General features: G+C 43.7%; 1 protein-coding gene and 1 long non-coding RNA gene across 8 annotated transcripts; one reads left to right on the forward strand and one right to left on the reverse strand.

Moving 5' to 3' along the window:
- The first annotated feature begins 18,887 nt into the window (after positions 1-18,887).
- Positions 18,888-84,268, forward strand: LOC103547340 (uncharacterized). 7 transcript variants are annotated; one of them, XR_011536850.1, is made up of 9 exons: positions 18,975-19,193; positions 40,852-42,696; positions 69,256-69,362; positions 69,666-69,776; positions 72,302-72,334; positions 74,537-74,644; positions 78,187-78,268; positions 78,637-78,759; positions 80,761-84,268. It is a non-coding gene; the product is annotated as an uncharacterized lncRNA (long non-coding RNA). The 7 variants fall into 7 exon arrangements; XR_011536848.1 differs by lacking the exons at positions 72,302-72,334; positions 80,761-84,268 and adding an exon at positions 80,179-80,642 and having other exon boundaries at positions 18,888-19,193; XR_011536849.1 differs by lacking the exon at positions 72,302-72,334.
- On the reverse strand, positions 51,971-69,863 carry LRRC52 (leucine rich repeat containing 52). Its single transcript, XM_008514485.2, has 2 exons — positions 68,895-69,863; positions 51,971-52,434 (listed from the first exon to the last, which is right to left on the reverse strand). Exons 1-2 carry the CDS (start codon positions 69,514-69,516, stop codon positions 52,109-52,111), a joined length of 948 nt encoding a protein of 315 aa, XP_008512707.2. The 5' UTR covers positions 69,517-69,863; the 3' UTR covers positions 51,971-52,108.
- Positions 84,269-144,179: the final 59,911 nt, after the last annotated feature.

Here is a 144,179-nt window from a genome sequence, read left to right on the forward strand (position 1 = left end):
TGGGTTAAAATCAGACTTCTATCAGAAGAAGTTGTCACACAAAGTAGAGTTTACTTCCAGCAAATAGGAGACCATGTGGAATCATTTCCAAAGTCATGGCTCCCTGAACAAAGGGAAGCAGGTATCTTTTATTTCAGGTGGGGAATGAATATTTAAAAGGGAAGTTTTATCATCACATGTAGAGGCAAGTATTAGCTTGCACAGGTGCAGTCTGAAAACATGCTCTCACGTACATCACATATTATGCCAGTAAGGCCTAGGCTCCTCCCAGGGCGGAGATTTTTAGCATTAAGATGAAGTAAAGAGCATCTTTTGGTCATCTCTGGTCCATCTACACAACCGCTGCCCTTGCAGTGGGGCTCGATCTGGTTCAGGCCGGTTGATGCTGGTTATATCTTCCCAGCAGAGCTCTGAAAAACAACCTTGAGGAAATGTTAAGCACCTTAAACTTCCTTTGAGCTGCTAGGAAATGCACCAATGACAATACTGCAGTAGACTACATTTCCCATCCTTCCCTGTAGGTGGTGTGTCCATGTGACTGAATTATATCTTTGTTGAAAGAGTCCACCATGAGCCCGAAGCATCCCTGCCTGCTCTTCGTGAGTGTACCTGACTGGTCAAATCTATAGGACAAGGTGACTGGCTCTTTTCATCCTCATCACTGTGATTATCCCTCACACAGGCTCAGAGGACATTCCTCAGAGTCTCAGTGAACTCCTCACAAACCCAGAGGTGTTAGGATGATGTTGGGATTGAAAACACTTCCACAGGTAAGCCATTATTTCTGCTGGAAGTCAGATCTACTAGGATCATGCATGGGAATCCTAGGATGTTACTGCTAATGAACAAAAATTCCATTGAGTAAATCTGAAGATCTAATCGGGCAGCCTCCCATCTAGCAAACAGAAGGGGACTCCCAGGAGTTGTACAAAATGCAAAGTTTTTATACCAAGGAGAGTGGGCAAGGAAGTTAATAGCAAAAGAAAAGAAAGGATTATTTTGGGCTAGGACATCTTCTCTTTGGGGGCAAGGAAATGACAAGGATTATATCACACAGATTGCCTCTTCTTCCTCTTGGGGATGGAGAGGGCCCATGGGCCCAGATCCCCTTGTTGGTGCTGACCAGAAAATTCCAGACTGGTTAAGATTATATTTCCGGAGAATGTTGAAACTGCAGTTATGTTAGGTATTAAATTTAGGTTTGGTATCATGGGCTTTAGTACAAGAGATGCCATTTTGGGCCTGTGGTTTCCTCTTTAACATTACACACCCTTATTAAGCCTGCTACCACTGTCCGAGCAGGGGGCCAATGAGGAAGCTTCAGGATATCAGGTGACGAAGATAATTCCCTCTCAGGAGCAGGGAGATATTTCTCCACTGAACGCACAGTTCTCGGCAGGTAGCTCTGTCTCCACCTCCCACCCTCTTTGCTGGGACTTCTTGGGCCTTTCGGTGTCATTCACACCACTGTGGGGGACTGGAATTGGCCACCCCAAGATATGTCTCTTTGGCACAAGGATTGTTTTGAGCTGGTTACTTTTAAAAACTGCAGACATGAGAGAAACTCTGAAAAGTAGAAGTTACCCTTTGTTAAGAGACATTTTCATTTGTAAGGGAAATCTCCATCTGTAAAGGTGTCTCCCTCTCTGTACCAGGAAGAAAGGGGGATGACCTTATCTCTAGAAACTCTTATCACTGAGGAAGGCAAGGACTTAAATCTGCGTAATAACCTGACTCTTGTTTATCGTACTTTTCTGGTATTTTCCCATAATTGACTCCCTCCACCCCCAACATCCTCCTTTGTAGCTGAAGATGGTATTTAAGATGAGAACCTCTACCATTTTGGCGAGTTGCTCAGTTTTCCTGAGTTTCTCCCATGTATACATGTTATAAAGCTTTGTTTAATTTTCTCCTGTTATTCTGTCTCATGTGACTTTAATTCATAGCCCAACCAGAAGGACCCAGAGTGACTAGAGGAAATGTCTTCCTCCCCTATACCACCCTTCCGAATCCTGGCTTTCCATGACATTCCTCCCCAGGGCTTAGCCTTGCTTGTCCTAGGACATTCCTGGAAATTCAGCCACGGTTGGTTTGCAAGTCCCCTGTGCCTCCCCCACACCCTGCTGAGTGCTCCATGGCTCTGGGGCCTGAGCTGGCTCCTTGTTCTCTCTCCTCCCAATTCCTTGTGACCTTGCTTCATCAGTGAGCCTCGTTCTGCAGCAGCCACTTGCTCAGGCTCTGGGCCACAGATATTTTTCTAACCTCTGTCCCCAAGGCTCTGTGCTTGGCTGTAAGATCCATTTTGGACATGCTCAGGCCCTTCTGGTGTCCGAGCCTGGGTGTGATCTCATCTCAGGAGACCTCTGCTCTGCTCACTGAGCATCATGCCCATGCAGTGAGGTGTGACAAGGAGCAGAACCCAAGGTGAGCCTGGTGACACTGAATTGTCCATCAATCTAGTGGAAACACCTGTGGAAGTGAGGGAGGTGGTTTGTTGTGAGAAAACAGCCTAATGGGCAGATGATTGATTGATTATACCAAACTGCTGCTCCTCAGAGGGTCAAATATGGTGTGAGATCCTAAATTGAAAGCAGGAGGGGCACCAAGTGGGGTTCACAAAGAGAGCTCCCAGGGCACACCTCCTTTCTTGGGGCCAGCATGCCTGCTCTAAAGGCCATGGTGATCCATTCCCAGAGGTATAGGAAGGATCAGAAGAAGGTGGTGCTGTCATAGGGGCAGAGGTGGGCTGACACCGCCTCCAAGGGGCTTGCATTTCAGGAGGTGAGAGAGACACCTAAACAAATCATGACAACACAGGTATTAAAGGCCCTAGAAAGATGTTTTCAGAGTGCAGGTGTGGGACTCAAAGCAGCCTAGCAGCTCTCTCTTGATCCGTGAATCTCCAACTCTTGAAACCTTTTCAGCCCTCAGGTGGTGAAAGCCCATGGGTTGCAAAACCAGTTTTCAGGAATCTCCTTTCTAGGGCAGCTTCAACACATGGGAGTGGTTGGTACTCAGCAAAAAATCTAGCAACAGTTATCACCTCTGGAGAGGGAACTGGCAGCTGGAGGACAGGAGTAGAAGGAGAGGCTTTCCTGTCTTGAACTTTTGAATTCTAAACCTCCATTACTTATCCATAAGTATAAATTTACTTGGAAATATAGCCAAGAATTACCAAAAACATTTCTTAAAATGTCAGTTGGAGGACCGTAAAAGGAAAGGCAGTGTTACATAAAGGAGAAGCTGAATGAGAAGACAGACTCTGGGTGCCCTGCAGGATTGTCAAGGGAAGCCAGCATTTGCAGGCACATGTGTATCCTGGGGTGAAAACCAAACCAGATGAAATAAATTCATGCTGTTTTCACACAGACATTGCAGGTCCACAGGACTCCCGCTTTGAGAGCAGACTTTAAAACTTGAAACTCTTCTCACTCAGAGCAGCTCCTAAAGTAACCTTTACAACTAAAATTTTTCTCACCCATGTAGACAATTTGGGAAGGGTATGATTGGCCATTTTTCAAGATGAATAGTCTGTGGCGCTGCGGGTCCACACGGCTCTGAAGGCAATCCAGGCTCTGTTATCTGCTCCCCATCTCAATTTAGCAATCATATAAGTGATCGAGACTAACGAAACTGTAGGGGAGGAAGACTTTTCCTCTGCCTAATGTGGGTTCATCTGGCCGGAGAACAAATTAAATTCACATGAGACAGCATAGCAAGAGAAAATTAAACAAAGCTTTATGAGGAATCATGGCTCGGGGCCTTTCTTCCCAAAGGAAGAAAGGGCACCGAAGAAGTGGGGTGCACAGAGTGGTTATATACCCCCAAACAGGATGTTTCAATATGATTGAAATGTCCCTCCCACAATAGTCACAAGATTGCCCTGTCAGCACAGTGCTTGATGGACACAGCAGGTAGTGGGTCTGCTATCTCAGAGGGTATAGCAGGAGGCAATTCTATTGTCTGGAGCTGGGTGGTCACTGGTGAGTGCAGCAATCAGTTCCTAGCCTAAGGAAAGATGCTTAATCCTTAAAGAAATGCCAACGTTGGGAGGGGGAGTATGGGAGATTACCACACAAGTACAGTAAACAAAATGCAGATGTAAGTCCTTGCCTTTGGCATTGATTAAGAGTTTCTAGAGACAAGGTCATCTCCTTTCTTCTTTCTGGTACAGAGAGGGAGGCACCTTTTACAGATAGAGATTTACCTTACAAATGTAAATGTCTCCTAACAAAGGGCAAGTTCCATTCCTCAGAGCCTCCTTCCCTGTCCCAGTTTATCAAAAGCAATCAGCCTCAAATAATCCTCATGCCAAAGAGACATATCTCGGGGTGGCCAATTCCAGTCCCCACAAAAGTCAATCTGTGAAAACACCTAGGGCTATGTTTTCCAGTCTTTTTTGAACACTTTCTTACAGTAAGGAATAGATTTTTACATTGCAACCCAGTATACATGTTCATACACATTCACACACACACACATACATGTGAAATACATTTTCACAAAATTATACTTCTTTTAATTATGTGGGATAGACTAAATTTTCTTTTCTGTTCTTTCCTATTTGATATATATATATATATTTTGGTGAGGAGATTGGCTCTGAGCTAACATCCGTTGGCAATCCTCTTTTTTTGCTTGAGGGAGATTAGCCCTGAGCTAACATCTGTGCCAATCTTCCTCTATTTTTTGTACATGGCATGCTTCCACAGTGTGGCCGGTGAGTGCAGTAGGTCCATGGCTGACATCCAAACCTGCAAACCCAGGCTGCCGAAGTGGAGCATGCAGAACTTTTTAACCACTCGGCCACAGGGCCCGCCCCCAACCAATCTTCCTCTTTTTGCTTGAGGAAGATTGTCTCTGAGCCAACATCTGTGCCAATCTTCCCCTACCTTGCATGTGGGACACCACCACAGCATGGCCTGATGAGTGGTCTGCAGGTCCATGCCCAGCATCCAAACCTGTGAACCCCAGGCTGCCAAAGCAGAGCATGTGAACTTAACCACTATGCCACTGGGCTGGCCCCCCATTTGATGTTTTTTAATGCTGATAACACTTTACTAGATTGATGTTATGGCTCATAGTTCAGAAAATCCCGAGCTGGAACATGTACATGTATACTGTAGGGGTCTGGAATTGGCCACCCCAAGATACGTCTCTTTGGCATGATGATTATTTGAGGCTAGTTACTTTGCAGACAGGAAAGAAACTGAAAAGTAGAATTTACTTACCCTTTGTAAGAGACATTTACATTGTAAAGGAACTCTCCATCTGTAAAGATATCTCTAGAAACTCTTAATCAATGGGGAAGGCAAGGACTTAAGTCTGCATTTGTTTATTGTGCTTGTCTGGTAACTTCCTGTAACTGACTTCCCTCCCTCGTCCCAACGTTGGCATTTCCTTCAGGATTAAGCATCTTTCCTTAGGCTAGGAACTGATTGCTGCACTCACCAGTGACCACCCAGCTCCAGACAATAGAATTGCCTCCTGCTATACCCTCCGAGATAGCAGACCCACTATCTGCTGTGTCCATCAAGCGCTGCGCTGACAGGGCAATCTTGTGACTATTGTGGGAGGGACATTTCAATCATATGTGAAATATCCTGTTTGGGGGTATATAGCCACTCTGTGCACCCCACTTCTTCGGTGCCCTTTCTTCCTTTGGGAAGAAAGGCCCCGGGCCATGATTCCTCATAAAGCTTTGTTTAATTTTCTCTTGCTATGCTGTCTCATGTGAATTTAATTTGTTCTCCGGCTAGACGAACCCACATTTAGGTAGAGGAAAAGTCTTCCTCCCTACAATACTGATTCATGATATGAGGCATATTTCTTTCTTTTTTTTTTTTTTTAAGATTTTATTTTTTCCTTTTTCTCCCCAAAGCCCCTCCAGTACATAGTTGTATATTCTTTGTTGTGGGTCCTTCTAGTTGTGGTATGTGGGACACTGCCTCAGCATGGTTTGATGAGCAGTGCCATGTCCGTGCCCAGGATTTGAACCAACGAAACACTGGACCGCCTGCAGCGGAGCGTGTGAACTTAACCACTCGGCCACGGGGCCAGCCCCATGAGGCATATTTCATTAGGCCATGTCCCAAATATTAAATTTGATTTTGTCATCAAGATCTCTTTTTTCCAAGATCTCTTCTATTTTTTGTTTACATTTGAGAGACTCAGTCTTAGAAATATTACAAAATAAAAACTCAGACTCTCAATTCTTTAGTGATTAAGAATGCAAGAGAAAAATATTTTGTCTTGACTTTCTCTTTTTTTGTGAGGAAGAGTGTCCCTGAGTAACATCTGTGCCAATCTTCCTCTATTTTGTATGTGGGACACTGTCGCAGTATGGCTTGATGAGCTGTGTGTAGGTCTGCACCTGGGATCTGAACCTGTGAACCCTGGGCCGCTAAAGTGGACAGTGCAAACTTAACCAATATGCCACCAGGCCAGCTCCTGACCTTTCATCTTACTTATTGAATAAACTGGATTGCTTGCTTGATGAGATTCCCACGGTACGGATTTTGCTAATTAGATCCCATGGTCTATATTAGCATGCTCTCTGTCATCTGTATTTCTTATAAATTGGTAGTTAGATTTAAAGTTTTGATCAGATTCAGATTTAATTTTTTTGGCAAGAGTACTCTGTAGATGATATTGTGTTCTATAGGGTAGCATAGAAAATGTCTATTGTCTGTGTGTGCGTATGTGTGTGCATGTGTGTACATATGTAGGGGTGTGTGTGTGTGTGTTTGAGGTTAGCAGCCACTGATGCTCAATGCCTACATCTCTTAACTCATTGGGAGTTACAATATGATGATATTCTAATTCAGTCATTCTTTCTCCATTTATTAGTTTTAATATGTCTATTAAGAGAAACTTCTCCTGCTATTTGGTTACCTAGTGATTCAATTCAGGCAGACAAATGTCTGATTCTTTCCTTTTATTTACATTTCTCAAAATAATATTTTGCTTCCTTATCATCCTCCAAAGTTGATCAAATAGGGTTTTAAAAAAATGTTTTAAAGCCAAAGATTTAAATGTATTTGATGCATTTCAATTGATCACAATTATTATCCTTATTGATGCTCCAATTATTCCTTCTTTGCCATTGAGTGCCTGCTGAATCCCTTTGACATGACCATGATGGTCATTTGTAGCTTTCTTATTTTCTATTATGATAAGATCGTCCATACTCATTTTGTATCTTTCCTGTCTCAGACCTGGAATTAGCCATTTCTTCAAGAAGCCATGGTTCCTTTTAATAGTGAATATATTTCAGGATCACAATATTGGCACTAGACATGTTCATTGATACTGGATTGACCATTTTTTTTCTTGGTCTTTTCAGTGAACAGACCAAGGGAATTTTTTAAGGATGGAATACCTCATAAGTTAATAAAGATATTTCTCTATTTCAAGTTCTGCATTGCAGAGTTTTAAGTTAACTCTTCTTGTCTTTGTATCACCTTTCTTCCTCAATAAGAACTCTGCTTCTCAATAAAAGCAGGGATGATAGAATTATACTACCTAATCACTCACTTGCTCTTCATATATTTCACACAGCGGTCTCACTGTCAGTAAAGTTCTGTTAAATATTTCAGCCTGGTCTCAAAGATGCTGTATGGAAGTAAGAGAGAGATGTTCTTCTAATAGAGTAGTGAAAAGTTAGAAACAGATTTTCTTGTCTTCCTGTAGCCAGTATGTTGGCAGCATCCTGAGATTCAAGGAAAACGTTTAGAACTATAGAAGTGGCCAGCAGCAAGGCTTGTGACAGCCCATGAAAGAAAAAAGAAGTTGGTCTGGAATTGGGTGACATAGGAGATGAGACAAAACCTGTCATCTACTCCCTGGAAACTTTTTATTATATGGGTGAAGGCTCTTGAGCCAGGAAACATCTGTGTTACAGTTGGAATAAGGATCTAACCAATGCTTTAGGTATTTGCCAAACAACCTCAGGCATATCTCATTTAGTCCTGATAATCCTGTGGGATTGAGGCAGAAATACATATCCCTGTTTGCCACTTTACTCCTTACAAAGCACTTTCACTTATATTCTCTCATTCGAGGGTCACATTCTATCACAAGAATAGTAAAAGGTTTTATTCCCTGACAATAAAATCAATCTAACATATTTATTTCTGTGAACAGAATATCTGGTTTCATATTTCCAAGCCTCTGCCTACCTGGTTTTCTGTGACAAAATCTTTTTTCCTGGCCTATTTCCCATCTGAACTCCTATTCGGTCTCCAAAGCTTGGTACAGCTCTGTTTTTGCTCCCTTCCTCTGAGCCAGGGTGTGAATTCAAGCAGCACAAGCCTGGAGAAAGGAGTTTTTTGGACGGCGTGTGGGGCACAACAAGCTCAGTCTTCAATTCTCTTCTTAGGGTTTTCTCCTCTCTCCCAAGGAAGAAACAAAACATGTCCTTCCAATTCTCAAAGCCTTAGTCTTCCTTAGCTAATTTTCTTCCCTCTCTTTGAAGGAGGGAGGATGCTGCTTTTTGTCTGATGTAGGACAAAGGGTGGGAAATCTCTTTAGATTTTGCTTCAAGGCGCATTTGCGTATTTTTAGTAAGATCGCAGTGAGCTGCGTTGTTCCTATAAATCTAAATTACGGGGATGACTGGAAGTTTGTACCTCTTACTCCCTTCACCTATTTTGCCCTCCCCCCATCCCCCTCCCCTCTGGCAACCACCAAGTTGTTCTCTGCATCTGTGAGTCTGTTTCTGTTTTGTTTTGTTTGTTCATTTGTTTTTTTTTAGATTCCACATATGAGTGAAATCATACAGTATCTTTCTTTCTTTGTCTGGCTTATTTCACTTAGCAATACACGCTCTAGATCACAGCATAGGGAACATAGTCAATAATTTTATAATAACTTTGATGACAGATGGTTATTAGTCTTATCAGGGTGATCATTTTGTAATGTGAATAAATGTTGAATCACTATATTGTACACCTGAAACTAATACTATTTTGTATGTCAACTACACTTCAGTTAAATAAAAAGTAAATAAATTACAGGGATAAGCCCTAAAATGATCTGCTTTTTGAAGCGGGGCAGACAGCAAAGCTGTGGTGGACATATTCCTGGAGCTACTAAGGACTTTTTACAATAGGCTTCACTTTGAGGAAGACAGAGGAAGAAGAGAGCACCTCCATTCAAGACATCCCATCCTCCTGTGGGGCTCCTCATCCACCCAGAGGCAGGAAAGACAGCCAAGGAAGAGTCGGGAGCTCCATGTTGGGACCCAGGAGAGGCTGCTCAGGTTGCCTCCTCTCAAAGGGGACATAGTATCTAAGGCTTTGGAGAGAAGGCCACCTCCAGCCTGTCAGATTAATGGCATGTACTCTCTATGGCTGATTGATTACCACCTCTCTTTTAAAATAATCAACTTTATTGATGTATAACTTACATATATTAAAGTGCCCTCATTTAAAATGTGCATCTCCATGAGTTTTGACAAGTGTATACACTTGTGTAACCATCACCCAGTGAAGGTATAGAACACTCCCATTATCCAAAAAACTCCCTTGTGCCCCTTTGCACAAGTTGGGTCAGTGCCCCACCACACTCCTGGCCCAAGGCAACCACTGATTTGCTTTTGCTTTTTTTTCTTTTATTATCCCTGTGAAATGTGATAGTTGATTCCAAGCAAATTGAGAGAGAACTGTTGGGTCAGGGCCAGAAAGGAAAGATACATGCCACTGAGGCCAGTGTAGGGATGGCAGTGGTGACCAATGAGAGATGCTCAAGGAAAGTGAATTCTGAGAGATCGGAGTTGGTGGTGTTACTGGCTCTCAGTTAATATCAGCCCTGATATTAGTTCCCCTACAGTGACCCCAGCATATACGGGGTTAAAACCAAAAGCATACATCCCCTTCCCCTGCTTCTTTAGCTACCCTCACATGTAAATATCTGTTTCTTTAACCTTTGACTCCCTGAACTTTACAACCAAATAGAAGTTACAAATTGTTAAAGCGCAGGTGGCCTGGTGGTCGGCTCACACTAAAGTTTTAGCTAGTCATGCATCCTTGCAGTCTACCACAGGGAACCTGATGTCTAGAGAATACCAAAGAGCTGAGGCTTCCCAGACTTCAACTCTTCAGCTCCCTGACACTAGAATCCACCACCCATCATGAAGGCAAGACAGCCAAGGATGCCCACCTGCAATCATCCTGTCTTACCATTCCCCCCTCCCTGAAAGCAGCCTCTCAAGGCCAAATGCAGGCTGGTGGGAAAACGCCAGCCAGCAAGGCTCTATGCCTCCTTCCCCTACCTAAAACCCCAAATAAAAATCCCTACCCATTTCTTAACAGGCAGCTAGCAATTTTTTGAGGCACTAGCTGTTGCTTGCTCCCTTTGCCAGGAAAAGTAAAGCCTTTCCTTTCCACTCAAGACTCTGTTCTCATTATTTGCCTTGGCATCGGGTTCAGAGACCAAACTTCCAGTTACAGTGGGTCTAGCTGGGCCTTCCTAGGTGGAGATGCTCCCTCCTTTGGCAGCCTTGGAGAAGTGGCTCCACTTGCCAAGATCTGTGGTCTTTTTAGGTCTGCATATTTGGATGATGGTAGAAGGATCAACCCTGATGGAGTGCATATATTGGAGGCACTCTTTTGGGAAAGCCCAGTTCCAAATGAGTAAGAGATTAAGGTTAGGAATCTAACCAGGAATTCTGAATCTTGCTTAGGTGCCAGTGGGCCTTAGGTCTGAGCTTCTTTAAGTCATGATTATATTGGAACTTAGACCATATTAGTGTGTCAAATCTAGGTCAGGGTCAATAGCTGGAGTTCAAGAAAAGGTACAGGGCTGCAATCAGTATGCAATCACGCAACACAAACTGGGAAGGCACAGACTTCCAGAGAATTCAGGTGAGTGATTGGCAAAGGCTGGACAGGCAGTAATGTGGAAGCCAATGGAACTTGGAAGGATGGGCACAGTAGCCTTTAATCAAGTCATTTAAACATCAAAAGGAGGGAGGGATTAGGAGTCTTGCAAAGTAGTCAAAGCAACTCTCTAGTGGTGGGGTGGCATTTCAAACTTAAATCAAGACCTACTGGAGACAACCACATCACTGTTCTCAACAAATATATGGTCAATATAGCAGATGCTATGGGTGCCCACCCACACCTCCTTAGCATTTATCATTTCCATGAATTAAGATTTCCAATTGTCAGCAGCTGCCACTCTTTACCTGAGGACACTCTGTGGCTGCTGGAGCCTAATCTACAAGGGGATGCTGTAGATACCGGAGAATTACCTAAAGCATCCCCTCTGCAACTGTGTTTTCCAAATGGAGAAGGGTAATAACATTTCCTGTCCCACATGTTCTTCTTACGGTGTGAATTTGACACTTCCACCATTGAAAAGTGGAGTCTAAGTCCTCTTCCCTTGAAATTGGGCAGGGTTTTAGGACTGTTTCAACCAACAGCACAATGGAAGCAATGCTATGTAACTTCTGAGGCTCTAAGAGGATCTAAAGGTCATAAAAGGCTAGAAAGCTTCTACCTTGCTTACTGGACTACTTTCCCTTGAACTCTTCCAGCTATCATGTAAGCAGTCTGGCTGCCTTGAGGACGCCATGTTGTGAGGAAGCCCAAACTAGCCCATGGCAGATGATCAATGGAGAGCCGTGAGACTATATAAAGAGAGAGAGTAAGCGATGTTGGCCCAGCCCCTAGCTGACCCACTGCCCTCTGCTATTCCATCTCTAGCCACCATTTGACATTAACTATATGAGACAGCCTGGGCCAAAATAGCCCAGCCAAGTCCTTCTTAAGTTCCTAATCAACAGAAATGTGAGAGATAATGGTTGTTGCTGTTTTAAAGTCCCTAAGTTTAGGGTGATTTGCTATACAGCAATAGATAACCAGAACACTGACAACCCCTTATCATTCATATTATCCACTATTAGGACTTGGTGTATGAATTTTCCATCTCCTTCTCCCACTGGGTGGGGTAACTTTGAACCATACACATTTTTTCGTTACAATTACTACAGTGAGGGCTGGCCCGGTGGTGCAGCAGTTAAGTTCGCATGTTCCGCTTCGGCAGTTCAGGGTTCGCTGGTTTGGATCCCGGGTGTGGACATGGCACTGCTTGGCAAGCCATGCTGTGGTAGGCATCCCACATATAAAGTAGAGGAAGATGGGCATGAATGTTAGTTCAGGGCCAGTCTTCCTCAGTAAAAAGAGGAGGATTGGCGGCAGATGTTAGCACAGGGCTAATCTTCCTCAAAAAAAAAAAAAAAAAAAACCAATTACCGCAGTGATAACTTTTTGGTTGCCATCCCTTCTCTGCTTCACTTTCTCACTCTCCTCTGGTGTTTCCTGGGATCATCTCCCCAATAAACTACTTGTAGTTAGATTTCTACTCTGGATCTGGCTCTGAAGGAACCTAAATTATGATTGTTTCCAATATGAGCATTTCTCATTGAAGTCTGGAGACTTTATCTCTGGTTAGTAACTACCTCACTCATTCCCTGAAACAGAGGTTTAAAACATTGGCTATTCTTCTAAGGTCCATTCCTCTCCACCTCTCATTTCACACTAAGCACACGATCCCCCTATACTTCACAGAGAAAATGAAGGCTGCCAGGAAAGGGTTCCTCCAGCTTTCTTCTCCTCTTCTCATTCTGCTCAATTTTTCTCCATCAGCTGCCTCTACCCTAGATGCCCCTCTCCTGTTAGTGGCAGAAGGGATGTCCCTCTGCCTGTTTAGGTCTGATTTCTCTATCTCCACTCTGGGCTCCCTTCTCTTGTGCCTCCTCAGAGACCTAAGCTGACCCCCTAACCACCTCCTCTCTTGGACCTTATCTTCTTTATCGGCCCACTCCCATCAATACTTAAACATGCTCAAGTCATCTCCATATAAAAAACTCACCCACAAAACTCCTTCACTTTTGACCTTACCTTTCCTCTAGCTACTGCCCTCTCTTCCCTTCCCAGCAGGGTTTCTTAAACATATGTGTCTACATTTGTTGAGTTTCTACTTCCTCCTCTCCAATTCACGCCGTGCCTATCCCAAGGTAAACTGTCCCAGAGACAGCACTGAAACTGCAACTCTTACCAAAACCACCCAGTTCAGATCCCATAGCTTAGTGCACCAGAACCCTGCGTTCGGCTTCCTGTCCCTGTGCCGCAGGCCCACATGGACACTTTCCTCCAGTCACTGAGGATTACTTATATTCCTCCAACAGGTTGCTCTGCTTCATGTCTTTGTATCTTTGTACATGCTGTTCCCTCTGCTTAAATTCTCTTCTTCTGCCCCAAATTTGTCTAACAATTCCCATTCTGGCAATTCCTACTCAGCCTTTAAAAATGGTATAAATTACCATCTCTTCAGGGAAGCTATCTTCCTCATACTTAGAGGCCTTTTCTCTATCTTCCCATAGCCCTAGGACATGATAAATGTCCAGTGAGAATCTGAATTAAGTATGGGCAGTACCAAGTAAGGATCTCAGGTACCAACACTCATACAGATTCTGGGTGTCCTTCTGCCTCCATCAGCAAACCTCTTCCAGGAAAGATCCTCTCTTATTAATGTGTCCATTCCAAGCCAGCAAGCAGATATGTCTGGTGGGAGGCAGCAGGAGAGGGCAGAAATATGGGGCATGTCTTGATAACTCTTCCTGGATTGGATTGCTAGGACTCCTATAACAAAGTGCCACAGACTGGGTGGCTGAAACAATAGAAATGCATTTTCTCACAATTCTGGAGACTGGAAGTTCCAGATCAAGGTGTTGGCAGGATTGCTTTCTTCTAAGACCTCTCTCCTTGGTTTGTACATGACCACCTATTTCTGGCCTTTTCACATGGTCTTCCCTCTGTATGTATTTGTGTTCTCATCTCCTCTTCTTGTAAGAACACCAGTCATTTCAGATTAGGGCTCACCTATATGACCTTAAATACCTCTTTAAAGGCCCCATCTCCAAATGCAGTCACATTCTAAGGAACTAGGGGTTAGGACTTCGACATATGAATTTTGGGGAACATGATTCAGCCATAATACCCCCCTAATATGGAGAACCCATGCTCCTCAACGTTATTTCCTGAAAACATCAACTCAGGTGTCAACTTTGAGAGAAAGAACTTCCAGGCCCTGGGGACATTGACTTGTGTCATGGACTTTGTTTTCTTAACCTTGCTCTCTATTTAAGGCCAGTACTAGAAGGTTAATAGGTTAAAGTCAGAAAGCAATCTATTCCTTCATAGCTGTTATATGATCTCTTTGCAGCTGCTCTAGAGACCAAACTCCATCTAGGAGGTTTCCAGGGCTGAGGGATGTGTGGAGGCTGATTACTGGCAGAATGAAGGAAATGACTGTAGTCAGCTTCCAGAGATATGATGCTGCCGATCTGCTAGTTGGGAGCACTGGGTTTGGCAACAGGGTTTGCAGGAAGAGCTGACTCATGCAACCATCAGCATCTACCCAAAGCATCCTTAACACTGGTGTTTGCAGTATCTCTGGGTTCTGAGAGGAGCTAACAAGGATAGAGAAATGAAGCCACTTCTGAGGGAAGCATCACAGTGTGAGCCTCTCTGCTGGGACTCAGTGCTGCGGGAGGTCTCTGAGCCTTCCCACTCTAAAGAGGTTCTGTCTGAGGCTGGGGCCACTCCCTATTCATATGTGACCTTAGTTGAGGGACAGGAAACTATATAACCTCTTCAAAGACTTAGAACAGTTTGGACAGGAAGGAGAGGTGGAAAGTGCTCAGAGAAGCATAAAGCAGTCCTATTTTAGTTTTTGGTGGCCCTTGTTTCCCTCAAATCAGGAGATACTTTCTTATTTACTTGCTGCTAGTCTTCATTAATTTATGGGAGTCATCGTGATAATAAGACATAGACCACAGAATATTTACATTGGAAGGGGCTTAAAGATCTAGTCCAGTCTGTTTCATTTTGCATGAGGGGAGAAGAGAGAACTAACATTTATTGAGTTAGATGTTTTACATAAGTTATAAATCCTACAAGATGGTTATTATCCCCATTTTATAGATAAGGAAATGCCATTCAGGAAAACTAAGCAACTGGCCTAAGTTACAAGATAAGTGCCAGGACTGGAACTACAACAAAGTTTCCTGACTCCTAGGCTACTTGTCTTTGGGAATAATTCTCTAACTCAAATCCGACAAGGTGGTCTCTCCCAATTTTAATGGCCCAATCTGTGTCCACTGTAGAAGATCATCTAATTTGAAAAATTCAGACTGACACTGCTCAGGATATTTTTGAAGGTAACATAAGGTAAACCAAAAGCTTTTCATTACTCAGCCCTGCTGGACCCCAACTTGACTGGTGGGATGCTAAATCCAGTAGAACCGGACACATGCCTTGCTCAGATTCCACTGAACGTAGAACTTAGAGGAGGAACCCACTTTCTAGGGGTGTGGAGTTGCTGAGTAGAGAAAGACCTGCAATCAGGGTCAACTGGGAGAGAAGAAAATCCACATTTGTTTCTAACAATGAAAATTGAGACCTTTTGAAAGAAAAGAGGGACTAGGGAAAGAGAAAGGACGACAGATTGTGGAATGTGGAGGAAAGAAGATGCAAAGAGAGCTTTTCAGGGCATTATGATGTAAGAGAGCCTGGGGAACAGAAACAGAGCCCTTATGCAAAAGTGTCACTTGGGAGAAAGGGAGCACTCTGGTTGTCATCCTGAGCCACCTTGTGGCCACCTTATCACTTCCCACCAAATGCTCCACCCTCTATCATGCCCTTTATATTTCCTGTTACCCTTACACCTTTAAAAGTCAACATCACTTGAGTTGTGGCCACAAGCAATGCTTAATTCCAGGGGTGGGTCTCAGGGCACTGACTTCTTTGGCCTCTCCTTGGCAGCACTGAAGGATTTGATGGTGGAATACTGAGAGCTATGGGTGAGAGAGATGGGGAAAAGAGGAGGTTCTTATGTATTTTTTCCTCTGCTGCTGCTGCTAATACAGTCATAGAGGAATGATCCTCGGCAAATTCCATCATCGATGGATGAGGATTCATATTCCTCCTTGTACTGTAGTAGAAATGAAAACAGAGTCTGATCCTTTTACTGAATTTTAAGCAAAAGCTTGTTTGTTTAATTAGTATTCTGGACACCAAGTATAGCCTAATGGCAAGACAGAAACAAGTAAGTCTAAGAAGCTATGCCCCAGTCTCCTTACCCAAAGAACGATTCTGTCAGAGACACTTACAGGGAGGCAAACTGCTTTGGATTTGGGGTTATAGTTTTACAATACCAATAGTTAATACCTATTTAGCACTTCCAAATGCCAGATTCCATTCTAAGCACTTTATATTATTAACTCATTTAATCTCCACAACAACCCTGTGAAGTTGGTACCCTTCTATCTCCCTTTTATAGACAAGGACACTGAGGCTGAGTAATTTGTCTAGGGTCACCCGGATAGTAGGTGCCAGAGCTGGGATCTGAACCTGGAAGTTTGTGCTCGTCACCCCCAGCCTGCACTGTCTCCCCCATGCCTACATTCTCTTTAGAACGTTGAGTGCAGATCTGCCTGTGGACTCTGCATCTTCCTGTGTGCATCCTACTACTTCTAGAGTAGACTGCCTCCAGACCTGCTTCCCCTGACCAGGCGCTTTTGAGAGAAGGCTTTCACTTCAGCTTTTTGTTCTCCCACTACCTCTTTTCCAAACACTCAGACTATACCAATTGAGGAAAAAATGGGAATGTCCAGAATATTTGACATTTAAAAAAATGATGGAAGAGCAAGGAGTTGGGGAAGGCAATTCCTATTTAGTTCTTTCCTCCCTAAGGCTTAGCATGCAGAGAGCCATTTAGACAGATATAAGGTGAAATCAAAGAAGACATACCAACCTGCCCAGGTGAGGGGAGTGATGCTGAGATCTTAAGTGCAATACATCTCAGATCTAGATGTTAACAGTCTTGCTTGTATGCTCAAATGGCTTGAAATCCTGCAATATAATTCATCTAAATACTAGAGGATAGAGTGACTTAAAACATGAGTAGAGTGGATCAGCTGTATGAAAAGGGAAAGGAAGAGTCAGGAAACAGCAGAAGCTAAACAGTTGCCGCTTAAGTTGCTAGAAAATCAAAGAGAGCCAGCCTGCTGTTTCCAGCACCCTTCACTCTGTTATACAATTTCAGAGCTCTACGAAGAACAAGATGCTAGACTCCTAATGAAGATAGAGCCCCGCTCTTAAAATTCAAAAATGAAACAAGAGAAACTCTTAAGGGGCAAATGGAGTATTGACTGGGCAGAGCTGCTCAAGGAAGTGAAAATTAATTATAGTAAAGCTGGTTTGTTTCATAAGACAGAACAAGAAGGAAAGCAGCATTGGTATATCTCCGTAATGGAAAAGAGAGACCATTCCTTTCATTAATAACATTCCTGGAAAGGTAACTCTATATATAGTAAGCTCAGAATTACAACATCCTCTGTGGAAACCAGAAACAAGCTTGGAAAAGAAGTAAAAAACAGTATAATGAGGTGAGCTGTGGGAAGTGACTTCAGTGGAATGCAGTCAAAGCCTTTGGGAGAACAAGGGAGAGTCAGCCAGGCACACTGTCAGAAGAGAAGGGGCAACACAAAGATTTGTAAAGTACAAAGATGTCACACATATAGGGCTTTGAAAACCATCATTGTTATACCTCTCAGAACAGGCATGCTTTCAGAAAAAGGACAAAGTCTGTGCAGCTTTGAAGCACAATTCCACGTTTTATGTGGAATTGATGAAAAAAACTGAAGTGAATCTAAAATAATTCTGATAAAAGATTGAGCATATTCTGAGATTGTTCTGAAATCTTCTGACAACAGCAGCTTGCAAACTTTGAGTGTTGATTGATGAGAATTCTTCCCTAGCTATTCCCCAGGCATCCTCGTATCTTTCCTCTATGGAGTCAGGCCTCTGGGCCTATGAGTGGAATCAACCCTAAGATGGACAAACACACATCCTGCATTTTCCGGAGCAGGACTAATTTAAATTAACCTTAACTTTCTCCACAAGTACAGCAGCTTTTTTTCATGTATCCTGATGGCAGGTCAGAAAATAAGGTCATTCTACCCACAGAGAAGCTTAGACAATTTTCATTTTCTTCTACTTTTTCACTGGCTCAGCTGTTCTTGCTTCTTCCAGACTTTTCAAACATTTCCTTTTTCTTTCTTCTTTGCTATCTTCCATTATCTTTGTCTTTTCTTTCTTCCTGAAATCCTAGTTCCTGCTAGGAGGTCTCACTGGTCTGCAGAATGGGGCTGGCAGAATACCAATCACCTCACTGCATTCACTTTTTTGCTGACAGTATTTCTCTGGAAATTTTTTCTTTCCTCTTTAACTCATAAGCTTACTTCACTTACATACCCAAATCTCCCCTGAGCCTAACAATTACAGACTTTCATACGACCTGCTGCACCAGTGCCCTTCTAGGGGCAATCATAATCATCATCATCATAATAATTATTATTATTAGGTTGTTTTGTTTTCCCATCTCAGATAGTAAACCCTGGATTGGTGATCCAGTCACCTCCTCCAGCGGGTTGATGAGATGCTAGCAGCGGGTACCGCCAGGACCCGGCAGTGTGTGATCTCAGACAGGGGTGGCCTCCGCCGGCCCTTCCCACATCCCAGCACGCGTCCAGGGCACTCTCATTCTTTGGGTTCCAAGGAAACCGCTCTCCTCGCCACACAGGAACCCTTGACTGAGACCCTCCCCTAACTGCACCATCCGGCCTGAATCACTAATGCCTAGTTCACAAGACCAGCACAAAGTAGCTCCCCCATCCCACCTGTGTCTGTTCCCAACTCGCCCTCTCTGGGAATCTGACCACTCAGCTTCGAGCTTTATGTGGCAGCTCCTGATTGGTGGATTGCGGAGAGCACATTAGAGAGAGCTAAGCTGATTGGTCAGACCTCGCGCGCATCTATAAAGGGGTCAGAGCGGGTTGGAAACGCAATCGCCCAGGAGGGGACCGTAGCATCCGTGGCACTAACTCAGAGGCGTCCTGTTGCCTTAGTAACCGCAGAAGCTCTCCGCCCGAGGTCGCTGTCCCGCGGGGCGGCGAGCCCTGTGCCGCCCCGGGCTTGCGGGGACACAAACCCCAGTTCCTTCAGGAAATCTTTCCAGAGCGATGAGGAGAGACGGGATAGCTTCGATTGCCTCATTTCTGTCAGCAAGGGGGAGCCCTCGCTTTTAGTCTTTATCCTAAAGTACTTTTATTTGTCAACGTTAAGGTAAAAGGCCACTTGCCTTGACATGGGCGTAAGAAATACTTTTATTTTACAGGTGACTGTAATTGTTTAAAATTAGTCAACTGTGAAAACATTGGCAGTCAACCTTTCACTTCCGAACTACCTTTTCTATGAGAAAAACGTGTTCCCTGCTTGCTCTTTATATGCTTGCTAGACGCGTGTTTTGTTATCTGGGTGCCCCGTGTGTTTCTCCTCACGCAGATGACATCATGAATCCCTGCTACATTCTGAAATTTTCAGATACGTTAACAGATGCAGAAAGAGGCGCTCCGAGTGGAGTTGGCCACCGTTAGGGATGTTCTCCACCATCTCATTCCTAATCGCCTTGGTTTAAAGGTAACAGACCTGGTTTTTCTTCTCAGAGAGTGGAGGGTACTGATGGAGAAGACTAGGAAGAAGCGGACAAAAAGGGAAAGTGGGAATATGTACCAGGCATTCTTGGATATCCTCAATGTGGACAAATTTTCCTCTCCCAAAAGTAGTTTTTTAATTTTGTTTTATGTATGTATTTTTTCTTCTTTTTTTTATTGACTTTATTTTTTTAGAGTAGTTTTAGTTTCACAGCAAAATTGAGGGTAGAGATTTCCCATATGTCCCCTTCTCTCACACATGCATGGCTTCCTCCATTATTAACATCCCTCACTAGGGTGGTACATTATTGGATGAACGTACATTGACACATTATCATCACTCAAAGTCCATCGTTTATGTTAGGGTTCACTCTTGGTGTACATTCTACGGATTTGGACAAATCATGCATGTATTTTATCAAGTAACTCAAAGCATTTGGATCTAAGTTTGTGCAATAAGCAGTTTAATAGCCAGTTGATGCCAGCTTGGTATTTAAGAGAAAGACGAAGGGGAAGGAGAAATATGACTATTCAGTGATGTACTGGTTTTCTTATGTAGCTTTGAAGGCAGTTCCAAGAGGAATTCCAAACATTTTGAGCAATATGGTGGTGTCACCTAGAAGTAGATATATAGCTTCCCACGGGGACTTCTTTGAAAAGCAATCCTAATTTGGATGTGGAAATTCTGATAATAAAAATTAATTCATCTTCCTTTTTTTCCTCTCTCTCTCTCTTCCATGTTTGTCTCATTTTCACAAAAGATTTGGGGACATGGCTGTGGGGGATCAGAATTGGCCACCCCAAAATGTGTCTCTTTGCCTTGATTATTTTTAAGAACAAAAGACTCTGAAAGAAACTTTGACCTTCCCCCTAACTGCCTAAAAGAATTTAAGATAGAAATCCTGTTCCAGAAAGGAGCTAATACCAGAAGACAACTACAGTGTAATGTAAAATAGGTGTGATAGACAGAAAGACACAAGCAAGTCCATTTTTATCAAAGTTCTGTCTCTCAGGTCACATTGGCTATAGATGGCCCAGCAAACACTTGTTTTACAAACATTTGCATTTCCATCTCCATGTAAATTGCTTTCCTCCCCTTTGAAGTCCCAAATCACTACCTCGCCCCCCCCCCCATCCTCCTTTATCTTTGGCTGAAGATGGTATTTAAGGTGGTGGCTTTGGCCAATTTGGCGAGTTACTCAGCTTTCCTGGGTTTCTCCCATGTATACATGTTATTAAACTTTGTTTGATTTTCTCCTGTTATTCTGTCTCATGTCAATTTCATTCTTAGACCAGCCAGAAGGACCTAGAAGGTAGAGGAATTATCTTTCTCTTCTACATGCTTTAATAGATTCATGTCATTTAAAGCTGCTTTGAAATGTGAAAATATATAACTGTGGAGTGTATTACTATTATTTTAGGCATTGCCAAATTTATTACCAAAATTCTTAGTCATCACTGACTACATCCTGTGGTATTCCGATTAAAACAGGCTATAGGTGTGTTACTGAAAAATTATGTAGGCCAAAATTGAAAATGTTGAACAAAATATTTTCCTGTTGACTTTGAATTGTAATTTGGGACAGATTTTTAAAAATCTTTATTTCTGCTACCTTGAAATTAGTAGGGATTCCTAATTCTCTAGGCTTTTCTACCACCTGTGTTGTTAATGCAATGCATAAATTGAACCACATTTGATTGCCAGGATTTTGGTTTTGTTTGATCAAAAACAGTCAAGTCTTGACAATTTCATACGATTCAACCTAATATATGAATAGGAAAAATTTTACTTAAAAATATTTTACAAGTTAATTCTTTTTTGATATAAATGATCACCTCCTAATGGATTGATTTTATAAGTTAAGATTTTATATATTGGGTTTACTTACAGCAGGACCTATTTAAAACTTACCAGACTTTTCTGTTTTGCACATGTGTGGTATGATATTCTGACTAGAAATTCAGGAATTTAAGGGCAACTAGAAACCTTTCAGTACATGTCTTTCGCAGCATTAACCACAATCCTCCCTGACAAGTTGGAGGTTACTGACTTTGAAACCTAGCCAGTTGCTGAGAACCCAGTCTGTATTCTTTTCATGACCCTTAAAAACTGGCCTGTTTCCTATTAATGATTTTTTTTGTTTTGCTTGGGGTATGTTATGGTCCAGTTTCCTGGCTAATTTCCAGATCTTCTACCATTCTTCTTGTGTAACTCATTTTCTTTGCGGTGGGTCTCACCAAAAGATACCGTGTACAGAAAAGAGGCTTCTGGAAATTATCTTGTTTCAGCAACAAAATTGTTTAAACATCTGACTATCATTTAGAACCAAACATCTCTGGTCTCATCCATGGAAAATATCACACATAGCAGAGAAAATTGAGAAGAGCTGGCAGAGGATATCTGTTGAGTTTGCATTGTGTACTGTTCAGATGAGTTCCTCGGAGACCTCAGACCAAGGTTATTTTTTGCTTCAATTTAACTTGTTGGGTGTGTCCTTTTTGTGGAGAGCTGAAGATCGGTCTGGTTTTAAAGGTGAACTTGAGAAACCATTTGGTCCATCCTCCTCCCATCTGGAAACTCAGCATCCTAATGGACATCAAGCCTGACTCAAAGGCAAAAGGAGGCTCTTCAAAATTCTTGGGCAGAGGGGCATCCCTGTTGATGCTCACCTTTGCTGATGTGTTGTAGTCCTAGGTGACCATTTCTGTGAGGGCCCTGCAGAGGAGGTAACTCCACGTGGTTTGGACCAGTGGTTTGTCAGCCTTAGAAGCCATTGTCCTTTAAATCCCTGGTTAGGAACTTTGAATCCATCTTATCTTTAGGAGTTCAGTGGCTTATAGATTTCTCTAAGACCATCTTTCCAGAGTTGTTTTTGATGACATAAGAAAAACCTGCCAAGAAACCCTGGTTAGTCTCGAATTACCCTTGGAGGCTGAATTGCTTTAATCTTAGGGTGTGACAGTCGAGCTCACAATGAGATTTCCATCTACCCATTTACAGGCACTGAACTAAATAGGGCTAAGAAGATTCCACGGCCTTAGGAACACACCTCTGAGTCGGGCAGCAATGGCTCTACTTTTTTTAATGTAAAAAATGTGAATTTCTTTGTTGAGCCTGATAGGCCTCATGCTTCTAGGATATAAGTTACACTGTTATTAATGAAATCTGCAGGATGAAAACATTGGGATAATTAGTCAACAAGTCAGTCACCCATAACACATACAACCAGAGAAAATCAGCCTTCATTAGTTTCCTCACAATGTCAAATTCCTTGTTAATAATTATAGCTGTCTTAATTGAACCTCAGGTGGCAGTTTTCTGTCTATCAACTGAAGAAGAAACATTTCAGTTTCATGCCCGTGATCTATTACTAATTATTGTATGAAATTACAAAAGCATGTTTGTGTGTTTTTAAGCCAGAGCTATCCAATGGAAAGATAGTGCTATCCATATATGTAAATTAAAGCCTTCTAGAAGTCCCATTAAAAAGTATGAAGAAATAGGGGTCTGGCCCCATGGCTGAGTGGTTTAGTTCACGTGCTCTGCTTTGGTGGCCCAGGGTTTCGCCGGTTCAGATCCTGGGCACGGACATGGCACTGCTCATCAAGCCATGCTGAGGTGGCGTCCCACATGCCACAACTAGAAGGACCCACAACTAAAAATATACAATTATGTACCAGGGGGCTTTGGGGAGAAAAAGGAAAAATAAAATCTTTAAAAAAACCCAAAAAACAAAACAAACAAAAAAGTATGAAGAAATAGGTGAAGTTAATTTTAACAATATACTTTATTTAACCTAATAAATCCCAAAGAGTATCATGTCGCCATCTAGTCAGTATAAAAATTGTTAGTAAGATATTTTATATTTCTATTTTTGTGTGAAGTCTTAGAAATCCGGTGTGTATTTTACATGTACGGTGCACAGCGATTTGGACTAGCTGCATTTCAAGCGCATGATAGCCACATGTAGCTAGTGGCTGTTGAACCCAACAGCATGGCTTTAAACTTTATGTATCTGTACAGGCAGAGGATATTAGAGGAACAAAAGAGCTCCTACTGTGTACAGAGAATCCATGGCACCAGATTTCCCAGAGTATGCTCCCTCTGTTCAACATTTAAACTTTAAACCTAAAGCATTGACTTCCTTTACTTAAAACCCCAGCAAGTGATTTTGACTGAAACAAGAAAACAGCCTCATAGACTCAGTGTCTGCCCTAAACAAATTTGAGAAGTGACACAGGTGGCTTTGGCCTGGTAGAATGAGAATGACTTTGGGAACAGGACAGAGAAACCTGAGTTCAAACCAGCTCTGCTGTGTCTGAGCTGTGAGCTTATGCAATCTGCAGCCTCTCTGGTCCTTACCTGCTTTCATCATGGGCACAAAAATACCAGTCTTGTAGGGTTTTAGTGGGGATTAAGTTAGATTCCTTATGTGAATGTACCTCGTTCAATCATTGTGTGGTGTATGGGAGGTTGTCAGTCTACTTGTGCTGTCATCTTCCTCTTTCTCCATCTATTTTCATCATCAGGGCACAACCTTTCTCCACTTTCAATCCCTCTTTTAGGGTCTGAACTGATTTCTTATTCTGCACTCCCGGAACATCAATTTCTGCTGTAGCCTCTGCTCATAGGTCTGCTGTAATTGTGATCTTGTTATAACTATCAACCTTACTGTTGAAGCACCAGTAATAATGGCAGGAACAATTCAGCTACTACCCATTCCAAACCCACGTGAAATGTTCCACTGAATCCCTCCAAACCTCGTGAGAAAACCGGCAGTGCTTTTGACCGATGGGTGGCAGCATTGTCTAAGTCACTAATCGCTGAGCTGCTGGTTCCTGAGTTAGTTCCCTTTTTTGTGCTTTGCAATTAGCTATAGTTCATTCTCTCAACCTGGAGGAGAACTTTTCATCAGAAAGTGTAGGACACTGGAGTACAACGTTAGCCCTTAAAGGGCTAGACACAGAGCTGCTGTCCATTCAGACACTTAGGGAGACTGCTCAGGTCCAGAGTCAAGGTGCCCTTTATGGATGGGTCCAGGGCAGGGACCTGAGAGGGTGATGGCAGGATAGAATGCTTTCTGAGCAGGTGATTGCCAAAGGTGAAGGTGTGGGAAATGAGAGGGTAGAGAGGTTGATCCTAAGTGGCAACATGAAAAAGCAAGAGCTGCTGCTGACGGGCATCAAAGAGTGGTCTTGTTGGTTCACTGTGATAACTGGGAAGTGACTTTCTTACTCTCATAACCCCTCTTAGTAGGACCCGTTATCTTTGAGTTAGAAAGATGTGCTTAAAAAATATTCTGTTTTTAAAATTATCTTCTCACCTGGAATTTGCTATATACCTTCCCCCCCCAACACCAAATACAATGAGAATTTGGTACTCTTGAATGATAATCTTTAGGCACCACATTACTCAATTATTTGAATTAAAGAGAGTCTAATCATATTTGCAGACAAACTTCTTTAAGGCTTTCCTTTAAATTTCCTGATTTTTGTCAGGTGACTGATTTGGTATGGATCAAGAGATAAATCAGAGAAGATTTAGAGAATGCAGAAAAGCACCAAGTAGAAAATAAAAACCACCCATTATCTTTAAAAGACATATATCTTGAAAAATGGGATAGAAAACTATTGGTTATTGTTCCAGGGGCATGGACTAAACCAGAAAGCTTTTGAGTTGTAAGTCAACGTACATGAATTTTATGATTAACCATGCTGACAAAAAAGAAAAAAGGAATGAAACTTCTAGGATTATCCCTTTTGTTGGATTGTTCAGTTATTCATTTATATAGTAAAACACCTAAGAGCCTACTATGTGCTATGTATTGTGCTAGGTTGGGGAGGGGGTTGGGAGTTGAGCAATGAATAAGACACAGTTGTTGCTTGTAAGTGCCTTACAATTTACTAGAGAAGAGAGACAAGCAAATCAATAATTCCAATGCAGTAGGTGCCACAATAGGAGAACACACTTTGTTATAGAAGCAGAGGGAAAGGCATCTAATTGCCTACTGGCAGCCAAGAAAGTCTTCACAGGGAAGTGACACAAGCTATCTTTAAAGGCAAATAGGAATTATCCAGATTGGGCATGGGAAGTTGGAAGAAGGAAGGACATTCCAGGCAGAGAAAAGAATTGTGCAAAGACATATGTATTAGATTGCTTGATGTTCGTGAGGAATGGCAAGTACCTTGGTATGAAGCTGGAGCAGAACGTGTGAGTATGTTGGAGAATAGAGGGAGCGGTGGAAAATGAGTTCAGACAGGGAGGCAGTAGCGAGGTAATGATGGACTTTTATGTCATGTTGAGTCGTTTGGAATTTTATCTTGTAGGATTTGATGAAAGACGTATGTGGGGGGTGGGTAGTGGGAGAAATATGGGATGACTGCCAGGTTTCTAATTTGGATTTTGGATGAATGTTTGTAACGTAGACGAGGGGCAGAAAGATGATGGGCTACTTTCAGACTTCAGAGGATCCTGCCCAGATGACAACTGACTATATGAGTCTGGCCATCAGGAGAGAGATCTAGAATTCTAGTTAAATTTTTGGTTAATAATAATAACCATTTACTGAGGACTTACTATGTGCCAAATTCTGTATTAATCCTCACATTAAATCCTCTTAACAACCCTATAACCACATTTTACATGTGAGGAAGATGAAGGTACATGGCTTGTCCAACATCATCTGTCCAGCAAGTGGTGGTGCCAGAGTCTAAGGCCAGGCTGATTCCAGAGCCTGCATTCTCAACCATTGCCTTCTATAAGAGCCATCTGCGTGGAGGTTTAGCTAAGCAACAGGCAAAGACAAACCTTTCAGGGACAGGATGTAGAATGAGAAGAGGACTAAGGCTGAAGCTCTGGGGAACATAACCATGTGAGTCAAATAGCAGAAGAGGAGCTCATGGAGCCTAGGAGAGAGCTGCCCAGAGAAAGGAGGAAAACAGGGAAAGGATATTGTCCAGAAAACCAACAGGATAATTCAAGGAGGGAGAGGTCAACGATGGTAAATGCCACAGGGAGGCAAAGTAACAAGGACTGAATGGAACCTTGATATTTGTCCCTCTGTGCTTTCCTGGCACCAGCCCTACATTTCCAGCTGATGCCAAAATGTAAGCACTTAGGTGTTCCACAGGCTTTGTCACCTTTTAAGTTCCATTTCTGTTGACAATATTATTATTTTCTTGGACATCCAGAATATATACTTAAAGATCTTGGGCTGGCCCTGTGGCGCAGCGGTTAAGTTCGCACATTCCGCATCTCGGCGGCCCAAGGTTCGCCAGTTATGATCCTGGGTGTGGACATGGCACCGCTTGGCATGCCATGCTGTGGTAGGTGTCCCACATATAAAGTAGAGGAAGATGGGCACGGATGTTAGCTCAGGGCCAGGCTTCCTCAGCAAAAAAGAGGAGGACTGGTAGTAGTTAGCTCAGGGCTAATCTTCCTCAAAAATTAAAAAAAATAAAAAAAAAAAGATCTTTGATGTCCTTGTCCACCATGACCACTAATGACTGAATCCGTTTTTTTTTGACTCTCACTCAACAACATTCTCTCATCTACCCTTTCCTCTTCATGCTCTTCTGATACCCCGGTTCTTTGCTTGTTATCTCCACCATTGTATTTCTATCCTGATTTGTCTTATTGCCTCTGATTGCATTCTCCTCTAATTTACCTCACTCATTAATCCTTCTGAAGTCTCACCACACCACTCCTAAGCTCAGAACCTTCAGTGGCTCTTCATTATTTACATATAATTTCCAAATTCTTGTTGAAGGCCATCTATGAAATAGTTCTAGCTTATTTTTCCTAGTTTTTGTTTTGCTGCTGCTGCATTATGCGTCTTGCCTCCTATTTCCCAGCCAGACTGAAAAATGTCTTGTTTCCTGTGTTTGCCTCTTCAGATCCATTGCTTAGGCCAATCCTTCCACTTGGATGCACTTTCCTTTCATCTTTCAGGTCCAAATCTTCCCCATCCTTCAAAGGTCATCTGAAATACTGTTTTCTCTGGGAAGCTTTTCTTGACCCCTTCCACCAGAAATAATTTCAGTCTTCTTGGAACTCACATGAGTATGGCACTTTATCTGTACCCCTTTCAGGGCAATTAATGCTTTCTACCCTATATTATGGGGATGTTTTCTTTTGTGTATGTGTCTTGACTTAGTTTTTGAAGGCAAGATCTATTTTTTAACTATTTTTATGCACTTCATTTTGCTTACTGTATGGATGTTTTATATATAGTGTTTTGTTGAATATTTATTTATTGAATGAATGAATGAATGGATAGCTGACATTACTGTCAGGACCTGTGAAATTTCTGGGTATTTCCTTCCTCATCATCTCTTTAGACAGAGCCTTCTTCTTTTTTTTTTTTTTCATTGAGTTAATGATGGGTTACAATCTTGTGAAATTTCAGATGTACATTAATATTTGTCATTCATGTTGTAGGTGCACCACTTCACCCTTTGTGCCCACCCCCCACCCCACCTTTCCCCTGGTATCCACTAAACTGTTCTCTTAGTCCACATTTTTAAACTTCTCATATGAGTGGAGTCATACACAGATTTTCCTTCTCTCGCTGGCTTATTTCACTTAACATAATTCCCTCAAGGTCCATCCATGTTATTGCAAATGGAATGATTTTGTTCTGTTTTGCAGCTGAGTAGTATTCCATTGTATATATGTACCACATCTTCTTTATCCATTCATCTGTTGATGGGCACTTAGGTTGCTTCCATGTCTTGGCTATTGTAAATAATGCTGCAATGAACATTGGGGTATGTAGGACTTTTGGGATTGCTGACTTCAAGCTCTTTGGATAGATACCCAGTAGTGAAATGGCTGGATCATATGGTAGTTCTATTTTTAATTTTTTGAGGAATCTCTATACTGTTTTCCATAGTGGCTGCAGCAGTTTGCATTCCCACCAGCAGTGTATGAGGGTTCCTTTTTCTCCACAACCTCTCCAACATTTGTTACTATTTGTTTTAGTTATTTTTGCCAATCTAACGGGTGTAAGGTGATATCTTAGTGTAGTTTTGATTTGCATTTCCCTGATGCACAGCGATGATGAACATCTTTTCATGTGCCTATTGGCCATCTGTATATCTTCTTTGGAGAAATGTCTGTTCATGTGTCCTGCCCATTTTTTGATCAGGTTGTTTGATTTTTTGTTGTTGAGTTGTGTGAGTTCTTTATACATTATGGATATTAACCCTTTGTCGGATGTATGACTTGCAAATATTTTTTCCCAGTTAGTGGGTTGTTTTTTTGTTTCAATCCTGTTTTCCTTTGCCTTGAGGAAGCTCTTTAGTCTGATGAAGTCCCATTTGTTTATTCTTTCTCTTGTTTCCCTTGTCTGAGAAGACATGGTGTCAGAAAAGATCCTTTTAATACTGATGTCAAAGAGTGTACTGCCTACGTTTTCTTCTAGAAGCCTTATGGTTTCAGGTCTCATCCTTAGGTCTTTGATCCATTTCGAGTTTATTTTGGTGAATGGTGAAAAAGAATGGTCCATTTTCATTCTTTTACATATGGCTTTCCAGTTTTCCCAGGACCATTTGTTGAAAAGACTTTCTTTTCTCCATTGTATGCCCTCAGCTCCTTTGTTGAAGAGAAGCTGTCCATAGATGTATGGTTTTATTTCTGGGCTTTCAATTCTGTTCCATTGATCTGTGCACCTGTTTTTGTACCAGTACCATGCTGTTTTGATTCCTGTAGCTTTGTAGTATATTTTGAAGTCAGGGATTGTGATGCCTCCTGTTTTGTTCTTTTTTCTCAGGATTGCTCTAGCAATTCGGGGTCTTTTGTTGCCCCATATGAACTTTAGGATTCTGTGTTCTAATTCTGTAAAGAATGTCATTGGGATTCTGATTGGGATAGCATTGAATCTGTAGATTGCTTTAGGTAGAACGGACATTTTAACTATGTTTATTCTTCCAATCCATGTACATGGAATGTCTTTCCATCTCCTTATGTCATCATCCAATTCTCTCAGAAAGGCCTTGTAATTTTCATTATACAGATCCTTCACTTCCTTAGTTAAATTTACCCCAAGGTGTTTTATTCGTTTTGTTCAGATTTTGAATGGTATTGTGTTCTTGAGTTCTTTTTCTGTTAGTTCGTTATTAGAATATAGAAATGCTACTGATTTATGCAAATTGATTTTGTACCCTGCAACTTTGCTGTAGTTGTTGATTACTTCTAAGAGTTTTCCAATGGGTTCTTTGGGGTTTTCTATATATAAGATCATGTCGTTTGCAAACAGCGAGAGTTTCACTTCTTCCCTCCCTATTTGGATTCCTTTTATTCCTTTTTCTTGCCTGATTGCTCTGGCCAGGACCTCCAGTACTATATTAAATAAGAGTGGTGATAGAGGGTATCCTTGTCTCATTCCTGTTTTCTCGGGGATGGTGCTCAGTTTTTGCCCATTGAGTATGATGTTGGCTGTGGGTTTGTCATATATGGTGTTTATTATGTTGAGGTAGTTCCCTTCTATACCCATTTTGTTCAGAGTTTTTATCATAAATGGCTGTTGGATCTTGTCAAATGCTTTCTCTGCATCTATTGAGATGATCATGTGGTTTTTATTCCTCAGTTTGTTGATGTGGTCTATCACGTTGATTGATTTGCAGATGTTGAACCATCCCTGTGTCCCTGGTATGAATCCCACCTGATCATGATGTATGATCCTTTTGATGAATTGCTGAATTCTGGTTGCCAAAATTTTGTTTAGAATTTTTGCATCTATGTTCGTCAGTGATATTGGCCTTAGATAGAGCCTTCTTAGTGCCCTGACCACTCAGCTAGATGGTGAAGACCCATTGCTCAAGTTTGAGAAAGGTCATTTTGAGTAGTGTCAATGTCTGCAATAGAGGGCTTAGGTAGATATTTGATTCAGGAGATGTGCCCTAAAGACTAAATTTTCCTATTTGGGGAAAAATCTACAGTTCTCTGGAGCATCTCAATGTCCAGTCTGAGTGTTATTGAGATGTTTAATGTGGTTACCCTCTGCAGAGGCAATGTTCAGAGTGCGGCTTTGAAGGTGGGTAGGTATTAAGGGGAAAGGAGAAGGTGCTTGTCTTGGGGATGGCATCCTGGATCCGTTGGAAATATCTTCATGTTTGGCGACTGTATAACATTTCCAGTTTTCCTTTGTCTCAGAGATAGAACCAGATTAGAGAATTAGGAGCCATAGCCAGAACGCTGGACCCAGTTTGGTGGTGCCTGTCTGTCTTGCTTGTGAAATTCAACCTGGAGTGTGGAGTTTCCATGGCTGAGCCTCGTATCTTGCACAGGTCTCTCTGGCTTTCTCTAGCCTCTGAGGGTATTTTCCTCTTTAGCCACATGTGGATGAGCTGCTTGTTAAGCAAAATGCAGTGGAACGCAAAGAAGGAATCAGTGGAAAATGTCTTATGGTGTTATGTTTATTTGGGTTTCAATGTTAAGTTTAAGCCTATAATTTGAGTGCACAATCAGTTGGGACTCTTAGTTTCTTACCAGCTTGGGCAGAGCGAAATTCTTCCCTGGGAGTGGAATCCAGGTTTTGTTATCTCCTTTTTAGCTGTTGTTGTTGATGGTGGTGAGGATAATCTAAGAGAAAATTCTCATATAAGGAAGGGGTTATCCAGAATTTATGAGCTCTTCAGACAATCCACCTATTTGAGCTTTTGTGTCCTACAGAAGATAGCATATCTTCATTAGAGAAGACCAAGGGAAACTAAATTTGTTGCTAATTATGTGCCTGGTATGGAATCTGGCAAAGAGAGCAATTCGATAGTCTTTAAAAAAATTTCTTCCCAGCTGCTTCTCCCCATCCTTTCTTATTCATCTTCCTCCTTCCATCCAGTGGTGGGCAGTCATGAACCAAGGTAAATGTCACTACTTAAAAGGTGAGGCTCCTCCAATCCTTGGGGAGGGGAAGGTGAAAAAAGATACCCACCACCTATTGCCTTTGTTAAGCAGGCGCTACAGAGCTAGCTGTCTGGTTCTTCCTCCACCTGGTCCATAGGTACCCATATCCCAAATGAGAAGCTCAAAGATAAAGAAGATCCTAGGTGCCTCCCCCTCTTAGCTTGCATATCACTTTCTGCTTTCATCTCCCTTTCTTTATGTCCCCTTTTACCCAATCTCTGACTTATTCACACTGATACCTTCTCACATGGACCCTGAAGGGATTACTTTGGAATCATTTTCACTGGAAATTAGTGGATCCATATGTGCTCACAATTTTTTCATCTCCTATTTTAGAGAAAACAGATTTGGTATTTTTGTTTAGGTATTCTGGTGACTTTTCCTTAATTCCTTGTTCCTTTGGTCCTGGGTTCTACACTGTTCTCCCTTCTAATTTTGCTCCCTTGTAACCTGTGCCTGATGCTTTTGCCTGTTGTTCATTAGAAACTTGGAGATGGGGGATCTTGATGTCTAGAATGAAAAATTAATGGGAATCTCTTTTAAAAAGGGCATCAGATGAGAAATACCTTTGGTGCTATTGCTAGTTTGGAAATTTGATATGGACCCTGGGGCTGAGAATTAGAAATTCAGATTTAGAACTGGTGGTCTAAAGATCCTGGATTCCACTTTATGAGTACACCAAAACAGGCTGGTAGAATCAGGTGACTCACTACACAGGCAAAGGGAAGTCATCTTTAAGATTCTAGCCAAGATTGTGAAGACTGACCAACTTGGAAAGCAGATCATTTTACATCTTCAGGTATCTTATTAAACTTTCTGTAATGATGGAGAATGATGCATATATAATATCCAAGCAATGTAAAGAATTAAAGCTGACAGGACTGGGAATCGTGTTCATAGAGCACTTGGTAGTTTCCTTGTTATTCCTTATGCCAAGACACGTCTTCTCATTTAGTCATCACCACCTCCTTGTGAAGAGGGCATCATTACCTTATTTTATAGATAAAGAGACTGAGGCCAGAAAGTTTAGGTTAATTGTTCCGAAGTCACACACAAAGACCGCGACAATCTAGGTCATCTGACTTCAGGTATCAGCCTCCTTCCATACATTTAAGTCTATATTTTGGTGATCAAATGGAGTAAGGACAAAAAAATTAACATTTTTGCCTTCTAAAAGGAAGTAGGCTTCTTGGATGAGTAGCCGCTTTTGTTCTGTGGAATCAGATAATGAGAAGGGAATAGCACTGGGTGATTGAGCTACACTGGCAAGGGCAGAGAAGTACTGGAGTGAAAGCAGAGCAGTTCAGAGAAGGAGCAAGGAAGTGGGATGACAGCAAATGCAGGCTGAGGTTTGAGAGGTCATTTCTGAGCATTTGTGGAGTGTTGGACTTGAACTTGGTACTACATCAGTGCTCAATGAGAAAGTAGGAAGGGGATGGGCAAAGAGGGCCTTGAGAAGTTTCATTACCATTATGAATGGAATGCTCCCTTGGTGCCTTTTAAAGACACTGCAGCAAAGATTTCAATTGCTTTCCAGATCTCTTTGAAGACCAGCTTGTTCTTTCTTTGGATTCAGTGCCTCTCTATAGCTGGCTCAGGTTTATGTGTGTTAAATGAGCTAAAAAGCCAAGATGTTAGTCCAGGTTTTCACTCTCTCATGTGCAATTAGGTAGGGAAAGAGAGGTCAACAATGTGTTGCGTCCAAGCTCAACAATGCCAAAGAGAACTCTTTGAGAAATGGGCAGAGGAAAAGGTTCTCTCTCATCTCCTCAGCTCTGTCGATGGAGGTCACAGTTAGGGCTGAGCCAAAGAGCCTCAGATTTGAATTCTGAGGGTCTTCACTTCTCAAGTGCCTCTTTTCTTCTTATCCCTGGGAGATCCTTCTTGGTGCTGATATGATCCTTCTGAAATTGCATAATGACCATGAATATCCTTTTATTCACAGGAAGAGAAATAGCACAGCTCTAAAGGGAGAAGTTTTTGCCATTTCTCCCCATTTCATAGCTTGTGGTAAGCATGGTCTTGTGACTCGATCCCACTGGTGTAATAGTCTAGGCAGCCATGCTGGCCACGGGTCATGAACTGAGTATGGAAATGCGCTGCCTTAGCTGAACCGCGGACCTCGTCCCAGGAGAGAATCCGCTGAGTCTCAGCCCAGTCAGGGCTGGGAAGAGGAAAATCTGAGGCCAAGGGTAGACTCTGGCAGAAGACTTGTCGGGGGACTTTAGGTCTGATTTTGCTGAGGATTGGTCTTTTATCTGCTGGTTTCAAGGCTGTTAGTTCAGGAGTAGGAAGTTGATTACTCATTAATTATACATCAATGTCTAGAATGGGCTTCCCTTGTGCTCATTGACAGAGCAACAGCCTGTAGTTTGAATAGGGGTAAAAGCAACTATTTTTCTTTCCTGTCCCTTGAGTTACTTCCTTCCACAACATGAAGTAACTGTGCTTGCAAAATGATGCACACTGTTCGTTCCAAAATGCTGGCCACTGCTCGATTATTACTGTAATTGTGAAGATTTGTAATTTGTAAATATATAGATTTTTCTCTCACTTTGGTTGCCTACTGACTTGCACCTTCATGTCCCTTAAGATGACTACTCTGAAAGGAATTGTCCTCATTTGGATGAATGAATTTGGTGTGTGAGTTTTTAAAAACTCATCTACTTTACTTTATGGTCTTACCTTGTGGCGTTCATTTTTGTATCACATAGGACTCTTTGGGTTGCAAACAGCAGTTAAAAGACAAGTCAAACTAACTCAAGTAAAGATGGCGATTTAATGCATCGTGTGACTGAAAAGACTGTGGATATATTGGTGAGCCTTGATTGCATCTCAAGGGCCCATCTCTCTCCATTTCTCAGCTCTGCCCTCCTCCTGGTTGGCTGCAATTTTGTCTGTGTTGGCAAGACGGCTGCCAGCACAGACCTGAAGAGATGTGAGTAACTGGAGTGGCTTAAATAATTTGGAATTAGTTTGCGAAGTCTTATGTCTGAGCCTTGGTTTCCTCATCTGTAAAATGACAACAATAATACCTCATCCACAGAGTTTTATGTGAGTATTTAGTGAGCTCATGAAGGTGTGTATCTCTGTAATTAGGTACATGGGATTTGGAGTCACATCTTGCTCCATCACTTATTAAATTACTTGTGAAAAGTGAGGATACTTAGAATACCTGTATCATAGTGTTATTGGGGTTTAAAATGATAGAGTGTACGTAAAACCTCGAATAGGGTGCTTGGTACGTAGACCTGCTCAATAAACGGTAGCTATTATTTGAGTAGAATTTTGAAAAGTGACTATTCATGGTTTGAATGAAAAGGTAAACTCAGGCATGGAAAATGGCAGGCAAAGGGCATGGACAGTGATTCATAAAGGGGCAGTTTGGGGTGGGGACAGCAAGCTTGGGCAGTGCCCGGGTGTAGAATGTGGCTCTTGCTCCTTGTATCAAACTATGATAAAAAGATAGACACCGAGAGATGGTCTGAGGAAGAGCCTGTCACCCGACCTGGAGGTCAGCACCTTGGGAGGTTCCATTAGGGATCCCGTGATTTTGGAGATATTCTTTTTACAGAATTACAGAGTCTAGTTTAGTGCTTTATTTTTGATCAGTGTTTGTTGCCCTGACTTGAATTGCCTTCAGAGTCAGAGATGGTCTTCTTAATGCCTTCAATGGTGGCAAATCTTCCTTTTATGAGAGCAGATTCTGTAATGCAGGGCCAAATCTAGTGAATAAGGTGAGGAATTAAGCTGACTAACAACTAAACTAACTAAACGGGTGCGATTATTCTTTTCTCTGACTTTTGAAAATGTTTTCATTTGTATCATTTAAAAAAATCAGTTTCAAAATATCATATTTTACCCATGGAAGATGTCAACTTAAATTATGGAGTATATGCTACATACCAGGCATGATATTAAGTGATTAATAAACATTTCTTGTTGGAGGACCCATTGTCTGTGGGGAGAGAGAACAGAAGATCAGTCATCATAAGGCAGTGAGATAAGACTTGTGGAGTTTGTTCAGGTTCTGTGAGCAGTCATAGGCTGTGGGTATGAGTGAGGTGGGGCAGGGGTGTGGGGTCTGGGAAGGTTTTAAAGTAGAGCCAATGCTTGAGCAGGATGTTGAAGGATGAGCATGAATTTAAAGGATAAAGAGGGTGTGGAGGGGTGTGTGTGTGTGTGTGTGTGTGTGTGTGTGTGTGTGTGTATTTCAGGTAGAGAGGAATGCATGTGTGAAGGCTTGGAGGCCATGGATGTCAGAGCATGTTCTAAGGAATGAGTAAGATCAAAGGGATGAAACACTTAAGGGTAATTTCTCCCCATTAGTCAAGGCTGGGAGAGGCATTCCATTTTTGATGTCTAACTAGAGTGAGCACTTGAAGAATCCTTCTAAGAAGACCACTCTTAAAAGTCAGCAAGTGAAAGCAACTTCAAAAAAGATGTGGGTCCTGCCTGATTATCACTCCCAACAATCTTTTAAGGATTTTACAGACAAGGAACCTGACACTCAGTGGGTTTAAGTAATTTGCCTAAAATCTCATGGCTGGGAAGAAGTAGAACTGGGATTTGGGTTGGAATCTGCCTCACTCCAAAGCCCATGCTTTACTATGAATATAATTTCATCTGAAGGCTCAAGGCTTTGCCTCGCCTCTTGACCACTACTCGGAACATGGGATTGTCCCATCCAGTGTGGTAGCTGGAGATGAAGCAGCAGGTGCAGGGGGCTGAGAGTGTGGACTGACCATAGGCAATGCCCAGATAAGTGGTTCTCAGACTTCAGAGTGCCCCAGGTTCCTCTGGGGACTTGTGACAGTTCCAATTCCCAGGCCCCACTTCAGAGAGTGTTACAAAGCACCTTGGGTGATTCTGATGCACATGACATGTGATTCACACTTTACTACCACCCTAAATGAATTTCTTATATGAATTTGGTTCTCTTTCTGCCTCCCTTCTTTCCTTCCTTCCTTCCTCCCTCCCTGTCTCCCGTTTCTCCTTCCCTGTTTCTTTCCTTTCTTTCTTCTTAGGCTTCTGTTAATTGTGTTCCAATGATCTGAGGAGATTACTCATAAGTACTATTCACTCTCTCTTTCCTGTGTGTATATCCCCTGTCTCTCCAACAAGATTGTATATTCCTTGCAGGTAGACATCACGTATGCTGTGTGCCTTTCACAGACGCTTCCTTGGGTCCACTCCCAGGATTGAAACGTACGTGGGGCACCTAATTCCTTCTGATTACTTCACAAGAAGGCATTTTGAAAAATGTAATTCTGCCAAGGCAGATATGCCCAGCCATTGCCTTCACTTTTTCTGTTGTCTCTGTGGACTCTCTGTGTGCTTTCTCCTCATGGCCTCTCCCTCTCTAGCTCTTCTGCCCTTCACACGATCCTGGAGGGTCCTTGATGGGTAGAACACAGACGTGTGCTCAGCGGTTCCTGTCTAGTCCCAGCTCTCAGCATTTCTCGCAGCCTCTGGTGAAGCCTCGCCCCTTTGGGAATCTCCAGACCTGTGCTTCCCTAGTCATGCTCACCTATTCAGGTGCTTTTCTCAACTTGCATTTCTAAAAAAGGAAATCCAATTTTGGTTTGCTTTTGATTCAGCTCTCCTTGTTGCAGCTGACTTAATATCTGGGGTATTTCCCTTCCTGGTCATGGCACGTCAGAGCCACAGGGATGATCTGACCTTGTCCCAGCTAGGCGGTTTTCTCCTCTGGGCCCTGGTGACAAGGGCCCAACCTTTTTGGCACACTGGATTCTTTGCACGACATCAGGCAAGTGATAGATTCCTTTCTGTCTCTCTGCCTTGGCCTGGGTACCGGGATTCTGGAGTCAGGTTACATAGGTTCGAATCCTGCTTGCTGAGTGTGAGCTTGGGCAAATTGTTTAACCTCTCTAAGCCCCCATTGTCTTCATCTGTAAAATGAGGACCAGGAGGTGGTTGTGAGGTTTAAATAAAGCTATGCTTGAAATGAGGGTGCCTGCTTTACGGTAAATAGTATTGCAATTATTGTTATAGATGATTATTTTTATTGTTTCTCCACTTCCTCAGTTCAAATTCTGTCAGTCTTGCAAGGCCCAGCTAAGTCCCTGCTTCATCCACGAACCTTTTTCTGTCCGCTCAAGCCAGCAAGGAACTCTGTCCTAAATTCTCTTGATCGTTCATGTCTGAGATTGATGCTTGATTATTACGTTTAATATTTAATGTTGTGTTACTATTTAATATTGTACTAGGTGCTAATTTGTTTCATCCTTGGGCCCTGGTGTAGAGAAAAGCCCTTGAATACTGATAATAAAGATTATCTTTGTTTTAGATTTATCTTTGTTTTAGCCTCTCCACTACCAGTTACATGGTTAGCATTAGCTTTTCTCTCTGGCGTCATGATTGAAGATGTACAGGTCAATACACTCAACATGAACTCATTTGGGATACACTGAGATAAATTGGCAGCATCTACACTGCAAATGGCAACATCCTTGGGTCCAACATCCAGCTGACCTTGTCCACTTGCTGTTCTTACTCGATGGAGAGAAGGTTCTTGTTCAGGGAGAAGTGCATTTTAAGGCTCAAGCGAGTCTCTGATGGAAGACCTTGTTTTGACACTCATCTCCTTCTAAAGCTGGTGATTCTCAGCCCTGAATGCACAGTAGAATCACCTGGGGAACTTGGAAAAAAAAACTGATGCCCAGGCTACATTCTGGGCAGTTAAACTTGAATCTTTGTAGTGGTGCCCAGATATAGTATTTTTAACAACCTTACTGGCTGATTTTATTATGCAGCCCCGGTTGAGAACATTGCACTGCTCTAAAGTCAGGTCCCCCAGCCCTTCCACCTGGTGAATGGACTTTAGCTTGAATTACCTGCGTTCAGTCTGTTTTTCTGGGGTGTTGACAGCAACTAGCTTATAGGAATTAGCTTTTAAGAGAGCATGGATGTCTTAAGGGTCCAGACCGTGCCATGAAAGAGACAGCTTACTATCTGAGAATGCCTTCAGTCAGGCTGCTCATGGACACTCCGTATGCCTAGGGATAGAATTTTCCTTGTCCTGGGTCACTGGTGCCATAGCAGAGAACTGACAGGGCTCCCCGAGGACCTAAAGTATTTATAACTCTTACAGTATTTCTGCAAGGTGAGCTTTGCTGCCAGAGGCCTGAATCGGGGCTGTTAAGAGTCACTAAGGTGGAGGAGTTGGGCACAGCTGCTGCAGGCTGCTGCGAAAGAGCTCTTAGTGCTGAGAGAGAGGGACTCAGGTGTCCTTCCCAGAGAACAGAGAGGTGGAAGGCCGGGAAGGAGACTCACCCAGGCTTATTCACCGGGTCTGAGATATTTTGCAGAGGAATCAATTAAGACCTTTTAAAAAACAGACTTATTGGGGTATAATCTACATATCATAGACTTTGTCTCTTTTAACTGTACAATTCAATGAATTTTAGTAAATTTACAGGGCTGTGCAGCTGTTTCCACAGTTCAGTTTTAGAATATTTCCATCACCCCCAAAAAGATCTTTTGTGCCTGCTTGCAGTCAGTTCCTGCTCCCAGCCCAGATCCAGGCAACCACAAATCTGCATCTGTCTCCATAGTTTTGCCTTTTCTGGACGTTTCCTATAAATGGAGTCATATAAGATGTAGTCTTTTGTGTCTGGCTTTTTTTACCCTGCATAATATTTCTGAGGTTCGTCCATGTTGTAGTATGTATAAGTATTTTGTTCCTTTTTCTTGCTAAATAGTATTATATTGTATGGATATACCACATTTTATTTATCCACTCATCAGTTGATGGACATTTGGATTGTTTCCACTTTTTGCCTGTTGTGAATAATGCTATGATCATTCATGTGCAAATTTTTGTGTGGCCATATGCTGTCATTGCTGTTGTGTAAATAGCTTGGAGTAGACTTCTTGGGTTGTATGGTAAATTTATGTTTAGCTATTTTTTTCTTTTGGTGAGGAAGATTGGCCCAGAGCTAACATCTGTTGCCAGTCTTCCTCTTTTTTCTTAAGGAAGATTGTTGCCGAGCTAACGTCTTTGCCCATCTTCCTCTATTTTGTATGTGGAATGCCACCACAGCATGGCTTGATGAGCAGTGTGTTTGTCCATGCCCCGGATCTGAACCTGTGAACCCTGGGCCACTGAAGCAGAGCATGCAAATTTAACCACTACACCACCAGGCTGGCCCCTGTTTAGCTTTTTATGAAACTGCCAAATGGTTTTCCAAAGTACCATTTTATATTCCCACCAGCAACGCATGAAAGTACCAGGTTCTCCACATCCTCACCAATGCTTGTTATTATCTGTCTTTTTGGTTCTGGTGGGTGTGATATGGTATCTCACTGTGGTTTTAACTTGTTATTTCCCTAGTGATTAATAATGTTGAGCATCTTTTCATGTGTGTCTTTACCATTCATGTATGTTCTTTGGCTAAATGTCTCCTCAAATCTTTTGCCCGTTTTCAAGTTTGTTTGTTTGTCTTATTTTTCAGTTGTAATAGTTCTTATTAGATACTAGATATACGTTCCTTATTAGATATATGATTTGCATATGTTTTCTCCAATTCTGTGGCTTGTCCTTTCACTTTCTTAATGGTGTCTTTTGAAACTCAAAAGTATTTAATTTTGATGAAATGTATCAAAATTTATCATTGTTTTCCTTTTTGAATTGTGCTGTTGGTGTCTTACAAGAAATCTTTGCCTACCCAAGGTCGTGAAGATTTTCTCCACGATTTTAGGAGATTCTACATTTTCTTCTAAAACTTTAACTCTTATGTTTGGGTGTATGATTAATTTTGAGTTAATTTTTATGTATGATGTGAGTAGGGATCTAAATTAACCTTTTTGCTTGTGGATATGCAATGGTTCTGGCACCAGATTTTGACAGGATTATCCTTACCCCTTTGAATTGCCTTGGTGCTTTTGTTGAAAATTAATTGACCATAAATATAAGGGGTTATTTCTGGACTCTCAATTTTGTTCCATTGATTTATATGTTTATGGTAAGTACCACACTGTCTTGATTACTGTAGCTTTACAGTAAGTTTTGTAAGTTGGAAGTCTAAGTCCCCAACTTTGTTCTTTTTCCAAATGTGTTTGGCTGCTCTGGGTCCTTTGTATTTCTATCTAAATGTTAGAATCAGCTTGCCAATTTCTACAAAAGGCCTGCTGGGATTTCTTTGTGTGTGTGTGTTATTGAACCTATCCTTCAATTTGGAGGATAATTGCCACCAACAATATTGAGCCTTCCAATCCACGAATACGGAATGTCTTTCCATTTATTTAGGTCTTTAATTTTTCTCAGCCATGATTTGCAGTTTTTGGTGTACAAGTCTTACAACCAATACTTTTTTAGAGTTTGTGTGGTCTTGCTAGGGAGATCTGTCTTTTTTTTTCTTAGGGGTCTCATTGAAAACGATGGAGAGAGATGCACAGCCTAGCAGTCAAGAGCAGGGTGCAGTGTGGTGAGCGGGAAAAGCACTGGCCTGGGGGTCAGAAGAACCAACTCTGATCTGCAGCAAGTCTCTTAAAGTCTCAGTGTGCTGATCTCTAAGATGAGTATAATATAATTTATTTTGCTTCAAGGTTGTGAGGATTGGAGGTAATGTTGGAAAAGGCTGGCATATAGTAGGTGTTCACTATTTGGTGCCTGGCACTGTTGGTGCCTTTGATGGTGATGATGATGATTTTACAGCATCGTGTGTTCCATTAAAGGGGAGAAGCAGCACTGGGGGAGGTGCTGCTCTTGGGGCTCTCATCCTGGCCATGGAGTTTCTTTGCAGCTCAAGGTGAAGCTAATGATCCACAGTGAAGTAAATACACCACCTCATTTGATCTTCAGACAACTCATTGAGTTAGCTATTTTCATCCACACTTTGTACCAAGGAAATTGATGTTCAGAGAGATAAAGTCAAGTTCCCAGGGTCACAGAGCTAGTAAGAGGCAGAGCAGGATCAAAACCCGGACTTGTCCAGCTCCAAATCTTGTGCTTTTCCACTATCTCTCATGACCCTGCTACCTCCACTAGGTCTCATCAGGGGATCTACCAGGCAATGATAAATTCTGGGCAGAGCATATAACTCCTCACGGACAAATGAACACTGATAAGTGATTAATAATACATCTTGCTTATCTTTCTTACTTAACATGTTAAAGGTTTAATTTTGACTCACGATTCAGAAGGCAGGTGTGATTTTTGTACCAAGGATTAGACGGGAAAACCAAGCTTAATTCATAAGGGGTGATCACCGTGAGCTATAATAAAAGGTCACCTGGTTTACACGGCCGTAGAGACTGAGCTAAAAGGCAACCTTGTTTCCTGTTTTTGGCGTGACCTGACTTGAGCACCCAATTTCACCTTATAGCTTACATTTTTTCAACCGCAGGAGCATTTGCAAGAGAAACGTGGGGCTTGTGTCAGCATGAGATTTCAGATCCAGAGCTGCAAATGTCCTCCTGCTGGCTGCTCTGGACTTGCTCAACAGCAGCACAACTAGCCACAGAGGAGTATGGTCTAGAGCTGAGCCTGCGCTGACGGTTCGCCAGTCTTCTTCTTGCTTCCCGTGCAGGAGATCTACGTTTGATTTCTAGCACATCCTCTAATACGGCAATATGGAGAGTGCATGGGCTTTGGAATCAGATGATTTTTTTTCTCATTTCCGTTATTTACTAGCTTTGTGATCCTGGGAAATGTGTTTAACTTATCTGAGCCTCAGTTTGCTCATGTAGAATGGTGAAAATAATTGTCATGAGGATTAAAATGACTCAATGTCTATAAATTGCTGATTAGTGCCAGGTGTATACTACGTTCCAGACAAAGAGTAACTTTGCTCCTTTCTACTGGAGTTTGAAATGACTAGATTTAGTTTTGAAGAAATCTCACTGTGGACAAGTATGTTAGTCAGATTTTGCTGCAGTAACAAATAGCCCCCAAAGCTCAGTGGTTAAAAATCACGTATGTTTATTTCTTGCTCATGTCACCTGAGGGCTGAATTAACTGTGCCTTTGCTGGGTTTCACTGGTTAGGTTCTGCTCTTTGTATTTTCTCATTCCAGGATCCCAGGTGAGAAGCATGCTGCTCTCGTGATGGAGGGCAGAAACTCAAGAGAACTGGAGCCAATCCATACAAGTATATTTAAAGTTTCTGCTTGGATGTGGTATAGATCACACCTGCTCACATCCATTGTTGTACGGCCAAGCCCAAAGTCAGTTGGTGGGGAGAATACTCTACCCAAAGGGAAGCAAGGTATGAGCTTTGTAAATGAATGAACAATGGACCTTAATTAATAGGAAAGAATGTTGATAGAGGCAATTCTTGGTAATCCAATAATTAATCATTACGTACGTGGAATATTTGAGCCTCTGTTTTTGTCTTTCCCTTTGGCGGTGGTAGTTTGTGTACTTTTTCAGTCTTTCTGTTTTAGAGCAGAGCTCATGAAAGACCATTTGTCAGTGTCTGAGAAAAGACTTTCCCACCTCTTATTCTTCTCAGCCACTTGCTGACTCATCCTTCTTTGCTCATTTTAATGTTGGATTTCTTAGGCCCCTCTCTCTTCTCCTTCTATACTCTGTTCTCTGTGGGACATCATACATAGCTATGGCTTCGGCAGACTACTCTCGGAGGAATCTTATCTCAACCTTCTCAGCTCAGATGCCTTGATCCCCAGACCCATATAGCCAGCTGCCCTCCTGGCATCTCTGTGGTGATGCTGTATACATCTCAATATAATAAAACCCAACTCTGGTCACACTAAGTGTACCCTCTAGGACCAGAGCAGCCAGCCAGTTGTGTACATCAAACAGTAGAATTCATCCTTGCTACCTCCTTGTCTCTCACTCTCTTATCCAATTCATCCTCAGAGACCCTTGTCTTTACTTCCTAAGGGCCTCACTGATCAGCTACTTCTCTCCATCCCCACCGCCATCACCAAACCATGGCTCTCCTTCACCTGGAATCTTGCAGTATCCCCCAACTGTCTCCCTACATCCTCTCCTTCCCCTTCTAATCTGTTTTCTGCACTACAGCTACTGCCGGAGTCATTTTTTTAAAAAAATTCAAACTTGTTTGTATCTCCCTTTGGCTTAAACCTCTTCAGTGACTCTCTATAGCTTTTAGGATAAAGAGCAAAATCTTTTCCATGGTCCTCAGGGTCCTGCATGATGAGGCCTTTTTCTGACTCTCCCATTTTATTTTGCATCACTCTTCTTCTTATTGTCTATATTATAGCTACAATGTTCTCCCCTTTCAGATCCTTGAATGTGTCACGCCCTCACCTACCTTGGGGACTTTGCACCTGCTTCTCTCTGGAATGTTCTTACTGTGACCTCCATCCTTGAAATCTTGGTTCACATGTCCCTTCCTTGCTGAAGCACTCCCTAGCCTCTCCAGGCTGAGAGAGTTGTTTTCTCTTCTATGAGCTAAAAACGTTTATGCATATCTTTATGTGTGTAGAATGTGTCTTGTAATGTTGTTGTTTGCTTATGTGACTCTCTGCCTGGGCTGTGAGGTCTGAGGGCAGAGCTCTGACTCATTCTATAAACACTTTTTCATTCTTTTGATCTTAAATAAAACTATGTAAAAGCCCTCTGTATGGTTTAGAGAAACCAAAATTCTCTGCTAAACCGCATAGTCACAAACATAGAAATTTGGAGATGGAAGGGATGTCAGAGCTCTTTTCCACCATCTTTATTTTAACTAACAAAGAAATTCAAGCCTAGAGAGAGAAAATGACTTATTTAAGGTCATGCAGCTGGCAGGTGTCAAGTAACGTTAATCTTCCAAGTCCCATCTGAAAAGGATGGGGTGCTAAGCGGACTCATTCTTTCCCTGAAGTTACCATTTTTCAAGGGCGTACTTTGTGCCAGGGATTGTGTTAGGTCCTTCCTATAAAAGATCTTTAAATTTTAGAACCACAAACTGAGTTTAATCCCATTTTATCTTGAAGGAAAATGAGAATGACAGAGATCATAATGCGTTCAAGTTTCATGCAGCTCATGAGGAAATGTCTCACTATGTGTGTGATACTGATCCTTAGGGTGAATTTCTTTTTACTTTTTGCTCATTGAGTCTGGATAAGGGGTTAAGACCAGATCAACCTAGGAGACTTTAGTAGAAGCTGGTAATCTTTAAGAGGCTTCCTAGTAGGAGATGTGCTAGGTTTCTGTGTTTCACTGTGAGGTTGTTGCAGTACGAGCTTCGGCGAGACTGCCGTTCAGAACTTTCTGGAGCTCCTACCATGTATATTGCTCTGGGCCAAGTTCAGTGGAGGTGAAGAACTCTAAGTCATGGACTGCCTCTGAGGGAGACCAGATCGAAGGATTAGGCCAATTCTGATCCACTTTGCTGATTGAGAATGAGCCCACAGTCACTTAAATGAGTTCAAGAAGTGGCGTCCAAGTAGACCCCAAGTCATATACCAGACTGCATGCTTCTTAAATGTTCCTCTCGGCCTGAATAATTGGCCTGCTTAAGAATCCACTTAGTCTGCACCGTTTCCTAATCTGATCCTTGTCAAACACTTGTCATGGCCTTCAGATTGCCCCGCATTCCCAGTGGTTCCCCCCTTACTCCTCAGCAGGACCAGAACTATTACTACCAGAGCCGATTGCCAGTGTACTCTCCCCACCGTCTGGCTACTTGCAAAGAATAATCTTTTTGAGTCTTGATAGTAACAGGTGATTTGTTTGGCCTTATTTTCTAACGTTAGCTTGTCGACGGCCTGTATCAAATCCATAGGCTTGGAATTCGAATCCTAGAGACAAGGAGCAGTTAGCGACAGGAAAGAGCTGCTGGCAGAATCACTCAAAACCGAATTTGGAAAAATTTATTTTGTTAATTTGCCTAACATGGAGTCTTCTTCTTTGCACAGAGAGGGAGATTAACTTGGTAGAGAAAACACAAAACATGGTGTCAGGAAGACCTGGTCACTGAACATCTGGTACTAGCCAGGTGAATAGGGCAATTGCTAACCTTTTTAAACCTTGGTTTTCTTATTCATACAATGGAACAGTAACATCTTTCAAAGTTGCGGAGAGGCCTTGTGAGTTGGAAATCACTCTGACAACATGAGGTGCTGTTCTGTGTGGAGCTCAGTCCTCTCTTCCTCAGGTGGGCTCTGTTTGAGGAAACGTGAGGGGCAGGGGGAGTTGTGCACACCATTACCCACGAGGTATCCTTAGCCCCGTTGCAACCTTGACATCTCAGAGATTTCAGCTGTGTAGATGGAGCAGCAGGTCCCACCCACAGCCAGGGCTCTGCCAGCTCATTCAGGCAAAGATCTGGCAGAAAGAGCAACTCTGACAGATGGGCCCGGGGGTGGGGGTGGTCACCAGACATTGCTTCCCTGTCACCCACCTTGGTTAACCTCAGGTACACAAGGTTAAATTACTCATACTCCTCAATGGCACCTTATCATCATTTTCCCGTGCTGAGTTCCCCTCATTTAATTTAATCCCTTTACCCTCACTCTAATTCACCATCCCGTAATGACATTCATTTAATATGTTTAAAAGTGTATTTGAAATGTATGTAAGTGGTATGGTGTTGCAATCATTCAGTTAGTCAGCAAAAATTTAATTAGTGCTTCTTTTGTGGTAGGCTTTCTTCTAGGCCTTGGGGGACATCAGTGAACAAAACCGCAAAAACCCCTGACCTCACAGAGGTGAAGGTGGGGGTGGGGAGAGAGCACTTATTACTTTTCAGACTACTGTTCAATTTACTTATTTGTTACATGTGAATCGTTGTCTAAGGTAACAACAGAGCAGGGGAAGGGGGACTCTGTGTGTGTGTGTGTGTGTGTGTGTGTGTAGAGGATTTTGAGGGCTTGTAATTCCAGGCAGAGGGAATAGCCAGTGCAAAGGCTCTGTTGCAGCATCAGTGCCTGGCATGTGTTAACAACAGCGGGGCGGCCAGTGAGCTGGGGCAGAGTGAGCAATGGGGACAGCGGTAGAAGATGATGTCAGTGAGGTAAAGGGAGTGGCAGGGGGCAGGGGAAGGGAGAGGAGGCAGATCAGGTAGGGCCTTGTAGGACATTGTAAGGACTTTGGCTTTTGCTGTGTGGTTTCAGGGTTTGGAGTATCATGGAGGGTTCTCATTATGTTTCTCTGTTTTTTCACTCGACGTTGTGTTTTTGAGAACCATCTGTGTTAATTGCTTAGAACCATTCTATAGCACTCTATAAATTTTACCTGGTGACTCTTCCAACTCCCTGCCACTACACATCATACTGCAGTGGATGCCCTCATGTGTGTCTCATTATGGATTGTGTGATCATTTCTGGGAGGTACACCCAGGAGTGAGTGGACTTGCTGGGTGGTCGGGTGGGCACACACTTAATTTGGCTTAAGTAGTGCCACATTGCTTTTCAGGCTGGCTCCACACATCTGTGCTCCCTTCAGCAGTGTACAAGGGTTCCTGTAGTCCCACATCCCTGCCAACATGTGGCATTGTCCATCTTTCACTTCTTTGCCAATCTAGTAAGTACACAGTGACATCTATTGTTTTAATTTGCATTTCTCTGATTACTAATGAGTGTGAGCACCTCTTATATGCTAATTAGTTTTTTGGGGTTTCTTCTTTTATAAATTGCCCGTTCATATTCTTGGCCAATTTTCCTACTGGGGTTCTTGTATTTTTCTTTTGATTTGCAGGAGTTCCTTGTACGTTCTGAAAATTATCCTTAGTTGTTTTCAGAGGGTTAGATTTGAGGTGGCCTTTGAGGTAACCTAGTCTAACCAACCCATTTTAGTTAGGGAAACTGAGACCCATCAATGAAGTGACTTCTGAAGATCACACACGTAGTGGAAAAGCTGAGATGAGAAGTCAGTACTTTCCCCATCATATCATGTGAAGTGAGGATCCTTTTCTCAGGGAAGGAATGACTGTTGGGTGTTGCTGGTGCCCCATCATCTGCATTTCTTTGCAGCAGTAGGACGCGTACCCTGACCAACTTTGGACCCAAGAGGCCATTGACATCTATGAGGCCCTAGGTCTGACGACTGTTTCCTCCTTCCCACTCACACTATCACTACTTTATTTTAACACTTTATCTCCTCATGATTGAGCACTGCTTTTCAAATATTAGTGTGTGTAAGAGTCACCCAGAGAACATAGTAACATGCAGATTACTGCCTCCTGAGGATTTTGAAGCACTGAGAGATCCTTAGGATTCCGATGCAGGTGGCCCGTGGACCTAATTTTGTGAAACACTGCACCAAATAGTTTTATTAGCTACCTGATCGATCTTCTGTCTCCATCCTAGAGTCACTTCAATCTGTCTTCCAGCCTGCCAAACAGAATGATGGTCCTTCCCTGAACACATCTCTCTTTGTCATCCCGCCATGCTTTCACCCTTACCATCCATCTGAAGTGCTCCTTCCTCTGTGAAATCCCATGGTTTATCAACATCTAGGCCAAACCTGGTCTTCCCTAGAAAGCCCTCTCTGATTTTTCTGGGAATCAAGCTCAGGGGCACAGTGCAAATGAAGAAATATGGCTGGGGGTAGGAACATCCCCCTTGCTGGCACATTGTCCTGTGAAATCATGGTGCACACCCCTCTGTGTAAGGGGGCTAAAGACATCTCCTGAAGGTAGCAACACCCTAGACCAGCCAATCTTTGCTTTTTTAAAAAGCACTCCTTTTTATCAAGTATACACACACATGGTTTATTTAAAGAGTTGTAGTTCTACACAATTTGTTATGAGAAACAGCAGTTTCCTATCCTTTTTTGCATGTTTTTTGCTCCCCAGAGGCAGACACTTGAAACTCTTTTTGCTGATTTTTTTTTTTGATATCTCTAAAGAATATGCTTATCTTGTTCCTCTTTGATTTTGTGGTTTTAGGCACTGTCTGTTGACTTTCCACTGAAGAGAAAAAGGATTTAACCTTCCGTCCTCCCCCACACCATCCACACATGACCCTTCTCGTCCCCTGTGTTTTATTGCTCGGCCAGTTTTTACATCCAGTATGCCATGGTGGGTTTCTCTGCCTCGGGGTCTGGTACTACTTACCACCTGGCTGTACATATCAGAAATTCAGGGGGCCAGCCCCGTGGCTGAGTGGTTAAGTTCATGCACTCTGCTTTGGTGACCAAAGGTTTGCAGGTTCGGATCCTGGGCACAGACCTACACATGCTCATCAAGCCATGCTGTGGTGGTATCTCCCATAGAAGGACCAGAATGACCTACAACTAGGATATACAACTATGTACTTGGGCTTTGGGGAGTGGAAAAAAAAAGAGGAAGATTGGCAACAGATGTTAGCTAAGGGCCAATCTTCCTCACCACAAAGAAAAAGAGAAAGAAAAGAAAAAAGAAATTGGGCACTCTCCTTAACTCCTTCCTCTTTCTCCTAATCCTCCCTCCACTCATTCTTCCCCAACCTCCCATATCCAGTCACTCATGGAATTCTGTCCACTCTCCCTTCAACATAACTTTTAAATTCATTCACTTCTGTCTGTTCCCACTGCCTCTGCCCTTCCTGTCACCTCATGTTTCCCCGAGAATATTGCAGTAATGCTAGTCTCCTCACTTCCTGTCATAATTCCCTCTGGTCTCTTCTTCACCTTACAGACAGAGTGAACTTTCTAAAGCACAAATTAGACCATGTGATTCTTGTGCGTAAAACTTTCGAGTGTCCCTTGGGGTCCACGGGGGAACGTTCAAATTCCTTATCCTGGTGGGCTAGACACAATACTCTCTTTACCACAGCATTTTGTCTTCCTCCCACACGGACTACATTTCCTTGCCGTAAGGCTGGGGCCATGTGAAATGTGAGCAGAACTGACATGTGTCATTCCCAGGCAGTTAAGATCAAGGCGCCTATTGCATCTCTTCTCTCTTCTGCAGTGGTCCTCTGAGGCCCATGTTCAAGGTGCTAGAGCTACAGGTGGAGGAGGGCTGCTCTACTCACATCAGACTTGAGAGTGAGAAATGAGTCTTTGTTGTGCCAATGAAACTTTGGGGTTTATCTGTTGCTGCAGCACAGCCTATCATAACCCTGAGTCACACAAGGTCTATCTAAGGTCCTTCAGGGGCTGGCCTTGCTTCTCTCCCTAACTTAATTTCTCCTCTCTTCAACTCTATATTCTAGCTATAAAGATGTGCCGGGCTCTGTCCACTTCCAGGCGTTTGCACGTGCAGTTCTCATTATTTAGAATGTCTTGTTACCCGCTCCCTCTTTGTCACTCTGCCTGCCTAGTCTCAACTCAACCTTCAAGCCTCAGCTTTGATGTCCCTTCCTCTGGGAAGCCTTTCAAGATTCCCTACTACTACTGGGTGAGGTGCCCCTTAGAACCCCGTGCCTACCCTTCACTTACCACTCTGTCTCCAAATCGCCCATTTTTCTGTCTCTGCCAAACTAGACGGTAAGCTCCTTGAGCCTGTTGACTCTGCCCATTTATCGTGCTCTCCTCGGGGCCAGGCAGAGTAGGTGCTGGGTCTATTTCTTTTGGTGGAAAGATCCAGGAGATCTTAGAGGAGCGGCTGTTGTAAAAGCTCCAATTCAGATTTCTTTTCCTAAGACTTTCAGGGTAGTTGAATTCCTGAAAGAGTATTGAGCAGTGGTTTGGGGGGACAGTCTATAGTCAGACAGAGTTGGTTTGACTTCTGCTCTTACCAGCTGTGTAATGTTGAGCAAGTTGCTTGACCTCTTAAGCCTCAATTTCATTACCTAATGGGGATAATAATAATATACCCCCCTTGCAAAATTATTGTAGTAATTAAATGAGTTGATATATATAAGCCCTTAGAGAAATGCTTGGCATACAAAGTGCCCAATAAATGTTAGATGTATTATTATTTTTAAGAATATCCTAAATGCAAATGCGGTACCTTAGATTGGATCCTGGAACAGAAAAAGGGCATTGGAGGAAAACTGCTGAAATCCAAATAAAGTCTGAAGTTTAGTTAATAGTAGTATTCCAATGTTAGTTTCTTGACAGGTGCACCACTATGAGATAACTTTTGGGGGAACTAGGTGAGGGGTATATGGGAACCCTGTGCTGTCTTTGTAACTTTTCTGTCTAAAATTCTTCTGGGATATCTGATTATAATTGCTATTCATTTTATTCTCACAATGTCCCTATATGTGAGCACTAGAATGAGTGCCATTTACAGATGAATAAACGGAGGCACAGAGAAGTTAAATAATTTGCCCACGGTCACAATCCGGATCACAGAGTAGGAATGACTGTTGGGTTGGGATTTGAACAGAAAGCAATAGTAAATGTTAATTGAGCCCCTACTTTGTGTAAGGCACTACCCTCTGTGCTGTGGCAATAGAGAATAACAGGCGGTCTCTGTGCTCAAGGTCATTACAAATAGGAAGCCCAAGTTCACACAGAGGTAAGGCTGGAAGTGGGGACAGGAACGTAGCTCATGCTCATAACCATTGCGCCAGACAAACTGGTGGGAGTTACATGCGATTCACAGTGGAATTGCAGAGGTTAAAACAGATTTGGTTGGAGGCTTAGGGACAGCTGGCTTCATGAGTGGCGGCTTTGATCTGAGTCTTGAACATGAGCATACTTGATCTGGGTAGAGAGTGAGGGAAAGCCTGGAATGGCCTTTGGGCCTGGGTTGACTCACCCCTGTCCTCTGCTCCCTTTCCCTTCTTCTGAGCCGCCCTGAGAGCTGGACCCCACTGGTGTATACTTGGCTATTCCCTGTAGTACCCCATGGAAGACAGCAGCACATAGTACACAGGGCACAGGATTTGGGGGCAGGCAGCATGGTGTCCAGCAATTGCTCTGCTGCTTATCAACTGTGTGATCTTGAGCTGGTTCCTTAGCTTCTCTGAGCTTCAGAAAAATGAAGGGAACAACGACCACCTGACCTGGTTGTTGTGAGTGTTGACTGGGCGAAGAAACATGTATCAAGCTGGGTCTGAGGCTGGGTTCTTGGTAAGGCCTCAGTCAGTGGGCCACCTCTGCATGCCTCACTCCTTTGTTTTGTCCAAACTTGATGAGCTGGTTATGTTGCCACACATTTCCTAAGGAGGCAGCTCTGTGTAAAGGAAAAAATGTGGACTTTGGGAGGCTGTGCTGCCGACCGGTTGGGTGACCTCGGTCACTTGTTTAACCTGTGCAGGCCTCAATTTTTCACTAAGAAGTAATATCAATGTTATAGGATTGTTGTGACAATGTTATAGGATTGTTGTGATAATTATGAGATGGATATAAAGATGGCCCATGGACATATTCCATTAATGTCAGTTCTTGTCATTGTGCCTGGTATTTTTTTCCATTTGATTCATATTAATCTTGACTTTCCCCCAAATTGTTTGCTGTTTGCTGAGGACAGATCTTAAATCTTGTATTTCTCGTATCCCTCCCTCCAGCACTTAGCTTAGGGGCATAGTTGGTGCTCATTAAATATGAGTTGGCCTGCTTTTGGGGTGGGCTTCCTCAGCATTTAGATGAATCCAATAGCTTTTCTAGACTTTTCTAGACTCTGTTCTACGTCATCCTGCTGGACTCAAGGACATGCCCTTAGGCTGGTTGAGAGGAAAAGGACCAACCTGTGAAATGGCCACCAAACATTTTATTTATTTTACTAATAGGTTTCAATATCCAAGACAGCACTGAGGGAGTAGGAAGGGGAGGGCGAGAGAGGAGGCAGGGGGCCTGAGAAAAATGTAACAGAGAGTGTTCTCTGACAACTAAATCAGCTGAGGGAACCCATCATGGCCTGAGTCAGCACTATGTGGAAAAATCGTCCTGCTGACTTCCACCCTCTGCCCGTGCTCGTCCTCAGCCTCATCCTCGCTCGACTTGCGGAGGGCATTCTGGTAGAGCACGGCACACACGCCTGTGAGCCAGGCGGCCACAGTGCCCGCGGAGAAGATGCAGAAGCCGATGAGCAGCAGAAAGATGTAGTCTTGGCGGTCCAGGTGTGTGATGCACATGTACCGGAGCGGGTTCCCCACCTGTGTGATGGGCCACCCTGCCAGCTCTGTGGGCTCCACGCACGTGGCATTTGCATCATCTATGAGGAAAAACATAGCAGGCAGAGTGCTGAAACAGCAGAACTCCTGGGGTCCTAAGGCCAAAGGGGACCTGGAGAGGCTGTCTGGACCTTCACTACTTGAAGTGTGGTCTGTGAGTCAGCAGCATTGGCATCACCTGTACCTCATAAGAAATGAAGAATCTCAGGTACTGCTACCAACCCTCTGAAGCCTAATCTGCATCTTACTAAGACCCCTGGGTGATCTGTGGGCACATTCACGTTTGAGAGGTCCTGAGCCTGGGCTGCTTCTTGCCATGGTCTTAGCTGCTTTCACGTCACCTCCTGACAATGGACTTTGCTTCTTAAGGATCCTCAAGGAATGAGAGACCACAACAGGAGCTGGGAGGCTGGAAGCTTAAGCAAAATCGCCATGGAGTGTGGACACTCCACAGACCTCCACAGATGTTCATCGTCTCCCTCTCTCCCCTCTTTTTGACCCCCACCTGTCCCCTTCAACTTGTCTCTTTCCCTTCTCCTGTGCCTGAGCCCAGCCAGAGACCACCCAAGGGCATCACACACCACTTGGCTCGACTCTCAGGAGGGACGAGTTTCCCTGAAAATGCCTACTATGTGTTCGCTGTGTGCCCCCACCTGCCACCCAGGAGAAATCGGGGGTTGGGGGGCTCAGGGGAAAGAGAGAACCAATAAGGGAAACAGTTCTGCTTCTAGTGGTGATGTTGGCCTCCCTGGCTGATCACACGATCTACAGAAGTCTTCCATCCTTTTTAGCAGCTGACTCAGCTGCCTGGCTACTTCTCTGAGCACCTTCCCATACTGAGCACCGTGGATTTTAGTATATAACAGAAAACAAAGTGGGCTCTGGAGCCAGACAGACCAGGCATCAAATCCAGACTCTGTCCTTTACTAAGGTTGTAAAGTTTTGTAGGATACCCGATTCTTTCTCTGAATCCCATTTCCTCATCTTACAAGTGCCGAGAATGACACCTGTTCTCAGAGTAGTGGAGAGGATGTCATTGCCGCGGGTGAGAAGGCAGGCTGCTGTACCTGGTGCACAGTAGTTCCACAGAATACTCTTGCTCTGTCCTCAGCCCTGCCTGTATCCAGCTCTGTATACTCCGCCATGCTGGTGCTGAGGTGCCTTGTGAGGCGTCCAGGTGAATATATACAGCAGGCATTAGATAAATGAGCTTAAACTCAGGGTTGAGACCAGGGCTTGAGACAACCACCATCAAAATCATAAAAGCAACTAATATTTACTAACCTCTTACTACACACTGAGTGATTTGCAAATGTTATCTTGTTTAATTCTTATAACAGCCTTGGAGTACATCATAGTGTCATCCTTGTTTTACACATAAGGAAACTGAGGCTCCGATAGGTTTAACAATTTGAAGATTTGAGATAACCTGCACGATCTAGGCAGGAGACAGAAGACAGAATACCGGACTGAGCTATCTGAGCTTGTTTGGCAGAAGTGGGAGACACGAACAGAAGCTAGAGTGGACAGAAGCTTCCTCTAAGCTTTAGGGTAGAAACTCCAGACTAGGTGGACCACGGAAGTTAGGGAAATTGGGCTTAGACTGGAGCTAGAATTAGGAGAATTAGAGAAAGGGATACAGAAGGGAGCTGACGGGGGTGGAGGCAGTTGGGTTTGGGCGGCTGGCAAGAGCTGACCAGACCAAGTGCTCTCTGAGTCTGCTCCAAGCTGGACATATTCCCTGTACCTTGCTTCTGTGTCAGGACCCCTCCGGTGAAGTCGTTTGTTCCTTTCAGGAAGATGGTGTGAAAGATGATGCTGTTAGGACTCACTCTTGGAGGAGGCGGTAGACAGAGGAGGGAAAGCCAGCACAGGGCCTGTCACATCTGCCATTTGCGATGATTACAGAGGAAAGGAGGGGAGGAAGCCCCTCTCTAGAATGACTCTGGGACGGTGGCCCTCAGGGTGACCCTGTCCCTTGGGATTGCTCTCAAGTACAGGCAAAGGCGTTGGGGCCTTGGGCCTCCATTTCAGTTTGCTGTCAAGGGGCAGGAACGTAATTACACCTCTAGACCTCTCTGCAGTCACCTGGTTTGAGGCCCAGGAGGTCCCAGAATGGGACTGGTGAGGAGCAGGGGAGGCTCCTGGAAACTCAGGAATTCTATGGGAAGAGCTCAGGTCACCTGCCCAAACTATCAGAGACATGGCATGGGAATATACAAAGAAAGGTGTATTTGAGAAAGGAAACTGTGGGATTCTGAGGATCTGAGGTGTGTCTAGGAGGGTTTATCTCATTCTATTTTTAAAAAATTGGGCTCTCAAATTGGGGCTTGGGTGGCAGAGATGAGACTAAACATTAAACGCACATTTCCCCATCGCGGAGCATTACCTTGAAAGGAGCAATTAGGCAGTGATTTTAATGCATTGTTAGGCTGCTCTTAAGTGAGGGATGTGGGTGGTTCTGGGGGGAGGGTTTCTCTACCGCCCCATTCTCTCTCCCCCTCCCCATTCCCTGATACTGCCAAGGTGCGGGCTCTCTGTGTCTCCACCATTTCCTCATTTCCCAGCTCCAGGCCATTTCACACCCTCCTGCCAGGTTTCCCTTATGCAAGCACAGCTCATCCCAGGCACGCTGTGGCTCAAAACCCTCTTCTGACTCCCCTCTGGACCTCCGAATAACATCCAGACCACCTGGCCTGGCGTTCAGAGCCCTTGACACTGCTCTTTTTGCATCAAATGCCTCTTCCTTCAATTTTTGCGTGATCAAGTCCTTCCTATCTTTCAAGGTCTAGCGTAAACGCATCTACTCTTAAGAGCCCTTCCTCAATCCTCATCCTCATAGCTCAGAGGACAAGTGATTGTTGCCACTCCTGAACTCGTCTACAGCATTTCCTCGTATCACTCTTACTGAATCTGTCACTTTCTACCTTGTTTGGTGGTTATCGATCAGAAAAGGGGTGCGTTTTTTCTCCACGATGAAACAGACTTTTCGCTCTTGAATGTGTAATCCATGTCTGATCATTACTGTTCTTGTTAATAAGAGCTATCATTCATTAAAAGAACTACTTAAGTTTTAAATGTTTGGGGATTTCCTAGTAATATTTTTATTATTGAATTCTAGTTTAATGCTACTGTGGAGACCTACTCTCCATGATTTCAATCCTTTGAAATTTATTGAGAATTTGCTTTATGGCTGAGCAAAAAGTCAATTTTAATACATTTTGCATGTGCACTGAAAAAAATGTGTATTCGATCCTCGTTGGGTACATTGTTCAATGTATGTCACATAGGTTGTGGTTTTATGAAGATATATATCTTTATTGAGTTTCTATCTTTATTGGCTTTTTATCTTTTTTGACTTTTTATTGACTTTGACTTTTAAAAAACTGTTGTCTCTTAGTCACGATTAGTCCCTTAGTTGTCCGTCAGTTACGGTGAGCAGTAGATTAAAGTCACCAGTTCTGATTGTGCATTTGTCTATTTTTCCATATAGTTCTGTCAAGTTTTGCTTTACATATTTGAAACTATGTTACTAGAGGCATACAAAGTTATAACTGTTACATCTTTCTGGTAGATTCCCCTTTCCTCATTGATCAACGCTTCTCTTTATCTCCAGTAAGGCTTCTTGCCTTGAAGTCTACTTTGACATTCGAATGGCTGTATCAAATTTCTTCTGTTAGTGTTTGCATTATGTATCTTTTCCCATCCTTTTACTTTTAATCTTTCTATCTTCCTGTAATTAAGGCATATTTTTCTAAGCAGCATGTGGCTGGGGTTTTTTTTTCATCCAATCTAGCAAACTTTGTATTTTAATCAGTCCATTAGCATTTAATGTTAGACTGATATATTTGGATTAACTATTTGTTTTCCATTTGTCCCACTTATTTTATGTCCCTTTCTTTCTACTTTCTTGCCCTCTATTTATTATTTCATTCCTTTTTTTTCAGTCTGTTAGTCATACATTTTTTTCCTAGTCTGGTATGATGACTTTAGAGATTACAGACCCATCTAGTGATCCTGGAGTGCCTGAAATGTGCTAGGCACCATATAAGGTGCTTTACAAAATTAAACTCTACTCTTGACCACCCCACCAGATAGTTTTAATTATTCCCATGCTACAGAATGAATAAATTGTTCATCAGTTATTCCTTCTCTGGCTTTCTTGATCTCCTTGCCACTGACAAAAGGCTACCAGGTACTGTTGTGTATGCTGTACACTGCACAACTCCACGGCCTTCGTTCACATTACCCAGCGGTGACTAGCCCTTATGTTATCCCTCCATCCGCCCCACTCTGTGGGCCCAGGGCATTTGCTCCAGTTAAATCTCCCAGGTACGATTACAGGTGTCATTAATGTTTAAATTCTTCCTGCAAATATTTCCTATGGAAACATAAACTACCCCCTTGTTTATTTCCACACATGGCATGTTGCTCACAGGCAGAAAACCCAACGGTTATAAGAGAAACTGTCCCTTTTCTTGGCCTGCAGAAGGGAGCACAGTTCTGCCTTGCAGTCTGCTGCAGGTTCCCAGGATTTGGCACCCCAGAGGAGCCAAGCGCAGGCTGCCCTGGGCCCCCCGCACCAGCGTGCTTGCTCAGGAACTGTCTGGGCTGAGCGGAGGGTCAAGCCTCCAGGTGGTGGCAACAGAAAGTGAGTGGACGGAATTTGGAGCCTCTTCTCTCTGTTAAACTGCAGTTACCCCTGAGAGCACAGCACCGGCTTCTATCAGCTTAAGCACTTTGTCCTGAAACTTCCACCTTGCACCCAGAGAAAGGTCAATTCCCCCGTTTCTCCTCATTCGGCTCCAGCTTGCCTGGGCATCATTAGTACATGTGCTGCCAAAGCGAGCACTGCCTGGACATCATTAGATGTACAGGACTTTGTCTTCTTTCTTATTTTTCCCTCCAGCTAAGTTATGTATTTGTCAAGGAGGTGGATTTCCCACCTATTCATTTGTCTGCCTCCACTCACTAGATTATGAACTCCAGGAAGACATGGATTTGTTTTTCTGTTTTGTTCACTGTTGCATCCCCAACACCTAGAACAGTGCTTAACACGTTCTAGAGCTCAAAGTATGTTTGTTGAATAAATTAAGTGTTGTTTGTTATTAACATCCCTAGGGGTCAACATCATTGGCATCATGCTCAGCTAGAGGAAAGGGAATGTGGGGAGACAGGAGACCATGGCTGGGTTGGCTAACCTCTTGCCGCCTTCGACGACTCTGTACTAGGCGGACACTAGTCCCTGCTTACCTCGTGAGAGTTTGGGGAGGATTCAGTGAGCTAAGGGGTGTGAAGTCCTGGAGGAGGCAGGAACAGATGGTCTCCAGGACTAAATGGAGGGGTTGGCCTGGAGCTGGGAAGGGTCACCTCTTCTGTCCTCTGAGACTGCAGAGAAGGAAATGACAGTAAGTGCGGACGGGGACGAGTGTGAGGAGGCAAGTGCTGCAGGCACGATGGTGAAAGGTTGTTATTATTGTTCCCCAATTACTGTTTGAGAACTGTTTGAAAGCAGAGACCCTATTTGACCACCTTTGTATCCCTAGTGCCTGGCATACAGTAGATGCTCAATAAATGTCTGTTGCATGCATATGGGAGAGAATGGGTGGATTAGTGATCTGATCTCATACAGCAGTGCTTAAACTCTTGTGCCTTTGGCCTTGCTGTGTAGGACAGCTTCCCCGATTGCAATTGGAAAGGATCACTATTATACTCGGCCATACTGTGGATGGCCCAGAAGAGATGACTCCCCAGAGGGAACCTAGATTGGGTCGCATAGCAGCCCAACAGCACCAAAGCCAACTGGCCAGCAAGGCCCCCTCTCAGACCCTCAGGCATTGTCCTCTGAGCATTTCTAGCCCTGGCATTGGCGTCTACCTCTGCCTACCTAGAGCGTGTCTTTCTCATTGCTCAGCTGTCTTCCCACGATAGCATAAGCCAGCGTTCAGTAAACTATAGCCCAGGGGCCAAATCGAGCCTGCTGTGTGTTTTTCTGCCTATTTTTGTAAATAAAGTTTTATCAGAACACAGCCATGCCCATTGATTTACGTATTTTCTATGGCTGCTTTCACACTACAAATAACAGAGTTGAGTAGTTGCAACAGAAACCCACAAAGCCTAAAACATTTACTATCTGGCCTTTTATAGGAAGCATGTGCTGACTCCTAGTCTAAACCAACGCTGGCATCTTGAAACCTTAAAGATCGGGATGATTTGGGTTTGGGCAGTACAGTTCCTATCTGATACAGTTTTTTTCCTTGCATAAAGAGTCTATATTTTTGTAAAGGTTAAACGCGATTCATAGACTCTTGGAACATTGTAGAAAAGACCTTGAAATTCAGCAAGTTCAACCGGATTATTCCTGTGCTTTAAAGGTGCTTTAGGCTACAGACTGGTATTTTGCATAAGTGGTTGTATATGGGCATGATTTGGAGGTAGAAAGACCCCTTTTCCTTGTAATACTTTCTCATGTGCTTGTCAGTACCCAGAATTCCGTCAGCAGGAGATAAAACTTTTCATTCCACCAACAAGATAAGGCTTAAAGTGTAAAGTCTTTGGAAAAAGAAGACAATGACTTGAGCCCTACCCACCTTTCTTGAGTAGGTTTTGATGAGGGAGGGGATCCAGCTGCATGGCAGTGCTGGGGGAGGTACCATGGGGTTCTCGGAAACTAAAGGCAAATGCTAGTTTGCTCTCAGTTTGGCCAAGAGCTGAACCTACTTAATAACTACCCATCTGCTCAGAAAAATCCAGATAGTGGACAGTTGTCCTCATGGATAACGGGCAATTTAGAAAAGCTCAGTAGCAGAAGGGCACCACCGTTTACCAATCGCCCAGGCAGAATCTTGGGAGTCCTTGCTTCCTCTCTCACATCCCATATTCAAGCCGTGAGCCAATCCTGTTAGTGGTGCCTTCAAAATATATCCTGATTCTTACCTTTTCTCATCATCTGGACCATTACCCTGGGCTAAGCCACCGTCTTCTCCTCCTGAACTGTGATAGCCTCCTCACTCATGCCCCTGCCTTCCCCACAGTCTCTCTCTATCTAGCAGTGGGAGCCATCTGTAAATCATAGATCCTGTCACTGCTCAAAATCCTTTCTTGAGTCACACACAAAATAAAATCAAAAGCTTCTCTGTGGCCTCCAGGTCCTATATGATCTGGCCTCTAATTTACCATTTCACTTCTTACCTTTCTCTCCTTCCTTCACTCTGCTGCAGCCATACTCATCTTCTATTCTATCGAGCTCATTCTACCCCAGGGCCTTTGCATTTGCTCTTCCCTCTGTCTAGAAAGACCCCTCCACCCTGCCTCATATTTCCATGGCTTGTCCCCTCACTTTATTCAGTTCTCTGCTCAAATGTCACCTCCTTAGGACCGTCCAACCTAAAGTATCTGCCTTGTCCTCAGTCCCAGGCACACTCTTTCCCTCGCCTTACCTTGTGTTCCTCTATTGCACTTATCATTACTTGACATTATGTCATGTATTTGTTTATTTATTCCCCTTCAACTGGAATGTAAGTTCCATGAGAGCATGTCTGTTTCTGTTCATAGCTGTATGCCTAGTGGCTGGCCCAGGCCCTGGCACCCAGTAGGTGCTCAGTAACTATTGGTGCAGTAAGTGCCCTCAGGTGCCAGGCTGGGCTCCCCACCCATGTGTGAATGTCCAATAGGGTTAATGAGGCGTGGGCTCACCTCGACCAAATGCTGTGGCCAAAGTCCCATAGCTGTTAGAAGAAACTGTATTTAAAATTACAAGAGTCTGTTCAACATGACTTTTTAGTCTTAACTATGTTTTAATTGGGTGTATCAGATGTCTTAGTTGTTCCTTTATTTGGGTTGAAGGGGAGACCAAATCCACCACTGTTCTGATCAAAAAAGATAGCATTGTATATGGGTCAAGCATGGGGTAGGTGTTTTTATACAATGTTATCATTTTGAAAGTTTTATAACACCCTCCCCCACCCCAATAGTGCTAGGGGCCCCCGAATTGGACTCCCTGTGGATGATGCACCCCAGCAGAAGGGCAGCATCACAGCACCATTTACCCTGTCAACCCACACTGCTCTCCCCCTTCTCTGCATCCCATGTGACACCCGGAGTCACCCACAGGCAACCGGGCTCTTCACTTTCTTTAAGAATTGTAACAACAACGACGATAGCTAACGTTAGTTGAGCACTTACTATGTGCCCCTCTAAAATCTTCATGTGAGTTATTTCGTTTAACTTCCACAACAACTCAAAGAAATAGGTACTAATTTGTCTCCATTTTACAGATGAGAAACCTGGGTCTCATGGAGACCATTGCTCAAGGTCATGCACTTGTTAAGTGACAGAGGCAGGATTAAAAACCAGGTAGTCTGAATCCAGAGCCCATCTTAGTTTTGCCTGTTCAACTAGAGTGTGATCATCTCAAGAACAAAGGGATATTTTCCAATCACCTAATTTGGTTGGTGTTACCAGAAGCATCATAGAAAACATCATGTGAAACTGTGTATTTTTCTAGATATAAAGTCATTCTTTGTCTTTTATCTCACTGATAAAATTGTGGTGGGTCCCTCAATTCCACATGCTCACACTCACGCCTGCGTGCTTACCCTCACTTCCTTCTTGGAGTTCCTGAGGAGGTGTCTTTCCCCATTCAGGCTTACCCCTCCATTAGGTTCTGGAGACCATCCACTCCTGCCTCCTCGGGGGTTTCACCCCATCAGTTACCCCTCACCCCCACCCCATGTCTTTGCCCTGCCTTGACTCCTTCCCATCAGCAGATAACCACATACTTGGATCTCTTTTCTCCTAAAAAAGTACTCCCTTTACGTGTTTCCCCTCAGCTATCATCCCACCTCCTTTAATCCACAGCCACCCTTCCTAGAAGACTTTACACTGTTTTCTCTGCTCTTTCTCTTCCTTGTCATTCAGTTGGTTACCCATCGTTGTCTGGTGTCCACTCCCACCATGCCCTTGGAACTGTCCAAGACATCAGGGACCTCTTGGTAGCTAAATCTGATGGATACTTTTCCATCCTTATCTGACCTGCTTCCATTCTTTGGAACACTTTCTTCCCTTGGCTTCCATGAATCTACTATGAATCTACCCTTCTCTAATTTCCTTTCTCCTCTCTGGCTGCTCCTGCCCAGATTACTTCATAGGTTGCTCTTCTTATTTGATCCTTCAATATGGTGGCACTCTCCAAAGCTTCTGTCCTTGCCCTATTACTCTCTCAGTCTAAACTTTTTCCCTGGTTGATCTTATCCTTTGTTTGGTTTCAATGGTCACCAGTGAGCTGATGATTCCCAAATATATATTTTATTCTGTGTTCTCTATTCTGAATTTCTGGTCAGAACATCCAAATGCATACTGGCTCGCAGGGACCTCCCACTCACCACGCTCAAGAGGGGACTTGGCTTCTCCCCTAACCTCCTCACTGCCTCTCCCCCAAGAGCATCTATCTCAGTGAAGCCCCCACAGTTGTCCAAGCCAAAGCTTTGGGAGTTACCCTTGATTTTTTTCTTTTCCTTTATTTTTCACATCTCGTTTATTCATTCTTTAACTCAATAAATATTTATTGAGCATTTTCTCTGTGTCAGGACTTGAGCTAGTTTCTGAAAATTCAGATATGCTCTTTGTTCTCATAGACCTTCCTGTCTATCGGAGAAGACAGAGGTTAAATTAATACAAATCTATTAATTAATTAGAATTCTGCCAAAAGTGACAAAGGGAGTACAGAGAACTGAGAGAGGGCGTAGCTCAGTCTCAAGTCCTGTTGCTTCTACCTTCTAAAGGATTCCTTCTGACCTGTCTATGCCTCTTCATCCCCACTGCTGCTATAGGCCACCATGCTCTCTTGCCTGGATGCCTACAGGAGCCTCCTAGCCCTGCATCCAGGCTTGCCTGCCTCCCAAAGCTTCTCAGGATACATTGCATGTTCCCCAGAAAATCATTCAAATGCCTTTCATGGCTGGATCCCTCTTTCTCTTTCTAGCTGCTTCCACGCTTTGCTGGATTACCTCCAGGTTGGGCACTTCTTCACCTCTAGGGACAAGGAAACTGGGGTTGGCTTCTTTGGCTAGCCTTGCACCCACCACTGCCTTCCAGAGGCCTGAGTGGTGTTGGGTGACCAGAGGGGTCATAGATAGAGGCCCGGCATTTCTGAGCTTAAAGGAATTTTAGATCACCTACTTTCAGGGATCCCAACTGGGTTGAGTTAGGGAGTGTGTGAGAATTGCCCAGGATCCTTTCTGAACTGCACAGCCTTGCCACCCCCAACCCTTCTCGGATTTTCTAGATGGTTTAGGGATCACTGACCCTGTTGCACCCCTCTCTGCCCCCTCATTGGCCTCATGAGTCTGTTCCGTTGGCTTGCAGCAGGAGAGAGCCATAAGGCCAGGGGGTTTGTGATGAGGTAGGAGAGACCTGGTAGCAGAGCAGTTGACAGCCTTGGAAATGTCTGCTGCCCAGCTGTCCCCCTTTTTGGCATCTGGTCTTTACTGCAATTTCCCTGATGGAGGAGATGGGTTAGCATTAGCAGCAGGAGAGTGTGAGGACCTGAATTCATTCTGGAAATCTAGCTTTTGGCACAGTCGTAGATGACTTTGTATTTGGTAGGTTGAAATAGGGCCATTATCGTATTACAGCAGCCTTGAATACAGGATGAAATAGCCTCAGAATGAAACTAAGATGTTCTTTGCTCAAAATGCCCTCAAAATGACTTGGACCTGAAACAGCACATGACCTAACCCATCTGCTCCCTACAGCTGTCCCTGAGTGGCTTTGTCCCCCTGCCTCTGCAGCACTCCTGCCCAGACTCCTCCTTGATTTGTGGGCCCTACCATCGGGCTCAAGCAAGACTTCCTAAGGATTCAGCCCCTCTGTCCTGAAACTACCCCCACTTTTACCCCTGGTGGCCTGTCACTTTCTGAATTCTCACTGTTTCTGGTTGTTCCCTGTCAAATTGCAAATACCCTTTGAGGGAGACATATTAAAACATTATTAGTCACTAACGTCTCAGTGCAAATCAATTTATTAGGCAGTTGGAGCAGCCACTGTAGATCTAGAACACAGGCCATTGTCGTAGGGTTCTCAAAATGGGGCCTAAGGAGTACCTGCGCCAACAGCTCACTGAATCAGAATCTCTGGATGCGGGGCCCAGCATTCTTGTGCTCATCAGAGTTTGAGGACCACTGGTTCAGCAGGCCAGGCCTAGGAGGAAAGTCCAGGGCACTGAGTCCTTTGGGGATGGAGGCATTGTTCAAGTGAAGTAGAGGGTGCTTAAGACAGGAAGTGGGAGAAGGCAGGAGTTAGAGGCTGCCTGCTTCTTGATTGCACTTCCTAATAACGTGATCGTAGCCCTCATCCCTAGGAACACTTCCACCTTGCACTTACTCATCATGCACTTTCCCATCTGGGACCCTGTTTGCTGACCCTCTTTACTTTCCTCTTACTTGGTCTAAGTGCATCTTATCTTTCTATTTAGGTCTTCAGATGGCCTTAGAGAGTATTTAATCCTATTCCCTTATTTGAAAGACAAGTGAGACTCAGAGAGGGGAAATGACTTGCCCCAAATCACACAGTGGCATTGCTTGGACCAGGATGGGACTTCCTGGCTTTTAATTCTATTTACTCTCTCTTGTATCTTTAGATTGTCTTATTAAAGACAGGAATTACGACTTCATTCTCTGTGATAAAAGCACCCTAACCTTATAATACAATGTTGGGCACATAAGGAACATCAATGTTTCAGAGCTGAACGGACTGTGATCTGCCCGATAGTAAGGAGATATCATGGCATTGGGGGAAAACGTTGAACTGGGATCTCAGGAGATCTCCAGGCTGGGCTTAGCTCCACAGCCACCTACCTGTGAGGAGGCTGGATTCTAAAGTTCCAGCATAAGCATCCTATGTTAAAAGGCTGCCCTGACCAATATGGTAGCCACTGGCCATCTATGTGGCTATTTAAGTGAATTGAAATGAAATAAAATAAAAAATTCAGTTCCACGAGTGAAATTTCAAGAGCTCAATAGCCACATGTAACTAGTGGCTACTGTACTGGATAGCGAGGATACAGACCATTTCCATTGCTGCAGAAAATTTTGTTGTACAGTAGCGGACCAGACTTTGGGGGTGGACGGGAAGGGGATGTAGGAGGCCAGGTTCCTTATGTCCAGGAGCTTAGAGTTGCATGAGTTTTTGAAAGCTTCCTGAGAGGCATTGAACCCTGTCCTGCTGGGGAACTCCATCCTGGGAAGAGCTCAATTGTCACTCTCATCTTCAAATAGCATTAATGACTGGAAAATTACAGTTCCAGCCAGGAATTCGTCCTCCTATGTGCTGACCGGGGCCAAAAAGGAAAAGGAACCTGTGGGTCTGTTTTAACTCTCTGTTGATCAGGGCTTGCGAGAGCAACCTGGCAGCTGGCACATTACAACATACCTCCATTTCTGCTGTAATTTTTATGTTTGGAAAGCGAATATGTGAACTCTTTGAGGACTGATTAGTTTTCAGTGCATCTGGTGAGTATATCGTTAGAGGGTTTCTTTTGATGAGAAGACTTTTGGTAATGGCACCAAATCTCTTGCTGATATTGGAAAGTTTCAATATTACAATTCAGTGTGGCCTTATAATGAAATAAGATGAACGGAACATTTTGCCTCTTCTACAGCCCCTCCATGGGGGGTCACCTTAGCCATAATGTGACTTAGGGGAAGGATATATTATTGCCTTCATGTCTTTTGTTTTAATTCCTCTCCATTTTTTTCCTGGACCTTGGCTTCCTTCAAGGTTCTCCACTGTTGTAGAATTAATCTTGGCTAATTGGATTTCCCAAGAATTCACTCCTCCCTCTGATATGGGACACATATGCTGCAGATGACCCACAGTCATATGAATCTCCATACACAACCCCAGGCTTCTTGGCTAGTTACCTCTATGAGCACTGGTTTGGCACATATAGGTGCTCAATAAATATTTAAATGGATGAACAGATGACTGAGTGGTCGTATAGAAGTCTCTTATTTCATTGCCTTTCTTTTCAAGGGCTCTATATACTGGCATTCCACTGTCCTACTGACTTAATGCTGCTCCACAGGTAAAATTTCCCAACAGTAAGGTTCAGTGTCTCCCTGGGTCTAAAATGAAACCAATCTTTAAGTTGGATTCTGATTTATAAACAACCAAGTTACTCAGATTATTTCATAGAAACCCTTCCTATATCCTGAAATGTGATCACATGGAGAGAGATGTGCGGACTCCATTCTAGACCACGCCAAAGACCACCATTTTGATAGTAAATGTGGTATAATAGGTTGGCTTGAGGTTGAGAGTTCACCAAGAGTGTTTGTCAATAGCAAAGACATTTTCACCCAAAAGAGACCACAAATCATTGTATGAGAGTTTCACAAAATAAATATCTTCCATAATGCTGAGGTCTCGCTAAGGCAGAAGAGAAGTATCTAGTGAATTTTACTGTGTGTGTGTTCAACTTTATGTGTACATGTGTGTCTGTTCTTGTATGGGTGTGTGTCTCTACATTTATGTGTGTGTATGTGCTATATGCATGTAATATATGGGTGTGTATGTATGTGAGTAGATGTGTATATATATAAATATGGTATGTATGTGTAGGAATATCTTTGTATTTGTATATGTGTGTATATATGTGTGTTTGCATGTGTGTTTATGTGTATGTTTGTGATTGTATGTGTATGTGTGTATGGGAAGGGAGAACCAGCCTGAGTAAGGCACAAAGGAAAGCAAACACTGAGGTTAGAGTCATCCTTTTGGAGTTTGGGTGGATTGGGGTGAAACTGGATTTGCAAGGGGAATGCAAGCATATCATAACAAGTTTATGATGGTTAGGGCTTATTATCCAATGAAAATGATCTTGAGTGAGTTCCAAGCGTAGCCAGATAGGAAATAAAGCTGAAATTTAGATGCTGCGGCCATATGCTCATAACATGACTTATATTTATAATTAAACTGACTTACAGAATCATAATTATCATGTAATTTGAGGATTTGAGAGATAGTAGTCTATGGAAAAAGATCTGAGTTTGAAATCTCAGGAGGTTCAAATCATTTTCTTATAATTTACTAACTGCGATTTTGGGCAAGACAGTTTATTTTCTCGTCCAATGGACAGAGTTACAGATACCGAACCTAGCCTCTTCCACAGTCCTAGGGCCTAAAATTTAAGGGTTGATATGATACTCACAGAAAATGAGACAGCATGTGTGAGAAAACTTCAGCAGCTGCAAAGCTCTATATAAATATCAATTGTTCTATGTCTGGCCTTGGCTCACTGTTTTTAAGAGATAATAGTAGTGAACTGGAGCACTGAGATCATAGCTCTGCTTGAAGTGGACTAAGAGGGTTCTTCCGGGCCACCAAACAACAGAGAAAGATGAGCAGATTAGCTGTCGTAGGGGTGTGTGTTTGTGTGTGTTGGGGGGTCCCACTGGCCAGTGGATGAAAGCTTTGCCTAGACTCTTCATTCACAAGGAGCTTACAGACTTGATAAGATAGATAACCCCTTCTGATGTTTTTGAAAACGTGAGGTGAAACAGGTCTGGTTTATATTCCTATGCAATCCTGGATTGAATGGAGTCAAGGCATCCAAAGTAGTTAGCCTGAAAATTTTGAGAAGACACAACTCTGTAACCAGAAATTTGATTAAGGGAGATTTGATGGGAGATGAAGTGGTAGCTTTATAGTCTAAGGAAGAAGCCAAGCTACTTCACCCTTTTCAGCTAGGGTAGGAGGTCCTCCTGGCAACTCGGGGACTCTGCTCAAGGTAAATGTGTATGTATGGTGGGGAGGGGGCAAGAGAAGATGATGCTCTTCCACAGGCTTGTTACCTAAACATTGACAGGGTAGAACCCCATTTAGGAAGCACATTTAGTGCATGAGAATGATTAATATTGACCCTCTTTTAGAGTGCTTTCTAGAAATCACCACAGCACCAGTCATTGGGAAAAGTAGAAGACATTATCTCTGGCTCCTAGAGAGAGTGGTACAGAGAGGTAAGGTAATCGATCCAAGATAGCTGCTCCGGTATCCTTTAGGATTAATACTGTAGAGAAGATGGCCTGACAAAGTTCATGGCTTTTATTTATTCGAACTCCAGTTGAAGTACCTGGCAGCAGGACCAGGTGCCTAAGGCACAAAATTTAAGGAGACCCTCACTCTCAGTGCCTCCTTCAATTTTGCAATCTAGGAGCCTGGCTTGCCTCACCATAGTTCAGGCCCTGCCTGGGAGACATTTTAAGACACGCCCACTGGAAGGCCAGGAGGCCACATTTTTACTTGCTGTCATCACTCAGTTCCCCTAGTTCTCCTTAAACTCTGTCATTTTGGCCAGGAGTCTTTCCAGGATATTGCCACATGGGCGGGACTTCATCGTGGCAGCTTCAGCATGACTTTAGTGAAGTTGGTGTGTGAAAATATTTTCAAAAACAAACAGGGAAGGGAGAGAAGATCTGATTTTAATAGGATTTGATTTTCTATCCAAAGCCCACTTTTGCCAAATTACATCAGTGACTCCAGAATTTCTGTGAGGAGTTATTTCACATTTCTCTGAAACTCTGACATTCCTGGGTGAAAATGATATTGGTAGAGTAGGAGATTTGGAGGTTGACGATGGGACAGTAAGGTCACGGAAAAGGAGAGGGAATGAGGCACTGGAGTGCCCCAAGGGCCATGGCAGAGGGCAGGTGGGGACAGTGGATATACTGGCAGCAACTGGCTTGGAAATCTACCAGGTAAGACGAGAATCTGCCTGTTAAGATTGGAATCTCCCTGCTCAGTACAGTGGGCACTGTTGACCCATTCTCCACTGATTCATGCCATCTCTCCTTATGAGATTAGCATCTTGAAGACAAAGGAGCTATCAAAAACCTCCTCTCCTTCCCTCCCTCGTTGTCCAGGCAGCTCATGTGCCCCTCCTTCCATCTCTATTGAACTTCCTCTTTTATACATCACGCTCCTACTAGATTTTCTACTGCCTATGAATGATTGAATTTACTTTTAGATCCTGGAAAAATTCAGTCAGTGAATTAAACAGATTAAAATAGTTTACCAATGGAATACAGTGTCCCTCTATTACTTTGTTACTTTGCAATTATAGTACTTTATCATTTCCAAACATCATTTTATGTTGACATAACAACTCTCTATGTTTGGTAATATTATCGTCTCCACTTTATGGATGAGGAAACTGAGGCTCAGAGAAATTTGACATTCCCAAGGACAGCCAACCAGTAAGTGCTGAGTTTGGGACCAGAACTCAGCTCTCTGGATTCCTGTTCCAGAACTTTTCCTACGAAGCCTTATTGCCTCCCCAGTCAACCCAAGGACGGATCCTGCAGAGCAGTAAGAATGCTTTCAATCATCAGCTTAATCCCAGATTTTCTTTCCCCATCCTAACCATATTTTGACTTCATCTTTTCTGGAACCAATTCCTCCTACTCCATCACATCCTCGTCCCCACACCCAATGAAGCCCTCACCTGGGTGGTCCAGATCGGACACTATTAAGAAGATGGTGAAGTCCAAGAAAGAGCAGTTGCATTTCCAGGGGTTTCCACTCAGATACACGGTATGAAGTGTTAGGATGTTGTGGAAGGCAGCATGGTCCAAGGTCTGCAAGCCGGTATTTCTGAGGTCCAGGTACCTCAAAGAGCTGGTGTTGGCAAAGGTGTACTTATTAAGAGATAGCAGGTGAGGATTGTTGGAGATGTTCAGCTGTACCAGGTTGCTGAGCACGGAGAAACTGTATGGGGAGATCAAGGTTAGGTTGTTGTAGCTGAGATTAAGGTAGATGAGTTTGAAGACCCCGATGAAGGTATAATCCATCACCTCTTGAATCAGGTTATTTTGACAGTCCAAGTAAACAAGGTCACTGAGGAGTCCTAGAGTCATCGCTGGCAAAAAAGTGATGCAGTTATCATCCAGGAACAGCCTCCGGGTGTCCAGAGGTATGTCAGGGGGGTATTCGGTTAACTCTAATCCTGTGCAGATCACTTCTTGGGCTTGACACTCACAATTATTTGGACACTTTGACCCCGATACCAGTCCCATTCCAAAGGAAAAGAGTAACCACCCAGGCCCAGGGCTTGAAGCAAGGGACATAGTAAGAAGCCGTGACTACCCTCCTTCCACCTTCCTGCGGGCGCTGTCCCTCTGATCAGAAGGCTGCCGAGGGGCGGGGTGGGGCGGGGGACGGGCGCTGGAAAGAACTGTAACACTCTAGCTTTGTACAAAGCAATTTTCCATTACAGGAGAACTGAACAGAAGTTGAAACGCGAGGCCCAGTGCCGCGGCTTGGTGGCTCTGCCGATTGCTCACTCCAGACGGCTGCTGGACTCTTGCCGGCTTGGCGCCTCTGAAAGGTCTCACCCTTTCCCTGCCTTTGCAAGTGAAGGGGAGCCAGGGGAGAGCCACATGACAATGAGGTTGCTAGTTGACACCTTTGTGATGTCAGCAGCCTCAGGAGACTGCCTGGCTGAGGGAGGGAGAGTCCTGCCTCCCCTTCTGGGTGGTGTGGGGGTGTTTTGTATATCGCGGTAAGCTGGCTGTCCCTGCGGAGTCGGAGCCTGCGACATGGGGGAGGGGACCCATGGGTTCACCGTGTGTGTGTGTGTGCGCGTGTGTGCGTACCAGCTTTCCTTGGAGCTGTAGTAGAGGATTAGGTTAGACTGAACCCCTTAATCTACAAGCCACTGGGGGAACAGGGAAGTCTCCAGTCTACCTCCCTTCTTTACTGATGAGCAAAGTGACTTCTTTAAGGTCAGTTCCCAGAGTGGCTCTTTCCTTGGGTATTGAATTTGGATAGGTGCCATTGCTTTGGTGGTGTTGGGAGAAGGCGGCAAAAGGGGAAGCCCCCTTTGAAATGAGACAAGAGGCATTCCTCTGATAAGGTGGTACTCTTAAGATCATATTTCTAGTTTGCATACAACCCTGCGTGCATTTGGAATATATATGTGTATTGGTATTTTAAAAAACCTTTGAACAAGTATCAGCTGCTCCCCCTAAAACAAAACTCAAATGTATATTAAAAAAACCTGAGTGAAATGATAGGCACAATTTCTTACCATTTGTATTCTCCTAGGACTTCTAAAATAGTGAGTGCCTCGCTAGCGCGTCTAGTGTGAGTTCATATTCATTAACTACCTGACAGATGGTGGGAGGGAGGCTTTTTCGAGGGAGGGATGGTGAGTCTGGAAGCTTAAGAGTTAGGATGTATCATCCACTCCGTGGAGGAAGGCACACTGGGCAGAAACAAAGAAAAAGCATCTCAGGAATTAAAATTTATATTTTGGGGAAAATAGAATTTCATTCTTTAAAACATTCATATATAACTTAGCTGTGAATATTAATAAAGTGCTGAAGCCTATATTTAGCTTAGCACAGTGCCTGGCACCTGGTACGTAATAAATATTTATTGAATGAATGGTGCGTGAATGTCTCTGCTGGTTTGTTCCCTTTTCTTGCTTCTCTGCCAAGAGAGAAATTAATAAACTCAAGTGGATTTGTGGCTGGTAAGCTAATGCTTGATTTTGTTTACTTACTCAGCATTCCTAGGGCGACTGGCCGTGAATTAAGATGATGACTTAGGAGTGTTTACCAAATTGGAAGTGACCTTATTTAAGTAGAAATTTCGAACACTTGAAATAATAACCCAAATGATAATTGTACTAATTGACGCAGGATTTTATTGATAGGGGAGTCACCCTTTCCTTATAATTAAAAAAAGTTCCTTGCAAGATCTTGCATGATTGCCCAGGAGAGGAATTTGTTATGTGAAGTCTGTGGAGAAGAATTAATTTCCAAAGTGGACGTTTCCTCTGTTTGCTGGGATGAGGGTGTGGTTGATGGCGGGATGCGGGCTGGATGCTTTATTTGGAGCGGCTGCATTTGTTGTTTGTTTCCTTTTGATGAGAGCTGATCCTGACTGGCCTGCCAGGGCTTGTGGAGTGATTTTACTGACTTTCCCCTTTTTCTTTTACGCCTTTCTCCCTCTTTCTGACTCTTTCTTTCCTCAGGGAGCCAGTGTCTCCAGGTTGCCCCATTTAATTTCCAGCCTCCTCTTGGAGACTAACTTTCTCAAGACAGTAGCCTCAGGCTCAGGCTTACCTTTTTGGCCATATGACGACAAGTGCTGTCACTTAGAAAAGCCTTAGATAAATAAAGCACACTAAAGGTTATTGAGCGACAGCAGTCGGCTGTGTCTCTCCCTCTGGAGTAGTACCATTTTAACAAAGCATCACGAATGGTTAACCACAAGGAGTAGTCCTTTCACTGGAGGTATCTGTGTATTTGTTGGTCCTGAAGTCTGAATACCCACAGGCTAGTTTCAGCTTTGTCAATTTAGACCAGATCCCTAAATGTGTTCCTCATTTTGAGACTGAGTAAACATTTGTTAAATAGAGAATGAGGGCACAGACAAAGGAAAATAGAGAATGTAATGTAGCCTCTCCCAACCTATTTGATCTCGGAAGCTTGAAAAAATTTTTTTCATGAAACATCTTGTGAAACTATTATTTCCAGGATCCTGCCTTGGGAAGTTCTAGACTAGGCTGTTTACCCTTGGTGGAGTTGCTTAATGTCTCTGGGCTTTACTTTTCTCATCTATATATTGAGGGAGGTGGACTAGATAATTCCAACTCTCCTTAGAACTTCCAAATTCCTTCATAATGGAAGGTTACAGGCACTACCTCGTGAGCCAGTAGGGAAAGTATTTGGGGGCTAAGAGAAGAGCCCTCCTATTCTTCTCATCACACTATGTAGCCCCTCTTGTCAGGTGGCTGCAAAGATGGAATTTGCTCTTCCCATAGTGCTGCTCATGCAGCTTCAACAGCAGCTGAGTTGCCCTTAGTGTGTACAGCTGTTTTATCAGCCCACCTCTGCCCTGTAGGTGGCCGGGGTGACCATCCTGCCAGGAGCACAGGTGGGTATCAGGTGAGTGTGCTGAGATGCCCCTGGTATCAGTACAATCCCCCCAGCTGAGTGTGGTCTTGGGCAGGCTCCTATTTTTAGCTGTATCTGATACAAACCTGCCCTCCCAACTTGATGATTTCTCTCAGGTACCAGTGTGTCTCCAAAAAGCTCTCCCATGGTCCAAAAGATAGGTGGGCTCAGCCCCTGATATTATAAAAGGAAAGGGCAGGGTGACATAGAGCAAGGCGGACACACCTGAGACGCTTGGCTTCTCTCAGTATGAAGCAGTGTGACTTTGTGGCTCCCAGGACCTTGATTTCCTTTCTGTGAAACCAGACAGGATGATCTCGCAGGGCCCTCCCGAATCTAAAGTTCCATCGAGACCAAGTCTGCAGGGAGAGGATAGAAGCTTGAAGCTTTAAGACCCAAGCACCAGACACAGAGATTTAAACAACTACACAGTGCTGGGCACATTGTAAGCAGTCCACAAATGTTAGCCAGTAAGTATTCCACCCAGAGGCATGGGTTCAAGCGCAAAGAGAAATGTACTCTGGGCCTACTTGCATTTGCTCAGGAGAAAAGTCACAGAAAGAAATGCATGTGCCATTTTATTAATGTAAATCTACTAATGTTTTCAATTCAGGACTTCCATGGGGTTAGCAACCTAGAGGCTCACGAGTCAATACTTTGTTGTGCTTCCCGGGTGGGGAATTTAGTGGGTTCAGGTGTAAAGAATGTCAACATTTCAAGGACTTTGGTGTAGGAGCGCTTAAGGGATCCAATTCACCCCAGACTTTCCACGGTGCCTGAGCTCTTTTCAGCAAGGTCATTGCAGTGAGTATGGGGCTTGGGGCAAGTCCCATGGAAAGCAAAAGAAAATGAACAAGAAGTGTTACCGAACGAGGTTTGTTTTTGCCCGCTGCCCAGAAAGCCAAACACTGAGACAGCCAGATTGCAGCAGAGAGAGAGTTTACTTGCAAGGCAGCCATGCGAGGAAGCAAGAGCATGAGTCTCAAATTCGCTTCCCTGAAAATAGGGACTCAGGGATATTTATGGGGTAGGGGGCAAGGTGGTCTGAAATGTGAGGAGAGGTGATTGGAGGTGCGGTAATTGACGATCTGCGCAAGCGTAGTCAGACTCCACGCCTCTTCACAGGACCCACGTTCACAAAATGGCGGCATTAGCATGATCTGAGGGTGAAGCTTTAGCCTCTTGATGTCAAAGGGTCGCCTATTGGACGCCTGTGTGTACCCAGTTGATGAGTTGGTGGTCCCAATTGGCCTGAAGTGGACAAGGAGTTCTAATTCCTGAAAAACAGCTCACGCACCCATTACCTTGGTGACCCAGGCTCCAGGAAGATGTTATCTATAAGAGCCTAGTGGGAGTCAGGTAGCATATTGCCTAAACAGCACAGTTAACAATGGGTGGGTTAAACAGCTAAAAGCTATAATCAGTCATTGCAAAAAGGAAAAAACTTTAGTACTTAGATCCTTAATCATCAATGGCTGTTTGCCAGTTTCAGAAGGTCAACCTGAAAGAGAAAAAAAAAGTTCCAAAACATGCTGGAAAGGCAGGGGCCTAAGGGCCAAATATGTATATCTATCTGTCTATCTATATGTGAGCCTTGGATCTGGGCTTACATTTTTGGTACCAGTTGGTATGAACTATTTTTGTCTTTTCCCTTCAGGCTGCCTGAGTCCTGCTCAGAGGATCCGTCCCCTCCAGAGCGCAGGCCAGAGGAAATCGCTCCCTTTGTTCTCAGGCTTCGTCCACATTACACATTTGTGCAGCATTCATTATCCAGGGGAATCCAAGGGGAAGCCTTGAAATTGCATCCTATTTTGGGGAGATTGGATCACATTTTTAGCTTATAACAAATCTATATACTATTGCCATGGCTAGGCCTATGTGTAGTAGTTGTTATGCCTGAAACTGACACTGTGACTTTGCCCGAGCCTGTTGATTTGGGAGGAAAACACAGACTCTCTGTGTAGATTTCAACATGGGTGAGACAATGGAGGTCTAGTATGAGCTTTGAAATGAGAAGGCTCCTTATCAAATGACTTTGGGCAAGCGCCTTAGCTTCCGTGGGCATTAGTTTCCTTTTTGATAAAACAGGGATGACAAATATTGCTTCTCCATGGTTGTTATAAAAATCGAATGTGATTTAATTTAACACAATATCTACTGTTTATTCCTCACCCTGTGTCAGGCATGTGATCCTCTCAGCAACCCAGTGAGTCATGTAGCATGACCCTCATCTCACAAATGAAGAAAAAGAAGCTCTAAGAGGTGCCTTTTGCTCAAGGTCACAGAGCTGGTGAGTGATGGAGGCAGGATTTGGTCCAAAAAGTTTTATTCCTGAGTGCAAGCCCTTAATTACTAAGGTATGCCACCACATCATGTGCAAAAGCCTCAAAATGCTCATTATTGTTTTTACAGGCTCCATGGAATAAATTGTCCCCTCCTAGCACTAAATGGTACCTTGACTTCAGACCAGATCAAACCATGGTTGTTATGTGATCTGTTTACGCTTTGGTGTTCTTTGTCTTTCCGAAGGCTTATGACACTTTTCAGCTTTAAATTCTTATATTACCCTATGAGAATATTTTGTATAATTTTCTTCCTTTTGCAGGCATGGAAGCTAAAAGGAAAGACACCTTGCCTAATCTCACTCAAAAAATGAGTGACAAAGCCAGCAAGGTTTGACTCATCAATGCCCAATGTGACTCAAATTCCCTATGTGGCCACTCCTATAAGGAGAAATTCCTTCCAAGACAATCTGGAACATGCTGTATCCATGGGCAAACCACTGGGGATCGCATACTTATCAAAGCCCCTGATAGCACATAACCACTGTAGCGGAAATCTCTCCATAATCAAGTGTGGCCACCTTGCCCCCTGGTCTAGTCTTCAGAGCAATATTTGATCCTGAAGTGCTAATGCAGTGAAAGCCTTTGGTGGTCTCTTAGGGGGAATCTGTACCTCACATGGGCTCATGAGAGGTCAGGAGGACAACGGAAGGAAATTGAGTCCTGTATCTCCTTCAGCATTCCTTGTGGACAGATTTTCAAGAAAATGTGAAATGTGGGAGGTAAAAACTTTGAGCACAAGCGCTACAGACATTCGAGGTTTTGCTACCGATGCTATGTTGAGGGGTCAACTTAGCATTTGATTTGCAAATTCAAAAGGATAGCATTAATCCTGGGTGAGGCTGGTGAGAATGTCTTTAAGTCTCAAAGTGTTCCTAGTCTCTTTAAAAGGCTGTTAATGTTTTGGAAGTTCTGACTGTCAGAGACAAATGGGATGATATGAGTATCTCATCATGATATTCCTGAAAGGACAAATGGGAAAATGCAGGGAGAGCTAGGGAACTCATAGGAAGAAAGCTTACCCTCTGATGGGCCTTGCAGGGAGCATTAGTACTTTCCACCAGAGCTCACGAACCCACTCCCAGAGGCAGAGGCTTCCTAGCGCTTCACTTCCTGGATGGATGGAAAAGTTACCTTTAAGGCCTGGTCGTAGTACCAGTGATACTAAGTGGGAGGAAAGCAGATAGCTGAGTGACTGGTTAACTTTGTGATGAATGCTTTTGCTTCCATCGCCAGGCAGATCTGAGCTGTTCCCCGTGAGCGCCCTCATGAGGGCAGATGTGGGTGAGGCATCCCCCCGCCTTCCCAGGGTGCTTAGACTAGTCTAAGTATCAGGGGCAGGATGGCTAATCTGTCAGAGGGCTCAAAGAGCCTCTGCTTCTCGGATCTTGCCATCTTCCTTTCTAGAGAGCCTGCTTCAAATGTCGCTCCAGTCCCCAAACTGAGGAGGGTGAAAAGTCGGAAAGATGCCTATGAGAAAAGTCTGGTCCACGTGTCCTGCTGCATCATTTGGCCACCCACCTTCACTTCTTTTTTCCCAGCTTATAGCTGCCACACTTCCGTGCAGAAACAGGCCACGCTGGGTTCTTTCTGTGATAGATTCTTTTGCTGTTGCCCTAGTAACAGAATTATTAAACCGAGTTCCAGCCTCGAGAGTATTTGTGCCTGGTGAGGTAATGTCTGTCGCATCCAGCCTTTCTTTTCATTCCCACCCCCACCACCTGCCTTCAGGCCCTCATACCTCATACCTAGACCAGTGTACTCATCTCCTGCCCAGCCCTCAGTGACTCCTGCCCACCCTCCCCACCAGGCCTGCTCCCAGCCCAGCAACACCTTTTCTCAGGCTCAGAGACTCTGTGTTGGCCAAATTCCCCATCAGCGTGGCATTCAGAGCTCCCCAAGATGGTCCACACCACCATTCCTACCACCCACAGAGCTTTCTGCGCTTCAGCAGAGCAGGCCGTGGCCGAAGGGCAGTGACAAGGATTAGATCCAAGAGGAACTAAAGAGGAGAACCCATAGGGCTTAGCTAGTGACTGGTTGGTTGGGAGACAATACAGTGTAATGTTTAAGCATATGGGTTTTGGCATTAGACTGTCTATAACATTTTAGCTCTCTCACTAAATAGCTGTATGACCTTGGGCAAGTTTCTAACCTCTCTAAGGCTCAATTTCCTCGAATGGAAAAAATGACAGTACCTTCCTTGTAGGGTTCCTCTGCCCAATTAAAGGTCTTCTAAAGTGCCTAGCTGAGCATTTTTGAAAATAGAAATACACCAAAAATGTTAGCTGTGATGATGAAGATGGCAGAGAAAGGGGGAAGGGTCGTGGTACAAGAAATGGAATTGAGAGTGGTGCCTGATTTTGGTGAGTGGGTGGAAATCGTGCAGATAGAGAATCCAGGTGCAGAAGGAACAGGTTTGTGAGAACAACTAATGCTTTGGTTTGGGGGCTTGTTGAGTTTGAAGTGTCATAGCTCACTTTTATTGATTCTCCCTGAGTGCCAAGGACGATGCCAAGCACATTACATACATTATCTCCTATGTAATTCTCACAACACTCTCTTGAGATAACTATTATTAACACATGGCAAGGTTAAGTAACTTGACCACTTATTAAGTAGCAGACCTGGGGTTTGAACCCAGGTCTCTGTGTCTCCAGAGGCTATACGCTTTACCACTATACACACTGCCTCCTGAATACCTTTGTTATAGTTATGAAGTCAGTCCTTTTGCGCATGTGTGTGTATGTGTGTGCTTTTAGTGCTAAGATGGTCTTTGGGAGAACATAATTGTCTGCATGGCTTCCTGCCTAGGCAGTTCTCTGCCCCCTTGTCTGGGGTCCCTGTGTGTAAATTTGGCCCCTAGACTTGGGGACTTCTTTTATGACACGTGCTCTCCTGAGCTTGTGCTTAGAGTCTGTGGCTAAGTGCTCACCTCTCATCCAGGTCTTACTTCTTACTACCTCATTCAACCCCCGCCTTCCACAAGGGATCCTTGATCTTGAAGTGAATTAGCATCTCCAAGCGTCAATTTCCTCCTCTGAACAATGGAAGCCGTTATAGAATTGTAGTAGCCATCAAAGAGATAGATATTCCTTAAGGAGAGGGGCCATTTCCGATTTCTCTTAGCATTCCCAGGGCCTGGGCCAGAGCTGGGCAGATACCAGGTGCTCTCTGATTCCTGAATGAATAGATGGACAACTGATTGCGTATGCTGCTATAAGTGATGGAGGGTCCATCCCTTTCATTTGACTCTACTGAGATTGCTTCCTTTTCTGCTTGTCCTGCTGTCCTGGGTGGTTATCCTGATTTATTATGCTTTGGGGATGGATTTCTTTGAACTTCTGGAGTCAGCTAACAGCAATGGTTGAATTGGGTTATAACCTTGGTGTTGGGTGTATCCCTGTTTATGTGATGGGGGATGAGGAGAGGGAGGGAGATGGCAGATGTGGAGGAACATGGGGTAGACTGAATCATATTTCCTCCACAGACTTTCTTTGTAATGGGGGAAGATGCTCTAAGAACCCAGGTGCTATGGTGAAATCCTAAAGGCCAATGTGATGGTCTTGGAGGTGAGGCCTTTGGGAGGTGATTAAGTCATGGGGGTGGAGCTCTCGTGAATTAGATTAATGCCTTATAGAAGAGGCCCCAGAGAGATTCCTAGTCCCTTCTGCCATGTGAGGATACAAGAAGTTTGAGACCCAGAAGAGAGCCCTCCCCCACTGTGCTAGCACCCTGATCACAGACTGACAGCCCCCAGCACTGTGAGAAATATATTTCTGCTGTTTATAAGACACCCAGTCTGTGGTATTTTGTTACAGCAGCCCGAACTAAGACACCAGGGTGCAATGAGTTGGTTTTTAGCAGGAGTTTTCTGTTCTTTCAATAACAATGCTTCAATATGACAACTTTTAAATATTTTTTCCTCTTATCATTCCAGGTACTTACACTTTCAATAACCTGCATATGGATTTCAACGCTATTTAATTAAGCCTTAAACCTATAAAAATGCACATTTAATACTCAAGTAAGCCCCTGACGTGTTCCCTCTGAAGATAAACAGGTGAGATAGCTTCTTGAGCTCAGAGTTCTGAGATAATTAAGATTAGTTGCCATAGAGAGCGAGAAAGAGAGAGACAGAAACGCATTAAAATGTATCATACTTTTTGTGTTTAGGAAATTCATTTAATTAAACATTCAGGGCCATCAAATCTACCTAGACCCAGATACCTATTAATCTGCTGGCCACATAGGCTCCAGAGTGATCTTTCTTTGTCCTGAAAGCTTTCTAATTGCTTCACTCCTCTGCTCAGAAACTTTTAATGGCCCACCATTGTCCTGTGTACAGATGGTGCTCAATCTTCTTAACATGTGATATTCCAGGCCTTTTAGGAACTGGCTAGGAACTGACCCAGCCTGCCTTCTCACGCTCATTTGTTAACACTTAGCCACAGAGAGCTTGCTGGCACCTGCTGCCGCTTGCATTGCTCCAAGTTCTACATTATTTACCCTTTGGATTCTCTTTCCCGTGCTCAGTCAGCTTTGCGTGCTCCTGCTCACCCTCCAAGACCCACTTCAAATTCTGCATCCAGTTTAAGTGCTAGGCTTTCTTAGACTTCGTATTTTTATGACAAGTCTCATCGTAACGTACCATAATTATACATGTTTCCCACTAGACTGTCAGCTCCTCGGGACCCAGGGACCTATTCATTTTATGAATATTTGCATATTCATTTAATGCCTATCTCATAGTAGGTCTTGAATCACTCTCGTTAAAGGAGATTAAGTTAATGGCATTACATTGCCAATTAGTAGTATGTGTTATGAGGTCATAAAGACTTTTTAAGGGAATGAATTATCTGACCCTGATCTTCTCCGTGATGCCGCTTTAAATTCCACCATGTCCTGTTGAAAGAGGATCATCTTTGGATACCTGGCAGCAGTAGCAAGAAGCTCAATCTAGGGTTTACTGATTCCCCTTCGGTTAATTGGTAGAAAGGTCAAAGTCAGAGGCCACAAAAGAATCACTTCCTTCATGATGCCAAAAGCATCCTATAAGTGCTCTAAATACTCAGTAATGGGAGGTCCCATAACTTGGTGGTTAAAACCAGAACTTTGGAATTAGGTGGACATGATTTATTAGCTGTGTGACTGGCAACTTACCGAACTTCTTTTTTGTTTTGTTATCTGTAAAATGGAGATAATCATATTTTATCCTAAGGTGGTTTTGAGCGTCAATGAAATATTCAGGCCGCATGATTAACTGGGCAGCTGGCATATAGGGAAGTGTTTAACAAAAGGTAGTAGCTATTACTTTTGTTTGATTTTGTAATGGTTACGAGTTACTAATAAAATATAAAGTAGGAATATGAAATAATACAATAATGTAAGTTCCCCCCATTTTCAATTTTTCAATACTAGAATAGCAATTGCAGTAATAATTACTAGTTTGCTGGGGAGTTAGAATATGGTTTGTTATTAGTAGCTGTTTGAGTGCTGTCAGAAGTTAGAGCCGAGCCCAGAAGAATTCCAAAGATGCTTCTTAGCTAAGGCCGCCAGAGGAAGCTGCTCAGACACCTGTGATTCTGAGCACAGCAAGACCCGCAGAGGAGGTTCCCCACCCGGACAGTCCAAGTATGTGTCTGATGAGGCCAGGACACAGCCACGTGGATATAGACCTTCAGCACAGCGTTGCAAAGCACACACACTGCAGGCGATCTCTCTGCACACAGCCCTGGATGGTATGAGACCATTGCCTCCTTCCTAAGCGGTGCTTAGGAAAGCTTTGACAACTTTCTTGGGGTACTAAGTGAAGGCTACATCTGAAGCTGCCTCTTGGTTCTCTCCCTATCAGACCTGTAACTCCTAAAGCCTGTCACTCGTTTTGACTATGAGAGTCTGTGTGAGTACGTAATCTCTGATGAATAAAATCCACTAACAATTCAACCCATGTCCTTGGTGTTTTCTTAAACACTTCTGTCTATGATCATGCATTTTCACAGAGAAGAGTTGCTTTAATGTACTCTGCTTTTATAATACGTTGCTTTCTTTTTCTTTTTTAAAGGTAGGAGGTTTCTGCAGTCAACCTAAAGCACACCTGATTCTGGAGCATGGGAGGGAAATTATGTCTGCTGTGGTCTGCAAAGGAGGCTGAGGTCTGAGAAAACATCCAGGGTGTCCCACTAGGTCCCATGCGTGCTCATGGACTGGCCCCAAGTCCTCGTAATATCCAAGAGATGTCAGTGCCCCTTCAGAGCCTCCAGAAGCTGCTCTGGCTGTGAACCTGTTCTCTTCCTCACTCCTCTTGCCTCAGTTCTCCTGAAAAGCAAGCATGTTGCTGAGGGGCAGCCTAATTGAGGTGGACTCAGATGAAGATCTACCTGGAAAGAGCCTAGAACTGAGAATCTGGGGACCTGCCGTTTAGTCCTGGTGCTTTCCTAAACTCACCATGCAACCTTGAACAAGTACTTTACTCTCTAGGCTTCTGTTTCATCATCTGTGAAACAAGGGAGCTATGTCTTTGGGTCTCAGGTTCTGTGGAGCAAGGCCAAGGACAAGCAGTGGGGTGGGAAATAGCCCCCTCACCTTTAGTGAAAGGCATATTCCAGCCGTTCTTTAAGAATGGTGTCGGACAAGCTAATGATGCCTGATTCTGAGACTGTGCAACCTGGAATTGGCAGTCAGGAGGTCTACACCCGGGAGATACTGGGAGAGCAGCGGAGACGTTAACTTGGAGATAGCAAAGCTCTGAGCTTCCTTCAGAGGGGAGTGGAGAGGGGTCCTTCCGCAGAGGAGCCACTGTTCCTGGAGCCTGTCAGAATAGTTTATTTATATAAAATCAAACTCTGGTCTTTGGTCTTAGTGGTAAGGAACTTCCTCCCACAAAACAAGACAAAACAAAACAGAACAAAAACAAAACAAGGATGTGGTGGTCTCCATTTGAAGAAATCAAGGTGAACTGGAGAAGTTTGAAGACCCTAGAGGGGAAATAGGGGAGGTTGAGGAGTTATCAATAACTTATTAACGTTATTTATAAGTTACGTTATCAATAAGGTAAAACGTGTCCAATTAGAACAACACAAGTGACCAGACAGAAGGGGATTTTCTTTGTTTAATTGAAAAGATAGTTCAGGCCTATAGGAAATCATTGAAACGGTCCAAAAAATTATCACTGAAAAATACATTCCCCTTCTAGTCTTGCCCTTTGGTCGCCATTTGCAGAGACAACCATCTTGGACAATTTGTGTATCCTTCCAGAAGCATTAGGCCTCATCTGCACTTTGCTTTTTTATGCAATGATATATCTTGGAGATTGTTCTATAACAGCACCTATATTCATTAATCATTTTGACAAACTTTTGAGTGCCTATTAAGGGCCAGGCACTGAAAATACAGCAGTGCAAAAGCCAGGCAAGATCTCGGCCCTCCTTAGCATTCTAGTGACAATACCAGAAGATAAACAAGGAAATGATGATTATGTAATGTAGGGCCAGGTAGTTCTGAGTGCCGTGAAGAAAACATAAACACAGAATGAGGAGAGAAGTGATGAGGCTCTTTCAGATGAGATGGCCAAGGAAGGGCAGCCTGGGGAGGTGACATAAGAGAGGAGTAACTCACGCTGAGGGAGGGGGCATGGTCTTTCCAGGTCCAGGGAACACCACGGACAAAGGCTCCAGGGTGGGGTGTGCCTGGCATGCTAGAGGAACAGGAAGGAGGTCAGTGTGGCTGGGGCAGAATGAGGCTGCCATGTGGTCAGAGAGGAGGTCACAGAGGCAGGCAGGGGACACAGCCCATGAGGCCCTGAGGCTGTGGTGAGGAGTTTGGTTTTTATTCTAAGTGACATATGGAGCCGTTGGATGGTTTGGGTAGGGGCATACCAGCTGATAAATGTTTTATAAAGATCCTTCCTGCAGCTGTGTGGTGAAGAGACTGTCAAGGTGCAAGAGTGAAATTGAGGGAGACCAGGTGGCTGCTGCCATCTCTGCAAGCAGGTGACAGTGGCTTGGTCTAACAGCAGATTTGTATTTTGAGAGTAGAGCCTACAGGATGTGGGATATGAGTGAGAGGAATGGAAGCGATTCCATGATTTTTGACCTGAGTGACTGGGTGAATGTACTGCATTACTGAAATGGGGAGCCATTTATGGAAATGAGGAAGAAGGGGCTAGTGTGGTGATTGCCACATTCTGACTCAGGTGTGTTAAACTCAGCATGCCTGTTTCATGTCCCAAGGCCAATATTCAGAAGGCAATGGGATCTATGAGTCTCAAAGGCATCACTTAGGATAGGGCTGGAGATACAAATTTGGGTGTCATCAGATGGTATTTTAAACTCTGGCCTGGATGAGCATCAGAGATTGAATGCAGAGAGAGAATGTAGCGAGAAGGCCAGGACTGATCCCAGGGTCCCTCTAACATTTAGAGGTTGGGAAGAGGAGGAAGGGCCAGCGAAGGAGACGGAGACAGGAGAGCCAGGGAGGGGGGAGGAAATATAAGAATGTGGTATCCTGGAAGCCCAGTGTAGAAGGTGCTGGATAAACCCCCCCAATTCTTTTTCACATCTGCACTGCATTCTCTTGTACGGCTGTGCCATAGATTATTTAACGAGTCCTCTCTCCAAGGCATTTGGATTGCTAGCAGTCTTTTGCTGGTAAACAAGGCCACAGTGAATGTGGTTGACTTTATCAGGAGTTCTGAGTGAGGCAATCACAGGGAACTGTTTAAAGGACTCTGTTTTCCCTTGAAGCAGCATGAGTAGCACTGGCTTGCTGAGAGCCCTATTTACACACACATGAAGGAATATTGAGGGAGCCAGAGGTTAGGAGCAGGAAAGCCCTTCTGAAACCACTAGCCCCAGCCACTGCTTCTATCGGTGAGAAAATGAACTTGTCCAGAGTCATCCGGCACCTTGGACACAGCCAGTGTTGGAACACAATCTCTTGACTCTCAGCCCACTCTTGGCAGGACTCCATATTGCATGCCAAGGCATTTCCAGTGATCACCTTCCCCAAATTTGCTGAGCTGCGGGATGTGGATAGATCACGATCGAAGGCAGTGAAGTGTAGATGAATGAGCAGAGATTTGGGGCCAAATAGACCTGGAGTGAATCCTGTCTCCAGCACTTAACTAGGTGCGCATCAACGTACTTGACTATGATCCTTGTTGTTTGTAGAGTGGCAATAATTGCACCTATAACAGACAATGGGATGCTATAAAACCCCTGGCCCAGCCCTGCATGTAGCAGACGGTATGTGGGAACTCCTTCTCCCCTATTCGAGTTCTTCTCTTCCTTCCAATGCAGTTGTTACAAGAGAGAAATTGAAAACTTCCTCATAAACCTTGAAGGAAGCAGAGACCTCAGAAAACCAACCAAAGACAGTCCTCTGTGTGTATGTGTGTACTTCAAAGCTTTGTCTTCTTCTGAAAAGAATGGCCTAAGACAAATGTCTCTAAGCAAACTAGAATGTATTAGAACTGTTACTCTCAGAAGATGTGTGGTCATAAGAGTAAGAGAGATTAAGGAAAACAGAAATCCTCATTCTAAATAAAAACCCCTATTTTTCTGAATATAAAAGCTTAGTCTCTGATTATCATCCTTTTTGCAAAAATATGGGAAATATAGAAAAGGATAAAGAAGAAAATAAAAATAATACACAATTCCATAACCACTATTAACAGTTTGGTATATTTCCAGTTGTTTTCTTATGTAGATACAGATATGTGCCACTCAGATCACCCTTCAAGAGAGACCTTGCCTCCAGCTGTTAGCTCCTTTGGGACTGGCCTCAGTATTGGAGCCAATATCCCACTGCTCCAGGGGTGGCCCCAGTCAGTGACTGAGCAAGTTTGTGCCATGATAGCCTGGCCATTTCTCAGGCAATTTCTGCTCAGACTGTTGTTTGCTTTGTATTTGGCTTTGTGACATATAAAAGTTTTATGTTTTTATGTAGACTGTCTATTAAATTTTTGCTTTTGTGATTTCTTGCAGGGTTTTTATGCCTGAAAAATCTTTCTTCATCCAGAGATCAGGCAAATTTTCAACTACATTTTCTCCTTTTGTTAATAGTTTTATTTTTATGCTTAACTCTGTAGGGGAGGAAGACATTTACCCACTCTGGGTCCTTCTCTCTGGACAATGAATTAAATTCACTTGAGACAGAATAACAGGAGAAAATTAAAGCTTTATAACATGTATACATGGGAGAGACTCAGGAAAACTGAGCAACTCACCAAAATGGCAGAAGCTCTCACCTTAAACGCCACCCTCAGCTAAAGACAGAGGAGGATGTTGGGGATGGGGGAGCAAGTTATGGGAGATTACCAGAAAAGCACAGTAAACAAGAGTAAGGTTATTATGCAGATTTAAGTCCTTGCCTTCTGCATTGGTTAAGAGTTTCTAGAGATAAGGTCATCCCCCATTCTTCCTGGTACAGAGAGGGAGACACCTTTACAGATGGAGATTTCCCTTACAAATCTAAATGTCTCTTAACAAAGGGTAACTTCTACTTCTCAGAGTTTCTCTCCTGTCTGAAGTTTTTAAAAGCAACCAGCCCAGGGCCGGCCTGGTGGTGCAGTGGTTAAGTTCACATGTTCCGCTTCTTGGCAGCCTAGGTTCCCGGGTGTGGACCTGGCACAATTTGGCATGCCACTCTGTGGTAGGCGTCCCACATATAAAGTAGAGGAAGATGGGCACAGATGTTAGCTCAGGGCCAGGCTTCCTCAGCAAAAAAGGGGGGGACTGGCAGTAGTTAGCTCAGGGCTAATCTTCCTCAAAAAAAAAAAAAAAAAGAAAGTAACTAGCCCAAAATAATCCTCATGCCAAAGAGAGGTATCTTGGGGTAGCCAATTCCAGTCCCCCACAACTCTTTAATCCATCTGAAACTTTTTTTTTAACGGTGTCAGGTGAAGGATCTAGATGGAGTTATTCCCAGTTTTCCTAGCATCATTTATTGCTTGATCAAAGGCAAGTTACTTAACATGTTTTAATTTCCATTTCCTTATTCAGAGAGAAGATAATGTAAATACTACCTTTCAGGGTTAGGTTGAAGAAAAAACTGATGGCATGGATATGAAAGCATTTTATAAATGCTTGGTTTTACAGTTGTTAACAAGTGAGAAAATAATGTGTGAATGAAGGCTTATTTGGCATAGCTTTGTCCCAGTCCACTTAAGAAAACAACCCCAAACAGGGCTGACTCCCTAGATCCCAATGAACCCAAGAATATTTGGATCCACAGAAAGGTTTTATGATGCCACAAATGACGTCAAGTGTAGGCTGTTTATAGTGAGTACAGGTCAAGGGCATATGTTCAGGGGTGAGGAGTGAAGGAGAATGCAGAGCCAGTGTGAGGTTGGGGGTGGTGATCCATCAGAGAAAGTGGCCAAAGCCTGTCATGAGTAGACAGTATCTGATGAGGGGAAGCACTTAGTTATTCTTTTCTGAAGTCCTAAAGGACCACAGATAGAGTGGATTTCAGGACTTATTTAAATGATAGGAGACACATGGTTTGGCGCAGTGAGAGGACGGGTTTTCCAGGCATGCTGTGCTGTTTTGGAGCTGGCTCAGGGGCTGGTCGAAGCCAGGCTCAGAAGGGTGAGTTGGATTGTGCTATCTTGGCGAGGCCATGATTTCAACTCTTCATTTAGACAAGAGGAGAGATGTCTTGTTTCTCATCAGAGGGAGATGCAAAAGAAGTTTGCTGGCAGATAGAGCCAACTCTTAACCACCAAAAAGAGAACAGCTGAAGATCTAACATAAAGAAGGCTCTCAAAACTTAACCATTTCACCTCCAAAGACAAATTATTTACTAAGCTGTTTTCTTCTTTCCTCTCTTTAAATCTACCAGTGTACTTAAAATGTGTTCAAGAGGGAAGGGCTATAGAAGGTGTGGAGTTTGATGGAACCCTTAAAAGAGTACTGTCTCTAAGAAATGGTAGAAGAGAGAGAAGTATAGGAAGAAGAAAAATGAGATGAAGATACATTCTTCGAAGTTAGGAATTCTATCTCCCTCATTTTCGAGTGATTTAGGGAGTTTAGTACAGATTGTAGGACATCATGAGTTCACAGTTTATACTGGTTGGTTGAATTAGGTAAAGCACAGCCTAGAGGAATGGCTTTAGGTTAACCGAGAGTTAACATGGTGCTCTTGAAGAGTAATTGGTGGTGGCTGAGTTATGGTAACACTGCACATTCCTTGCTAAGTGCACATTTCCTGTTCAGGACCTGGATTTGATGGGGCCTCTTACAAGGAGGTGACTTGGGTGGTTCTTTTTATTGGGGGAAAAAATGAAGATAATTCAGTCTGGCCTTGGAACCTAACTTCTCATTACTCCCCATCACAAGGCCTCCATCCTAGCCGGGCAAGTCTACTCGTTATTCTCTACATCTAAGCAGCTTGCAGATCCCGCCTCTGTGCCTTTGTTTATAGCAGTTGCTTGCAAGTGCTGCACCCATTTCTCTCTCTACTGAGATCCTACAAGACCCAATTCTAGCTTCTTTTGTAAAGCTGCCTGGTAAACCCAACTTTCCTCCCCTTCCAGTAATCTCTTGCTATCGGAATTTCTCCTCTCGCTATAATTATCTATGTGACTTATTTGCACTTATGTTCTCTGATGTAAAGTTAGTGTTCTATATACATATATTTAAATTTCCAACTAGACAGTATATTTCTTATTGTCTGAGACCTATTTTATATTTCATTATTACCAACCCCCACCATAGTGCTTAGTAAAAATCTGGCCCCATACCAGGTAGTCAAAGGTTATTTGATAATTTGACAATTTCAGAAGATTCCATGAAGCTCATCTCCAGGTAAATGATGGCATCTTATTTTCTTTGTGATGCTACAACACAGGAAAAAAGGCGATGATGCTTGATTTAGGCTTAGGACTCTCAAGGGGAACAAAACAGTTGCTGTGAGGGTGGGTAGGCAACTGGTCAGTGTTCCTCCTCCAGAACTCTACGGGCAAAACTGGCTCCATGGACGCAAAGTCAACTGAGGCACGACCTTGGCCTCTTTGCGCAAGCTAAGTGTGGGAGACAATAATGACACTGATGACTGCAAGACAGCATGGTAAGTATTATGATAACAGCACGTATAGGGGACTATGGAAACCCAGAGAAAGGACATCAAAATGAGTGTGGGTTAGGCCATCAGGGAAGACTTCCTGGAGAAGGCAGTGCTTGACCTGAATTTAGACACAGAAGAGAAGGAGGAACAGATTTTGTTGACTGTCACAGCCCGAGTCAGGAAAGGGTTTTTGGGGAAATTTAGAAAAGGAACTTTTCTAAGATGAAGTTTTTTTTTTTTTTTTTTTTTTTTTTTTTACAAAGAAGAAGCATTGGGAAACCAAGGGGATTTAATTACAACTGCCTCACGAGCAGGATTTGAAAAGGAGTGGGAGGCTCATGGAAACCTTAATTGCTGAGAAAAGTTAAGAAGAGAAATATGACAGAAGTAATGGGTCTGTATGTATGTCATGTCTGATTTGTCATTTTTCTAGACAGGCACTCTGCCTCCTGCCTTCTTCTAGGTTAGAGAAGAAAAGATCCTTCAGCTGCTAAGGTGAAGATACTATTTAGGATGCAGAAATAGGACCTGGAGATACTCCTTATTCCTTTTAGGGAAGAAAAGGTCCATCTCAGGTTACCTCACTGTTAAGAAGAATAATAAGCATTTGTTCAGCGATAATAATGTGTGAGGTGCCTGAGAGAGCCCTGAATTAGGCTAAATAATTTCTTCCTTCCTTTAGAAAATAAAAAACAGCTTGCTTGGTTTCTCTTCCAATTTATTCTTGTGGTTTTCCATCCCTTCGGAAATCCAGGAGGATGCTTATTTTATGAGCTTTTGTAGACCAGCCCTTCCACACTCAGAGAGGGTGGCCTTGTGTGCATTAAGCTGAGCCTTTAAGATTAATGCAATATGCAGGAAAATGTGATAAAAGATACAGCATTAGCAGCTTTCAGTTTGTAAAGTGGCTGCATGTTGAAGGCATCTGGAAAAATTGTAAAGCACAGCACGATCAGAGCAGAACTGATAGATGACAAGACAGAGAAGAGGCCAATTCAGAAAGATGGAACTGGACCCAACCTCCTGGCTTGTCCACACAGGGATTGCTAGAGAGAGGGCAGGAGTCAAGGATGAAGTTTTCACAACTGTAGAGCATAGAGGTGCCAGAGGGAACAAGTCTGTGGGTACACACAAAAGAGAATCAACATGGGTGAGAAAAGAAGAGTCTCCGTATAGAGGTAGAAGAGTAGATTACATGATCACCAAAGTTCTGTCCAACTCAAACTTTGATCCCATGACTCTCTGAATCAGGACTTAATGAGATTTTTTTCGCAGGCTCCAATATCTTGTAGATCAATGGAGTCCTTGGAGATAGAGATATGTATACACACACACACACACGCACATATATACATACATACATATATACATATGTGTATCCAAAATTTCCATGAGCTTTAACAGTTTACATTTGTATAGTGCTTTACAGTTTGCAGGAGGCTAATCTCACAGGTTTTATTGGTTATCTGTTGCCACAATGATGTTGTGTAACAAACAACCGTGAAATCTCAGTGGCACACAACAATGAGTGTGTATTGCTCATGTGTCTAGAGTTTGCTAGGTGGCTCTGCTGGTCTTGGCTAGGCTTGCTCACATAGCTGGAGGTTTGCTGGCTGTCAGTTGAGGCTCAGGTGAGGCTAGGATGGCCTCAGCTGAGATGACTTGGGGACTCAGCTATGATCCATGTCTTCTCTCTTCCATGGAGCAAACTCGTGTATGTTCTTATGGTGACAAACGAGGTGATAGAAGAGGCATAAGAGAGCAAGCAGAAACATGCAAGGACTCATAGACTGGCCAAAGGAGGTCACACAGCTGAACTCAGCATCAAGGTGTGGGGAAATATACTTCTCTCCTTTTGTTGGAGGAATTGCAAAGTCACTTGGCAAAGGGTGTAGACACAGGAAGGGAAAAGAGTTGGTGAAATTACAGCAATCTACCACATAGAAATTGCCTCGCTTAATCCTCACAGTGTAACTCATTATCCTTGAAGATTGGTGTTATTGCCCCTCCTTTTACAGATGAAAAGAAAAATGGACACCAAAGAGGCAAGAAACTTTCTGAGGCCACATGGCTACTCGGTAGCATCTCAGAAGCAGGAATATTAGTCTTCCTATCACAAATGCAGGGCACTCTCCATTGTACCATACCATGCTTAATCGAAGCATGAATCCCAGTAGTTTTGTCAGGGACTTCCTAGAGGTGGGTTCGTAAAGTAGAGCACGTGGCCCTCGATGTTGTGTGAGTTGGAGACTACACAAACTTTTACTTATCTATTCCTATCATCCTATTTCTGAAATTCCCAGTGGTCATATAAAATAAAATATTTTCACATCATAATATATCAATCCAAAGAATTCACTATTCATCTAAAAATTAGCTTACTTGTAACTAGGTAGTTCCTTAGTGTATTTGTCAGGGTAGCCTAAATGCTGTAACTAAGTACTTCTAAATCTTAACGATGTAGAACAATAAAAGTTTATTTCTTGCTCATACTGGTGAGAACTCAGGCACATGGCTACACTTAACAGCAAGGGAGGCTGGGAAGTATAGTTTAACTGTGTGGAGAAAAGGGTACATTGATAAACATTTAGTAAGACCCAAAGGAATGGATCATAGGATACATAAATTTTGCAAGAAAATTAGGAGGTATGTATTAGGTGATGGAACATATAGGACAAAGGAAGATGAGGAGAAGAGCCCATAGTTTGAGGCTCTATCCAGGGAAATGTGTAGACCCCTAGGTTTAAGACATTATGCACAACATACTCTCCACTTAGTAGGCAGGATGTTCATTATTAATTAGGAATCTAAGAACTTCAGTCTGATTATTACTTCTCTGCTTAAAAACCTTCAATGTCTACACTAAGAATAAATGCTTAATGTGGGTTACACAGTCTTCCAAAATGTATCCCCTGCCTGTCTGTCCATCCTTATCTACTGCATCTTTCCATTTTCTCTTTTTACTTAGCTATAATGGTCTTTTTTATTTGTCTAAAATGTGAGGATCTCTCCTCACTTCTAGGCCGTTAATCATGCTATTTCTTCCATCTATTCAGAACACCCTTTCATGAAACACTTCTCACTCTAAGACCTACTCATTCTTAAAAATTACACCGTCATGATAGCCAAAGAGAGGTCCAAAATTAAGACACCAAACCACAGATCCAAGAAGCTCAGAGAACACCAAGCAGAATAAACACCTAAACACACACAAACACACACCTAGGCATATCACTCAAACTGCTGAAAGCCAAAGACAGGAGATATTCTTGAAGGCAGCTAAAGAAAAAGACACACTGCATTTAGAGGAACAAAGACAACAGTCAAAGCAGACTTCTTGTCAAAAAACTATTCAAGCCAGAAGACAATGGAGTAGAATTCTTAAAATACTGAAAGAAAAAATTGTTAGCCCAGAATTCCATACCTAGCAAAAACATCTTTCAAAAATGAGGAAGAAATAAGGATCTTATAAGACAAACAAAAACTGGAAGAATTTACTTCCAGCAAACCCGGAACTACAAGAAATGTTAAAGGAAGTTCTTCAGGCAAATAAAAATAATACCGGACAGAATCTTAGATATACACAAAGAAATTAAGAGCACTGAAAATGGAATAAATGAAAATATATTTAAATACATTATTTCTTCAAATATTTTTCTGCTGTGTGTTCTCTTCTCTTTCTGGGATTCCAACTGAATGCATTTTAGACTGATACTGTCCTACAGTTCTTGGGTCCTCTATTTTGTTTGTTTCTTTTTAACCCACTCTTTTTTGGGGGGGAGGGGTTTTGTTTGTGTAATTTCTATTGCCCTATCTTCAAATTCACTTATTCTTTCCTTGGCTATTTAAAGCTCATCTGTTGATGAGCCCAGTGAAACCATTCTTCATCTCTGCCACTATGTTTTTCATTCTAGTATTTCCATTTGATTCTTCCTTATAGTTTCCCTCTCTGTATGGAAATTACCCAGCTCATCATGCATGTTTCCCACCTTTTCCACTAGAGCCTTTTAACGTAATAATCATAATTATTTTAAATTCCCTGTTTGATAGTTCTGACATCTGTATTGTATCTGAGTCTGGTTCTGTTGGTAACTTTGCCTGTTGATGCTGTGGTGTTGTTCTTTATATACCTTGTAACTTTTTGATGAAAGCCAGACATCTTGTGTAAGATAGGAGAGACTATCTAGTATAGTAGACTATAGTAGAGACTATCTATGAGTTAAAATAGTTGTTACACCTGGAAATGGGCATGCCTTTCCCAGAACTGAGTCAGCCTACTCAAAGTTGAATCAGTTTGGGATTTGTTGCTGCTATGGTTACTTTCAGTACAACACAGCTTTCAAATTCCTCTAATGGATCTTGCGTTTAGGGTGGAGGCTGGTTTACTGGAAGGTTTTTTCCCCCCAATGTCTGCTCTACCCTCAGCTTTAGATCTTCCATTTGTATTGTGCTTCAGTGAGAGTCTCTCTCTATGCCTTCCCATCTTTCTCCGCAGTTACTTGTGACTAGATGCTTGTTAGCTTGGTGGTGGGGAACAGTGGGAAGCATTCTCTGTTGTTCTGGTTAAGTCTCAGATGTGGGTGGCTATTGTGTCTCTGGGTCTTTGGGGTGGTGCTCTCTCAGTGATTGTCCTCTACCTTTAGCTGTAGTTCTGAGCCCAGCACATATTCCTGCTCTTTCCCATGGCTAAAGAATTTGCCTCCCAACCCCAGACCCATGCTGCAACGGCTTTTACACCAGTGTCCTAAGAGTGACAGGATTTGTTGTCCTTCTGCCAACATTTTAAGGCTTTCATTCTGTAGGAGAGAGAGGGGATATGGATCCAGGTGGAGCTTCATGTGTTTCCCATGGTGGCTGCTGTTCCTTTCTCCCTGCATGTAGCACATGGGATGCTATCTCAAGAGCCTTGTCTTGCTTTAATCTTTTTTGCGTGTACCTAGTGAGGTCTGTGGAGAAGGGCCTGTGAGAGGGTGTAACTTGTCCTTTGTCTGTGTCACTGGAGGTTCTCTAATCTCTTGCTAGCCTAAACTCAGCCTCGAGCAATTTGTTGAAATTTTTAACTGAGTGATTCTTATTTGGGTCCAGAGGCATCTGCCCCAGATAATCAAGAGCTTGTGCTCGTCTCCCTTTGGAGATGCCCATAGTTTTCTTAGATTTTGGGTGGGTTGGTTGCCCTTCAAACTCAGCTCTTCAAAAGAGTTCAAGGAAAGTTGTGAATTTGCAGACGGTCCAACATTTTTTTGGTATAAGGGTAGGAGTGATGTTCTTTCCAGTTTTCTACATCCTAAGTGGGAAGCTAACACATAATTCTTAAAACATTGTTTCTCAATTTTTCCATTTTACAACAGTGCAGAACAGTATTTCTCACTGTGTAATTTCCAGACCATCTGTATCAGAATGGCAAGCTCATTAAAAATGCTCATTCTGAAGCCACACTCCAGACTTACAAATCTGAAAATCTAAGGCATATGTATTTTATCAAGCTACATAGGTTGTCAGTGCAAAACAACCAATAACCATTCTACAGAAAAGACAAATAAGGTGAGTTCTACTTGAGCCAGAGTGAGGATTATAACCCAGAAGGCCTTAGAAAGTGTTCTGGAGAAGCATGATTTTCAGCACAGTCATATCTTTTTAGAACAAGTACATACATTAAACACACCCAGGATATATTTTCATCAAAGCTTCAAAGAGGTATTTAGTTGCGAATTAGCAGGTCAACATGACCCTGATGTCAGGAATGGGGCTAATCCAGAGTTACCAATAGGGCATTCCAATAAGGCGTAGGAGGGGAAGTATGCATTCTTATCTTAAGAAAGTGCATTCTTCAGTGGTTAACCAGATGTACAATGCATGTTTGATAGGCCATAAATTGGGCTTTTTAGTTCAAGCTGAATCAGTTTTGAACCTTAATAGTTACCCCATATACCTCAATATGTGAAAATCTCTTCTCAAGGTGATTCTCACGCATTTTAAAATTTGAGAATTGTTGGGTTCAAAGTTAGCAGCAAACACTTATTAGCACTTATGATGTACTAGACACTTTTACAAAGATTATCTCGTTTAAACCTCACAACAAACCTATGCCATAGGCGCTTTTATCATCCTCTTTACGGACTATGCAACCGGGTCTCAAAGAGGTTAATTAACCTGTTCCAGGTAACACAGCTAGGATGTGGCAGGGGCCAGATTTGAACTCAGATGGTCTGCTTCGAAAGCCGGAGACCTTTTTAAAATTGAGATATAATTCACATCTGCATCTTATAAAGTGTACCATCATTAGCTTTTATTATATTCAGATTGTGCAACCGTCACCACTAATTCCACATTTTATTTTCATCACCCCAAAAAGAAACTTGGTACCTCTTAGCAGTCTCTCCCCATTCCCCCTCTCTCCAGCCCCTGGCAACCACTAATTTACATCCTATCCCTATAAATTGTCTGTCTGGGACATTTCATGTAAATGTAATCATACAACACATGGCCTTTTGTGTCTGGCTTCTTTCACTTAGTAAAGCCAGAGATCTTCACCACTATGTTGGAAAATTAGAAATGGGATTGTACGTGCTTAGACAAAAACGGCTAACACCCGTGTCAGCTTGCTAGTGCAGGAGGAGACAGGATAACAAAGACAAGAATTCCATTCAATTTAACGTATTGAAGACCGCGTGTACGCCCAGGCCACACTTTCTGCCCCTTGGGGAGAGGTTTTGGGCTGGAAGCAGAGTTTCTGGGCTGCGGTCTGGAGTTCGGTGTGGGGATGTCCACTGCCGGCTTCCAGCTCAGCGGTCATGTCTGCACCCTATTCCCGCCTCAGTTTGGCCGTGTTCCCCGCTGGGCTCCAGACACCCTGGTTTCCCTCGGGGGGAAGCGGAAGGCCCAGGCGGTGGAGAAGAACCTGGCCAGCACAGGGCAGGTGATGGTAGATCGGAGCCTTGCACCAGTGGCCGCGTCTACAGGAGCCACGCTGTGGCCCAGAGCTGCGCCGGAGCTCCCGGTGCAGGGGAGCTCTGCCATAGCCTGGAGGGCCACCTGCAAGGGGACACTGCTGCGCTGAGACAACAGCAGCGGGGAGCTGTGGACTGGGGTTCAGAAGGGGCCTCAAGAGGTGGTGGAGGAGCTGAAGAAGTACCTTTCCTAAGGAGGTTTGGGCAGAAGTCCTCGTGCTGAGGCTTCTCTCCTTGATGGTGAGGGAGCGCTGATGATGGGACATGGCCACACTTCAGGCATGTGCCTGAAGCCATGGTTTGTTTCCCTCCAGACAACCCTCAACAAGGCATTGCAAAAGTTCATGGATTTGGTTCATTTAATAAAAGGTGAAATACAGTATTTGAGTAAAAAAAATAAGACTTACCAAGTACCTCCTATGAGCAAAGCCTCGGGCTGGCTACTCTATGAGTACGAATCAGAATTACACCTAGAGTGATAAAACTAGATTTCTGGGTTTCACTCCCGGGGATTCTGAGTCTGGAGCTGAACAGGGCCCCACGTCCTGTGACGCTAACAGGCACCCTCAGGTGATGATGATGCAACTGATCAGGGACAAGCCGGCAAAGCACAGGTGGAGGATAACAGTTCTCAACTTTTAATGTGCATATGAATCATCTGAGGATCTCGTTAAAATTCAGAATTGAATTCATTCAGCAGGTCTGGGATGAGGCCAGAGAGTCTGCATTTCTAATAACCTCCCAGGTGGTGCTGATTTGCTATTCCTGGGACCACCTTTTGAGTGGCAAGGCTGTAGGGGATACAAGGTTAAGGATAAAAAGCCCTGGTTCCCACTTAAGGAGCTTACTGTCAAGTGCACAGACCCGCATACAGCTGACTCTAAGCCAAGGCGAAGTGGGCTAACTGTCCCAATAAAGATCCAAATATATTATAGATGGAGACACCCCCCCACCATGTGCTTTGTTGTATGTTCATAACGAGACATCCAGAAAAAATGGTGTGTGCGGTATTTGATAAACTGTTTGGCAAGACAGGAAAATGTGCTATGCATTTGACACAGATTTCCATCCCAAATGGTTAATATCTTCAGAAAAAATATTGACGCTGAAGAGGTAAGCCCTAATTTTCCAGAAAATTCAGTGATGTGGAAAACTTCATTTCCTGATAATGCTGGGTAAATCTGTGTTTTGTAGGGTGCTCCATATGTTGCCAGTGCTCATGAATTGTTCAGTTTTATTATCCTCATTAACAGGGATAATGCTTGCTTTTTAACAATCATGATCACCATCTGGAGCCTGGAAAACCATAGTTTGAGGCTCAGGTAGAAAGAGGAGACTGTCCTGACTAGGTCCCAGCCCAATTATTTCTCCACTGCCCCGGTCTTGTTTGCATCCAAGTGCTTGGCTGCCAGGCACATGAGAACCACTCAGACAGATGTGATGTTAGCTCTGGTTCAAGAGAAAACAGCAACAAAGCAACACAACGAAACTCAGAGAGTGCAGGGAACATTGGCTTTGACTTCACTGTTGAATTTCATTCTCATCTTGACAAATATTCATAAAGTGACTTTCCACGTGTGTTCCCCTCACAGCCCTGGTGACCTCTAACTTTGCTGTTGGCATTGTGGCGAGCCAGCTGATATGACTGTCACTATTTTCCCAGCTCTCGGGGTGAACTGGGCTTGAGCACCTGAGCATCTTCTCTTTGTGCTTCACAGAGAAGGATTGCCTTGTTAGGAGGAGATGGCTAGACCTCCAAGCGCCTGGTAACCATAGCAACCATGCATGCCTGCCCTTGTGGGTTCTTTAAGGTGCTTTTCTAGACCTTTCCCAGACCTGTCTTTTCAAACTCTCCCAAGCTATTAGAGAGCAGCATTCTGAGACCGACTCAGCTAACATGTAGGGGCACTTTGGGAGTAGCGACCTGCCTACCTTTTCCTGGTACATAAACAATTAGCACCCCATGGAGTAAGGGGAGGAACTGGAAGAACTGGGAAAGAGATGAGGACAGCAGGAGCAAAGGCTCACCAAGGAAATAAAAGACCGGTTTGTGATCACTAAAAACAGAAGATAAAATGCTCATGTTCGAGAATGCATACAACCCACTGTAAGAGATTATGCCTAAAAGTTTGCTGGAGGGATGGCAGGTAGGTAGGTAGGTTAGTTACAGATGGTTTTCTAGAGAAGGCGAGTTTCCAGCAGGATGCGGGTGATGGAAAAGGGCAAAATTCATGTCCGTGAAAAAGGGGCTGTTAGTAGTTCCTTCACAGGGGCTGTGTATTGTTTTAGGTGCAGGGATGGCAGGGAGGGGACTGGTTGGCAGAGCAAAGGCAACAGGGTATTAGGGGCCATATGGCTGAGGTTTGCAGGACTAATCCACCATCAGAAACTCAGCCAGTTCCAGGGTGGGCAGACAATAAAACAGAAATCGGGCTTCCCCAGGTTCTGCCCTCCCTGAACTTTCCAACCTTCTCCCCACTCCCCTTCCATGGCAGCCTCTTCCTTGCATGTAGCTTCTAAAACATCAGGGTCATTCCAATTGGTACCAGATTGAAAAGAGGTTGAGACCAGATGTTGACATTGCTTTGATGCTTAAGACACTTTTGGGGGTCAGCCAAGTCAACTATTTGTGGGTTTCTTGACCATTTCTCTGCTGACATGTAAACATAGTGAATGTTTACACCAAAGAAGTGGGAGGATGTGCATTCCAGCTGACCTTCACTTCACCTCCCCCCGTCGTCTACTACAAATGAGGGTTTAGAGTATAAGGAATATTTCACTGCAGAGAGCTAAATAGCGATGTTTTCACTTGCAGGTACTATGAGATAGAAGAGGTAGAAATATGCAGTCTGATTTGCAGTATCTGTTCTCTTGGGGATACACACGTCATGTTAGACCTATCTCATGTTGCATTTGGTCCTCATCGGGTGAGATCATGATCCTGTCCTCTACAGATGGAAGGTGACTGTGATACTTTTCCACGGATCTGACAAAACTCTCCCGTAACTTATTGGTTGACTTTGAACATTTCACTTAGCATCTCTAGGCCCTGGTTTCCTCATCTGTAAAATGAGGGGAGTGGAGGTGGAGGGAATTAGATTAGATGATAATTAACATCCCTTCCAGCTCTGGCCTTCTGTGACTTTCGTGGGTACTGGGCAAGGCTCAAGTTCTAATCACAGAAATGCCTGTGAGCCCTTTCCATCATAGACATTAGCTCCATCCTCTGTGACTCTGGGTGAAAATGATAAATTCTTAGTAGGAACTACGGGAACATATCCAGTTGCATACCTGGAATGTGCAAGGCCACAAAGTACCCAGGACCCAGCATGAGAGGCAGTAAAGAAGTTCCCTGAGAGCAAGGATGATTTATATCACATAAGATTAAGAGCAGCTATATATAATGGAAAACCTAAAATAACTATCTTAAAGCAGTGGTTCTCAAAGTATGGTTCCTGGACCAGCAACGTCAGCATCACTTGGGAGCTTATTAGAAATACAAATTCTTAGGCCTCACCCACACCTGCAGAATCAGAAATTGGAGCCCAGCAATCTATGTTTTAACAAGCTCTCCAGGTGATTCTGATGCATGCTGAAGTTTGAGAACAACTGGCCTAAACACACAAAGATTATTCTATGATGGAAAAAGAGAGCTGGAGGAAGGCTACCCTGGGCTGATAGAATGTCACCTGGAACCTGAACTGATTATCCATCTGCTTTACCAAACTTGGCTCTGAATGACTTTGGCTTTCCTCAAAAAACAAATTCCACTCTCAAAGCAAAAAGACTCAATAGCCATCATGGACATTTAATGTAATTTGGTTCAACTATTGAAAAGAATTCCCAAGTATGAATTCTAAAAGTATTTTGAGTAAAGACACCATTGTTGGGCTAAATGCTTCCTAAGGTGAGGTACCACTCATATGGCTATATAGTCTCTGGTGTGTTTGTGCAAAAATCAGCCTCATTTGGGGCTGGCCTGGTGGCATAGTGTTTAAGTTCGTGTGCTCTGTTTCGGTGGCCTGGGGTTCTCAGGTTCAGATCCCGGGTGTGGACCTACACACTGCTCATCAAGCCATGCTGTGGCGGCTTCCCATATACAAAGTAGAGGAAGATTGGCATGGATGTTAGCTCAGGGCCAATCTTCCTCACACACACACACACAAAATCAGCCTCATTAATTCATAGTCATATATCTTAACAATACAATAACATTACAAGGCCATATCTTATGGCTCTTTTGTATCCCCCTCATAACACATTGCTGATCACTAAGTAAGCTTTCAATAAATGATTGAGTTAAACTGATGACTTCATAGAGACCTAGGCAAGGCACAGCTTGGGCACAATGAAATCAAGAATCAGGCTCTTATCTGGATAACAAAATCAGTGTAGACAGTGACTCAAGATGTTTCAGAATCTCATATATTTAGTTCTCAAAGGAAATTTTTTTTCTGTAATAGTTTGGGTTGTTGATTGAGCAGTGGACTGGGAGCTGAGATCCAAATTTTAGTCCTAGCTCTGCCTCTAGAATTAGGTGTCACTCAACTCATTTTGCATCTCATTTTCCTTGCCTTATAGGCAAGAAGTTTTTGAAAATACAAGGATTGGACAAGAAGAGCTAGTCCATGAATCTATCTTTCTGCTCCTGAGGGAGTCTGTATGCAGGGTTTCCCCTTAGGAGAGAATGGGCACATCAGTAGCCAGTTAGGGCACCACACGTACCTACCCTCAACCCCAATCTCTTTCAGATGAAACTACTTTCCATCAGTCTGTGTGAATCCGTAGATGGGAGAGTCATGGGGTGAGTCTGAGGACAGAGAATGACGCAGTGAGCTTTCATCTCTAACCTGAGAAGTCTTGGTGGTTTAGAAAATTGAAATAACTTCCTTTCATTTTCACATATAGCTCTGGTTTCCAAGAGAAAATATCAATGTTCATGACCAATTCCTAATTCACAAAGACTGGAAAAACCATGCCTATTTGCACAGCCCCTGTACTGTGAACCAGACGAGAGAATGCCTGTTTATGCAAGCAGAAAGCAAAGCCACTTCTAGATCAGACCGCCTGGCTGCTGACAATCAGATCAAATCAACAGCATTTAATGAGCTCCTCTCAGAGACAGTGCAAGATGCTCCAGGAGATACAAGGCTGGTGCGCTGACACCGGGGATTGTCTACCCAACATTCGTTTCCTCTTCTTCCCCATCAACAGAACTCGTGTATCATTGAGGGCAGCAAGGGGCCCACTTAAAAGCCACATTTCCTACCTTCCCTTACTCCCATGTTGTGACCGTGTTCTGGTTATTGAAATCCAAATGTAACCTTTGTGTGCATCTCCAGGAAAGCTCTTTAAGCATTGACGATTCAGCCTGGAAATCTGCCCATTTTGTTCTTTCTTTTCTTCTTCCTGCTGCCTGGAATTTGAATGTGGTATCTGGAGCTTCAGCAGTCATCCTGGTGGATGCTTAAGTGTGGAATCCATGCACTGAAGATGGTGGAAGAGAAAGTTACAAGGAAGTTAGTCCCTGTCAATTACACATCCATCGTAGACGGCCTTCCAACAGACCTCTTCTATGTGGGAGAATCACTTTTTTGTGTTTAAGTCTCAGTTATTTTGGGCTTCCCATTATATGCTGCTGCATCTAATCCCAGCTGATACAGGTGGTGGTGTTCTCAGGAAGCCTCTGGGTGCTGTGTAGCCTGGCACACTCAGGCACGTGCTCATGGTCCTTACTATAGAGTTTCTCACTCTTCAGTCAGAGTCGCTGAGAACTGGAGCTAACGCCTGGGACCGAAAGGGCTCAGCAGGTGTTTCTATGATTAGGGTTTGGGGCATCGCTAGCACCCATGAGAGGGTCACAGGATGTTAATAGTGACCTGATTTAGTTCCTCCTACCCCATCTGACCGCCAAGATTTTGGGCCCAAGTTCAGTATCTGGTCCATGCGAAACAGAGAATTCAGAACAATCATTAAGGGTTCCTGGGACCTGGGAGGACCTCTTGGACCACCAAATCAACAACTGTGCTTTAAGCATGAAGTGGAGACAGGGTTACATGCATAATAATCTCTCTCAAGTGATTTTGTGTTTATCTGGATTTTAGCTGCGGAATGTGGCCTCAGGATCTAGATTCAGGCTTGCCTCTTCTCACATACATAGGAATTTTTAATTAGCCGTGCCAGTCTCAACTGAAGTTGACCATGAATCCCAGCTTATAATTCCAACTAAGCAGATGGTAGGTTTCTTTATTTACATTCAGTAAAGTACGTTTTTTTTGAGTATAAATTTCTATGGATTTAACACATGCAGGGTGGGACTCGTTCTTGCACTTCTCTTTGGGGACCCAGGGTTTCTCCAGTTAGGATCCCGGGCGTGGACCTAGAATGGCTCATCAAGCCATGCTGAGGCGGCATCCCACATAGGACAACCAGAAGGACTTACAACTAGAATACACAACTAGGTACTGGGGGCTTTGAGGAGAAGAAGACAAAAAACAAGAAGATTGGCAACAGATGTTGGCTCAGGTGCCAATCTTAAAAAAAATTTAAGAAAACCCCACATGCATAGTCTTGTAACCACCACCACAAACAGGATACAGAAATATTCTAACACCTCCATGAATTTGCTTGGTCTACATGGTATTTTTTTTTAAAACAGCCTTATTGAGATATAATCACATACTGTACAATTCATCCATTTAAAGTACACAATTTCATAGCACAACTACAAGGACCCACAACTAAAATATGCAACTATGTACTGGGGGGATTTGGGGAGAATAAGCAGAAAAAAAAAGAAGAAGAAGAAGATTGGCAACAGTTGTTAGCTCAGGTGCCAATCTTTAAAAAAAAAGACAAGAAAAGAAAGTACACAATTTAATGGTTTTTAGTATATTCACAGCTATGTATAACCATCACCATAGTCAATTTTAGAACATTTTCATCGCCACCAAGAGAAACCCTTTACTCTTAAGCTGTCATCCATCTATCCTTTCATCTTCCCCAGTTCTAAGTAACCACTAATCTACTTTCTATCTCCATAAATTTGCCTATTCTGGATAGTTTATATACATGGAATCATAATATGTAGTCTTTTGTGACTGGCTTCTTTCCCTTAGCAGACTGTTTTCAAGGCTTATCCATGCTGTAGCATGTATCACCACTCCATTCCTTTTTATAGCCAAATAATATTCCACTGTATGGAGATGCCACATTTTGTTTATCTGTTCATTCATTAGTTAATGGACATTTGGATTGTTTCTACCTTTTGGCTGTTATGAATGGTGCTGCTATGAAACTTGTGTGTAAGTTTTTGTTTGAACACCTGTTTTCAATGGTTTTGGGTGTATAGGTAGGTAGTAGAATTGTTGGATCACAAAGTACTTTATGTTTAACTTTTTGAGGAAATGCCAAATTGTTTTCCACAGAGGCTGTGCCATTTTACCTTCCCACCAGTCAGATATGAGGGTGTCAATTTCTCCACATCCTTGTCAACGCTTATTATTTTCTATTTTTGGCTTATAGCCATCCTAGTGGGTGTAAAGTTACATGGTAGTTGTTTGGGTTGTACTATTCTCACAGGCTGGGTAAAAATGTGGAGATTTTTGTCCTGTTTTTTTTTTTTTTTGCCTGCAGCTGATTTAAACTTAACAAAACATAGACTTTCAGAATGAGAGCTATAAAGGGTGGGGGGTCAGCAGAGAAAATAAATCAAAAGAAATTGTCTGATAAACACAATATGAAAAAGAGCAAAATGTTATGATGTGAACATCATGGATCCATGTACACTTCAGTCAATACATATTATTTGTGCCAAGCTTTGTGCTAGGCACTGGGGCCATAAAACTAGTGAAACAGGAATAGAGCCTTTAAAATGTTTATTGTGTGGCGGGGATGCATAAAGGAGAGGCCCTTCACACCGTCTAGGTATCAGGAAGGCTCCCTGGAAGTGGAGGGATGAAAAGTAAGGAAATTCTCGTTGGATAGTAAGGGACACTAGAAGAATTTGGGGAAAAAGAAAATATGCTGGAATATTTGGGAAGTATCCTCTGGATGACCTATTTTCCTTAGGCCTTTAGGCCACAATCTTGATTAGACTCTGATTTCTTTTATTTCCCAATCTGCAATTGGTGGGTATAATTCTTTCTTGAGGAAAATAAATCATAGCTAAGACTTTTGTAAATATTGTTAGCTTTAGATGATTTGCACTAATTAAAGGGGAACATATAATTCAGGATGGCAACAATCTAAACAGAGTTTATATTGACTTGGGAATAGGTTTTTTCTGTTGATTCCCAGATGTTGCCGTGTCAGATGTTCTCAGAATGCACACATCCAACTAAATCATGAAGCCCTAGGAAATGGAGTCTGCAGCCTTTCAGATTGATGCATTGGCCTAAGCAGAACAATTTTCTTCTGACAATGCTTCTGGTTCATACCTTTCCTGTGGTGTGAGATAATTGTTTGGATTTTAGGTTTTCTGTCTCCTGATTTTTGTAAGCAGGAAGAAGAATTCTGAAACCTTCTGATCTATTTTAGAGGTGGCAAAAATCCTCAGAGATCACCTATGCTGCTCATGCTCTCTTGGTACCATAAAAATTTTTTGTGAAATTAAGGGGAGGCAAATAAATTCTTTTGATAAGATAAATTCTCTTGATGAGACTCTGTGGCTTTTTAAATTAGTCCAAATAACTTATTAATTTATGCCCCAAATAACAGCCTAGACATGATCATAAAATATACACAAACATACAATAAACCAGATTTCAGATGACTTGTTTCTGAGAGGCCACCAATGGAGAAAAGACTTTAATTCCAAATAAATAGCATTACCAATTGGTCAAAGTAAGAAACAGACTCACAGAAGTACAGTAAAACCTGAAACTCATTTGAGCTAGTAATGGAGAATTAGCAACAAGTCTTTATTAAATATTTTTAAAGTTTTAGAAAATAAATATCTTTGAGTATCTGGTTTGAATGAATGAAAAAAGTAATTTGTAACTAGCACATCAGTTATATATTTACTATCTAATGTTACATAACAAGTTATCCCAAAACTTAATGGCTTAAAATAACCATAAATATTTATTATCTTACATGGTTTCTAGAAATGGATTAGCTAAGTGGCTCTGGCTCAGGGACTCTCAGGAGACTTCAGTCAAGATGTCAGCTGAGTCTACAGTCATCTGAAGGCTTGACTGGGGCTGGAGAATCTGCTTCCAAGATGGTGCACTCACATGGCTGGAATGTCGGTGCCTCAGTTCCTCTCCAGTGGGACTCTCCAAAGGGCTGCTTGAGTGTCCTCACAACACGGCAGCTGGCTTCTCCCAGAACAAGTGATCCAAGAGGGCAAGGCAGAAGCAGCAATGTTTCTTATGACCTAGCACAGGAAGTCACATATTATCAGTTATGCCTTATTTTATTAGTCACATCATTCAATCCTGATACGCTGTGGCAAAGGACTGCACAAGGGTGTGAATACCAGGAGAAGCACTGGGAGCCATCTTGGAGACTGGTTGCCACAAATTATTAACATAAATTGCAGACGAATTATTTAACAAGAGGGAATTGGATTAAATACCTCTCTATTCTGGCAATCAACATCTGACTACTACCATTATTTCAAAAATTCCAAATGAGTAAAGCCAAATTAAGAATTTGAGCTCTTTCAGGGGGAAAGATTTATGATCAACGTCAAGATGGATCATTAGCACAGGACTATGGAAGGCCATGTATAATGTGCTTGGTTCTACTCATTGCCATTGTAAGCATAGAGCCCTTGGGTCTTGGTACCTTTTCCAGATTCTCTGAAATACCTAACAGGCCTTCAATAGCTGTTCTATGCCAGCTATTGTGTTATCTTCATGAGGCTACTCAGCTCACTTGGCTTGAGCAATGGTTTCCAACCATTTCCCCCATGACAGATGATGTTCCCTAATGTCAAATGCCACATTCTCATGTGCAATCCTCAGATTATGTGCATTTCCCAGACCACTAGCTATTACCCTAATCTTTTTTTTAGTTCAAGAAACACATTGGAATACCAGGGAGTGAGAGAGGAGTTATCATAGGGATAAACTCAACTCTGTTCTAATTTATGTAAATTAGAAAAGCATGTGTATAAATAAGTAAGGCATTTGCAAACTTTAGCACATTAACCATTAGTAGCAACAAATCCCTTGCAAGACAATAGTGTCTTCAACTTGAGATTGAGGGTCTCAGTATGGACACTAGCTTAGTGAGTCCAAGTTTGAAACCTGGGCTGGCCTGTTAGTTCTTCTCTGTTTCATGGCCGGCTTGCAAGCATCTGCCACTATTATAAGGTGAACTGGGTGAGAGTATCTGTGTTATTGGATCCTGTCCATTTAAACAGACTTGGCTGCCCCCAGCAATTGGACTGTGAGAAGTATTTAAAGTCCAGCTGTGGACATTGGCTTGCTACCTCCATAGCGTTTTTCAGGCTGTCTCCTGTTTTCCCATTTCAGCTCACTGTTTTTGTTCTCATCGCCTTCGTTTTCCAACACTGTTTTCTCTGTACCTTGGCTCTGATATCTACCAGGTCCCCATGCTCCAATGACAGGTGTAGATGTGTTTGTTGAATTCACTCTCTGGATCTGAGCAACCTTGGCTGAGCTGTGGTGAAGCACGCCTATCATCCCAACACCCCTTGGTGTGAGTCTGTCCCTATCCTCTTATAGCACCAGTGGCCACAGGTGGTGATCACACACCCATTATTCCACACAAATGCATCACTAGCCCTGGGGAAAACAAGTCAATGACCATTCTTTAGGATCATTATCATAATTTTAATTCATAATTATTAGAGCTAACATTTGTTCCTTAATATTTTTTATTCCTTGCTTAATAAATGAGAGTATTTATGTGGTGAGTTTTCTTTTCTCCCATTTAACAGATGAAAAAAACAAGACTGAAAGAAAGTAAGCCATGCAGCCACTGAGGTATGGGGACAGGCTTAGCATCTCTGCCTTCTGACACTTGGTCTAAGTGGTTTTCATTATGCTACAAATGGGTACTGAAGAATGTCAGAATAGGCAAAGTCACAGACCAAGATTAATTAGCGGATTATTTGAAGAGAGTGCTTAATGACAAATCTTTCAAGAATGATATTTTGAGGAAAACTGGACTGTTTTTTTAAAGAAAATATGCAATGACTTTCATCATAATGATCTGATAATAGTCTTCAAGTGTTAGGAAACCAAATCAACTTAGCGAGTTAAGTTGGATAGAAGAACAGTGGCAAAAATATCAGAATTATGGAGCATTTGGAAAGAAGTGCAGTTGTCATTCTTCAGATATGTAAAGTATAGGTAGTGAAGAGCTAAACTGCTAAGAGTGTTTTGACTCTTCAAGTATTTATTGCAAACCTACTGTGGTCAAGGCATTGCCTTGACTGGTGAGACACTGTAGAGTCCATATTTTGTAGAATATTATAGCCTGAGGTATCCTTTGAGGGCTCCCCTATAAATGCTCAGTGAAATATTTTTGTATTTAGTGTGGGGACATTGTGGAGAACATTGGGGACCACATCATGCTGTATCCCACCCTTTATAATGACAGAAGTGTCTTTCAGATCTCAGTGCTTTGAAGAACTTCTCAGATACTGTAAGTCTCAGAGCCTATTGTGTTTCCTTCTTTGAGTTTTCCTCATGGTTTGCATTTCTGGGTTCTAAGTCTACCCCACCTTTATCTTAGAGAATTGCTCAGTTTTTCTTTTACCTTTGCTTTGATTTTCCTCACCCATATACAACATGTGTGTGCTGTTGTTGTACACATTCCTGAAGTGACTCTGAAGTGAATGGATGAATGATTGTGCTTATACGTTAACTTGGGGAGGGATAACAACTATATAAACATCTATGAAGGAAGTTTTAACAAACACATAAGATTTATTTTTGCTTACTCATACTTATTTGCTTAGAAATGATGTGTTATCAACAAAAGAGTGAGTATAGATAGACCAAAGAGGAGGCGCAGGCCATCCGGTGATTTCCATGGGCGATTTCCAATGAGTGGCCCAGAGAGGCTCCACTGAGAAGCTGTGTTTCTGCTCCTGGAAGTGTTACTTAGCACAGGGTTTTCTGAGAAATTCTTGGGGCCTCCCAAAACACTGGCTGGTTGATTGGTCTCATGAGATCACTCATGATAACAACTGCTTTCATTGAGCTTTTTCTTCTGGATTGGAGGAGTTTGTGGGGAAGAAGAAAAGGCTCTAACAAGAGTTTTCTCTAGAAGCTGAATAGCATAGACCAATGATTCTTGATGTGTGGTCCTGCAGCTTCACTACCATTGGGAAATGTGCTAGAATTGTAAGTCCTCAGGCCCCACCCAGAGCTACTGAATCAGAAACTCTGGGTATGTGGCCCAGCTATCTGTATTTTAACAAGCTCTCCAGTTGATGCTTCATGCTCAGGTTTGAGAGCTGCTGGTGTATAGAGGTTAAGAACACGAACTCTGGAGTCAGACTTCTTTTGCTGGAATCCTGGCACTTATTAGCTGTGTGACTCTGGGCAAACTGCTTGATCTCCCTGTGCTTTAGTTTCCCCATCTGTGACTATCTAGAGAAAATTATAGTATCAACTTCAGATATTTGTTATAAGGATTAAATCTGTGAATGTATTTCGAGTAGTACCTGGCACATAATAGAAATGCAATAAACCTTGGCCATTATTACCAGAAGACATGTTGTCATGGAAGAATGGAAGGATTTCTCTCTCTAGCCTTCTTTCCATCAGAACCCCATGAGCCCGTTTAGTGCAGCCTTCTCTGAGGAGCAGCTCCAGGCGGGAGTTACTGAGGCAGGATGGGACAGAGGACATGTTCAAAGTCCTGTCTACACATACTCTATATGTTGCCCTGGAAATAGCCCTGAATTGTGAAAAACTTACCTCTTCTTCTGAGCATCGATAAGACCAGTCTCTGACCTATGAGATAGAGAGTTGACTCCTTGCTTGTTTTTTTTGGAGAAACCCTAAAGTGTCTAGGGGAACCCAAAGGTATTGTGAAATTCACACAAAAATCCCCAAATGAAATCGGTTTAAGATTAACTTAATTATTTTAAAAGAAATTCTTGCTTCACTAGATTTTCTAAAATTGTGCATTAGGAGAAAAAGTCCAGACAGAACCAAACGGCTATTCGATGTTGTCATCCCCCTTCAAAGTTTAGGAATTACTATTGCAACGTTTAAATGGATTCTTTCCCCCAAAAGTTGCTACAGACACACCCATTGACACAGCCTCAAGACCCACTTTCGAGTTGAGATAGGCGGCTCTATGATTTCCCTTCTTCCAAGGTTTGAAACTTTCCCAAAATGAAATGCAGCTTGACTGAATTAAACTGTTGTCAATAAAATGAAGAACACCAGATCAATTGGGGTTTTTCTTTTGGGGGCCCCAACAGCCAAGCTGACTCATCTGTACAGCTGATCCACTCAATCATGCAAAAGTACTTGCTGACACGACCAGAAAAAGTGATTTGTTTGGGGAAAATGGTCGGAATTGGAAAGAGCCGGAATTAAGCTCAAGAGCTCAGGGGTTCCATGCAACACCTTAGTAGCCTAAGGGTTTGGGCAGCCCCTTTTCCCCTTCTCAGTGGGGTCACTGAATAGAAGACGCACCAGACTAAGCTGGGTCAAGGTCTTTGGAGTCAATTTCTATCTTTGGATGAACGTGCAGAGGTAGTCTGCAATGTGCAAAGCGGTGTCCTGGAGACCAATCTGAGATGCTAGCACCTCTCTCTCCTTCCCCTTTTCCAGGCCTGAGAAACTTTTGAGGCTAAAGAAAACGAATTCTAAACCTCCGTCCCAGGTTCAACAACCAGAGTGAAAGCACGTGGCGTGGAGAGACAGCCTAGCTTTCCGGTAATGTGTGCTGTGAGGACCAAGTACTCTTCTCATCTCAGTTCGCTTTTCTCCTAGCCCATCCCTCCCACCTCACCATCTCTCCTCATTGAACTTCCCAGTGAATTAGCCCGTTGCTTTGACAACAGTTGGGAAGAGGGGAGGGGGATGGTGAAGTGGAGGACTGGAAAATACCACCTCATTCAGTGGCAGAACTGCTGATAAGACCAAGAAAGGAGCACAGCCAGAATGAGACGTTAGCTTGAGGATCGCAAACAGCAACGCAGGATGATTTGCCCTGGGCCGAAAGGGATTTTCCTCCTTCACCTGCCCCTTGGAAGCCTCTAGGACGTTGAAAATAATGGATTTATCTCAGGGGACAGAGCTGGTGTCTTGCCAAGAGAAAAGCATACTGATGGCAACAGGTCGGAGCCTCGAGTTGTGACAAAATTTATGATGGGGGCTTATCAGACTGAAGGAGGCACTACGGGGGAGGCCTGGGTGGTGTCCCTCCCCCCAGGAATGTTCTGCCTGATCCTTCTGCTACATGAAAAATGAAGTGCCGTGGACTAGTGGGGAGGCCTTGTAATGCCTGGGTGATCACACAGACTTAGATACGGAGCCTGGTTTGAGAGCATAAGAAATACCCAGGCAATACCAGTTAAAGGGTGTGGAGATAAATAATAGGCAACTCCCATAAAAAGGTCAACATCTGACTTCAAATAACATGTTTTCTCCCTGAGCTAAATTGGCTAGAGTTGAATGAGGGTCAGATTTGCATTCACATCTCTCTCCTTAGCTCGGCTCATAACTTTCCATGTCTTCTCTCATGGGTGTATTAAAAACAGAGCTGCTTCACATGAATGTGATGGTTCCCATTCAGAACCCTGTCACGACTTTGTCTTTTCTCTATCATCTTGAAGGGGAAAATATCTCCCATGGTTTCAAGGTCAACTGCGAGTTATTTGGGTTTGGAAATGAAATGAGACCCTTGGAAAGCCTGTCCCTCTCTTCACTCGTGTTTTGCTGATATGTAATAAATCTCAGCCATTCTCCAGCTTGAGGTCAGAGGTCAGGCAGCCATAAACCTGCACAGTGAATTTCATTAGAATTACTTTTTCTTTTGGTACAGAAGGAAAGGATTGAAAAAACAAATGTTTGCTTTTGTGTTGTGTTTTGTTTTTGTGGCTCTTTAGAGCTAGTCTTCTGGCCTGCAGGAGCACGTGGAAATGAACGTGTAAACAGCAGTGGCCTGTCTGCCTGCCCCCTCAACCCCCCTCCTTTAACTTTCAGACCAGCAGCAGGAGTCCCTAACTCCCCAGGGGCACACCTAGCCTTACTCTAAGCTTTGAGGTGGATTTTATTCCTGGCCCAGCGATGTAAGGAGAGCAAGATCAGGAGTAGCCTGACTTGGAATCCAGTTTCTGTTGCTGCTGTCTGATCACGCTCTGACCCGTGCCCTCAGTCCTAAACGGGGCCCTGGTCCTAATGATCTGTTTTAGTCTTCTTCCTGTTTGTCCTCTCTGCAGCACTGGCCCTACTGGCTATCACCTGACCCTCCCTTGGTTTCCAGGCAACCAGTTGTTTCCTGGTTCTCATTCCATCTCTCCTCAAGTCTTTACGGCCTCCTTGGCAGGCTCTTCTTCTCCACTCTCTCCTGAAATGTTGACATTTCCTAGGGTTTTATCATTTGTCATTATCTCTTCTCTGGATAATCTTATTTATACCTGTGACCGTAATCACCAAGTCTAAGAGCCTGGCTCTCAACCATTGCTGCTAAGCTCCAGACTGTTTCCAGGACTTTCTGGCCATATCTACTTCCATGCTCCGCTTCGTAGCAGCTGAAACTTAACACATTCCAAAATAAACTCATTATCTTCCCCCTCAAAGTAGACCTTGTAGTCTTGCTTTTGATTGATGGATTACCATCCATCCAGTTCCTCAGGTAAAAAATCTGAGTCATCCTTGACTATTTTTCCCCCACATTGTCCATGTTCAATCAATTACATATTCTCATGTTTTTACCTCAGAAATTTTTCTTGAATCCTACCTCTCATTTCCATTTTCCATGTTCACTGCTCCTACCTTGGTCCAAACCCTCATCCTCCTTCACCTGTAAAAATACAATATTATAATTCTTGGACAAGCATTAGCTCAACAAGTCTTAGTTGAAAGAGTAACCTATGTAGACTCAGACTATTATGAGAGGTAAATGAGGTACTTTATGAAAAGCGTGCTCAGCACAGTGGTTGGCATATAGTAGAAGCTCATATTATATATCATATATGGGAAATATTTGAAAGTGTAGACTCTGGACTCAGCTATACTGGGTTCAAATCCCAATTCAATCATATACATTTCTTACGGATGTGATCTCTGTGCCCCCATTTTTTCATCCGTGTAATGCTGATAATTATAATAAGGCTGCTGTAAGGATAAATGATTTAATTTACGTAAAACTTTTAGAACAGTGTTTAGCATATGGTAAATGCCCAATATGTTAGTTGTCACTATTATTATTTTCACTGGTTTCCTGCCTCCTGTCTTTCATAGGTCAACATGTTGGGCTTTATTAGAGGAAACTTGCATTACCGCAGTTCTCATGTATGGCACCCTACAATTATGTAGAGCAGAAATCATTACCTCATTTTCACCAAGTAAGAACCCTATCTGCTATGAAATTCATGAATACTGAACCTCAGGCTTTTGCAGCATTTTATAATACGTCTTTAGGGTGCCCAACTGTCCTGGTTTGCCCAAGACTTTCCAGGACTTTTAGTTCTAAAACTAGGACAGTCCTGGGCAAACCAGGACAGTTGGTCATCCTGTTCTTTCTCTCAAATAGAGCTCGTCTCCTGAAGCTTAGCTTCCAAATGTAATTCCCCAAGCACATTCCAAAGGTGAAAACAAAATGTGTGCATCGAGGTGATGGACTTGAGTGTGAGGTTGAGAACATAACCTCAGAGCCCTCATCTACATCTTCTGTTCTTATCCATCAAAATCTTCACGTTCTGGGGACAGACGAAGGCTCTGGTGAAAAGAATTGTTTCTGATTTCTGGCTTTGTTCTTAAACTACAGCTCTCTCCACCTTAGTCTCAGTGCTGAAGAGCAAACTAAAATCTTGTTCTTTATCCCTCAAGACTTCTCCTCTCCAGATGGACTGCGGGGGGCCATGAGGCCCTGGTGGCAGTTGACAGCTCTGAGCACAGGCATTGCAACAAAGGCCCAGTCTGCAGTGAAGAGAATGGGGCTATTACTTCCCACCAAGTAGTGACTGGATTTCCCTCCTCTACTCCTGAGGTCCCTCCTCCTATGTTTTTAAACTCCAGTCCCCATCTTTCCCCCCTGGCACCAAACTTACCTTCACAGAAAATAAATCAATGCACATCATTTCTCCACTCAAATCCATTGGTTCTGGAGGCCCATAGGATTGGTTCTAAACCCTTGGCTTACACTTTTAGGTCTTTCATAGTCCAGCCCTCAGCTCTCTCTCCAGCCCCTTCTCCTGACACTCCTTGGGTGACCTCTGCTTCAGTAATCCAGAACTCACCACTGTCCCTCAAAGACCACCCTGCCTTTGGATTAGTCTGCTCGGGCTGCTGTGACAAAATACCATAGACTACGTGGCTTAAACGACAGACAATTGATTCTCACAGTTCTGGAGACCCGGAAGTCCAAGATCAAGGTGTAGGCCAATTTGGTTTCTGGTGAGAGCCCTCTTCCTGGCTGGTAAAAGGCCACTTTCTTGAGCTGTGTCCTCACATGGATGAGAGAGAACACTGTTGTCTCTTCCTCTTCTTAAAAGGACATTTATCCCACCATGAGAACTCACCCTCGTGACCTCATGTAAACCTAATTACCTCCCAAAGGTCCCACCTCCAAATAGCATCACATTGGGAGATGAGGCTTCAACATGTGAATTTTGAGCGGAAGGAGACACAATTCAGTCCATAGCACCTTTTCATAATTCAGGCTTCTGGACATGCCATTTTCTCTGCTTTGCATACCCTTCCCTTTGTCAGGCAAATTCCTACTGATTCTTTAAAACCCGAACAAAAGGCTGCCTCCTCTGTGAAGCCTTCCTTTGCTCCCCTCTGGGTTCCTGAAGCCGTTTGTCCAGACTTTAGTAGAGAAGTTGCTCTTTGTATGAGAACACATTTACATGTCCATCTCTCCCTGGAGTCTTTGAGCATCTTGAGGGGCTGGACCTCTGATGCACTCTTCTTTAAAGTTGCTGTGTCTAGTGCAGGGGTGGGGTATAGTCTGTTGAATGACTGAATAACAGCAGCAACAAAGCCACAATCACTACAACAACACTAACCTTGACTGGGAGCATTTACTTTGTGCTGAGTGCTCTGCTCAATGCTTTACAAGCCTCAGCTCTTTTCATCCTCATCTCAGTCCTTTTTGGAAAGGGCTCTTACTATTCCTATTTTACAATGAAGGTGAGTGTTAGTTTGGTCAGGAACTGGAATTCGTCTTTATTCTGTCTAGGTAGAAAGAAGTTCAGAGGCTCAGACATACCATCAACAGAATGTTTTTTAAAAGCTTTAAAATACTTGAATATAACCTTCCTCCCCAATCCATTCTAATTTATGGGGAGCTCATACATATTAAGAATTGATGTGCTAACAACAAATCCATTATAACTCCTAAGGCAACCTCCAAAAAAAACAATTACATATTTCCTTAACCCAGTCACTTTTAGCTTGTATTTGAAAGTTATAAAACTTTTTCTTTTGAAATATCCTCAGTTAGGATGTTTAACAGAGCCACACTGGCCTTGCCCTAGCTAGTATGAATCAGGCTTAAGTGCCACTCGAGGCATGTCTCCGACTTGTTTCCCAGGCAATTTCCTGGGTAGCTTTACCCGCTGCCTCTGCTTCGTGCTGCACACCTCTTTGGTGTACAATTTGAAGGGCAAAAATCGCTCGGTGAAGATTTAAGCCAATCCACGAAATAAGCCTCAGAAAATTTCTAGTAGAGGGACAGTTGCATTGTTCTGGGTAACTATAAAGGATCCTAAAACTATGATTTCTGGAGAAGCTCCTGTGTTTCAGCATTCACGTTGCCTTAATCCTCACAACAGTCCTGTAAAGTAAGTGGACTTTCCCCAGTTTACAGAGGAAGAAACTGAGGACTGGGAAGTTACATAACTTGCCCAAGGGCTCCTTGTGAGAGAGCAGAGGACTTGGGAACTGAACCAAGGTTAGTCTTCCATCAAATCCCATGCCCTTCGCCAGTGAGCCACACGGGCGGACGGTGCCAATAGCGCAGTGTCTGCGGACATCCAACGTTCTAAGCCAGTTTGTAAAATCGCCAGCCTGTGTTCCCCAAATGGGACCTAACGCCCGTTCCTGGCCTCCGTATTTTAGGGGGTGTTGCACATCCTGTGTTACGGGGTGGGGGTCTAACCTGGAAGTAGCACTTGCTCTCTGTTCTGTAGGGTCTGAGATTCCTTTGGACATTTTCCCTGGGCAGGGGAGGGGTGGGGCCTGGGTAAGGATACAGTGAGTGACAGCTGGCACAGTAGCCTGATAGCAGGGACACTGGCTGACCTGCTTAGTGTGACATGTCTAAACCTGTCTCTGACCTTTCCCCAGACTCTCTGCCTCCATCTTATCGTGTTTCTACTTCTAGTGTGGAGGATCTAGACCAATTTAACGATAAGAATGACAAAACCCGAGAAATATTCTTATTACGTAGGATTTTTATCTTGAAAATGGGGAGTATGTGGGCGAGCACAAACTCCAGGCGAATCCCATATAAAGACCTGGGTGGCCCTCCTCTTTCACCCACTGAGAAAACCTTCACGGAGACCGCAGTTGTACAAAGCTGGAGCGACTTGAGAATAAGTTTCTAGGCTATAAAATTTACCCCGCTAAAACCAATCTAATCCCAAAGATCCAACTTTTCACCAGATGTGATTTTCCATTGTCGTTTCAGGCTTAGGGTGGGAAAGCAATTGTCTGTAAGTTTTAACATAGAGAAGCGACGTCTCCGTAGCTGAGAAGAGGTGCAAGTCGAAGCGATTAACCGTGCAGTTCAGTCTGCAAACCTGGAGATTTACTGATCAGAGTGTCTAGACATAACTGCTCTTATCCTGGTTTTAATTTTGTAGTTTATCAGTGTCTAGAAGTTTGGTTTGGTTCAGAGCTTCTATTTAACTACTTGCCTTTTGAATCTGGCCTTGAATTAGTGCTTTCTTGGATTTTTTTCTTCTCCCTCGGGTTTGTTCTCCACAGCTGGAATCAGGCACTGGGTAGTGTTGAAATGAAATGCCAGCGCCATCCATTGCGGGCTTCCAGAAGGGCTCACTGGCTGTGAGAGCACAGTGACCCTGTGAGGCCGAGATGGACTCATTTCTCCTGACATAACATGGCTGGAGAAGCTCCAGCTCTGGAATTTTGTCATGCTTTTTCATGCTGGTGGCTCAGCCAGCTCATGGGAAACTGGACTTGGGTAGGGCCACCTGGCAACAAATCCAAACTGAAATAGGAATCAGCCCTTTAAGGCCAACTGTGAAAATGTATGTGAGTCCACAGCACAAATGCCTAAAGGACATTGGGAGGGTTGGAAGTGGAATCAAGAAAACTTTTAGTGACACACTGAAAACACCACTTATCCACCCTGGGGGTTCTGTATGTGTACTGAGGTTGGACTATGGGAAGGGCCATCGAACATCTTCTCAGGCCAGTAAAACATGTCAGAGGCACAGCATGTTGAGGAACCTTCTTTTTCTTTTTTCCTGAGGAAGATTTGCCCTGAACTAACAACTGCTGCCACTCTTCCTCTTTTTTTTTTTTTTTTTTGTATGTGAGCTGCTGCCACAGCATGGCCGCTAACAAGCGAGTGGTGTAGGTCTGTGCCTGGGAACCAAACTTGGGCCACTGAAGCGGACGGAACATGCCAAACTTAACCACTAGGTCAACATGGCTTGCCTGAGGAATCTATTTTCAGAGCTGTTTCAGATTTTTTGGTTGATTGATATATTCATTTTTTTTAAAAAAGAAATGGTGGCCCTTCTATGAGACAAGGTAGCTGGCTTTGAGTGTGCTTCTGGGATCTATCAATCATTGATTACTTACCTCTTCTAATAGCTCAGACACTATTAGAAGCTGGGCCTCCTAAGCCCAAGGGAAGCCTGGAGCTGAAAAGGGAGCATCGGGATCACCCATTGCAGTGGTTCTCAGCTTGGGCCCACATTGGAATCACTTGGAGATCCTATAGAAATACTGATCCCTGGGCCCCATTCCAGATCAATTAAATCTGACTGTCTGGGGAGCTGCCTGGACGTCGGTACGTTTTAACACCTCCCTAGGCATTCTGCTGTGCAGCCAAGTTTGAGAAGCATCAAGCTAGACTAATTTTACATAGGAATAAATTGAGGCCCAGAGAGACGGAATATCTTGCCCAAATCATGTAGCTAGTTAGTGTCAAAATCAGATTCTTATTTAGCCTTCTTATGTCATATTAAGTTGCTTCTCTTTATTGTGGTTTTGCCATAAATTAAAAGCACACTTCAAAATGTAAGTTTACAAAGTACCTTTAAGAAATGGATTTTATTTTAAGGCAGATAGTAATTTAATCACCAACGCCCCGATGCCCTTCTGTGTGATCTTCTGACAGGTGTGAATATTTACGGTGTTTGGGGCCAGCTGAGTCCAACGCGGGCTCCCTTGCTGCGTCTCCATTGCTGGCCCAGCATGCTGGCATTCTGTTTCTCCTCCGGAAAACTTGCACATGCCTTTGATTCGATTTGTTAATGGAAAACACCCTCTATGAACCTCTAACTGGTGATACCTCTCTATCAGAGAAGCATTTTTCATAGAACTCACTTCATCTGGGGACCACGTGTCCAGGAGAGCTATCATTTTTGGCAAAGGGCACATCCAGACCCACATGCCAGCATTGCCCTACAAGACATCTGGTTACCAACTAAATGACTGCCTGGTATGTCAGCAGCCAGCCATGGAAACTTACTGTTTTTTTGTCCAGCCAATCATATTTGCTATATTGCAACTAAAATTCAGAGCCAGACTTACCAACAATACCATTTAATCACATTTCACAGACAAGACTTCAAAGTGTTCTGGTCTCTATATGAAAAACTTGAATTTCTTGTTGTGTTAGAAAAATGAAATAATCCATGATGTAAATTTCAAGCCATTTAGAGAAACTGCCTTATTTAGACTAATGGTCTTCAACTCTGATCACATTAGACTCACCTGGGGAATTTAAAAAATACTGTCGCCTGGGCCCCACCCTAGAGATTCTGATATCATGGGTCTAGGGTGGGGCCAAAGCGTGTACATTTTCAAATGCTCTTCAGCTGAGTCTCATATGCAGCCAGGGTTGAGAACCACTCCACCTGACTATGAAACAGGGCTCTGAGCTCTGGAGTTTTCACTGTGACCCTAGTGCTATAGCAATTTCATTTCATTTTATTTATTCAACAAACTTATGTTTAAAAGAGAAAATATTTTCAAAATACTTCCCTAGGTATCTTTCCTCCCAATAGTTTATATACTTTTTTCTTCACTTTTGCAACCTTATTATAGCTAAAGCAGAGATTTGTCACCCCTGGAAAGGAGAAGGTGGGTATTGCCAAGAACAGTGATTTGCAACCTCAGATGCCCTTTAGAACCACCTGGGAAGCTAAAAAAATTGCCGGTGCCTGGGATCCACTCCAGACTAATTAAATCAGAATTTGGGGGGATGGGCCCAGGGATTACTATAAAAGTACTCCAGACATAATACTTTTCTGTTAGGCAGCCAAGGTTGAGAACTACGGATCTAGCAAGAAATGGATAACTTGTCAAAATGAGATTCTTATTTCTTAAAATCTTGCATATTCTAATCCAAACTTTTGAAATTCAGGAGAAATGACCTACTTACCTGTAGTTGGAAGAAATAGAGGTTAGGATTATTATTGACAATATGATTTTACACTTTGATCCAATAAGTATTTATTGAGCACTTACTATATGCAAGGAAATTGTGATTAAAAACTCTTCCTGGGAACTGTTTACTTTGGGTCAGAAAGGAGTCCAGGGTGGAGGTATGAGTGTGGGTACCAGCGGAAAAGAGATGGCACACTCAAACTGGATAACTGAGTAGGGTTTAATAAAGGGACTGTTTATCATGATATGGGCAGGGTTTAGGGGAACCCACAAGGAAAGATGCAGCATCCTAGGGCTGGCTAGTAACAGTGGGAGGCATCAGCATTCCAGGGCCGGAAGGGACCAGGCAGACTAGCTATCTTGGGAGGGCTGCCTGACAGAAGGAGTGAACTTCTGGAGAAGGATGCAGCCAGGACCACAGAGATCCTTTCTGTATAGGATAATTATCGTTGAGTTTCCTGTCTCCTGCAGCTGAGAGTCCTAGGTAATACAGAAACCGGTACTGGGGGTGAGAAGATACAAGTGACAGAGCCTACATTTGGGGACTGGATAGATAGAGGTGGGAGGTGGAGAGGAGCCCCTAATTCTGGCTTGGAAGGCTCGTGGTAATCCAATAGTTTAACAACCACTGCCTCAGTTTCTTGGGACTCAGCCGATGGGCTCACCATGGCTGGAGTATCTGGCAGCAGCATAGAAAATGTCAGGACATCATTCATTCATTTATACATTTATTCAGTCTGTTAGATCAAGCAATACTGAATGGCTACCAAGCGCCAGGCACTGTTGTAGGATGTTAGAGTTTGGCTTCTTGCACCAGGGGCCAGAGCAGCAGTGGAGAAGCAGCCGAGGAGCGCAAACACAGTGAACATTCCCACCTGTCCGAAGATGACGTAGGGAAGCACCAGTGCACTGGGGACCAGATCGCTGCCTTAACGCCATTTCTTAAAGGTATTTCGTAAACTTACATTTTGAATGATGCTTTTAATTTATGGTAAAACCGCAATAAAGCGACTTAGGGAGGAATAGCAATGCTAAATAAGAATTTGGTTTGAGGGGTCAGCCCCGTGGTCGAGTGGTTAAGTTCGTTAACCTGCGCTCTGCTTCGGTGGCCCAGGGTTTCGCTGGTGTGGATCTTGGGTGCTGACCTAGCGCTGCTCATCAAGCCATGCTGAGGCGGAGTCCCACACAGCACAACTAGAATATACAAATGTGTACTGGGGGGCTTTGGGGAGAAGAAGAAGAAGAAAGAAAGAATTTGGTTTGACATGAACTAGCCACATAGTATCCTAATGTCATTTTGGAAATTTCTCTTTTAATTTTCCTAGATGTAGAGATGTGGCTTGGGTGCTGTGCCCCCGCAGTGGCCTACCGAAAGCCCCAAAGATGCTACCGAAAAAATTTAGGAGAGGAAAGAGGTCTTTCCTTGTAGCTAAGGATGGCCTCCAGAATAAGGGAGAGATTTTAATTCATTTGAAACTACATTTATTGGCTGCCTATCATTTGCAAACACAGGGCAAGGTGGCAGGGATCTCAAATTAATGACAGAATCCTTGTCCTCAAGGAGATCAGGGTTTCATGGAGATTAAGTGAGCACAGGGAGGTAAATAAATAGTGACATCATTTACCTGGAGGTGGTGGAGTCATCCTTTTGTATCTCTTGAAAGTGACTCAATTGTTTTAAAGAGAAGAAATTGACTACTTGCCAAATTCTCGCCTGGATATTTGCGACTTGTGTGCTTTTGTGTGTACGTGTGCGCCCATGTGCATGCCTGCACACTCATTTTTCATATAGAAAAGAGTCTCTGTTGGGATGATGTCAAGGAAGGAGGGAGAACCAATAGCTTTTTTCCTAACATTTTTCTCGTGCAAAAATAAGCAAAACCCCAACACAGCACAGGCTGTGAAGGAAGGAAGATTCATTAGGTCTAAACTGCTCTCTTCTGGCTCAAAACTAAGTGGCAGCCGCAGGATGTGGGGTTTCAGGATGAGTCCTAGAGTCCAGCGAAAGGGATTAAACTTCATGACCCCTTAGAACAAGAGCCTGTTTCGATGTGAGTCTCCTAACGTCTTTTTGGGGAGCCGTGAAACAAATGGATTTAACATCTGGGGTCTCTCGTTAAGTTGGCCTTGCTTTGCTCACATCTGGGACTTCTGCCGAAATCTTTGAACACCGAAAGTTAAACCAAAGCCCGGAAGGGAGGCAAGTGTCCAGGAACATATGGAAGCCTAAGAGGTTAACGCGCTCCTCTCTGTCTCTGTCATAATGTACATACTTTGGGTCCTGACTTTTAGTAAGTGACCTTTAGCTGAGATGTGAGGGTCTGTCTCCCTTATAGTTGACAGCTATGGAGATTCGTTCTGAACAGAGTTAACAGGTACAGTTTCAAGGGGCAGGCCCGTTGGCTCATGCCCGTTTTTGTGAGGGGGGAACAGTACCATGGGAGGCGGATGCTCCAGCAGCGATATCTTGTTATTGCTCAACCACAGTGGGAACCAGAGACTAAGCTGGGTCTCAGAAGGAGGAGCAGAAGAGAGGGACTGAGGTGGGTGTTAACATTTATTTAGGGACATTGCTGACTTGCCTTTTGAGGGGATGTTTTGAAAGATATTGGAAAGGAATAGGAATGGATCCCTTTATAACCTGGAGGTTTGATGTTATCTCGTTTCCTACATACACAAGGATATCATTATTATGGGTGGATGCCACTTAAAGACCACAAGCTTTCTTTCTGAGTGTACCCAGGGTGGCTTTGGGGTGTTAATGTGGCCCCACAGGCAAGGAGAGATGAACAGTGACCACCTCTTTCAAGGTCATCCTAGCATCTCTAACCGTGCTGCTTGTCAAGCCTCTGACCTCGTTCTGCCTCTGACATGTATCCTGAACTTCAGGTGACCTATATTTAGATTATGTAAAAAGGTTAGAAAGCAAATGGCCTTTTTGCTCTAAGGTCAGAGTTCAGCTGTGCTTGATAATGCCACTTTGATCTCCAGGACCCTGCCTCTCGAGATGTATGGTGTCTGTCATCTAACTTCGCCCCGCACTCGACCTTTTGCTTGCCTGGACCTGTGGTTACTGCCAAGACTCTGATCCCTCAGCATGTCACCTCTGGCAAAAAAAAAAAAAAAAAAAAAAAATCCCAAAAGCTTGAGATTCAGACGTTCCAGATTCTGCTCTGGCCCCTTACAAAAGTATTTAATATGAAGGCTTTTTAAAATAAAAAACAAGAAGGCAAAGAAGAGGTCTTAAGAGGAAATTTCAAATAAATCATAGGATCAATCATGCCGGACTGGGTAACAGCAGTTGTTTTTCGGCCAGAGTCTGATAGCAGGCGCTTGGAATCCTAACTGAACTAACTCTCACAGAGCTGCGTGAAACCGAGAGATTATTTGCTGCAGCTCCCTGTTTTGGGGCAAACGACCCTCCAGTGATCAAAGACAGATGCTTATCTCCTGTCCTCTTGAGACTTTCTCGGCGTGCTTTCCTTCGATTTGCTCATTTGGATATTTTATCGCCCTGGCAGCTAAAAACTGCTTCCTCATGTCCAGCTGGAATCTTTGCTACTTCATTTGAAAATCTATTTTCCATCCCTTGTCAATTTTGGTTATTTCTTATGGATCCTTTCCAGATGTGCACAAGGTTTTCACGGTGTGGTGAAGCAGCTCGGACCCGATACTCTGCTAAGGATCTGCCGTCCGCAGGGCATTTTGGAAACGCTGGGCCAGGAGTCAGGAAGACCCTGGTCTGCTGCCTGCCAGGAACCAATTGCTTGACCTTGGACAAGTCTCTTTCCGTGTTTGGGCCTCATGCTCTTCATCTCTAAAGACTCAGACCACACAATCTCTAAGATTTCTTCCAGCCCTGACGAATGTGTTCAATAATTTTGTTAAAAACACCCTGTCTCAAACAATGAATCTGTGCTTAGCGTGTAATGGATACACGATAAATGTTTGTCACACAGAATTAAGTCATTGTGATTTCCATGGAAGGTTTCTCTCAGCGTTCACTAAACCTTTTAGTCACCTCGACGCCCTCTGTCCCTCCCAGGAGTGACATCTCTCGTTTGTAGGAGTAGGAATTGGAGTGCAGTGGTGAAGTGGCTTCTTCATAAAGTGCAGCAGGCACTCGGCACAGGCGTAGTCAGTTTCTCAGACTCCACTGACAAGGAGGCCCAAGCTGTTTCTAGTTACTTCTTTGCTGCCATAGCCAACCTATTAAAATGCCTCCGTGATTCCAGAAAGAAAACAAGTCCGTGAGAAAGAGGTTATATATACATCCCATCATACATATATCCCATTAAAAATAGATATCAAGGGACTGGCTCGGTGGTGTAGTGGTTAAGTTTGCACACTCTGCTTCAGCGGCCCAGGGTTCACTGGTTCAGATCCCGGGTGTGGATCTACACACTGCTCATCAAGCCATACAATGGCAACATCCTACATACAAAATAGAGGAAGATTGGCACAGATGTTAGCTCAGGGCCAATCTTCCTTACCAAAAAATTAAAAAATAAAATAAATAAATAAAAATAGACATCGACAAGGAGCTCCAGAGAGTCGTGCTTGGTGAACTGAGCTGAGGAGAAATAAGTAGCCTATATCCAGAAAGCAATAATACTTTCTTAAATGATTCTTTAGTAATCTCTTTGGGGTTGTATATGGCTCTTAATTACCTACTAAAGTGTGTAGGGTGGTCAGAGAAGGATTCGTCTTGGAAAGTCCAGTAAAGATAGAATTAGGACTTAATAAATATTTTTCTTTCTATGTCACAGGACTTACACATGAACCCCAGTGAAGAGTCAGGGGTGACTGTGTTCCTGGGAGGACAGACTTTTGAAAGAGAGAGTGGCATGTAGTCCCTAACACCCCTGGTCTTTAAAAGCTGCCAGGAAGCCCCTTAGGGGTGTGGCCAAGGGACCGTGGACCTCGAATCCACCCTGGGCCTAGGATTCCACCCTGGGTCCAGCATGTCCTGACTGGTTGACTTTGGGGAAATGAATTAACTTGTTTTGTGCCTCAGGTTTGCGTTAACAACTGAATGAAGTGATATATGAGACAGCAACCTACTATAGTATCTGGCATGTGGGAAAAACTCAATTGTTGGTTGCCTATGATGACTGTCTGGGGTCAGGACTGATGTAGGAACGAAACAGTGACATACTGGGCACACACTACAGCTGAGAAGCCTCTAGGACCCCTCACTCGGACCCTGTGAGGAGCTCCTTTCCCCACTGTAATAGTTCGCTCGGGCGGCCATGACAAAATACCCAAGACTGGGTGGCTTAAACAGCAGAAATCTGTTCTTCTCGGTTCTGGAGGCTGGAAGTTTGAGATCAAGGTGCTGGCAGGATGGGCTTCCTCTGAGACCTCTCTTCCTGCCTCGCAGATGGTTGCCGTATCGCTGCCTCTTCACATGGTCTCCCTCTGTGCACGTGCACCCCTGTGTCTTTCGGTGCATCCTAATTTCCTCTTCTTGTAAGGACACCAGTCCGATCTGATTAGGGCCCACCCTGACAGTCTCATTTTAACATAATTGTCTCTTTAAAGGCCCTTTCTTCACAGTCACATTCTGAGGTACTGGAGGATAGGACTTCAACACAGGAATTTGCAGGGGAGGGAGACAAAATTCAGGCCACACCCCCCAGGAACTCACTGAGCCTGCATGAGGAGCTAGAATCCCATGGCCGGGCGGTCTTGGTGATCCAGCTGGCATGCGAGCTTCTATGCTCAAGGCCTGTCCTCCCTCCTGCCCTCCCTTCCTTTCTTCTTTCTGGAAGGAAGACTCAAGCTAACACCTCCATTTAGACAGATGAATTGCTTTCCTTTTCAGAGATTCTTCATCTGTGGTTGCTCAGGTTTATTAGCAAGGACACTGAAGCCCCTGGGTTCTTAGGTGAGCCCCTGGGCCTCTGGGGGGACCCTTAAAACCACCTCCTGCAACGGCTTCTGAGCACTGAAGGCCGTGCTTTTGGCTGGCCTGCGTGAGGCCATGAGACACAATGCCAGAACCATAGCCCAAGGGGACTGAAGGGGCTTCCCCTCCTCTGAGGCTTTCTCCTTTCTTCCTTCAGCACCCCTCCTACGTGGTGAGTCATCCACAACTCCATACACCCAGTCAGATGTTTGGAACACAAGAAATAATCCCAGCCAGAGGCATCTTGGCCCCATCTCTTTTCTCCTTCCTAACCTCTCTCTGTTTATTTTATTGCTCATCTCCCAAGTCACCTGTCTTTTTTTTTTCCCCCTTCCCCTTCCCATCCTTTCCAAGGCTTAATTTGGGTATCTGGAGACATTGGGCCTTTGTCAGTCAATGTCTGATTTATCAAAAAGTTAGTATTTACCAAACTAACTGTTACATCAAGGCCCTTAAGCCATGTTTCTTCCTTAAGGCACAGTGACTTTTGTTAGTGTCATTCTTACCCAGAGTGTTAACTTCTCATTAACAGGGACCGTGTTGTACCCCTGTGACCCTCAGTACAATGTCTTACACACGATAATACTCAGACACTTTTTGAAGGAAGCAAGGAAACTTTTAAGAATAATATTACTCTCAGAGAGGTTTAGGCCTACACTTAGCTTTAAAGAACCTTGGTAAGCCCCTCAGCGACCTAGACCTAGAGGTGGAGTGTGCTCCAACATGGGTGGTGGCGGTTACACTGGGGACACAATTGGAAACACTGAGCTTAGTCATTGTGTAGCTTATTTGAAAAACAAATGACAAATACGACTTCTTTTGATGCTAAAATATAGAGAAGATAGTCATATAGTTTTCATAGAAATAAATGCCTAGAAAAATGCAGTACCTTATGAACTATGATTTTATCATGTTTATCTGTTAAAAAGTTTTCCCCCCTCTTTTAGCTTCAAAGTTAGAAGTTCCTTCATAGGTACTTGCTCTGAAATTGAAGGCCTTGAAGTTTCACTGAAGTTAATACCTTCCAGCTCTCTTAAACAGATGGAGGCAGTGGGTTCTGGTCCCCACCCTAAACTCATTTGCTCTTTTTCTTTCCCTCTCTCTGCCTTCAGAGGAAGAGGAGGGTAATAAGAAGATTGAATGGATCTGAGTTTCCCATTCTGACTTTTCTGACACTCCTCTCCACTCAGTAGAAATAGGAAAAAGATTGGGCGCAAGTGTGAAATTTGTTATCATTTATTCATCCATTCGCACAACAAATATTTATTAAGCATCCTCTATGTCCCAAATATTTTGCCAGGTACAGGCACCACAGACATAAGAAAGCCACAATCTCTGCCTGCAAAAAGTTTACAGTCTCTTGGGGAGTAGAAATACAACCAAATTGTTCCAATATACTGAGAAATTAGAAATACGTATGAAGGGCTATGGGAGTATTGAGGAGCGGTCTCTCCCTGAAGATGAAGAGAAGGAAGCTTAGAGATACTGGAACTAAGCCTTGAAGGATGAGGACAGTTTTGCTAGATGGGGAGGAGTGGAAGAGAACGATGGTATCCAATATGGTACATTTCAAGTGCTCAAAAGCCACATGTGGTTAGTGGCTATCACACTAGACAGGGCAGATACAGAACATTTCCATCACTGCAGAAAGTTCTATTGGACAGAGCTGTGTAGAGAGAGGGACCAGCATAATCCAAAGCTCCAGGACATAGAAATTCATGTCATCTTCAGGGAAGAGCGGAAATCTAGTAATCAGAAGGAATTAATATTGAGCTTTATTTAAAAAAATAGAAAAATCTTCTTCCCAACAGGTGTAACAGGTGCTAGCAAGTTTGTCGGACATTCAGGAAAATTTCAATAGAGTGGTCTAACAATAGCACTTCTCTTAGCAGCTGAAGGTGACCTCTGAGAAACCTGCAGCTTTGTAGGCTGGTTGAATTAAAGGGATACTTTACTTTCCCCCAGAACAACTTTTTGGAAGAATGTTTTAAAGGGAAGGAAGAACTTCCTTTTAAAGGTTTTAAGATGTAAGTATATATTTAATCCTCAAAGCAAAACCTATGAGGCAAATATTATTATTTTCCCTGTTGAATAGATGAGAAAATGACTCAAAGACATTAAATAACCTGCCAAGGTCCCACAAGCTCAGAAGCAGCGAAGTGATAATTGGAGAATGGGTCTTCCTGCTTCAGAACTCATGCCTTTTCTCTCAAATGGTTTCAGGGCAATAGAATAGCCATATCTACTGCTCCAGAGGGTGCAATCACAATACGGCTGTCACTGTGAGGACCTGCCCTTTCCCAGCATTCTCAGTGAAGAGTCAAGCCAGCTCTCTTCTAAATGTAAAGGCCCCTTTTCTAGAGAGTCCAGGGCTTCTGTAGATCAGGGATTCTCAAAGTGTGGTCCCTAGACTAACAGCAGCCCCTGGGAACTTGCTGGAAATGCAAACCACTTGGCTTTGGCCTAGACTTACTGAATCAGAAGCTCTGGGGCTGGGCCCAGCCATCCCTGTTTAAGAAGCCTTCTGGGCTTCTGATGCACTCTCAAGTCTGAGAACCACTGCTGTCCCCAAAGTGTCTTTACAGTTGAAATCAAGCTAAGATGAACACTGGTAGAAGATTAACGAGAAAAAAAGGACCAAAAAAAAGTAGATAGGTAAGAAGTTACACAAAACGAAGGAGGAAAACTAGAATAAACCCTGTGGTACTGGATTAGAGTCAGAGAGAACAGTATGAACTCATTTTAAGTTTAATATATATGAGCAGGTAGATATAAAACTAATTATAGATATGTACATATACTAGGTTAGTATACATAAATACATCTCCTGGCTCTGTCCACTGAGGGGGCCTAGATGCAGTGACACCCCAATAGCAGCAAGCATGCTCAGAACCAGATTTTGGGTTCTAATTACCATTCTCAAATAAAAGGAATTTAGGGCCTTTTGGAGAAATAACAGATTCTGGGTGGAGTAGGAAATAATATAAGCTAAGTCTAGAGCATCTTGTAGTTTTAGAAAGTAACAAAGTACTAAGGGAAAAAACCAAAGAGTATGTCAAAAAGACACAGGAGCCAACTTGAAAGAGCTCCCAAAGGCCAGATCTGGAAAAATTTAAGCAACAAAATAAATAACAAGAGTATTGGATTATAACCCAAATAATAAAATCAATATCCATGAATCCACACTGATCTAAATAAATAAACGGGGACGAAGGGACAAATATTCCTTACAGGAGAATTCTAAATAATCTATGTAGACACTTCCCCCTTCAGGAGGTGGAGCTTAAATCCCCTTGCCTTGAATGTGGACTGGACTTGTGATTCACTTCCAAAGAATAAAGTGTGGAGAGGAACTAATGGTAATTTTGTGGAGAAATCTGACAGACACCATCTTAACCAAGTGATGAGGGTTTAACATCCCCATGATGTCATGTGAGTGTCACGTGCCCCTGATATGCTGATGAGAAGGCACCACACCTCTGTGGTATTATTTCCCAAAGCATACAGCCTCAGTCTAGGCATGAAAACCCAACAGACCTACATTGGGGGATATTTTTGCAAATTATCTGACCAGTACTCCTCAAAAGTGTCAAGTTCATGAAAAACAAGGAGAGACTGAGAAACTGTCCCAGACCAGGGGAGACTCAGGAGACTTGACAGCTAAATACAAGGTGGTGCCCCAGGTTGGATCCTGGAATAGGAAAAGAATGTTAGTGGAAAAACTGGTGAAATACAAATAAAGTCTGTAGTTCGATAATAACATTACACCAATACTAAGAAATGGTTTTGATGAATGCACCAGGTTATGTAAGATGTTAACATTAGGGGAAACTGAGTGAAGGGTATACAGGAACTCTTTGGACTATCTTTGCAGTGTTTTTGTAAGTCTAAAATTATTCCAAAATAAAAACATTAAAAAAATAAATATAGCTTAGAAAACATGTGTGGCGTAAGGCCTAAAACGAGGGCCTGATATTATGTGCTGCCTTGACATCAGGGGAAACTGGTAGGGTCTCAAATGGCCTACTTATAAGTTTTCCTCTCCAATCTGTTCCCATGGATAAAGTTCCCTGTCCCCAACCCTCCTTATCAGGTGGACCAGGGACAATTCCTGCTTACCCCCAAGTAGCAGGTTTTAGTTCCCTGCTAACCTGAGAAATTATTCAAACAAGTCAATTCAAACAATCCTCCTGCAGGAACCAAGGGGCACTCCACCCTCTTGCTACTACAAGCCTGACCCCACAGCCCCTGCTTTCTCATTCTTCTGTGTGGTCCTGTGTGGCATGTGGTGGCTTCCATTTCTGGACTGTGACTATATGCGACTAATAAACTATCTCATCTGTCCAGCATCAGGTGTCTGGTACTCATTCATCCCCATAACCCAGAGTGGGACTCCCTCCCTTACCAACAGAGCAAATAGGACATGATTAGAATAAGATGCTTAACTTCTTCACCCTGTGTCCCAGGTGAGGCACAGGGGTCTGTCTGCCCAGAGCTGCTCTCTGGGTCAGAGTTTGTGTCCCCTTGTTCAGGGTTAGAAGATCTGAGCAGGGAAAGAACCAAGTGGTGAACCCAGAGATGCAGAGGAAGAACCCAGGAGGAGACAAAGGACGAGAAGCCAGGGGAAGAGGAAAGGGAGGAGATGACGTACGTCTAGGGCTCCATCCAAGGCTCAGGATATGCCCACGGGGCTTTGCGGAGCTTTAGGCCAGTACCGACGGTCCACCCATGCAATGGACATTGAGTTGGGTGTCACAAGCTTGACAGCTGGTTCCCATTCTGCCACCCAGCTGTGTGGCCTTGGATAGGCCCTCCAACCTCTCTGAGTCTAGATTTTCTCAACCATAAATGAGACTGAAGGGATTTGTGTGCCCAATACTTACCCAACTGGATGAGACTCTAATGTTCCCTGTGAGTGTGTATAAAAAGTGTAAAATCTTATATTTTATAACATCTTGAACGTATTACTTTATGAGGTGGGGCAATTATGAGAGAGTATAGGAATAAGGATGAAAAGGTGTGGCTTCGGCTCTCAAGAAAGTTGCAATCAAGTAGGAAGGACCAACACACGCAGAGATGACAACTGTTCCAGCACAGTCATAGGTTCCATGGGAGAGGTGTAAATAAAATGCTGTAACAGGGAAGAGTTGGCCTAGGGGTTGGCAGAGACCCATGGAGGAGGTATGGTTTGCTCTAGGCCTTGAAGCAGGAGTAACTATAAAATATTACATGGAGTAATGTAATGGAGCAATGTCAGTGGGTTTAGAATCAAAAGATTGCATCAATACTAGTGTTCACACTTGCTAGTTCTGTGACTGTGGGCAAGTTTGCACCTTTCTGAGCCTTAGTTGTCCCTTCTTCAAAAAGGAGATAATAGGGGCTAGTCTAGTGGCCTAGTAGTTAAGTTTGGCATGCTCTGCTTCACCGGCTAGGGATCACCTTTCTGATCCCGTGCATGGACCTACACCAGTCGTCAGCCACGCTGTGGGCAGTGACTCACATATGAAATAGAGGAAGACTGGCACAGATGTTAACTCAGGGCTAATCTTTCTCAGCACAAAAAAAAAAAAAAAAGGCGGGGGAGGGATAGTGATGTCTATAGTTGTGATGAGAATCAAATGGGAAATATCAGGGAAAGTGCTCCGCACAGTGTCCAGCAGGGTATAAGTGCTCAGTTAACTTGGCCGAGTCTGAAGGATTTATTGTCATAAGGCCAGGACCAGGTTTCACTGGGCAGGGATTGGATCCAAGGAGTAAGTAGGAATTTGACCCTCCTCTGGTGACTTCTCAGACACTATTGTTAGCCTTGGTCTGAAATGCTTCCCTGAGGCTGCTTTCTGTGCCTTTGGAGCCACCTGCCAGATAGACAGTGGTCCATCGGGCAAGGCCTGGCCACCTGGGCACCCATGATTACAGCATGAGGCTGGTGGATAAGCCCTCCTCATGGGTCATCACTCTGGGGGCTGGGCAACGGAATTGGGTGCTGCCTCTGTGGCCTGGCAGTTATCAGCAAGGATACAGTGGCTGGCTTGAGTGGCTTGCTACCTGAAATCTACACTTGGACATCTGATGGATATCTAAAGTCAACACGTCCAAGCCTGAACTCCTGATCTCCAACCTCTACCTACTCCAGCCTCAGTCTTCCCCATCTCGGTAATGGCATCTCCATTCTTCCAGTTGCTCAGTCCAAGATCCTCTGAGTTCCTTGCATCCTCTCTTCTCCTCACTGCCCGCATCCCCCAATCCAATGTCTCAGGAGTTCCCGTCAGCTCTACCTGTCGAACGCAGCAGAGACTGACCACTTCCTACCACTCCATTGTGGCCCCTGGCTGGAAACTCCATCATCTTCCACCTAGATTACTGCAGCCTCCTAAATGGTCTCCCAGCTTTTGCATTGCCCCGCCCCATACAGTCTGTCCGCAGTAGGGCAGCTGGAGTGATAATGCTAAAAGTTAGATCACTTCAGACCTCTGCTTAAAATCCTTCAAATGTCCCCATTTCAGAGTAAAAGTTAGGGTCCTTACTATGTCCTGCGAGACCCTTTGCAAACATAGGACCTGCCTCCCACTCCCTCTCTGACTTCATCTCCTGCTGCTCTCCCTCTTGCGCCCTCTGCTCCAGCTACACCAACCTTCTGCCTGTTCCCTAGGGCCTTTGCGCTGGCTGTCCTCTCTGCTTGGAAAGCCTCTCCTCTGGATATCCATAGGCTAACTCCCTGATTCCTTCACATCTTTCCTCAAATATCAACTTCTCAACGAAGCTTGTGCCAATCTTATTTAAAATAGGAACCACACACCTCCCCATGCCCCCCCCCCCACAACTCCCTCCAGCCCCATTCCCCTGTAATACACTTTCTCACACAGAACTTATCATCTAGGCTTCCTCTTCATTTACTTCTTGATTATGTCCATTTTTGCTTTCTCTCTCCCCTCCCTAGAATATAAGCCAAATGATGGCAGGGGACTCTGTCAGTCTGTTCACTGAGGTATCTAAGCGCCTAGAACACTTAGTGGCTGCTGGTAAGTATTCTTTTGCTGTTCTCATCCTTAGCTTCTCTCTGCTGCTGGATGGACTGGCTCTACTGTACATAGGAGCCAGTTCGTGGCCTGGGTTAGCAGCCCCAGCTTCTCTTTAGGATCGCTGAGTTAGCTTCCAGGAGTGAACTGACTTAAAATTCTCAAGGTGAAGTTAGAGGCATGGACCTCAGGTAAATTGACTCCAAATGAATCTCCTCTTTTCTGAGGCTCCCTGGTTGAGAGAGGGTTGGAGGGGGTGATTGGAGCAGCAAGGAAGGGCTCCTGGGTGGGGTGGTGGCTTAGGGACCCCTGTTGGCACTGAGTGGGGACTTTAGCACACCTGTAGGATAGGTGTCTTTTTTCAAAACTGCTTTCCCCACCCCCATCCATGGGACTGCTAACCCGGGCCCACCAGTTGTCTGAGCCTCTCGTGGGTGTCTCTGATGATTCAGTAGCTGAGAGGGATGGAGGAGGACTTCAAACGTCAGAGGTGAGCTTGTCAACGGATGGATCTGGACTCTGAATTGAGCATAGAGGAAGGGGAGAGCGCCACGGGCCGGTGGTCGGGAGCTCTGGGCTGTCCTCACCCCCCACCTCCAAGCCATGGACTTTTTTGTCTGTTCAAAGAGAACGGTAAAGCCTGCCTGTCTCTGTTTCCGTGTTCCAAGGATCAAGTGAAATAATGTATATGAAAATGTCCCGAAAAGAATGAAGAGCTTTGCCAGGACAAAAAACTGCTTTTATTCCAAATGATAAGTCAAGGGTGAGATTCCTAAGAAGTCATCTGTGTGGGCTGTTCTTTTAAATCCTGTTGGTTTAAAGAAAAAATAAAAAGCAAATCCAGGCCTGTCCTATCAAGCAGGAGTGGAAGTGTGCTGTGCAGCTTCGCCATCAGCCATCTCTCTGTGGCTCAGCCTCTCTCCCACAGCAGCTGCTCCTCAGATGGGACGTGCTGCTTGGCTGAGCCCCTCCAGCTGGCGTGACCCCTTGCGGGACGTGGGATGGGGCCTTGGCCTTGGCGAAAGCCGGACCAAGGCTGCTTGGTGATGAGGGTGAAATCCCTTGCCTCCAGAGCTTCATTGGCACCATTGAGGGATAGAGGGGAGTTGGGTCTATAACTTGGTTTGTTCAGGATCCAATTGGGGAGCGGTAAGAAAAAGAAGAGGGAAACTCCTATTTGTAGGACATCTCTGCTGTGCCAGGAGCCCACATAATTTTACGCCTCACAACATATCTGCATCTCTCTAAGATATTATTATTCTTATTTTTAAAAGGAGAAAACTGAGCCTCAGAGAGGTTAATAACCTGTCCCAGGTCACACAGCTTACTAGTAATGAGCAGAACTGGCCCTGGAACTCAGATCTGTCTGGTTTCAAAAGCCAGGCCCTTCCTGATACTGTGCTCCCCCTTCCACGGAGCGATGGAGGGGCTCCAAGTCAGTGTGATCTTAGGCAAGTCGCTGAAAGTTCTCCCATCTGTTTCCTCAGCTACCAAAGGCAATGATAACTTTGTCCCTCCTTGGGTGGTTGTGAGAGTCAAGTGAAATCATATATGTGGAGTGATCTGAATGTTACAAAATGTGATATGCAAACGAGGGGTTTCTATTCTAATTTTGAAAGTGTTGCTTCCATCCTGTGAATGCCTCACTCAAGAACCTTCAGTGAGTCACTCTTCCCTGACCCAGTGGAGAATCTGGCCTCCCCAGCTCCATCCCTTGTGCCCTCACAGTCCCTCCTCCAGCCAGCCTTTCTCTGTGCTCTTGTAAATGGCACATCCATTACATATCTGAAATATCCTCCCTGCCACCTCTTTGCCAATCTGGTCCTCATCTCACCTTTAGAACATGGTTCACCTCCTCCAGGAAGCCCTCCTTTGCAGTCTCACCTGGCCATGCCGTGTGGCTTCTGTGTGATGCCTGGCTGCCGGCTGCAAGTGCTCTTCAGTGGTTTCAGAAGCTTGGGCACTTCTCTTCAAGGAGGTTTTCGTGTCCTGCGGGGTTGAGATCATGGTTCCGTGCTCTTGAAATGTCCTCAGAGTTCTTCGTGCAGTACTTAAGACCCACGAGCTAAACACTCAGAAAATGTCAACCAATGGACTGATGCAGAGCATTGGATCCACGGTTCTACTTTTTCATGTTGCAGCAGGTCATGGAAAGGTCTGGCAGCTTTGCCAGTCAGCCTTCTGCAGCCCCCAGCTCCTTCTGGAAGAGGCAGCTTGCTGCCAGACTCACACCATGCCTGGTTTTAACCTTTACCCACTCTTCTCTGCCTGGCCAGACCACTCTGTCCTTGCAGGGCCAGCTCGCAGCAGAGCCCCTTGACCATGGACTCTGACCTCAGTCATCTTCCCTACTCTGCTGTCCTTTCACAGCCACCTCTGGGCACTGGGTTATGCCCTGGCTTGTCTTCCAAGAACCTTGAGAAAGCAGAGCAATCTTGACCTTGCTTGGGCACCTAGGAGGTACTCAGTACCCACTTTGCCAAGACTGGACACTGATCTCAAAGAAAGGTCAGCTGACATCTGCATACCCAGATTCCAAAGCTTCCAGGTGCTTTTTATTATTTAGAATGAAGGTACAAGCATCCCAAGGAGGGAAGGTAACAGAAAGTATGGCTTTGGTGTCAATCACTTCAGCTTGAACCTTGCCACTGGGCATGGTACTTCACCTCTCAGAGCCTCGATTTCTTGATGTGTAAATTGCAGACGACAATAACACAGACATGACAAAGTGTGCTTGGCTTTAAATTCCATCTCAAGGGGCCAGCCCAGTGGCGTACTGGTTAAGTTCCTGTGCTCTGCTTCGGGGGCCCAGGGTTTGCAGCTTCTGATCCTGGGTGTGGACCTAGCACTGCTTGTCAAGCCACTCTATCGTGGCATCCCACGTAAAATTGAGGAAGATTGGCACAGATGTTACCTCAGTGACAATTTTCCTCAAGCAAAAAGAGGAAAACTGGCAACAGATGTTAGCTCAGGGCCAATCTTCCTCACAAGAAAAATGACAAAATTCCCTCTTGAATTCTGTCCTCACTGCTATTGTTCAGATCTCAGCTTAGACATCCCCTTCTTAGAGAGACCTTCCCCAGACCCTAAGGAAGTCCCTGGTATTGTCACCAATCATAGTGCTCTGTTAATTTCCTTCCTGGCACTTCTCAAAGTCTATAATGACTTTATCTGTGTACGTGGACATTGTCTGTCTCCCTCCTAGAAGGTAAGCCCCGTGAGGGCAGGGAACATGTCAGTCTTAATCACGATTTTATGCCTAATTCCTAGAACAATGCCTGGCACATAGAAGGTGTTTAGTAAATTTTGGTTTCCTTTCTTTCTCTTTCCTCAGTAAATAGCACATTGTCAGTCTCAGTGTCAGGACGATAAAAAACCCCGTGTAACTTCTAAGAAAGCTTCTGCCTTGACGTGCAGGCCGGAGCATGCGCATATCAAGAAGAGGCTCCTGCAACATGAAAACCTTTCTTTCAAAAAAGAAAGATCAGTGGGATGTGGGGAGGGACAGGTGAGGTGACCTTTTGATCTGAAGCAGCAGGACAAATGCCCCACTTCTACCGAATGAACCAGTTTTGGGGTGTCTGCCTCAGCAGCTGGGTGCCTGAAGCTCCCAGGCCATGGGACAAGTCTGGGCTGCTCCTACCAGGAGAGTTGGAGGGTTGTGGGCATTTCTGGGGACAGCAGCCTGTCCTTGCCCTCCCTTCTGTGCTCACTTCCGCCTTCCCAGTGCTTAGGGAGCACCAGACTTTTCCACACCTGCATCTGTCTTGGTCATGCTCAGTGCACTGCTGTGTGGCCCCTGGGGAAGCTATGAAAGCTGTGAACTTTCTCGCCTGGTGCATGCACAAGGAAGGTGGACATGAGTGTGTGTGTATGAGGGGCAGGGGAGAGAACGTTCATTAACACATTTTTTTGAGGAAGGAAAGTCGGGGAGGACAGAACAGAAGAGAGAGGGAAAGGCAGAGGGGAGAAAAAGGGGAAGGTGAGGAGAGTGGAGAGAGAAATGATGGATCAAAGGATTATTATTTTCTTTCATCTGAACTGGTAGAAAGGAGCCGCTTGAGAAGGAGAGTTTGAAAATACTGGAACACAGGATAAAGAAAGGATGATAACTAGAGCAGAGTCTAGGGTGACCAACCTGCCCGGGGTGCCCAGAACCAAGGGGTTTCCTGGGATGTGGTAAGAAGTACCTAGGGACTTCTCCATGGACATGGACAATGCTGGGCTGGCCAGGCAGTGGCATAGGTGTGGCTTTGCTGGAGCATGAGGACAAGTAATTAGAGGCTCACCTTTACCCGCCTTCTGAGGCCTTCTGGGTGTTAAACCCAGGCCACACCCCACCTCACCTCCACCCCCATGAAAGCACGTTCTCCACGCTAGCAACGTGATACTGGACAGTCCCCTACCCTTGCTAGGCCTCATTTTCCTCACATGTAAAACAAGGACAGTAGGGTGGATGGTGACTGGGGCACTTTCCAGCCGCTGTGGAGCTGTTGAGTCAATGGTACAAGTTACTTGTGATGGTTCTGATGGCCTTGGCTGAGGTCTGTCGGCGGGACAAAGCATCACGGGCCTCCCGGGGAAGATCTGCAGGTAGGTCTTCATCTGGCTGTCATCGGAAGCCTTTTGCCAATCTTGCTTTGGAGGACATGGCTTTGGGACAATGGGTACATGTGTGGGTGTAAATGGAGAAGCAAGTGGGTGTGTACAGGCTTGTCTTCAAGAAACCCCACTGGGGCTGGCCCCGTGGCCGAGTGGTTAAGTTCGCGTGCTCCGCTGCAGGCGGCCCAGTGTTTCGTCGGTTTGAATCCTGGGCGCGGACGTGGCACTGCTCATCAGACCACGCTGAGGCAGCGTCCCACATGCCACAACTAGAAGGACCCACAACGAAGAATATGCAACTATGTACTGGGGGTCTTTGGGGAGAAAAAAAAAATTTTTTTTAAAAATCTAAAAAAAAAAAAGAAACCCTGCTGCTATATACGATCTGGGTTAGCCAGGCACTGGTGCAGCAGCCATAAGACATCAGTCTGTGTGGGGCTGTGTGATTTCATCAGCAGCACCATGTGGCAGGGCTAGAAGTGACAACAGCAGGAAATGAAGAGGAGGAGGGGGCTGGTGAACTGATCGGATTTCTCAATTATTTCTTTACACTAACCAGTTGGGGCTGAGTGAGCACCTGGGGCTCTTTAGTTTTGAGGGGAGGAGGTCCCAAGAGAGATGCTACTGGCCATCCTTCAATTTGGGCAGGTGGGGACCTGAGTGATTAACGTGCACATGGAAAACAGATACAGCTTTATTTATTTTCCGAGCTGGTGGAGCAAGTTATGCCACTTACATTAGTTTTTAAAAAGAAGCTAAACAAAAAAAATTAAAATGTATGGGTCTGTGATAGTGTTCATGTGTGTTGTATGTTGGGGGGAAGTGGCTGAAATCCCAAATCAATAAGGTAATTGAGTTATTTCCGTCAAGTGTTTAAGGCTATTACTTTAAGTGAACGGAGGGCAGCTGGCTGTGTTTGCTGTAATCAGCTTCGGTCTCATTGGGCATATTGATCTCTTCCAGCACTATTTGGCGTTCTGGAAACATCAGCGGAAGTCTTCCCTTCCTTCTCTCCTCCCCTCTCCTCTCCTTCCCAAGGCTTCTGAAAAGCGAAAACACACTTCTCTTTGCTGGCTGGGCTGCAAGTTTTCCACTCCACATCATCATCATTTGTTCTAAAAGCAAAATGCAATTTTCTGAGACTCTTTACACTTCTCTGCACACACACACACACACACACACACACACACTCACACAGCCTCTGTGCTCAACAATGTGCTTTTTAACATAGAAAAGGAGCATAAACAACAGGTCCACTATAGTCCTGCAATATCCTAGGGCAGGGAAGCCATTCCCAGTCCAGCAAGGGACATTGTCCCCATTGAGGCTGCTCTCCAGCTCTGGGCGGCTCACAATCCCAACCTTTGTGACCACCAAAGAATCGTGGCCTGTACTTCCCTCAGACTCCACCCTGCTGGCCCCCAAAGGTCACTGACAGTGATGTCACGGAAAAGCCTGTGGTCAGAGAGCCTGTCCTCAGAAGAAACACTGGAAACTCTTGGCAGATCCCTGGAAGCTGGCGGAGTTACGCCCCTCTGCCCAGCCCCCATCCCCTTGCCCTGGAGAGATTTTCTAGCTTGGAGGTAGTGCACCAGGGGAAGGACTCCATGTGGGCCTGAGCAGCCTGAGTGGGAGAGTCCACTGGCAGCATGTGGGCATTCTGTCATCTTCTCCATTCTCCATGTGTGCCCACCCAGGCAGTCAATGAAGGACTGAGCAAGCTAGACCTGATCCCCTCCCCTCAGACCTCCAGCCTCTCATCTGCTTTAACCCTTTCCTGCACAGCTGGATTTTGCTTCACTTCTTCTTTGCATTCATTTGCCTTTTTGATCCCCCAGTCTCTCCCCCTTTACCATCAGCAGAAGTGACATATACAGATGTGCCTGTACACACACACACACACACCCCTGCCCATCCCCAATAACCCACTCCGTGTCAGTCTCATCTGACTCAGGCTAGAAAATCCAAGGAAAACCCCACTGGAGAGGAACCAGAACTGCTGTTGGCTGGGGCCTACACACATCTCCCTGAGAGTTTGGAGACACAGAACACGCGGATGCTCTGGAGGAATATAGAGAGGATCCAAAAGAAAACAACAAAATTTGTATTAAAATTGCATTGACTGAGCACTGTCTAGTGCCCTCAGTATTTCACGTACGTTATTTCCTAAGATATTCTCCAGTGCTCCGGGAAGGAGGTGTTTCTGTTGCCTTTTAGCACTGAAAAAGCTGAGTCACAGAGCTGAGGGCAAACACTTGCGTGGTAGATTTGAAACCAAGGCTTTGATGCCACACCTGAGACCCTCTATACTATCTCATGGCTTACAGATTGTAACAGGTAAGTAGGATTATTTACACTCCAGAAGGGAAGATGTGTGTGTGTGGTGGTGGTGGTGGGGAGGATAGAGAGTTTAGGAAATTTGGAGCACTGTAATGGGTGAGATAGTGACATGCGTTGCACTTGGCTTTAGCACCATCCTCTCCCATATGTGTCTCCTCTTCTCTTCTTGGAATCAAGGCCTTTGAACTTAACTCTGCCCAAGCCCTCCACTGTGCCTCCCAGCACCCAATGACCCTGTCACCACCAGTAAAAAGTCTTGGCTCCCGATAGGGCCCCAGACCGCCTTTTCATTCTCTCCTCTTATAATTCCTCTCTGCTTCCCCCCCACTCACGCCGCTCTGTGTTACCTACCATGCCTCAAACATCCACGTATTTATGTCTCCAAACCTTTGCGTTGGCTGTGCCCTTTGCCTGACACATCTCCTTCCCCCACTCTCTTGGGTGGCCTTCCATGATCTTCTGAGTCCCAACTTGTGACGCTTTCCCTAAGCCTCCTCCCCACTGTGTTCCTTTAACACTTTGCACATCTAACCTTGCATTCCAAGTATGATCAGAGCTGTGTTTTTAGAAAAGATCTTTGGCATGGAGGTTGGTTGGACGAGAGCCTCAAGGCTGGGAGAACCTTAGGAGTCTGTTGCAACCTTTCCAGTGAGAGAGGAATTAGGGCAGGGGATGGAAAGCAGGGTCCTGGCTGGGGGTGGGAGAGGTTCTGGAGGTGGAGAGATCAGACGTGAAGCTGAATTTGACTCTAGGGTCAGACTAGGGGAGACCAGTGCCTGTCCAGGGCAGGTTTCAGGAAAGTTTGGCCTCACGGCAGAGGACTTTCCTAGGAGACCTTTAGAAGACCCTTTCAACCCTTTAACCGATTCCATTATAGCTGTGACATTCTTCGGGTTGCTCAGAAGGCAGAAGCTCTAAAAATAGAAAGCCTTATTATTACTGATTAAATTTCTTTCCACCTACAGGATTTTCTGAAAGTAATAAGAAGAGGAAGCCTGAGTCTGTGCTGAAGCGTTCAGGGAGCAGAGATGTATTGAGAGGTGATGAGCGAAGAGAGAGGGCGTAGTGAATTCAAGTCCAGGCAGGTGAGGAGGGGGTTCAGGTAGTGAACACACTGATGGGCAACGGGACCTTTGACCATGCACTGATGTTCCAAGGGAGGTGCACAGGATGGGCTATTAAAACAATAGGGTTCCTACGGAGGCCACTGCCTCAGCTGTAGGAGGACAAGGGCCACGGGATGCAGCGACTTTGCACCTGTCTCTCCCTCAGGGCAATGCATGAATGCTCCCTGTAGTTCTGACAGGCGTGCCGCTTCTAGTCCCTTCACTCTTCTGCCTCTTGATGTATTTCATGCTCGCAAAAGTCCACTTGCAAGGCTGACTACAGACTTGCAGTTTCTGAGACGGACCCATGGTGACTAAGGATCTATAAGGTCATATGAAGAGACGAGTCTGAAGAAGGGAAGAAATGGAAGATACTATGTACACTTTAATTTTTTTAAAAAAGATGATCTCCAAATTGAACCAAAGTCTGGTCCTACAACCTGGATTCACCCCTGTAGCTCTGGATTAGGATCATTTAGAATGACTTTAATGCTTCTTTCCTTATGACAAGACCAAGTCCGAGTCACTTTCCATGTGTTTTTGCGTCTTCTCCTCTCCGGTGTGACTTAGCTCACCGTCCAGTGGTCCCTCCTTGTCAGGGCTTGGTGCAGGCTTGAGATCTGGCTCTTCTAATAACTGGCTCGGGCTACTGACCCCTTAAATGAAATTATTCCAAAATGCCATTTGTTCATAGGTAAAAAATGATTCAATAACAGCATTTTGACATGGTTTGACATAATAATTCCTCTGAGTTTCCTCTGCTGCAAAATGGAGATAATAAGGGAGTTGTTGTTTAATGGATATAGCATTTCAGTTTGGCAAGAGGAAAAGAGTTCTGGAGGTTGGTTGCACAACAATGTGAACGTACTGTTAAAAAACAAAATTCAACTGAGCAGATTTTAAAGATCTTATTGGCTTTCTTCAGTGATTCATGAGTCAGGCACCATCCAGTCTAGCAGATAGAAAGGAGCTGGACAGAAGGAAAGACTTTTATAGGCAGAAGGGAGCAGGGACAAGGGAGCTATACTAGGCAAAAAGCAGAGTGGTTGTGGCAAGGTTAGTTTCCCTATAGAGGATGCAGAGGTTTACAAGGCAGTTTACCTAACTAGTGTTCATCAGGTGGTTCCTGATTGGCTGGTTTCAGATGCCATTACTGGGAAAGCCGAAACTGTCATTAAGTCTGGGTTTGGTGATCTGGGGCTTAGCATAAGCCACTTCATCTTGGGCCTGTTGTCTTGTTTTTGACAGTACTTAACAGTAATGGACTATACAGTTAAAAATGGTTAAGGTGGTAAATTTTGGTATGTGCAGGTTACCAGAATTTTAAAAAGTGGATAATAAAGTCCATCTCACCTGAGTATGAATGAAGATGGACTAAGACGATGTGTGTAGAATGCTTGACACAGTTCCTGGCACATAGTAAACAGTTGGCTCAGTAAATGTTAGCTTTTATTAATAACATTAGTGTGAACAGTTTGTTCCCCAAATTGGCGTTGTCTTCCCCAGGCTCCAATCTAGCTGCCCTTCTGGTAGTTAGAGAAGGAAAAAGCTACAGGGGATCATCACTCAGGGGGACCTCCAAAATGTTCCTTAGCTCTCCCTTAAGTTGGAACCTGCATCTCTTTATAAAAATAACAGCTAACGCTCATCTTCATAGAAATGAGCTCATGCCAGCCACACAAAACCCTAGGGAATGGTTATAATTATTGTCATCACTTGCCTGAAGTCACACATCTAGTCATTGACAGTCCAGATAAGGCCATTTGTTGGTGAGTGTACAATTTTGACCACTAAGTCATGTGGCCTTCACCCGGCCCACCATTGCTTTGGTCTCTAGCATAGAGCCACTTTCAATGATTGGTTCCTCTTTAGCTGTGGCCAATTAAACCCTTAGGCCGTACTTTCCTGTAATGCCAGCCATCGTCTCAGGTTTGCAGGATGTTGGTATGTGTTTCAGATGTAAGAAGGGCCCACCTGGAGAGGCGCTCGCCTTGGGAGAACTCAGAGCCACTCCACAGGTGGCCATTTACTCTAAGACTGCCCTGTTCAAGTGTGCCTCCTCTCAGAGCTCTGCAGTTGACTCCCGTAGCCCAGAAGTTCTATATATTTAGTTTTGCATGTTTTTCACCCCCTAATTAATTAAAGTAATATATGCACAGAGTAATAAATGCTCAAGCAATATGGAACAATAGAAAATGAAAAGTGGGAATGTTCCTTCCCCCTCCCTCGCTTATGCCTGTGTTTAATTATTTCTGATTCCTAGTTCTTCTGGTGCTTATTTCCAAACTTTAATTACCTAAATACTAATCTAAATGTCTTTTCCTGGTTTTTCAATTGTGAATAGTGTTTATTGATTTCTCACTGTGAAAAAGGAAGGATATAACTCATTCGCAGTAACTGTATCCCTCCTAATTTTGCTCTTTTGTTGTTTTTTACCTATGTAGTTCTAGAAAATATATTTAAATTCATATGTATATGCACATTTTTTTAAGATTGGCCCTGAGCTAACATCTGTTGCCAATCTTCCTCTTTTTTTCTTCTTCTTCTTCCTCTCCCCAAAGCCCCCCAGCACATAGTTGTATGTTCTAGTTGTAGGTCCTTCTGGTCGTGCTGTGTGGGACGCTGCCTCAGCATGGCCTGATGAGCTGTGCTAGGTCCACGCTCAGGATCCAAACCAGTGAAACCCTGGGTTGCTTAAGCGGAGCATGCAAACTTAAATACTTGGCCACGGGGCAGTCCCCTAAATTTATATTTTTAAAAGATCATATTCCTCAATATCTCATCTTCAGATGGCACTTCCTGATTCTGCACTGTGAAATAAGGAATCTTGTAAATTTGTAAAAAAACCTGCACTCCTCATTCTAAGCTTCTGTCAGCTCTTCCATTGCTTTACAATGCCGGTTTAAAATATTTACATTCTGTTCTGTAACTACCATTAGGTCCTCTGTGTTTTGCTTATTTGTTGATTTCATAGATTGAAAACCAATGAATATTTACATTGCGATTATGTAATGATTATTCTCTTCAGAACCAAGTAGTGTGATTAGACACATAGAAAAGATGCAATTCGATTGTTGAAGGAACTCAGCAGGAGGCCATTAGACTGAGGTGGCTCTAACCCCTTGGTAGCCTTACGTAAGCAAGCTGAAACCTAGGCCAGAGTGGACTCCTGTGAAGGCACTGGGATCTGAGAAAATGAAATTTAAGACCAATCAATCACAACAGACAACTAGGCTTTCCCAAATAAGGCAGCTTCTTAAGCTTTACCCAATCAAGTCATTTCCTTGCTTTGCTTCCACGTCAGCTCTATAAAGCCTGCCCCCTAGCTGCTGTCTGTTCGTCAGGCACCCCTCACCACTTTCACTTTGGCACTGCCCAGTTGGAACTGATGTTTGCTCAAATAAACTCTTCAAAAATTTAATGTGCCTCAGTTTATCTTTTTAACACTATGTTGTTAAAACTCCTCCATTCAAAGGAGAATGCTGCCAGAATCAATGTCAGATGAATTCTGTTTGCATGTATTCTACCCATGCTCAGAAGCATGATATGTTTTCGTTTTTTATATTTATTATTTTTTATTAATTAATTATTATTTTTTTTTTTTTGCTGAGGAAGATTCACCCTGAGCTAGCATCTGTACCAATCTTCCTCAGTTTTGTATGAGAGTCACTGCCACAGCTTGGCTGCCAATGAGTAGTGTAGGTCCACATCCAGGAACCGAACTGGGTTGCCAAAGCAGAGCGGGCCAAACTTAATCACTAGGCCATGGGGCCAGCCCCATTTTTGTATATTTGGACTGTGACTTTCTTAGACAGCTCTTTGCTAGTTTCATTTTTCCTGTTGTTCCTAACTACTTTTCTTCCTTTTTTTTTCATTGTTGTTCACAAAACAATGCTATTCTTTTCCCTTATCAATAAGATCATCTAGCTTTTAATTCCAATTACTTGTTACAGGAAATTTCTTTGGACTTGTAGAAAAAGTTTAATTTAAATATTATTCAGAGCTGAACCTGACCTAAACAGAACTGAACGTGGAAGTTATGAACACTCCCAGTGATAGGTGAGGACATCCAGGAACCCAGCCAAAGTCGTTGTAGGTTTTCCAAATCCTAGAAAAACCATGAAATCCCATATGGCCTTCTGGAGAAAGAATTGCATCTGGGTTCAGGTTCTTGCTTGCACAAACCACTTAGTTGCTCTGAACCTCAGTATTGGCCTCCATAAAACAACGATAGTTACCATCTATTGAGCATGTATTGAGTGCTAGGCATAGCATTCTAAGCACTTTATACACATTACGTTGGTCCATCTCCAAAATAACCCCACGAGCTAGTGTCAATCATTGTTGCAATTTTAGACACAAGGAGCTGAGATCTGGCAACACAAAGTAATTCACTCAAGGTGGTGAGTAGCAGAGCCAATACTTGAACCCGGGTGGCCTGACTCTGAAATCCATACTCTCCTCGGCTATGTTATATTGTTTCTACTAAAGAATTTCTCAGCTCCTTTTCCACAATAAATGTCAATGATTTTTTTTTATTATTATTGTTAAGGTAACACTGATTTATAGCATTGTATAAATTTCAGTGAACATCGTTATATTTCACTTTCAACACCAAAAGTCTAGTTGCCATTTGTCACCACACACATGTGCCCCTTTACCTCTTTCGCTCTCCTCCTACCCCCTCTTCCCTCCTAGTAACCAGCAATTTGCTCTCTGCATCTATGTGCTTATTTGTTTATCTTCCATAAACATCAATGATTTTGTGAGCATTTATTCTATCAAGTATTGCTAGCTACTACCTTCAGAGCCATGAGTGTTGAGGGAGGGTCCTTGACTCTTGAAGATATTCTTCTCAAAGAGCTCTGTCCTCCTTTTCTAATGCACTTGGTCACTTTCTAGGCCCTCTGGAGAACTGTCACTCTAGGACAGTTCATTTCACTTCTGGGTTACTTCTGCTCTTTCTGGGTCCCAGGTTCTCCTCTATCTTGGATTTCTGTTTTGTTTGGCTGGAGTGTACTTTCAAATGATTCTTACAGAAAAGTGCAAAGGAGGTCAACTTTCTGGGTCTTTGCCTGTCTCAAAATCTCCCCTAGCCCCACTTGCTTGATTGGTTTGGCTAAAATTCTAGGTTTAAGATAATTTTTCCTCTTTACTTTGACCTCTAGCATACAGTTTTAGAGACAACAGTCAGATACGTGTTGCTTTATAGTTAACCAGTTTTATTTTTTCCTAAGGATTTACCATCATTTTTACCCTTGGCATTTCTAAGCTTTAGTTGGGTCATGGACCTAGTTTGTATTTTTTTGTAAGCTCCAGGCATTTGCCCTCTTTTCTGTCTTTCTTTTATTATTTTCTCTCTGCCATTTTCTCTGTACTCATTTTCTAGAATGCTCATTAAATGGATGGTCCACTTACTGGATTGATCCTCGAAGTCTCTTAACTTTTCTCTGACATTTTCCATCTCTTTGTCTTTTTTTAGCTATGGTCTGGAGGATTTCTTTGAATTTGTCTTCCAATTGCTCCACTGACCTTTTCTTTTTAGCAATTGTGTCTTTAATATCTAATAACTCTTTCTTGCTCTCTGAATGTTTTATTTTTAGAGCCACTGTTTTTGTTTTACGGATGTAGTATCTTTGTGAAACTCTCTGAGCACGCTAATTAGAATTATTCTAAAAATTCTCTTCTATTTTGTTTTCTTTGGGGTCAGTGTTTTATTTATTCATCTAGATT

This window comes from Equus przewalskii, unplaced genomic scaffold (assembly GCF_037783145.1).
Source record: "Equus przewalskii isolate Varuska unplaced genomic scaffold, EquPr2 ChrUn-3, whole genome shotgun sequence".
In the NCBI taxonomy this organism is placed as follows: Eukaryota; Metazoa; Chordata; class Mammalia; order Perissodactyla; family Equidae; genus Equus; species Equus przewalskii.

Excerpts from the sequence above, each read along its gene's own strand:
- LRRC52 (XM_008514485.2), bottom strand. The coding sequence starts at position 69,516 with ATGTCCCTTGCTTCAAGCCCTGGGCCTGGGTGGTTACTCTTTTCCTTT. Across the intron at positions 52,435-68,894 it reads GTCCGATCTGGACCACCCAG|ATGATGCAAATGCCACGTGC; the intron begins GTGAGGGCTTCA and ends TTTTCCTCATAG.